The 125,150-nt window shown below is 41.3% G+C and overlaps 4 protein-coding genes across 4 annotated transcripts in view; 1 reads left to right on the top strand and 3 right to left on the bottom strand.

Annotated features, from left to right (window-relative positions):
- The first annotated feature begins 15,621 nt into the window (after nt 1–15,621).
- tollip (toll interacting protein) lies at nt 15,622–29,043 on the top strand. The gene is made up of 6 exons (XM_082531279.1): nt 15,622–15,777; nt 19,874–20,023; nt 21,653–21,835; nt 27,108–27,260; nt 27,631–27,715; nt 27,790–29,043. Exons 1-6 carry the CDS (start codon nt 15,745–15,747, stop codon nt 28,011–28,013), a joined length of 828 nt encoding a protein of 275 aa, XP_082387405.1. The 5' UTR covers nt 15,622–15,744; the 3' UTR covers nt 28,014–29,043.
- Nucleotides 29,044–29,220: 177 nt separating this feature from the next.
- LOC309705148 (intestinal mucin-like protein) lies at nt 29,221–44,923 on the bottom strand. The gene is made up of 19 exons (XM_082530768.1): nt 44,566–44,923; nt 43,577–43,854; nt 41,618–41,789; nt 40,898–41,142; nt 40,600–40,783; nt 38,391–38,595; nt 35,963–36,135; nt 35,797–35,866; nt 35,494–35,609; nt 35,370–35,401; nt 35,118–35,286; nt 33,000–33,095; nt 32,821–32,861; nt 31,762–32,013; nt 30,572–30,673; nt 30,232–30,360; nt 30,100–30,139; nt 29,889–30,006; nt 29,221–29,591 (listed from the first exon to the last, which is right to left on the bottom strand). The coding sequence occupies exons 1-19, from the start codon at nt 44,891–44,893 to the stop codon at nt 29,390–29,392; spliced, it is 2,952 nt and encodes a 983-aa protein (XP_082386894.1). The 5' UTR covers nt 44,894–44,923; the 3' UTR covers nt 29,221–29,389.
- Nucleotides 44,924–67,577: 22,654 nt separating this feature from the next.
- On the bottom strand, nt 67,578–90,489 carry LOC309706669 (mucin-5AC; the record flags this gene model as incomplete). The annotated part of the gene is made up of 24 exons (XM_082533401.1): nt 67,578–67,709; nt 68,488–68,597; nt 68,754–68,797; nt 69,396–69,543; nt 70,431–70,559; nt 70,799–70,955; nt 72,909–73,148; nt 73,393–73,563; nt 73,880–73,990; nt 74,241–74,379; nt 75,912–76,063; nt 76,175–76,296; nt 79,301–79,427; nt 79,509–79,603; nt 79,755–79,919; nt 79,993–80,130; nt 81,224–81,293; nt 81,436–81,546; nt 81,721–81,859; nt 82,265–82,332; nt 86,592–86,698; nt 89,411–89,495; nt 89,829–89,943; nt 90,380–90,489. The coding sequence occupies 24 exons, from the start codon at nt 90,487–90,489 to the stop codon at nt 67,578–67,580; spliced, it is 2,985 nt and encodes a 994-aa protein (XP_082389527.1).
- Nucleotides 90,490–121,607: 31,118 nt separating this feature from the next.
- snrpa1 (small nuclear ribonucleoprotein polypeptide A') overlaps nt 121,608–125,150 on the bottom strand; it is a 10,848-nt gene continuing 7,305 nt past the window's right edge. The window contains exons 6-9 of the mRNA XM_082531257.1: nt 123,743–123,822; nt 123,485–123,557; nt 122,248–122,341; nt 121,608–121,896 (exon numbers count right to left, since the gene is read on the bottom strand). Of these exons, the coding sequence (XP_082387383.1) occupies nt 121,736–121,896; nt 122,248–122,341; nt 123,485–123,557; nt 123,743–123,822 (408 nt within the window). The 3' untranslated portion in view covers nt 121,608–121,735. The remainder of the gene's footprint in view (nt 121,897–122,247; nt 122,342–123,484; nt 123,558–123,742; nt 123,823–125,150) is intronic.

Genomic DNA, 125,150 nt, shown 5'->3' with positions numbered 1-125,150 from the left:
AACACCAGTAGGCGGTAGGTGAAGCGTCTCGCCCAAGGACACAACGACCAGGACAGAGAGCCCAGGGATCGAACCGGCGACCTTCCGGTTACAGATGCGATTCCCAACCCCCTGAGCCACGGTCGCCCACGGTTATTGTGTGTGTATGTGTGTATGTATATGTATATATATATATATATATATATTTTTTTTTTTTTTAATTTATTTATTTATTTATATTTACCCTTTTTAATTTTTCATATTTATTTCCTATCTTATTCATAGCCTTTTTCTTTAGGTCACGAGCAGTTGTCTAAGCATTTCACTGCATATCGTACTGTGTATGACTGTGTACGTGACAAATAAAATTTGAATTTGAATTTCTATAGACGTGTGTAAAACTGGCTGGTGACGATGAGAGAACGTGAAATTCATGTTTGTAGAGCAGTGGGAAGGCTCAAAAAAATACTGGGAAGCCCCCACTGGAGGTAGAAAAAAAGCACACCAAGCCCAGTGTGTTTTTACCCAGCTCTGTCCTAACTTTGCTATCAAAATAAAGGCCCTAAAAATACATACATAAATAATTTTGTAATGTGGAGCTGAAGGGAAATTGCTACACATTAATTCATTTTGCTGTCCCGGGTGCCTGGGACAGTAGAAAACAAAATCACGAGGGTACAGCATTAAACAACATACAAAATATACAAAGAATATAAGATATACATTTCAACCATGGAGATCTCTCATGAATGTACTCATCATATACTTTTCAACAGTATTAATAACAGTCTGTCCACTTATGGGTCATTAACGGGGTCTAGACTGCTCTTTATCACACTCACTTGTCAATAGCTGACTATGGACAGGGACATTTGGATATACATTTCTGCATTCACCATTTGTGCTAGAAAAAAGGAATTTCTTATACTCACTATAATACACTACCAGTCAAAAGTTTGGACACACCTTCTCATACAATGTTTTTACTACTTTCTACATTACAGGTACATACTGAAGACATCAAATATATGAAGTAAGATATATATAGAATGTAGCAAAGAAAACATTGATAAACAACTCTAAATATATCTTATATTCCTAACAGTAGCCCCCCTTTGCTTTGTTGACAGAACTGCAAACCCTCGGCGTTCTCTCGGTGAGCTTTATGATGTAGTCACCTGAAATGGCTTTCACTTCACAGGTGCAAAGCCCGATTTGACAACTGTTACAATTCATATTTATGGCAAGAACCAATCAGCTACGTAAAGAGAAATGACAGTCCATCATTACTTTAAGAACTGAAGGTCAGTCAGTCTGGAAATTGCTAAAACTTTGAATGTGTCCCCAAGTGCAGTAGCAAAAACCATCAAGCGCTATGACAAAAGTGGCTCACATGAGGACCGCCCCAGGAAAGAAAGACCAAGTGTCACCTCTGGTGCTGAGGATAAATTCATCCAAATCACCAGCACCTCTGGTTAAAGTCCAGATACAGTGGGGCAAAAAAGTATTTAGTCAGCCACCGATTGTGCAAGTTCCCCCACCTAAAATGATGACAGAGGTCAGTAATTTGCACCAGAGGTACACTTCAACTGTGAGAGACAGAATGTGAAAAAAAAATCCATGAATCCACATGGTAGGATTTGTAAAGAATTTATTGGTAAATCAGGGTGGAAAATAAGTATTTGGTCAATAACAAAAATACAACTCAATACTTTGTAACATAACCTTTGTTGGCAATAACAGAGGTCAAACGTTTACTATAGGTCTTTACCAGGTTTGCACACACAGTAGCTGGTATTTTGGCCCATTCCTCCATGCAGATCTTCTCGAGAGCAGTGATGTTTTGGGGCTGTCGCCGAGCAACACGGACTTTCAACTCCCGCCACAGATTTTCTATGGGGTTGAGGTCTGGAGACTGGCTAGGCCACTCCAGGACTTTCAAATGCTTCTTACGGAGCCACTCCTTTGTTGCCCGGGCGGTGTGTTTTGGATCATTGTCATGTTGGAAGACCCAGCCTGGTTTCATCTTCAAAGTTCTCACTGATGGAAGGAGGTTTTGGCTCAAAATCTCACCATACATGGCCCCATTCATTCTGTCCTTAACACGGATCAGTCGTCCTGTCCCCTTGGCAGAAAAACAGCCCCATAGCATGATGTTTCCACCCCCATGCTTCACAGTAGGTATGGTGTTCTTGGGATGCAACTCAGTATTCTTCTTCCTCCAAACACGACGAGTTGAGTTTATACCAAAAAGTTCTACTTTGGTTTCATCTGACCACATGACATTCTCCCAATCCTCTGCTGTATCATCCATGTGCTCTCTGGCAAACTTCAGACGGGCCTGGACATGCACTGGCTTCAGCAGCGGAACACGTCTGGCACTGCGGGATTTGATTCCCTGCCGTTGTAGTGTGTTACTGATGGTGACCTTTGTTACTTTGGTCCCAGCTCTCTGCAGGTCATTCACCAGGTCCCCCCGTGTGGTTCTGGGATCTTTGCTCACCGTTCTCATGATCATTTTGACCCCACGGGATGAGATCTTGCGTGGAGCCCCAGATCGAGGGAGATTATCAGTGGTCTTGTATGTCTTCCATTTTCTGATGATTGCTCCCACAGTTGATTTTTTCACACCAAGCTGCTTGCCTATTGTAGATTCACTCTTCCCAGTCTGGTGCAGGTCTACAATACTTTTCCTGGTGTCCTTCGAAAGCTCTTTGGTCTTGGCCATGGCGGAGTTTGGAGTCTGACTGTTTGAGGCTGTGGACAGGTGTCTTTTATACAGATGATGAGTTCAAACAGGTGCCATTCATACAGGTAACGAGTGGGGGACAGAAAAGCTTCTTACAGAAGACGTTACAGGTCTGTGAGAGCCAGAGATCTTCCTTGTTTGAGGTGACCAAATACTTATTTTCCACCCTGATTTACGAATAAATTCTTTACAAATCCTACCATGTGGATTCATGGATTTTTTTTTCACATTCTGTCTCTCACAGTTGAAGTGTACCTCTGGTGCAAATTACTGACCTCTGTCATCATTTTAAGTGGGGGAACTTGCACAATCGGTGGCTGACTAAATACTTTTTTGCCCCACTGTAAATGCAGTAGCAGACAGATCTTTGCATTAACTGTTCAGAGGAGACTGTGCGAATCAGACCTTTATTGACAAATAGCTGGTAAAAAACACTACTAAGGAAAACCAACAAGCAGAAGACGTGCACATTATTCATTTTAGGGAAATATTGCAATTGAAAATGCAAGTACTGTGGAGATAATCACAAAATAGAGCATGTTATATTACCCTTTCAGAAGTATGACTAAGAAAGAAGACAAAACCTAAATAGAATTAAACTGAAAGTAGATTTAATTGATTTACTTAGAAATAACTCAAGAAGTAACAGTTATCAGGCAAATTTTAATAACGTTAGGCAAGCACATTTATATGACAACATGTAATCCTTAAGTGACATTCTGGTTCAACCACAAATAATTACCACTGGTTTAGCTCAGTGGAGTGAGAAGGCAACAAGCTTCAGTCATATGGTGCACGGCTGAGAGCACCATATGACCCACGTCACTTTGCTGAAAAAGGCTGATAAAAAATAAAAACAGTGAGAAGAAGCACCTGGGTACAGTGGCACAACAGCACAAGCTTCAGCATGAGGGGTTATTGTTGGCATTGCTGTGATTCTTATACATGGTACACTCTTATGCAAACTGTTTTTGTGCCTTCTTGCAGTTTAATTCGAGGTTTATAAACTGTCTTGCTAGTGTTAACCTAGCTTTCGTATCCCTGATGCTCTGTGTGCATAATGCTCCCTTTCAAACCCTGTTGTTTAAAAAAATAAACCCTACAGCTTTAAAACCCTATAAAAGTCTCTCAGTGAAATTTACTGTTGCTGGTTTGAAATGGAAAAGTGACAAGAAGTGCATTTTCTGGAAGTTGCCGCCTTGTTGCCACTGTTAGGTGGTGTTGTGTTCTTCTTTAGAGAGAGAAGATGAATATGCTCAAATTATAAGTTTTCACAATTTATTATCAAACATTTTCAAATTAGTTTTAGATGGCACCATGGACCGCCACCTTTCAGAAACATGAGACAAAGGATGCCTCATGCAAGCAGTAAACACTTTTATTGTATGTGGTGAAATACAGAATCCCAAAGGGTTGACTCTGTTCATCTGGACGTAGCGTTTTAAGTGGGAGAAACATTTTGTCACTCATGCAAGTGACTTCTTCGGTCTCAGCTGACTGAACATGTACATGGAAGAAATGGAGGCTATGTGGGCTTCATGGCGACATCATGATGGGTGAAAATCAAATCTCAGGACGTACCGCAATTAACGGATCACATTAACTAGGAGGACCGACACATCAAATTCACCAGGGATGATATGAAAAGTTGCAGTTTGCCTTCTTAGACTGTGAGATTTTCCATTTAAATGTTAATGTATACCATAAACCTATACACATACAGATACATACATACATACAGTATTTAAGGTTTGAGTGTAAACATCCACTGGAGCACAAACTGGGTGTCATCAAGATGCTACAACATAGAGCGAACACCATCCCCATTACATCGAGAAGGCCCTGAGTAAATGTGGTTATCCCAACTGAGCTAAACCGGCGCCCTCTGTGGCATTTAAACTCCAAAACACCATGAGTGCCATGTTTTATACATCAGGGAAACCAAATAACCTCTGGCTAAGGGGATGGTGCAACACAGAAGAGCTAACTTGTCAGGCCAGGACTTTGAAAGCCTGTGGAGACGCTTTCAGTGATGAGGATGTAACATCCAGGACAGGGAGGAACACTGGTTTGAGTGGGGAGTCAAGGAGGCCAGTTATGTGAAAAGGGAAAGACCATCTCTGAATCGATGAGGGGGCCTAAGGGTTCATCTGTCACCATCTTACAATGCTGTGATTGCAGCCATTCCCCAACACTCTGTGAATGGGACTCATGGCCATTGATCAGTGGTCTTTGATCAATGGTTGTTGATCAGTGGTCATGACAATTTGCATATTAATGGTCAAGGAACTGACATCACACCTCATTGTTCCTTCAGTGTGCTGTTTATAAGTTTGGGGAAACCTGCAGTCAGCTGAGACTGAAGAAGGCAGAGTGACGAAACGTTTCTCCCACTGAAAAGTTACGTTCAGATGAACAGAATCAACCTATTGGGATTTACTTGGATTACTGAGCATTCATGAAGACATAAAATACGCAATGTTAATGTGATTGGTCAGAAAGTTGGGTGAAAACCGCAGTTTCCCTTATTTGGTTTGAAATAAATCCATAACCCAGCTGAAAGCCTCTTGCTGCTCCTTGGTATCCTTCACAGGTGTGATGCTGGACCAAAAAGGTCTTTCTCCCTTAGACCTGTTTCACGGGTCCCAAAAAGTTGATAATATTCTCCCATGTCTCTAATAATAGTAGTTACTGGATGTTACAGGCCATTAGCCTTAGGTCAGTGGTCAACTGGAAATGATGACGCAATTGTTACAGAGGGAAAGAAAACAAAAAAACCTTTTAACCCATGGGAGGAAATCTCCTATGTCAATATCCTCCCTCCAGTTTCTTTGATCTCATCCTCACTTTCCAGGACCCCCACCATACTCCAACAATGGCATCTGAAGTTGTGTATTTAAGAATGAAAGTGGAGCACAAAATACCAAATACTGAACAAAAACTTCCCCTCAGGAGCATGTCTAAGAACTTCCTATTCTATATCACCATCAGTGATGTGCCATATGTGCCTTATCATGTTCCTCTTTTGCTTTTTAATGTAGGACCTTTATTGCGTCATTATTTAGGAGTTGTGCTCCTGGGATATGTGGAGACCAATCCTCCTTTTCCCCACATCTTCCAGACGTAATCCAATGTTTTTCTAATTTTCCCCTTTTCTCCTTAATAGTAATTGAGAAACTTTCTGGCAGAAACTTGGTCTTGTTAGGAGAGATGTCATCCATTTCTAGAAATCTGGTTAAATTTATTAATCCCTCCAAAACGGGACTATTCAAAGTTGAGACCAGGAAGCAGATGTTCAGTCTTACATGCCTCTCTGCAGCTTCTCTCCTCCTGTTATCCCCCAAAAGCACCATCCCATTAGAAACATACAAAAAACAAACTAAAAACCAGCAAAAAAAAAAGTGTCTTAAACATAAAAAAAAATCACAAAGAACAATACAGCATCCCCAGCGGCACCAAAGCGTAAAACAGTGAAATGTGATTTATTAAACATTAAGTCTCTCTCTTCCAAGTCTCTGTTAGCACAGGAATTAAAAATTGATCAACAAATCAATTTACTCTGCCATACAGAAATCTGGTTACAGCAGGATGATTATGTTAGCTTAAATGGATCAAGACCCCTGAGTCACACTATCAGAATCCCCAAAGCAGAAGCTGAGGGGGTGGTGTGGCACCAATATTCCACACCAACTTATTAATCAACCAAAGACCCAGACAGACTTCATTCATTTGAAAGCCTCTACCACCACCCTAGCTGCCACCTATCATCCACCTGGGCCTTACGCGGAGTTTCTGTCTGATTTCCGTCCACCTTCTTATGCCTCCACTCATCCTCCTTCATGTTTGTGTTCATGTTTGCTGTTTAGTAGTTTAGTTTGTCCCAGTATAGAGTCGTTTTTGTTCCATTTTGCCATTTTTCACATTTTGCTTTACTCTACAATAAACCACCTTCACATCTCAGCAAGTGCCTGCATTTGGATCCTCATTTATTTTCTCCACACGGCTCATCCCATTCGCTGTGACAGTGACGGTGTTTTCAGATCCAGTGACAGTATGCAGTACAGTGCAGCCATCTGAAAAGAGGTATCAGAGAGGCCAAGGCAGTGCACAAGAGGAATATTGAAGACCACTTAACAACAATTTGCGACAGGTATGGCAGGGAATTTAGCACCTAACAAACTACAAGCCTGGCAAAACCATGATGACTGAGGGCAACATGGCACTTGCAGAGGAGCTGCACAACTTCTTTGCACACTTAGAGGTGAAGGAATCAGAGGCAGCCGTAGCTCAAACATCGAACGGCAGCAGCAGCCCAAGCCTCGTGGTGCAGGAATATGAGGTGAGGTGCACACTGAGGGCTGTGAACGCATGGAGTTTTCTCCAAGCATGACATCCCAGTGTATTTCAGACCCAGCAACACACTCAGACAGAAACTGGTTCACCCGAAAGACAAAACGCCAAAACACAGACTTAACAACGTGGTGTATGCTGTACAGTGCAGCGAGGAATGCCCAGACCTCTACATCGGAGAGACCAAACAGCCACTTCACAAGCGCATGGCACAACACAGAAGAGCCACCTCCACAGGACAAGACTCAGCAGTCCATCTGCATCTAAAGAATAAAGGTCACTCTTTCGAGGATGCCAATGTTCACATTTTGGACAGAGAGGACAGATGGTTTGAAAGAGGAGTGAAAGAAGCATCTATGTCCACTGTGGGCGACCATCTTTGAACAGAGGCGGGGTTTACGACACCAACTCTCTGCCATCTATAATCCAGTTTTGAGATCCTTCCCAGACGCCTTAACGCCCACTCACATCCTGGGCCATCTGACCTCAGGAATTCACATGATAAGGTGGGGCCAGGTTTCACAATGAACACACCCGAAACTCTGGCTGATTGGGACCCACACCCAGTTTCCCACCTTGGCTCAGGTGATTAGAGGATCATCAGGGGGTCCTTTTGTCCCTCTGTGGGGGGTCACTCCCACTAGGTTTATATCTGGGACTCTCCACCATTTGACCTTAGAACTGAAGAAGCTTCTCGGATGAGAGGTGAAACGTCTTCAAGCAACTTAAAGAAGTCCAGACGCTTTTCTTTGCAAGCTCCTTTGACCAGCCTGATTAATATAAATGTCACTGACAGTTGCTAATATATTGGAAAACCAAAATACTTACCACTGAGTTGATGTCTTTCTGTCCAACAGCAGGAGTGCTGGTCCCGATACTCAAAGACTGTCATGGATCGCTGCGTGGCAGGCGGGAGGAGGACCCAATCGCAAGATTCACAAACACGGGGATGAACTCAAAAGCAGCTTTATTGCTGACAGGCAGAACATAGGAAATACAGAACTCAACTAAACTGGGAATCAATAAACTAACACTCGTAGGGAGACACAGGGAATCCACACAGTAATGAGGGAGAACGCGACGCCGAACAGAGGGAGACGCAGACAGAAATACACAGAGGGTTAACGAGGAAAGTGGGAACACACGGGGAACACAGCTGACACAGATAACCATAACGAGACAGGGCGGGGTGAACATAACACTGACGGGAGACGGGCAGAGTCAAACAGGAAGTACAGAGGTTCAGACAGGAGGAGAGAGAGCACGGGGAAAACACAGACATAACGGGCTGGGGAAACATGGAATAAAACATAAGGAGAGACGAGGGCTCACAGATACACAGAGGGGCACACAGGGGGTAAAAGCCACAAAGGGAAAACACTTAGGGAACAACACAACAGGGCAACTCAGGAAACATGGCCTAAATAGGGAACAAAATACAAACATACAAGAAAACTAAGAATACTGGGCCAACATGGCCCAGGACCATGACAAAGACAGTAAGAAGCAAGCAGAGGGAGAAAAAACAGAATTTTTTTATAAGCTGATTTGATCCTTAATGTCTGTGAAATCATAATAACTTACACAGAAGGTCAATGTAGACCCCATACAACCAAATTAGACGAACACAGGGGTGGGCAATTCCAGGCTTCGAGGGCCGGTGTCCTGCAGGTTTTAGATCTCACCTTGGGTCAACACACCTGAATCACATGATTAGTTCATTACCAGGCCTCTGGAGAACTTCAGGACATGTTGAGGAGCTAATTTAGCCATTTAAATCAGCTGTGTTGGTTCAAGGACACATCTAAACCTGCAGGCACACCGGCCCTCGAGGCCCGGAGTAGCCCACCCCTGGACTAACACATATAGTATTAAAAACACCATCTACTACTGTGTCTGAATGTGCGGTATTAACACTGTCAGTTTAGGCCTAAAGAGATATGTGTTTAAAAAAAGACCACCTAATTTAAATATAATCATTACATGCTTGTTAAAAGCTAACTTCCAATATATAAGGTTTCTCATAAGCAAAATGACCAGATCTAACATATGGCAGGGTTTATATGTAACATCTGGGGCGATCGTGGCTCAAGAGTTGGGTGTTCGTCTTGTTTCCTTGGGCAAGACGCTTCACCTACCGCCTACTGGTGTTCTGTCAGTCTGCCCCAGGGCAGCTGTGGCTACAACTATAGCTGCCTCCACCAGTGTGTGAATGTGAGAGTGAATGTAAAGCGCTTTGAGGGGTCCCGAAAAGCGCTATATAAATGCAATCCATTAAGATAATGTTTCTAGTCACTCCCGATACATGCTCGATAAAATGGGAGGAGCAAAAACACATCCCGGAATTTTTCGCGTTCTCGGCTTCATGTATACTTTGAATTGAAACAGTAGGTCTCCGACGTATCACAAGTCCATGAGAACACAAGTACAAGTACAAGTACAACAATTATACGCATACACAGGCTCCGACAACTGCGATCCTACTTTTCCCCAGATTACCCTTTCTGGGTCACAAAATAAACTTTTAAGATATTTTCAGGCAAGAACGTAGCTGTGTAATGCTCAAATATCTACTTAATTTATCAAAATGTGGCTCAGGAAACAGATTTTATGTGGTACACGGCGCTCAGCAATCTGTCAAAAAATGTTTTGGTACGACTTTGGTAAGCGACGGAGCTGCACCGCTTGATGGATTGTTGGAGCATTACGGCTACTGTAGTCTGGAGCCTCGCAGAGTAACACGTACTCTGCTTCAACGTAATATTACCGTACTGTGTGTATAAGGACCACAAATGGCACCTGTTCAGAGACACGGTTACGAAGCAGATTTCAAACTCCAGGCTGTCAGTCACACAGTGGAACTTGGGAACAGAGCAGCTGTGAAATCTGTCTCTTTGTTATTATGCTCAGCGTCTGTTAGTTTACATTTTGACTGCACAATTGTGAGCTTTTTGTTATGCACAAAAACAACATTGTTTTCTTTTATTTATGGAGCATTATTATGTAATAAATGCTGATAATTTATTTCTGAGTAATGTTTTCATGTACATCTACGCTGTATGTTAATAAAAGTGCCTGTGTGAGATCTGGGACACAGCTTTGACTAAGAACTCTCTTAGTGACGTGGCATTTTCAAAACACATCTTTCATCCTTCTGCACTGAGAAGCTAAATTTCGAGCTTACTTGGTTTTTCTAAGTTAAGACAACTCAAATAAATTGAGCTGATCAGTGTTTTTGCATAAAAAGTACTGGTAACTTATTCAAATTGAGTTCTAATAACAAATTGATAAAAAAAAAATTGAGTTCAGCCTATTTAATATTTTTAATTAAACACAATATTAGATTTTACAGTGTAGGTGGAGTTTGCATGTTCTCCCCGTGTGTGCGTGGGTTTTCCCTGAGTAATAATATCAAAGTGCAATAAACATTCACTCTTTATTTATTTATTTATTAAGTCATTCCTTTACCTTTCTTTTTTGCTCATACATTTCTTCCACTTAAAAAAAATCCCCTTTAACTTACTGTGTTGTTTTGTTAGTGTGTTGTGTTGTGTTTTGTGGCGTTTAGTTGTGCATATTGCTGACGCGGGACAGTTTCCAAGTTTATTGTACTATTGTACTGGGTATGACTGTGCAATGACAATAAAGAGTTATCTTATCTTGAAGGGTAAAGTGTAGTTATGGTCAGTAAGACTAGAACATTGCAGTATAATGCAGTTGATAAGGGCGACATGGGCAGTTGCCCAGGGCGGCATTGTGGTGGGGGCGGCATCACGAGAATCGGCAAAAAACAAAAAGTTGCTCGTACTCATGCTGCCCCGACAACATGCCAGCGCATTTGGGGGATATCATAGGCACCGATTGGTTTTCTATCGCCCATTTGCTGGGAGTAAGGGCGCCCTCCATCCAAATTTAGATAAGGTGCAGTTTTTTAAAATTGTGCATGAAGTCGCAGGACTTTGTGATCACGGGTGAGGTGCGCCTGCTGCTTGCGGCACAGGGAGGAGAGGGGCAGGATGACGGGGGATTCTCTGGATGGCTGAAGCGGCATCCAATAACCAACTCGTGAAATAAAACAAAATAAAAACGAACCAACAAACACGAAAACACCAGACATTATGATACACACTTATAATTTGCACTAATGTTTTTTCAAATTCTATACGCGAAAAGAGAGCACGAGAGCCCTCGGTGCGCCTGCTCGCTGCTGTGCTGAAATCAAAGTAAACTTTATTGTCATCTCTGCTATATACTGCTATATTGGGGTCATCTGAAAGCAATTGTCTATGGTGTGAAGATACGAGATGTGCAGCACCTGAAACTACGGATACTGGATGCCTGTGCTGGCATTTCTCCTGCGGTGTTGCTATCAGTGTGTGAAGAGTGGGAGAAGAGGGTTGCATTGACAATCCAACACAATGGGCAGCACATTGAACACATTTTATAAGTGGTCAGAAACTTGTAAATAACTCATGAAAGAATAAAGTTACATTGAAACCAAGCACAGCATTGTTTTTCTTGTGACATTACCAATAAGTTTGATATGTCACATGGCCCTCTTCCTATTGGAAAAACAAAAGTTGTATCCAAGATGGCCGACTTCTAAATGGCCACCATGGTCACCACCCATCTTGAGGAGTTTGCCCCCTCACATATACTAATGTGCCACAAACAGGACTTTAATATCACCAACCATTCCCATGTTATTACGCTGTATCCATATAAATGGCCCACCCTGTCTGTCTGTCTGTCTGTCTTGCCTACATATATATATATATATATATATATATATATATATATATATATATATATATATATATATATATATATATATATATATATATATATATATATATATATATATATATATATATATATATATATATATATATATGTAGGCAAGAATACCAGAGGCGAAAAACACCAGCTACTGGTAGACAGAACAGTCAGCCGAGACTGCAAGACCAGACTGACCAACCTGTGCACTGCCTGGATTGATTACAAGAAGGCCTATGACTCAATGCCCCACAGCTGGATACTGGAATGCCTAGAATTGTACAAGATCAATGGGACCCTAAGAGCCTTCATCAGGAACTCAATGGGGATGTGGCGTACAACACTAGAGGCCAACTCCAAGCCCATAGCACAAGTCACCATCAAGTGCGGGATCTACCAAGGAGATGCTCTGTCCCCACTGCTGTTCTGCATAGGCCTGAACCCCCTCAGTGAGATCATTAACAAGACTGGCTACGGATACAGACTACGGAACGGAGCAGTTGTCAGCCACCTCCTGTACATGGATGACATCAAGCTGTATGCCAAGAGTGAACGAGACATCGATTCACTGATCCACACTACCAGGCTATACAGCAATGACATTGGAATGTCGTTCGGACTGGAGAAGTGTAGTCGGATGGTAACAAAGAGAGGGAAGGTAGTCAGAACTGAGGGGATTGAACTACCAGAAGGCAACATTGCAGACATAGAGGACAGTTACAAGTACCTGGGGATCCCGCAGGCAAATGGGAACCATGAAGAGGCCGCTAGAAAAGCTGCAACCACCAAGTGCCTGCAGAGGGTCAGGCAAGTCCTGAGGAGTCAGCTGAATGGTAAGAACAAGATCCGGGCCATCAACACCTACGCCCTGCCCGTGATCAGGTACCCTGCTGGGGTAATAGGCTGGCCAAAGGAGGAGATAGAAGCCACTGACATAAAGACAAGAAAGCTCCTTACCATGCATGGAGGGTTTCACCCCAAGTCCAGCACCCTGAGGCTGTACGCTAAGCGGAAGGAAGGGGGCCGGGGACTGGTGAGTGTCAGCACCACAGTCCAGGATGAGACAACGAACATCCAAGAATACATTGGGAAGACGGCCCCAACTGACCGAGTGCTCAGTGAATACCTCAGGCAGCAGAAACCCAAGAAAGAGGAGGGAGACGAGGAACCATCATGGAAGGACAGGCCCCTGCACGGTATGTACCACCGGCAGATAGAGGAGGTGGCTGACATCCAGAAATCCTACCAGTGGCTGGACAAAGCTGGACTGAAAGACAGCACAGAGGCACTAATCATGGCAGCACAAGAACAAGCTCTGAGCACAAGATCCATAGAGGCTGGGGTCTATCACACCAGGCAAGACCCCAGGTGCAGGCTGTGTAAAGATGCCCCAGAGACAATCCAGCACATAACAGCAGGGTGCAAGATGCTAGCAGGCAAGGCATACATGGAACGCCATAACCAAGTGGCCGGCATAGTGTACAGGAACATCTGTGCCGAGTATAACCTGGAAGTCCCGAGGTCAAAATGGGAGACGCCCCCAAGGGTGGTGGAGAATGACCGAGCTAAGATCCTGTGGGACTTCCAGATACAGACGGACAAAATGGTGGTGGCTAACCAACCGGACATAGTGGTGGTAGACAAACAGAAGAAGACGGCCGTAGTGATCGATGTAGCGGTTCCGAATGACAGCAATATCAGGAAGAAGGAACACGAGAAGCTGGAGAAATACCAAGGGCTCAGAGAAGAGCTTGAGAGGATGTGGAGGGTGAAGGTGACGGTGGTCCCCGTGGTAATCGGAGCACTAGGTGCGGTGACTCCCAAGCTAGGCGAGTGGCTCCAGCAGATCCCGGGAACAACATCGGAGATCTCTGTCCAGAAGAGCGCAGTCCTGGGAACAGCTAAGATACTGCGCAGGACCCTCAAGCTCCCAGGCCTCTGGTAGAGGACCCGAGCTTGAAGGATAAACCGCCCGCAGGGGCGTGCTGGGTGTTTTATATATATGGACCGGCTGCTTCCAAATAGAGCCCATTTCATTCATAATGTTATGAATGAAATGGGCTCTAATCAGCTAATCAGAAGGTCGGTGGTTCGATCCCAGGCTGCATCCTGGCTGCATGACAAATATCCTTGGGCTAAGATACTAACCCCATGTTTGCCTACTGGTGGTGGTCAGAGGGCCTGGTGGCGCCTGTGTCCGGCAGCCTCGCCTCTGTCAGTGCGCCTCAGGGTGGCTGTGGCTACAATGTAGCTTGCTATCGCCAGTGTGTGAATGTGTGTGTGAATGGGTGAATGACTGAATGTAGTGTAAAGCGCTTTGGGGTCCTATGGACTAGAAAAGCGCTATACAAATGCAGGCCATTTACCATTTACCAATGTTATAAATCCAAGCCCATAATGTATTCATGATTTGAATCCTGGGTTGTGTGAAATCCCAGAAATAAACCCTTAACAAAGCAAATCTGTGAACTAAGGTTTAGATTTATAAGGTCATGTTGTGGTGATCCTCGGGTTGTGGGATGGGTGTTCATACTGGAGTGCAAAATTAAAACCAATGGAAAATGGACAAGAAAAGTTCAAAGCCATCAGGTTCTCAGTTTAGAAAAAAGAGAAAAGAAGAGGAGGAGAAACGAGCAAAAGATACAGGTAAGCAGATGTGTGATTGGATAATGGCAGGTCATCTATCCTGAAACAATCAGAATCAGAATCGGAATACTTTATTAATCCCTAAGGAAATTATGTGGGTTACAATTACTCCAAGAAGAAATTGTAGAAATAGCAACAGTAACAGACTAAACTCCAAACAATACATTATGTTACAGATTTTACACATTTAAGAAATAGCACTAATATATACAGATCACTCAATTATAAATATCAAGGATTAACAGAGGTGATTATAAATAAATATCAAGAAAATTTACAAGAATATTACAGAATAGAAAAGAACGTGTATAAAAAGTGTATCTTTTGCAGTGTTTACAGTGCATTAGATGGAGGAGTGGTACAGGGAGATGGCCACGGGCAGGAATGATTTCCTGTGTCGGTCAGTGGTGCTTTTTGGTAATCTCAGTCTCTCACTGGACGTGCTCCTGTGAGTAGCCAAGCCTTCATGGAATGGGTGGGAGGTATTATCCATGATTATCCTTATCTTGGACAACATTCGCCTCTCAGACACCACCCTAACAGAGTCCAGCTCCATCCCCACAACATTACCGGCATTGTGGATCAGTTTATTTAGTCTGTAGGCATCTGTGACCCTCAACCTGCTGCCCCAGCATGCAACAACATAGAGGATAGCACTGGCCACAACAGGGATACAAGAAGATAACATTAATTAGTAGTGATAGTGAAAAAAAAAAATTAGTAGTGATAGTGAAAACTTTTGTTTACGTTTGTTTGCCACTTTCCTTTGTAGCTTACTGAATCTTTTGGACTGTGTTCAGCACAATATTAATTAGTCAGTGTCAATTGTTGATTTGTCCTATTCTCATTGTATGATGAATTATGATGGCTGTTTGTTAGTCGTTTGCTGTTTGTTATGGGGGGGGGGGGGGTGCTCGCCCAGGTCGCCAAACAGCCTTGGACCGCCACTGAATGCATTCCATTCATTTGTGGATCAGGTGTGACTCTTCACCTTCTGTAGTAACTGAAAAATCTTGAAGGTGGTTTGGCTAGAGTGGGTCTATTGCCCACTCCAACGCAGTAGGTGGCGGTAAAGCACTGTAACACTGGTTGTCACATGACATATATAAAAAAACAAGCAGGAAGAGGAGGTCTTTCGAAGGGTAAACATCCGTTGTAGTGGACAGTATATGTTGTTTTGTTTTTCAACGCCGCAAGCTTGTGATTTAAGAAAAAATAGAAAATCCCGATAAAGAGGAGACGACATGGCAACTACCATCAGCACCCAGAGGGGACAGGTAGCGACCTCGGTGTTTGTCTAGTTTGTTCGCACTGGCACGCACACAGCTAGGCGTTGCTCTGGATTGTAGTTCTGGTTCATTAAATGATCAAGAAAGAGTTGCACAGCACGGACACTAGCTTAGCATTCAATACCCCTCATTCAAAACGTCGACGAAAGTAATTAACGGATAAGCGTTAGCTTAGGTAGCTAATAGCAACTCAAGGATTAAGCTGCCAGGATAGCAACACTGACGTGTTCCGTGTTACACAACAAACGATAAAGAACAGTTTCACTCCCGTGCTTCAGATCTGGGAAGCTGAATTCCAGTTTCTGTGTTGCTGCTTAGAGGACCCCGGATGTTTTGTGATTACAAAGAGTCAGAAAAAATTAAGCCTTTGATTTGTGGTGAGCTGATCTAATGATTACTCAGAAACCGACTAATTACAAGTTAATGAAGTTCTGAGACTTGAGCAAAACGGTGTTCACGTCCAATATTTTCCACGTGCTAGCATTACGTTAAAATGTTGGAAGAAAGGCTAGATAAACATATTAAAGGCATGGTTTACGTCTTTTAAACTCACAAAATCCTAAAAAGTCCTGCTCTTAGCGACAATAAGTTTCGCATCATTTTCTGTGTTTATTCGGGTAGATGAAGACAAACTGATTTACCCCACTATGTCTTGCAGTTTTTTAATGCTACATTCTTTGCTCCTTCTCTCTTGTACAGTTTCACTCGTGGAAGACAGAAAGTGAGAGATATAGTCGGCTGTAATGACTGGGGAAAAAGACTCATGCTTGAACACTGCTAGCAGCATTTGCACCCACTGAGTGAATTCATTTGGATTGGTCAGAGCAGTAAAAAGATCCGTCATTATATAGTTAGAATTTGTTGGACAAAGTTTTCTGTCTGTAAACCACCACATTGGATTTTAAATCGGACAATATGTGATCAGAATGCATACCTTAAGTTTTAATTCTGGAGTTTTTACCAAAAATTTTGGAATTAATTGTTTAGACAGGTTAAATGGGTCCTGTTGCATTGTTATTACGTGACAAATAAAGCAGCCATGATATCTGAAGTTGATTCAGAGTGAAGAATTTTGTATTCTGTAACTTTTCACTGTAATTGTGAATATGAAACCCAAGAGATGTCAGATGACAGCAAGGAAGGCTGTCACGAGGCTATTATTCAGAACAAACAAACTAAAGCATGTGGTGATGTTTGTGACATCACGCATGTCATTGATTGTCATTCATTGATTGAAAGGATTTTCAACTGTAGTGGTCTAGATAACTACAAAAACTGAGTCTCTCTACAACAAGTGATGGACCTAAGTGTAGCTAACTAAAATTCAGCAGCATCACCAAGATGTCTTCCAAGTGAGCCATACATATAAATCAACACCTCTCAAACAATTTCAACAAAAGTTAAAAAACCCCCAAACCAAACCAAAAAACCAAAAGTCTCATCATGACTCACTTAATTGACTGTAGGTTGTACCTGCTAGTTAGAGTTCAAATTAGCATGCTGATATGTAAAACACGATTAAGTCCACCAACCCTCATTTGAATACGGGTGTCTAAGAATGTAACGTTAACCGAAGTCCTGCTTGTAGACGGGACTCTTGCAGTAACCTAGAAATACCTCTGGGGACTTTTTCGGGTAGTACTTTTGAAGCATTATCTAAATTAACTTACGTTTCTGTCGTCACTAGTACATCACCAGTCAAATAAGATAAAAACTGCTTCAAATATTTATTGACTTTGCCCCAAAATAAGGTTACAGTACCATATTTACCGCACTATAAGGCACACCAGATTATAAAGCGCACTGTTGAAGACTGGCTCTGTTTTCATACATAAGGCGCATCGTATTATATGACGCATTAAGACAAACAAAACAGTCAGATAACTTGACCTTTATTAAGCTCATTCACAGTAACTCTTAACACTGTTAAGCTGTAACACATTAAATATTGAAAAATACACTTACTTTTTCCAGTACATTCAACTTCCACAATTCCCTCAAACTCTTCACCTTCCGTGTCTGAGTTACGGTAAACAGCTGGGCAATTTCAGCATCAAGCATGCCCGGATCCCTCTCATTATTGTCTGAATCAGTCTTGTTGCTGTTACTTAGCTGTTCAGTGATTATTCCAGCCTTCGTGAAAGCTCGGACGACACTTGAGACTGATGTTTTGTGCATTTTATGTTCAATAAAGGTATTTGTTGTGCCTGAAAATGAACAAATAAATGAATGAATGAATGAATGATACCTTAGCCCAAGCATCCACGATCCATTGGCAGGTAGCGGCGTAACTTGCTCGGCGTTGCCTCCCTGTTTTGGTGAATGTGTGTTCGCCTTCTGTCATCCAATGCTCCCACGCAGCTCGTAATTTAACTTTGAACAACCAATATCTAGTGGTTGGAGTTCTTTGGTTAATCCACCCGGAATGACGGCAAGCTCCGAATTAGTTTGCTTCACTTGGGTTTTGACAGCCTCGGTGAGATGGGCGCGCATGGAGTCGTAGATCAAAAGAGACGGAGATTTGTGGAAAAAGCCACCCGGTCTCTTGACATGAACTCAAACACTCGCTCATCTTCTCCTCGTCCATCCAGCCCTTTTGAGTTAGCCTTGACGATGACGCCGGCCGGAAACTTTTCTTTTGGTAAAGTCTTCCTCTTGAAAATGACCATGGGTGGTAGTTTCTGGCCATTAGCTTGGCAGCCCAGAACTACAGTGAAGGATGACTTCTCGTTCCCTGTGGTGCATATAGATACCGTACTGGTCCCTGTTTTCTCAACAGTACGGTTCACGGGGATGTCAAAGGTGAGGAGGACCTCGTCCATGCTAGTGATGTGTTCTGGCCGGATCTTCTTTTCAGTGATCTCATTCTGGCAGTAGGTGCTGAAAATGGCCAACTTTTCTTTGTAATCGTTTGGCAGTTGCTGTGAGACTTTAGTTCTTGTGCGGATTGAGAGATTATGCCTTTTCATCAAACGGAAGCACCAAGAAGGTCCCCCTCGAAAGTCGCTGATCTGCATGTCATGTGCTGCCGCTGTTGCCTTGAGTCGAATAGAGACTGTAGAGACACTTCTGCCTGCTGTTCTCTGTTCAATAACCCACTGTTCAATTTTGTCCTCTAACTGCGGCCATCGCGCCGTGTTCCCTCGGAAACTCCTTTTGGTCTTCTTTACTTGTTTTAGGTCATCTTCTTGCTTCCTCCACTTGCGCACCATCGACTCATTAATGCCGAATTATGTCACAGCTGCTCTATTTCCATTTTCTTCTGCATAACTAATTGCTCGAAGGTTAAAATACGCTTAAATATGCCATTTTGGAGTCGTTATACACACACAACACGGGAATGTTGTGTTGAAGCACAGTACGTATTACTCTGCGAGGCTCCTGGCAACGGTCCTCTAAAAAAAATTTTGACAGATTTTTGAGCACAGTGTGCCACATAAAACCGGTTCAAGGTCAGTAAGCACAAACCAAAATTCATCCATAAGGCGCACCAGATTATAAGGCGCACTGTCGATTTTTGTGAAGATTTAAGGATTTTACGTGCGCCTTATAGTGCGGTAAATACGGTATATATATTTTTTACATTTACATACAAAGACCTGAATGAATATACTCTATAAAGACCTCATAATACTATATTTTCTCAATAGAGCACTTTCCTCTCCTTATTTGTGGTTCTGAGAGATTTCAAAAGTAGAAATGGGGGAGAGCTTCTAGCTTACTTGACCCTCTCCTGTGGAACCAGCTCTGAGTTTGTAGTCAGGGTTGGATCACCCTGCTAGAGTACTTCATTTGTTTTCCACTTGTTCTCCTCTTCGCCTTCATCTTAGTTTCAATAAGCACTTCATTTATCCCATATTTAAGTTATATGGCAATACTACATACTGCATGTCAGTAACTTTTGGTTTCTCTCTTCCATAGATTGTATTTTGTTCTTTTCTCTCTCTCAAAAAATACATACAATGTTAAATAATTTGCATGAATTAGTATCTCTCTTAGTACAGCACCAAGCAATCCTCTCTTCCTCCAGCCCCCTTTATGCTGGTTTTTCTGGGTAAAACTTAAACCAGTTTTTTGCTTTCAGGTGTATATTGGGGAGCTTCCACAGGATTTTCTGCGAATCACTCCCACTCAGCAGCAGCAGCAGGTCCAGCTGGATGCGCAGGCAGCCAGGCAGCTGCAGTATGGAGGCTCCATAAGCACTGTAGGACGACTTAGCATTACAGTGGTCCAGGTGAGCACAGCTTCACTATTAGAAGTACAACTGGATGTCATTTCAGTATTTGTACCATTGTGGATAAAATATACACACCAACAGCTTGTTCTTTTATGTTACACATAAAAGCTTCTTGTTTAGTTTGTTAAGTTCTAAATTTTAACTGAAAAGTCATTATAGCAAAAGTGCCACAAATTCTTTATAACTAGGGATGGGTATTGATAAGATTTTAACGATTCCGATTCCATTTTCAATTCTGTTTAACGATTCGATTCTTTATCGATTCTTATTTTTAAAAAAGGAGAACACTAAAGTCAATTAGCTTAGAACTTTGTTTTATATCTTCTCTTTGAACAAGAGACAAATTTAGGAGTAACATGGCCTTACAAACCCAACAGTGAGGTCTTAAGAGATCCAGCCTACGGCTCTTCAATGGGGTGTCACAGGGTCCCCAGGAAAAAAAATGTAAATGTAAAATAATAAAATAAATATTCTTCTGTAGCAATAACAAAGTATAACATCAATTATTCTGTAGCAATTACACAAGAATATCCAGTAATGTCCTGCCTACAATTAAACACATTCACTTACCAAAGTGAAATCGGGGCATCTGCTGTGGCAAATGGGTGCAAACCTTTGACCACAAACTGAGTCACTGCTCGGTGACATTCGTCTATCCTGCCTGAAAGGAGACGCTACCGGTAGACTGCAGCGAGAACTGCCAGCATCTGAGCCAGACTCTGTCTCATCATGGTCACTAAATGCACAGTAATGGCAGGTTTGTAATAAGGCAGATCGCGCTAACATAATATGCACTGTTAGTTGATTATTTACGTGCCGCATTAACGGGAGAGGACGTGCAAACGTTACCGCTGCTGCTGGGTTGAGATTCACGAGTCCGGAGCGGAATTAAAAACACGACATTCCTTTAAGGTCATCGCGTGTTTTGTGAGCAAATGCTTTTGCATATTCGTAGTGTTTCCTCCCTTAAATGAAACATCTACTTTGCAAGTATTGCAAGTTGCCCTGTTGTCATCCGTTCTCGTAAAGTATAACCAAGCTTTTGAGCATTTGAGCCGCTGGCGCCGTGTTTCCTGCCGGGTAAATGACGCTCCGCGACGTGGTGACGTCATTCGGGGCGACTGGAATCGATAAGGGAATCGTTTGCAAAAATGGCAAACACTTCCAAGGATTTGAAACAGTGGGAACCGGTTCTCAACAAGAACCGGTTTTCGATACCCATCCCTATTTATAACAAACTGTTATTTTTTTGGATCTTCATCCATATTCTATGTGCTAGTTAACAGACAGGTTTATTTTGTTTCCTCCTTGTTGAACTAGTCTAATGCAGAGGTCAGTTCACTAACCCAGTGGTGGCGTGGAAATCTTTTTTGTCTTTCATGTAGTTCATGTTTTATGTCTGAAAAACCTTTTGGTTAAAAAGTTCCTCAGACCCCAGGAAGAGTAGCTTCTGCTATTACAGGAGCTAATGGGGATCTTGATAAACTAAACTAAGTTTTAGTTAGTGTTTATGTTTTTGTGTGTAACTTAGATTAAACACAGGAGTACACGTGCTAGCTATACTGTAATACACAAATCTTAAATTAATCAGTTAATTGAAGCCACCTGTCTTGTTTTATTGTGTAGGCCAAACTGGCTAAAAACTATGGTATGACCCGAATGGATCCATACTGTAGGATCAGACTGGGCTATGCTGTCTATGAGACACCAACTGCTCATAATGGAGCCAAAAACCCACGCTGGAACAAGGTGATCCAGTGCACGGTGCCTCCTGGGGTTGACTCTTTCTACTTGGAGATCTTTGATGAGGTGAGGAGGTCACAGAGCTTCTCTTCTGAATGGTTAGACATGGGCACAGCTTTTCAAAGATTAGCTCTATAGGGTCTTCTTCTTTGTTTTCTTCTTTTTTTTCATTTTATCTATTTGTCTGTTTCATTTTAACATTATCATATTGTGCAAGTAAGTGGACTGGTTCTTATATAGCACTTTTCTACTCTACCTGAGTACTCAAAGCGGTTTAAAACATGTTTCTATTCATCCGTTCATAGAAGCACTTTTTTAATCTTAAGTGCTTTGTAACAGTCACACTCTGATGTGGGTGTGACTGTTACAAACTGTTACAAACTGTTACAAACTGTTACAAACTGTTACATTGGAGGGCAACTTGCGGTTAGTATCTTGCCCAAGGATATTTGCCATGCAGATTGGAGCAGCTAGGGATTAAACCACCAACCTTTCAGGTTAGTAGATGAGCCAAGCATACATACCTGGTATGCTCAGGCTGTTAACCTAGTCTGACCCTGCTTAGCTTCCGAGATCAGATGAGATTGGGCATGCTCAAGGTAGTATGGCCAAAAGCTGTGAAATATGGCAATAACAGAGCTGACAGTCAGAGGAAAAAAACAAAAGGACAGAAAGAAAAAAGAAGCGGGGAGAAAATAGGAGGAATATAAGAAGAAGATGGAACACAATTAGAACAACATAATGGGTCGGGCATCGGTTTAGCTCACTGGAATGAGCAGGGGAGCATATGCAGCAAAGCTGGGAGCGGCCAGACCAGGTTCGAGTCCGACCTGAGACCCTCTGCTGCATGTCTTCCCCTCTCTCTTTCCCTCATTGTCCCTATCAAACCTAAAGCCATATATATATATATATATATATATATATATATATATATATATATATATATATATATATATATATATATATATATATATATATATAAGATCAAAGTAGCACGGAGGGAGGTTAGCCAACTAACGGAGTTGCAGCAAGGTGCGACAAATAAGGTGCCTAAGAAATACAGCAAGCTGTCCATACCTGAGGCCTTGGAAACTGCCAAGCAAAGACTCACAGCCTTGGCCAGCCGCTTGAGGAGGTACACCAGAGAGATAGAAGGCAGGAGAATAAACCAGCTGTTCTCCACAGAACCAGCAAAGGTGTACTCTCAGTGGCAAGGGAACAATAAGAGAACAGCACCACCAAGGCTGGAGACGGAGCAATACTGGAAGAGCATATGGGAGAAGGATGCAACCCATAACGGCAATGCTCAGTGGCTAGAGGATCTGAGGGCAGACCACAGCGACCTCCCTGAACAGGGTCCAGTAACCATCACAGTGGCAGATATCCAAGAAAGGGTCTCCAGTATGAAGAGTTGGACAGCACCAGGGCCCGACATGGTTCACGCCTACTGGCTGAAGAAGCTGACTGCACTCCACGAGCGTCTGGCAGCACAAATGAACCAGCTGCTAGTTAACGAGAGACACCCGGAATGGCTAACCGAAGGCCGGACGGTCCTGATCCCCAAGGACCCCAAGAAGGGACCGGTCCCCTCCAACTACCGACCAATAACCTGCCTCAGTACTACATGGAAGCTCCTGTCAGGCATCATATCGGCTAAGATGAACAGGCACATGGGTCAATACATGAGCGGGACACAGAAAGGAATTGGCAAGAATACCAGAGGCGCAAAACACCAGCTACTGGTAGACAGAACAATCAGCCGAGACTGCAAGACCAGACTGACCAACCTGTGCACTGCCTGGATTGATTACAAGAAGGCCTATGACTCAATGCCCCACAGCTGGATACTGGAATGCCTAGAATTGTACAAGATCAATGGGACCCTAAGAGCCTTCATCAGGAACTCAATGGGGATGTGGCGTACAACACTAGAGGCCAACTCCAAGCCCATAGCACAAGTCACCATCAAGTGCGGGATCTACCAAGGAGATGCTCTGTCCCCACTGCTGTTCTGCATAGGCCTGAACCCCCTCAGTGAGATCATTAACAAGACTGGCTACGGATACCGACTACGGAACGGAGCAGTTGTCAGCCACCTCCTGTACATTGATGACATCAAGCTGTATGCCAAGAGTGAACGAGACATCGATTCACTGATCCACACTACCAGGCTATACAGCAATGACATTGGAATGTCGTTCGGACTGGAGAAGTGTAGTCGGATGGTAACAAAGAGAGGGAAGGTAGTCAGAACTGAGGGGATTGAACTACCAGAAGGCAACATTGCAGACATAGAGGACAGTTACAAGTACCTGGGGATCCCGCAGGCAAATGGGAACCATGAAGAGGCCGCTAGAAAAGCTGCAACCACCAAGTGCCTGCAGAGGGTCAGGCAAGTCCTGAGGAGTCAGCTGAACGGTAAGAACAAGATCCGGGCCATCAACACCTACGCCCTGCCCGTGATCAGGTACCCTGCTGGGGTAATGGGCTGGCCAAAGGAGGAGATAGAAGCCACTGACATAAAGACAAGAAAGCTCCTTACCATGCATGGAGGGTTTCACCCCAAGTCCAGCACCCTGAGGCTGTACGCTAAGCGGAAGGAAGGGGGCCGGGGACTGGTGAGTGTCAGCACCACAGTCCAGGATGAGACAACGAACATCCAAGAATACATTGGGAAGATGGCCCCAACTGACCGAGTGCTCAGTGAATACCTCAGGCAGCAGAAACCCAAGAAAGAGGAGGGAGACGAGGAACCATCATGGAAGGACAGGCCCCTGCACGGTATGTACCACCGGCAGATAGAGGAGGTGGCTGATATCCAGAAATCCTACCAGTGGCTGGACAAAGCTGGACTGAAAGACAGCACAGAGGCACTAATCATGGCAGCACAAGAACAAGCTCTGAGTACAAGATCCATAGAGGCTGGGGTCTATCACACCAGGCAAGACCCCAGGTGCAGGCTGTGTAAAGATGCCCCAGAGACAATCCAGCACATAACAGCAGGGTGCAAGATGCTAGCAGGCAAGGCATACATGGAACGCCATAACCAAGTGGCCGGCATAGTGTACAGGAACATCTGTGCCGAGTATAACCTGGAAGTCCCGAGGTCAAAATGGGAGATGCCCCCAAGGGTGGTGGAGAATGACCGAGCTAAGATCCTGTGGGACTTCCAGATACAGACGGACAAAATGGTGGTGGCTAACCAACCGGACATAGTGGTGGTAGACAAACAGAAGAAGACGGCCGTAGTGATCGATGTAGCGGTTCCGAATGACAGCAATATCAGGAAGAAGGAACACGAGAAGCTGGAGAAATACCAAGGGCTCAGAGAAGAGCTTGAGAGGATGTGGAGGGTGAAGGTAACGGTGGTCCCCGTGGTAATCGGAGCACTAGGTGCGGTGACTCCCAAGCTAGGCGAGTGGCTCCAGCAGATCCCGGGAACAACATCGGAGATCTCTGTCCAGAAGAGCGCAGTCCTGGGAACAGCTAAGATACTGCGCAGGACCCTCAAGCTCCCAGGCCTCTGGTAGAGGACCCGAGCTTGAAGGATAAACCGCCCGCAGGGGCGTGCTGGGTGTTTTACTTTTTTTATAAGAAAAACATAATAGGTCATCCACTGGTGCACCTGTACGGTATCATCCAAAAAACAAACTGCATTTGTAAGAGAAAATCCAATGCAATGCGATTTAAAAACAGCTACTTCAACATCCTCCAATAAAGCACAGTACTATACAAAATATGCAAGAAAACTCTTCCTTCTAAAGGTGAAAGAAATTGTTTGTCTTTTAGCACTTGGAGGCAGAAACACATTGTTGAGTACGAGCAGGCTACAAAGGTGGAGGTTAGCAGTTGGTAATGTGCTAGCCAAGTAAACACAGCTCTGTGGAGGTTACAGGAATACTCCTCTAGCTCTACGTATGTCAGGGGGGTGAAATGGTGGATGGAAATTACTTTTGAATAACCCTAATATTTTTTTCAGTTTTATTATGTGACAGTATTGTGAACGCTACTAAAAAGTTACAAGGTTATTTGTTAAGCAGTAATTTTTTTACTTAAGATTTCCAGGGGAAAACTATCTGGGCTGCTTTTATGCTTAGATTTTATTTGCATAGTATTCCTGGACATAATGCCGTGTCAGTGCTATTACAATTCTCCTAGCTCCTTGTTTCTGTAGTTTCACCCTTCAAATGAGGAAATGTGTTGTCAAGGATGGACAAAGTAAATGAAACTACAGTTGAAACTATGTTTTCTTACATTCTGTCTCTATCAACAGTGCATATTTATTGATGATATAGGGTGTAATCATAAGGTTCAGGGAAAAGGCCTACAAAATCTAAAGATCCTGTTCTAATGCGCCTCTGGACCATCTTCAGCATGACTCTTACCTTTTAGATCTCTCGGGGGAAGTCCTGTTATGTCCCTTTGTACTTGTTCTTGTACTTCTTTTTTTGTTCTTCTGAAATACGTGCTGGATGTTCTCCAAACTGCTTGGCACTAACAAGAGACCCCACTCTCACCGCCAGTTATGATCCATTATCACAAAATGTAGTCAATTTGAAACAGAAGTTGAAAGTTTATCTGCTTGAGGTTGAGGTCTATGGTGAAATTACATCAGCTCATCAGTGACTGGCAGTTTTTCTTTTAATTAATTAATTTTTTAACGATGGCTGCCCCTCACTGAGCCTAGTTCTGCTGGAGGTTTCTTTGTGTTAAAAGGGAGTTTTTCCTTCACCAAGGAAAAACCAAGTGCTCGCTCATAAGCGGTTGTCTAGTCGTTGGGTTTTCTTGTAGGGTCTTTACCTTACAGCAGGGGTGCCCAATCCCGGTCCTCGAGAGCTACCGTCCTGCAGCTTTTAGATGCATCCTTGTTCCCACACACCTGAATCAAATGAATGGCTTGTTATCAGGCCTTTGCCAAACACGATGGCATGCTGAAGAGGTAATCAAACCATTTGATTCAGCTGTGTTGGAGTAGGGATGCATCTAAAAGCTGCAGGATAGTAGCTCTCAAGGACTGGGATTGGGCAGCCCTGCCTTACAGTATAAGGTGCCTTAAACTGTTGTTGATATTTGGTGCCAAACAAGCTTGAAGGAGAGACGGCTAAATTTAAATCAGGCAAGCTGTTTGTTATGGGCCTCTTCCCAGAACGTTTTGGTCACATCTTATATTCTGAGCTGAACTGTTGTGTGAATTGTTTTCATACTCTGGTAATTTCCTTGTCTTAAAGCCTTACAAATGAAGAAACCGTTGAATTTGAACTCTGCTGTTAATGATCCAGCAGTATACATTTGCATTTATCCACTGACCTGATAATTGTTTCCATGTGTTGATGTACAGAGAGCATTTTCTATGGATGACAGGATAGCATGGACACATGTCACCATCCCTGAAGGCCTAAGGGAGGGCAGAGTGGTGGATGAGTGGTTCAGCCTGAGTGGACGGCAGGGTGACGACAAGGAGGGCATGATCAACCTGGTTATGTCTTTTGCTGTGAGGACATTTACACGCACCCTTCATCAGATAAGATGGAAAGTGCATCACACGTCTGTGTGTTAAATCACAGATTGAGTTTTGGTTATGCTGTTACTATGGATCCACAGTCGGTTTATTATTCCCGGAAGTATTTGGACAATGACAAAGTTTCCATAAATTGTTTTGTATAGTGTAACAAAACTAATCTTGAAAGCTTGGAACATGATAGCCTGTAATATCTATTATTCATTTTGATTTAGTTTTAAGGAAAAGGCTTTCAAAATGATCAAGTGTTGCTTCACTGTCAGGAAATATCTTGAAAACCATCTTTCATTTCTGTTTCATTTATTTCCATGAAGTGAAATTGTTAACCGTGTCTTTGTGCCAGTCTTTGCCAGCAGGAATGATGACTCAGCCTGTCGTCTTTATGCCATCTGTATATCAACAAGGAGTAGGATACGTGCCCATCACAGGTCAGTCAGTGAAACCTTGTATCTAATAAGTTAAAAGCTGGTTCTTGTATAAGCAGTGTCATCTGTGTTCCTAGGAGTTCCTGCGGTCTACAACCAGGGCATGATGCCTATGGCAGTGCCAACTACCATGCCAGCAATTGGGAACCAGGGCCTACCATGCACTGAGCAGGACCTTAAGGCTCTGCAGGACATGTTCCCCAACCTGGATAAAGAGGTGGTTCGCACTGTACTGGACGCACAGCAAGGCAACAAGGATGCTGCCATCAACTCTCTGCTGCAGATGGCTGAGGAGCTCTAACTATACAAGACAGTCTGATACCAGACATGCTAACAGATGCATGCATTCACAGTGAAAGTAGTCTATATACAGAGCTCCACCCCTTCTCTTATAGACATGTTTATAGTCCTCCCACAGTAATATACTCTCACACACTGCAGCAGCAGCCGAGTTCCCAAAAGAGCTTTGTTTCCAGTTCAAATAAGGTCCCTAGAGCTTAAACACAACTCTGCTCCCAAGTTCTGACAGTCATTTTGGTATAGCCACTCAGTGGGTGTTCTACCCTCTAATCACAGGATTGGATTTTCACAGTGCACCAAATATTTCTGTTGATGCTTTTGTAAACAGTTTGTTTTGCACCTGCCATAACTGCAGCAAATCACAACCTCCTGTATTATTGGTATCTGTAAAGTGTGTAGTGCATTTCAAATTATTCATTGTGTATATATAGAGAAATGTATGCAGTAATAATAATGAGTGAATGACTACCCTGGTTAGAAGAACTCTTTTGTCCACTGTGAGTCATTTCTAACAAAGTTAATATAGGTTTACCATCACTAAGTCAGGACATGAAGGTTTTATGTGCAGTTACCTTCCAAATGAGTTTGAAGATGTCACTTTGCTACTGATATCTGAATGGAGGACAACAGTATGACATCTGCAGAGGTTTTAAGACCCACAATGCTCCTTGGTGACTGTATATTCTAATCTTAAGTCTTCTATTCACACCTGTAACCTGCCAACATTTTGTCTGCCAAAGTTCTTCTCCATGAGACTGTCAGTCTGCAAAACTCTTAATGTTGAAAGTGCAGTGGTGTCATGTGATTCTGTTATCTCAGTGTAATACACATCTTTCAGTCCAGGAACTTTGGTATTCCATTGGTGTTTACTGATTTCAGAATATTCAGAATATTTATGATTCAGCATGAATTGCAGTCACATGTCACTAGACAAGAACAAGTAGTGCACATGTTTTTGCTACCTATGAAGCGCCTTGAGGCGACCTTTGTTGTGATTCGGCGCTATATAAATAAAATTGAATTGAATTGAATGTTTTTAAGTGAGAAGGTGATTTAGAAGCCAGCCGATAGCAGATGTAATGGAAATGGAATATAACATTTCTGTAAGATTGTTCCCTTCGCAATGTCAAATTTGTCTTCAAAAAGTCTTAAACCTCCATGTTTTTCAAACTTTTATGTTCAATCCCCACAAAGACTTGGTGTAAATGTTCATGTTGCAGAAAGACTTTAATGTTCATCACCAAGAAAAGACAGTTTACATCACAGTGGTATGTTGTGATACAGAAAAGGAGCATTTGTTTAACCAGAGATAAGAAAATGAGGCACACTCAGTGTCGAGGTGGTCGAGCCATTGTAAAGCATTTAAGTTACTGATGATCAGCGTCTCCTGCGGCGCTGTGGTTTGGGCGTTGTCCCTTCCACGCATTCTGTTTTGCTGCACTGGCATGACTGAACCATGGTGTAGCTGTGCTGCAGCTTAGACCCATCAGCACAGGTAAGCTCCACCTGCTCCACACTTGTGGTGGCTTCTTGGCAGCACTCGCAATTGTGTACCATTGTGTTGGCTTCCATAGAGTACCTGAACACACACACAGAGAAAGACCAGTTAATGAAGTCTGCACTAGTTACAGTAACTAATCAACAGAAAAATCTGAATGTTCTGTACAATGCCTAATCCTGAGTGGGTGATGTTTAAAGATGATCATTACTTTATTGTTGCACTCATATATACTAGTTCTTATTCATTATTCATGAGTTTGCCTACAGCAGATAAATAATAGTGTATTCTTTGGTATGCAATGAAAACAGTGAACATGTAGCAGCCAGTTAAGGGAAATGAAGGCGCTCTCGGTTAAATTTCAAATAATAGACTCACATGGAGAAACTGTCACAGTGTCCAGCGCAATATGTGATGTTAACTGGCTGTGCGCTCTTGCAGTTGTTCAGTTCAAGGATTCTCTGCTCCTTCTGGGTCTTACACAGACTTATATTGCCTGGAACATATAACAACAGTTGCACACTCACGTGAGGCACATTTTTAAACTTTGTTCTTAACATGTATTTAGTTATTTAGTTTGATGGCTTACAGGTTGGGCAGCACCCACTGGCATCTGTTGTTTCAGTGCCCTGGAGGAGGAAGACATTTCATGTTGTGTGAAATATTCAGCAGTAAAATGCAAAATCCACCAATCTGATCTGTAAAAGTCTAATAAACTCACAGGTTCACAGTCCAAGGGGTTAAAGGGAGGACAAGTAGCCTTGGTTTCCTTGGTAACAAGCTGTCCGTTGAGCTTCTCACAGGTATATTGCACACATTTGTCATTAGGAGGTGTGTAAGAGCTGTTGACCTGTAAAACCATGTAAAACAGCAATTCTGGCTCAAAACACAGGGTACCTGTGTGTCATCTCATTTCAAAAAGACTTTTTTGGCTTTGAATTTATAAGCTTTTGTTTTTTAGGTCCTAAATTGCTGATTAGTTTTTAAGAACGAAAAAGAAAGGAGTCCTGCTGTGGTGCTTCTAATGCTAGCATTTATTCGCTGTTGGCTGCAGTACTGACCTCAATAACATGCACCGTCACGTTGTCAGGTGTGGTGAAAATACAGTCCATCTGAACACATGTTCCACAACACTTTCCTGGTTCAGTCTGATATTCATAACCCTGCGAAAGAGTGAGATATGAAGAGTGAGAGAGCTTTGTAAGGAAAGAAGTATGTGTGTGTTTGTGTAGACCTGGGGATGCTGGAATATGCTTCACTGTGGCTGAATTAAAACATGTCTGCATGTGAAGGACCACTTATCACAAATGCTTGAATACAGTTGTTGCTAAGGGGGCACAGCCAGTTACCAATGACTTTTTAGCATCGTCAGGCATTCTTTTCTTTTCATTATTGAAAAACTGTATTTAATATTTACTTAAGTTATTTTTATCTCATTTAAAAATGTATTTGACTACCTTAAACATCTAAGTGTGACAAGTATGTAAAAACCTAAGAAATCAGTAAAGGGCTAAAAAGGTTTCATCATTACTATTTGCACAACAAAATGAAAGAAGAAAGCCAGTATATAAAGGATAAGTTAAACACTTATGTACTTAGAGGCTAACTTATTTGTTAATGATGCCTTCATAAAGTTCTTAAAGAGTAGCGTTTCAAAATCCACAGTGCTTAATAACATTTAGTTCATTATCTGAAACGTACTTTTAATTCTTCTCTCACCTTAAAGGTATAAAGGCCAACTTTCTATTGGACGGCTCCACCTCATTAAGAAAACATTTGAACAACAGACGGGTGGTGTTTCTATGTGCCCAGTAAACGTTGTGCACCTGAGTGATATTAGTGATATCCAATGTCAGTGACATCATAGCGAGTTACTACTAAAATAAATAGCAGAAATGCTGTTTAGAGAAGTCTGAAGGATTGCGTGTGCATACATATGTGGCCTCATTATTTGAAGCTACAGTTGTGTTTACTGTAACATAGCAACACCATTTCAGCAATGAACATTATTTTCTATTGCAGAAAATAAGAATAGCTCTGCTTCAGTGTTTTGTTTTGGAGTTTTTTTAACCAAGTTTCACAAAGCTGTTCATTTCAATTCACATCTAAGGTTCTAGTTTTTTGGTGCTATTGTTCTGGACCTTATACTGCGATTTGCTCAGGCTGGCTTGCTGGTGTGAAGTGTGGGGCGATGATTCCTCTTTATGATGTAATGAATGTGTCGTGCGAGTTGGCATGTGAATGAGCTTACAGCAGAACAGTTTTCGTTGCAGACGACAGGTTTGCAGATAACGATGTTCAGCTTGGTGACAGGATCCATTTCGGGGCCACAGTAACATTCCTGGCAGGGCCCGGGTGTAAACGACTCTGACGTTGTTGATATTTCTCCAGCTCCTGATGGTGTTGTTGTTGTTACTGATGCTTGTTCTACAATTGATTGTGCTTCTGGTGCTTCCAGCGGGGGTTCTGATAGTGTGTCTGGTGTTGGGATCTTGGTACCAGGCTAAAGAATTGTATGTTATATATTATATTAATTGCTTCAAGGAATATTTCATACCTCTATATCTATTTTAAGCCTTATCGTAATGATGAGTATAAAACAAAGTTCAGCACAGAGAGAGTTAGCTGGCTTGACAAAATCTAAAACACCAGTCAAAGATAACATATATAAGGGGGTGTTTTACATGTCAACTGAGCACTCCCTAGTCCAATCAAAGATCGTATCAGTGAAGTGAGTAATAGAGATCTATAAAGAACATAAAAATTGACATAAAAAAAACACTTTTCCAACAAATAGGAGAGACTGGTGATTTCATCGCCACAAGTGCGGTAAAATTAACTCAAGCTATAAGCACTTCATGCGGTCTCCGTGCTGCTGTTTATTTCTACCTGCACATTAGAACCCTATCACTTTGAACTGCAGGGCTGAATACACGTTAAAGCTACTTGGTGTGTTCAGCTGTGACACTCTTCCATGTGAAGTTTTGCCTACAAATGTAACTGATTTACTTGCTTTCCAATAGCTGCGATTGAAATGAAGACCTAACCATCCATCTGAATACATACATTCCAGCGAAAGAGCCTCACACAATTTTCACTGTTGTAACTTTACAGCTGGGCTTCATTCAGTTTTCAGTCAGGCACAGTTTAAAAAGTTGAATATACTGATGTAAGTCATACATACATCAAGTGCAGGATGCTGCAGGATGCTGCACTTTGTTATGTGTATAATTCAGGACAACAGATGGTTCTTGTTTAGTGTATTAGGGAAAACCACTTCTTGTTTCCAGAGTTTGAACTGTGTGCTTACCTTGTATTCAGTCATGTTATAGACACATACACCTTTAGGAACTGCAGACACAAAGAGACATGGGTTTAGTTAACATTCACACATATGCATTGATGATCTGTTGTAGTTTACATTGTACTAGACTCCATCCATTTATTCATTCACTTCCATTCACAGGCTGATGGATTAGAGTGACATACCACAGTTGTAGGATAGACAACAGGTGCCATTGGTAATGCTCAGTTGGAAGCCCAGCAAGCACGTGGGAGGAGGAGGACACAGGTTTACGTTGCATTCTGTTGCAAAAGGAACGAGAACTTGTCAGAATGTGATGATGAAGATTTGCACAACTTTCCATTTGATAACAATAACTTGAAGAACCAGGAAAGCAACTGTTTACATGATTTAGTACAAGCTGGGAAGGGACTTTGCTGAGCCAAGCTCTCTTTTAATTTAATTCAATGAAATGAAATTACATTTTATTTATATAGCTCCAAAACACAAAAACAGTTGCCCCAGGGCACTTTATGTTGCAAGGGTAAGACTTTACAATATTGCAAGGTCTTACCCCAACAGTCAGATAACCCCTATGAGCAAGCACTTTGCTGACAGTGGGAGGAAAAACTTCCTTTTAACAGGAAGAAGAACCAGCCTCAGGGAAGGGCTTATATCTGCTGTGACTAGCTGCGGGTGAGAGGAGAAAGACAGGACCAAACACAAGCTGTACAAGAGACCCAAAGATTAATAATAACTAATGATTAAATGTAAAGTGGTGTATGAAAGTGTATACCTTCCATTTAACTTTTAAATATCTTACGAACAACAAGTAAGCCAGCAGTCTGAGAGTGAAGGACTGTGTTGACCTGTATTGACCTTAGTACTGTGACCTCAGTACAGTACCTTGGTACTGTGAGGTCCACACATACTCATATGTGCCATTGCCAGAAGGTTGGTTGTGTATTCCAGCACAGTGGAAGGGCTGGACAGGGCCATAGAAGGTCCTTAACCCACGAGTAGGACCGATATCTTCTACTCAAGACTTATGATGACACCCGGACTGCCGGACTAGCATTGGGATGAAATCCTTGGATCTATTATCAGACCCTGGTGCACAACGATGAACAGGCTCATGTGGATGCAGATAGTTCCTCAAGGATAAAGGAATTAATATCATTGAATGGCTTCTAGGATTACCTGACTAAGTCCCATATAACGCCTCTACAACATTACGCTTTGGTCCATCCAACACCACCAGGTTGCACTTTAGACTGTCCAAGAACTCAGTTATACCCTAATACAGACCTGGGAGGAGTCCCTCAGGACACAGTCGGTGATCCACTACCCTGCACCGTTAAGTGCTTGGCATTTCCCATCATGGTGTCCCCCAGGAGATCCCACAGGAGACCATCTATATATCTGACATTGCCAGATTTAAGCACATGGGCAAACAACTAAATATCATTTTGAGTTGCTGCTAAGAAATTTTACAAAATGGACTAGCCTGCCACATATTTTTTTCACTTTGATTTTTGGGGTGTCTTTGAATTAAGCCCTATGTAGGTTGATAATCTCCATTTTCATCAAATAATATGACACGCTTTTAGTCCTAGAACATTCATCTATATCAGTTGAGAAAAGCAGCGTGATCGTTGTCCCTGAGATCTGATGTTTGTTCCAAAACATTGTAATCAACAGATTAATGTGAATGTAGTCTTTTTTTTCTAAACAACCATGTGATGATTTCAAAGAACAGCAATAAGTACATTGGCACAAGCTCTACCGATCTTGATTTTTCTGTGATTTTGAGTTTTCGTTTTCATTATTATTCACTGACTGAGATGGAGATTTCAGTCACACAGAACCAAGCTGCCTCTGAAAAGCAAACAGAAATGCAAATGTGCATATTTTCCATTAAGCTAAATAACTACGTTATGAATGTGCCAGGCATGAGACTACCTCCAGGTGTTATCTGGCATATTAGGCTCAGAAGGTGGAGTGGGTTGTCCACGAACCAGAAGGTTGTTGGATTGATACCTTACTCTTCTAGTTTGAGTATTCAAGTATCCTAAGTTGCCGCTAATGCATCCAATGGAGTGTGTGTGTAAATGTCAGAAAGCACAGAGGGATGAAAGTGCTGCGTGAATAATGTCTGTGATCGACTGGACGAGTCTTGTAACAAAAACGCTTTGAGATGAAATTTGAGCATAAAGACAGTACTAGTCCCAGGAAAGGCAATTTTCATCAGTGTCAGTCATCCATTTGTGTGATATCAACGGCAAGACATTGTTTAAAGCTAGTTCAAAGACACTAAAACTGACCACATGACTGTGTTGTGCAGCAGTTCACTGTATTGTTGACCAGTTGCTGGCCAGGCTCGCTGCAGTTAGGACTTTGTACAGACTGGCACTGAACAGGCTCACACTGGACGCTCATGGAGTCCTTGTCACAAACACAGGTTTGACAGTCACTTGTCCAAGTCTCGCCCAGCTGTTTAAAAGAAACACACCGATTCAGATTCACACATCTTATTCATTGTTAAGAAGGCATGAACATAAGAGCAGAGTTCTCACCTGTTTGGGTTTTCCATCAGGTCCAACACAGGCTGAAAGGCAATCACAGACAGTAGCAGGTGATGTTTGGGAGAAAAATATTTCAAAGCCCAGCAAAATAGCGTTCTGCAGAATCTGGTCTTACCACAGGTGTCAACACATATGTCATGTACTGTGTTGAATAATGTGGTACCATGAGGACAGAAACAACCTTCCTTAGTGTTGTTACTGGATGCCACTGTTTGGTATGCCGTGTTGTATCTGATGAGAGAAAATGAATTAGCCCATAAAAAATAGAGATTGGGCTAATCTTGATTAAAAATATATATATATTTAATTAATCCTACTATCAAAATATTCCATATCCCCCCCAGAAAATACACATCACTAAATTCATCAGGGTCATTAAACAAACAAAAGTTCTTCACACTGATATGGTTTACGCTACCCGTTGTTGCATGTAGGCTCTACGGATGGACCACAGGGCATGTACACTTTGTTGCTTGGACACTTGTGCTCTGAAAGATGGAAGTATGTTAAGAGCACATTGTTCAGAACTGCAAAAACCAAATAACCAAAAAATCAACTGTATGGATATAATATGTATATCTCACCACAGAGCCCATTGGTAGCATTTCTCCAATCGATACAGATTCCTTCATTAGAACATTCAGTGGCATAAGCCTCCAGACTGCAGCAGCTGTTTTTGCCAAGATTGCAAGTGTCAAAGACACATGATGTCACAAATGGTCCTGGAGGTACAACTTTGTGGCATGGTGCAAATAAACTAGAAGACATACAAGCCAGAGTGTATCAGGAAAATGATTATTCACAAAATGTGTACAAACATTCATACATCATACAATGACTAAAAACGTCCATATATGTAATAGGCCAGTTACTTGTCTCAGTGCTATCGCTTAGCTTATAAACTTCGTACAAAAAGTGAAGAAACTAGTGTTCGGTCAATTATTTCTTTGTTTTTGTTTTTGGTAAAAGGACTGGATAGTGCTTTTACCAAAACAAAAACAAAATTGGTGAGTGGAATGGACAGTGCTTGTCTACTCTACCTAAGCACTCGTGCCTCATAATGTACAACACCCCTCATCCAGACAAGCACTTTTCTTCCTATGTGTGTTAAGTGTTTTCAATCTAACATTCACATGGATCTGATGGATGCATCAGTGAGCAACTTGAGGTCAATATCTTACCCGAGGATATTTGGCATAGAGACTGGAGGAGCCAGGGATCAAACCACCTAACTTTCAATTAGGAGTTGACCTGCTCTACCTCCTGAGCTACAACCACCCAGACTGCTGCTCTGCCCACAAATGTGGGCTCTTTACAAATGTGGTACCATTTTATAAAGCTTGGCCTTCAATTTGGAGACGGTACTAAACCTCTACAAACCACTGTAGCAGGGTCCATGCTCACAGTTGTTTTTGATCAAGCACCAATAAGGTAACCAGAAGCTGAAAACCAGTCAATAGAGTTTGCTGTAAGGCATTTGTAGAGAAGATTTGGCAAGTTTTTCATGGGCGCATACACTAAAGTCAGTGGCTCCATTTAAGGAGAAATAAACAGGCTCTAAAACATTATGATTTATACCATACCATCTATATTTATAAAGCACTTTAACATAAAACCAGAGTTCACAAAGTGCTGTACATATGCAAATAGCATAAGCAACGTAAAAATAAAATTAAAGTACGATAAAAATAAAATAAAATGAAATAAATAACTAAAATAAAATAAAACATGTTCAAACAAATTGAGTCAATCCCCTTAAACAAAGGCTTCAGTGAATAAATATGTTTTGAGAAGAGTCTTAAACTTTATTTATTGGCAAGAAGCACTGTTACGACAAAGAAATACCATGTCCTTCCTTTTTGTGTTAATTTCAGTTATATCAATAACCAGTTATAGATTATAAAAGCTCCTCCCATTAAATTTTCTTCTTTTTATTTTTTATAAGTATTTCCTTAATGCTGTTAAACAGAGTAAGGCAGCTTTTCCAAATATCCTGGTTTAATTTTTGATGCTGACATTATTTTATGTGCACACAGAAACAAAATATGGTAAGAGTAATTTCATCTAGAATTGATGAATTTGTGGATCTTTTTTAGAGAGTGAGGAAGGTAACTGAAGAAGAAATACACAGTGCATCATGGGAATCCCCGGCAGCCTACGTCTATTGCAGCATAACTAAGGGAGGATTCAGGGTCACCTGGTCCAGCCCTAACTATATGCTTTAGCAAAAAGGAAAGTTTGAAGCCTAATCTTGAAATTAGAGATAGTGTCTGTCTCCTGAATCCAAACTGGAAGCTGGTTCCACAGAAGAGGGGCCTGAAAACTGAAGGCTCTGCCTCCCATTCTACTTTTAAATACTCTAGGAACAACAAGTAGGCCTGCAGAGCGAGAGCGGAGCGCTCTAATAGGGTGATATGGTACTACAAGGTCATTAAGATAAGATGGGGCCTGATTATTTAAGACCTTGTATGTGAGGAGCAGGATTTTGAATTCTGGATTTAACAGGAAGCCAAAACAGGAGAAATCTGCTCTCTCTTTCTAGTCCCTGTCAGGACTCTTGCTGCAGCGTTTTGGATTAGCTGAAGGCTTTTCATGGAGTTTTTAGGACTTCCTGATAATAATGAATTACAGTCGTCCAGCCTGGAAGTAATAAATGCATGAACTAGTGTTTCAGCGTCACTCTGAGGCAAATTGTATCTATTTAATAGATCAGATTGGAATGGATGACTGGAGAACTGTTTACTAGGAACAGAACTTGGCTAAGTCATTCAGTACTGTCTCAGTTTCGTCTTCATCTGTATGCTCTGCAACTTTATGATACATACTATTGATTTAGGATATTTGCAGCGCTCCTTCACAGGCTGTCAACTTGACAATCAAACTGGAAAGAAAATACCATTATACCACATTCCCCAAATCATTCTGTTCTACATGTGCAGAATAAGTACATTTTTCTATCTACCAAAATGAAAAGTATAACGAGTTTGCTGAACAGTTTGTGGTTCTCTTTACCTGGTAGTTAGTAGATCACAGACAGCAGGTTCACAAACAGGTGGTGTTGAGTGTGAGGGCTTTGATGTGGTTCTGGGTGTTGGTGGGGTTGTGGGGATAACGCAGGGTGTATGTGGGACCTGCCACTCGCCTGCAGTGTCTGAGCAACTTCCCACCTGGCCATTTGGAGAACGGCATTCATTGCTCTGGGAGTTGTCACAGGTACCTAGTAAAGGAAAAGCAGCAGAATGAAGCCTGAGCAGTAGCCTAAGAAAGAAACTTATTATATGATCAATATCAAAGTTATGTAGGCATACCTGCATACTAACATACTTCTTTTTCTTATCTAAGCTTCACTCTAATTAAATTTACAGTTTGTTCAAGACATGTACAGATATTTCTTTAAATGGGAAATTAGTTAACATTTCAGTACAAACATAATTTTTAGCGGCAATCAAAATGTTTTATACCCACTACAGATCAAACGTTTTAGAACACCCCAATTTTTCCAGTTTTTTATTGAAAATTATGCAGTTTAATGTCTCACTGCACTCTGAAATTAAAGCATAGTACAAAATGACCAAAATGTACTAAACTTTTGTCCAGTCAGAACAGCTGGACACCCCTGTGGCACTCTTTCTACAATAGAAATCAAATATTGTTCAGAAGTTCTTCCCATATCTGTTGCAGAAGTTCCCATAAATGAGGCACTGCTTGGTTGCTTTGCTTTGTCTCTTCTGTCCACTTCATCCCAAACCAGCTCGATGGGGTTTAAGTCTGGAGACTGTGGTGTATGCTCAACAGCATACAAAGATGCTGCATGATGAACCAAAGATTTCAAATTTGGATTCATCAGTCCAAAATACCTTCTTCCAGTCTTCAGTGGTCCAACAGCAGTTGTTAATGGCCCAGACAAGCCTCTTTGTCTTATTCTGGCATCTTAGCGATGGCTTTCTTGCTGCAAGCTCAAAGTCTTCTCTTCACAGTTGAAACTGGGACTTCCTTACCACGACCACTATTAGGCTGTGCTTGAAGCTGTTGTCCTGCGAGCCACCAATCACACAAGCTGTTAACTCTCCGAAACTCTGATTCATTTGTGGCTTTGGGTCTGCCAGACCTCTTCCTGCCAGAGTTTGTTTCTGAGTGCCTTTTGATGGTGAAGGAAACTGTACTCACTGACACCTTGACATTCTTCCTAATTTCTCTGTAGATAAAAGACCTAACCTTTTTAGTGTTAAGATGGTCTGTCTCTTCCATTGTTAATTGCATTTTTTGTAGCAACCCACTACTTTCTGCAGTACAATATTGTTCAACTGATGCTGACGAGGGTATCGTACCACAGTGTATTCCAACACTGCTTTTATGCAGACAGAGGGGGTTGTAAGCATTCCAGAAAAGTTGGAACACCTGTAGCAATTAGTAGCACCAGCTTTGCAGAACAGCTTTAAATTGTTAACTCATGTTCTGTTCCCTGAAAAGGGCCTTTTTGGATAATTCTGAAATGGACGTCATTTTTCAGTTTTGAGTAACCTTATGTTTTTTTAACCTCTGGCAGTTCACCACTTACCTTTGTACCATTTCAAGCAATTCATTGGACCTGAATGACATGAATTGCAATAAAAAACTGGAAAAATTGGGGTTTCTAAAACTTTTTTTTTTAAGTATATAACTTTGTTTGTGTTGCATTTTTAATTTCTCTTGGTATTTGGGATTAGTTAGATGTGTGAAGTTTAAAAAAATCATGACTCTCAGCTGGAACTGCAGTAAAACAAGGTGAGGAGTTTAATGATATGCAGCAGGAATTACAAAACTATAGCTATAACGGGCTTCAGTATACCAGAGAATTGGTATTGGTCTGAAACTGAAGCTTAGTTCCAGACTTAGTTCAACTAAGGCCCGAGGGCGCGATACGGCAAGCCTCGCCTCTGTCAGTCTGTCCCAGGGCAGCTGTGGCTACAACTGTAGCCTCCACCAGTGTGTGAATGTGAGAGTGAATAGTGGAACTGTAAAGTGCTTTGAGGGCGTTGAAAAGCGCTATATAAATGCAGTCCATTATTATTATTATTAACCAAAGTGTGCTGAGGCTGTCTCACCTTCTAGATTGGATATGGATTAGAGTTAAATTTGATTGCAAGTGGCCGAGGAATCTTTTCTATTATTAATATTTGGCTTATTAATGGTCATTGTTTAGACCTGGGTTAAAGATTGGGAGAAGTATTCTCTAACTCACCACATTGTCCCTCTGTGTTTCCTTCAAAGAGGGAGTAGGGAAGGTCAATGCTGAATGAAGAGCCTGAATAGACTATTTTTGCACTGATGTCTTGTAACTCCAATGTGGTGATTATATCTGTGCTAGTAATGCGCAGGACAGAATTGCTATAGGCAGGATAGATCTTTTGCTGATTGACAAACACCTGTAGGTAACAACACAATTTACATTAAAAAATAGTGTGAAACAAGCATCATACTCATTTGAAAGATTAACCATTAGATCAGCTTTCGCTTGGTCAAATTGAATTATTGCTTACCACATTAGTTGGTATTCCTGAAGACATCAGCTGAGTCAAAACCACTTTGAAAGATTTATATGTAACAGTAAGAACCTTGGGACAGAATGTACTGCTTGATGGATCACAATCACGGTTAACTACAACAGTCAGGTTATATTTAGCAATAATCTCTTTGACCAGGTAGTAAGAGCAATTCTCATTGAAATTGTAGGATTCTCCATCAAATGTTAAGTAGTGGGATCCACACCAGACACTGCACACACCTGCAGGGTGAAAAGAATCATGTATAGAAATGTCAAGTAATAACTGGAACAGGAAAAATAGACAAGCGTCATAAGTTAACAAAAGACCATAGATCTGCCTAAACAGTCAGAATGCAGGCTGATCTAATTTTATTTATAAAGAACATTTAATACAAGGTTGGCCAAAGTGCTGTAGATAAAACAGTATTGCACAGTAATGTAAAAACTTCACTATATGGACACGTGCCCACTCACAACAATAAATATGCCACAAAAAGACGATAGACAATAACAGCCTAAATAACTAGCAACAACATGAAGGGTATTCATGGCCATTGATCAGCGGTGGCTTTTCATGTATTTACAAGCCTCAAGGCTCTGACACAAGATTATCTGCAGTATATCAAAGAGACAGATTTCATATTGTGTATTTATATACACCATAAGTACAGTGTATATTTTGCTGTGTATTTATAATATACATTATTAAGCTTACATCGACATTCATAGTGAGGGCAGCATCCGTCATCATCAGAGATCTTAGCAGCACTGCGTCCATTGGTGCAGATGGGCTGCTGCATAGTAGGACAGACTGTTGGCATCGTTATAATCTTCCCATTAATGCACGTAGCTGTGGTGCAGTTGCCGGCATCCCAGGACTCTCCATTCTGAACAAGTATTGACAAACAAAAGATGATTTAGGAGATCATGGGTTTGTTTAAAATACACTGTCTTTCAAGTAAATTGTCATAATCTCATTTAGGTTTATAATTATTCTTATCCCAGACATATGCTCTTTTATTTAGTAATTTATTGCATTTTGCACATATCTAAAATATATGTTTATTTATTTTTGGAAGTTTTTGATCCACTTTTTACATTTGTAAATCTGTGAAGTAACAGTAAAGCTGAAGTCACCAGATTATTATTAATATGTGAGAGAACCCCCACAGGTACAGAACATGCTAACAAAGAGCCCCAAGTTGTTGTCAAACCAGAAACATTCATCCTGTGAAGCAGCTGTGCTAACCACTGCTCCATTCAGCCACTGTGTTTCATTTCTGCATTATATGTTTTTTTCAGCTTAGAGCAGTGGTTCCCAAACTGTTTTTGCTGGGCCCCCCTTTGTTTTAGAAGAAAAATGTTACCCCCCCCCCCCCCCCCCAACACGCAAACACATCCTCCCACCACACAGACTCATATTTTGCTTTCAAACTCCATTGCTGTTTATTTCACATCTCGACTCTGGTCCGATTTCACATACTAACTCTTTTACGCTATGTCCACACCTACACGGTCATTTTTGAAAACGCAGCTGTTTCTATGCGTTTGGGCTTTTCGTCCACACGTAAATGGCGTTTCAAATCACCGAAAACTGCGATTTTTTAACTTTTAACTCCATTTTTGTTCGTCACGCAACGTCAAAGGTATGCGCCTTTTTTCACATCAGGCTGTGCGCAACGTTATTGTTTACATGAGATGAATTGCAGAATGATAGAGACAAAATACTGTTAATCTGACTGTCTGCAGGTTTTACACACAGTTACTGTCCCTCCATTTACAAAGGCAGAGGCGTCACGGTGTGATTATTTTACATGTAGTTGTTTTTTTCCTGTGTAATAATGTTCAACATTGCTGTCAATACATTTTTCAAAAAATGCCTCTCTGTGCAAAATGGGTTCAAAAACATAAACAGCTGTTGGATCCTGTTTGTCTGTGATTTGAACCGAGGGGAATAAATCATGGCAGGATCAGCCTGATGTTATTTGCATCCCACTGTAACTTTATAAAGAGCAAAATGTCAGGAGTAGTTAATCATTATAAGAAGTGTTTGTAAACTAAAAATCAAGAATGTAGGATACTGTTTGTCCGTGATTTGGAGAGCCCAACGCGCGGGGAGATCTACCTCGGCACTTGTGCAGGTGAAGCCAAAGAGAAGATATGCTTCACCATGTTTTCTAGTTTTTGGCTTGGAAGGGAGTTGGTTTGGAAACATATTTGGCGATGTTTCATCTCCTGCTTTGTGTTTGTATGGAAGCCCCGTTAAAAACCTGTCAATTATGCTAGCAGTATCCAAACGTTCTTTTTTTTTCTCTCTTTTCATACCGCGCCCCCCCTGCAATGGCTCTGTGCCCCCCCTAGGGGGTGGGCCCCACACTTTGGGAACCTCTGGCTTAGAGCATGGCTGTACACAGTGGTGCACTAAGGTAGGCCTATTATCAGCAAATCAACACCATGGACTTGGAATTACTAAATGGTCTATTGTGGATCTACACTCTACAGCCTCTCAACTGGTATTCACCAAGGCATCACAGTGGTAAATGACAAAAATAGATATAGCTATTATTGCAGTCAGGTTCAGGGTGTCACACCAGCACCAAAGTGGTATTTAACAAAAAGCCCATACATTGCCCTCACTCAATAAATAATAAAAACATATGTAATCATGTCACACCTGTCTCGGTGGATACACATCATTGCAGACATTTTGAGTAGATGAAGTTATTGATGTACTTGAAGTAAAGGAGGCAGGACTAGTTGTTGTCAGAGGTACTGAGCTGGAAATTGTGGCCTTTGTAGTAGTGCTGAATACTGTAGTTGTAGAGTGTGCAGTAGTGGGCACACTTGGTGTCACAGGACAAGGACTGGACTGTGTCTCAATTTCACAAGATGCATTGCAAAATGCAGCATAACACCACCCTAACCCATCAGTGACATTGTACACAAAGTCCCCTGTGAAAAAACAAACAAAAACAAAACACAGATAATTAAACAAGCGCTGTACTGGTATCCAACTGAACAGGCTGGATGTGTATGTGTGTGTCAAATTAACAGTTTTTGTTATGTCCATTTCTAACTAAAGACTGATATGCTTTTTCTTCATGAACAGCTCTGGGATTTAGAACAATATGCATTCAAATAAGAACTTCAGATGAGAATATAAAACTCTAAATTTGAGGTAAGATAATGGATGAAAACAACATTAAGGGACTTAATGACCTATATACAGTGACATACTGTGCAGAAAGTTCCCCAATTCCCTATGAAACCCATGTTGGTTTTTGTGGAGACCATTCAGAAAGCCAGACATGCAGTAACATGCAGCTGAAGTTACAATGTCACCTGCTCTGGCCCCAGGAATAGAATTATCTATAGTAGTTGGGGTTTACCATCACGACTCTAAAAATAGTTAGAAATAACCTAATTTTTTCCTTGAAAAGACTGTTGCCAAGTGGGTAAGGTAAAGGTGTACCAAGGGTTATGTTTTGGACTACACATCTTCCTCACAATCAACTGTTTTCCTGGATGCTTTGGGAGAACCTGCTATACGACGGCTAACTGGGTCTAAACTTGAAATTTAAAACAAGAACAGAGGTGTCCTAACAACATGTGTTCAGAATTAAAGAAAAATAAAATGATAACAAAAATGAAAGAGAAACCTACCAGCATGATGCGAAGCTCCATTGACAATGCATACACATCGTGTCGAGGTTGTATTAAGGGGTGATGAAGAAGCAGCTGTGGTTGTGGTTACACTGGGGCTTACACTAGTTGCGTAAACAGTCGTGCTGCCTGGAACAGTCTCTGTTGTAGGAGTAAAAGAAGTTGTACCTCTAGATGTTGAGGGTAAAATGGTTGTGTTTAAAACAGAAGGATTTGAAATTGCAGTTGAAGAAAACGATGATCCTGTTATGACAACTAAGGTTGATGCAGCTGTGGTAGAGGATGTTGTTGGTCCCGATGTGACTATTTTTGGTGTTTTTGTTGTCATAACTGTGGCTGTTGTGGATTCAAATGCTGTTGTCTCTGCAGGTGTTGTAGCTGTTCCTTCAGTAGTAGTGAAAGGCCCAGATGTAATTTCAGTACTCACAGATGGTTTTGATGTAACTATGGTGGATCCTTGACCTGTTGTTTCAACATGTGGAGTTGTGGTCGTGGTTTCAACAACAGCTGTGGTAGAGGATGTTGTTGGTCCCGATGTGACTATTTTTGGTGTTTTTGTTGTCATAACTGTGGCTGTTGTGGATTCAAATGCTGTTGTCTCTGCAGGTGTTGTAGCTGTTCCTTCAGTGGTAGTGAAAGGCCCAGATGTAATTTCAGTACTCACAGATGGTTTTGATGTAACCGTTGTGGATCCTTGACCTGTTGTTTCAACATGTGGACTTGTGGTCGTGGTTTCAACAACAGTTGTGGTAGAGGATGTTGTTGGTCCCGATGTGACTATTTTTGGTGTTTTTGTTGTCATAACTGTGGCTGTTGTGGATTCAAATGCTGTTGTCTCTGCAGGTGTTGTAGCTGTTCCTTCAGTGGTAGTGAAAGGCCCAGATGTAATTTCAGTACTCACAGATGGTTTTGATGTAACTATGGTGGATCCTTGACCTGTTGTTTCAACATGTGGACTTGTGGTCGTGGTTTCAACAACAGCTGTGGTAGAGGATGTTGTTGGTCCCGATGTGACTATTTTTGGTGTTTTTGTTGTCATAACTGTGGCTGTTGTGGATTCAAATGCTGTTGTCTCTGCAGGTGTTGTAGCTGTTCCTTCAGTGGTAGTGAAAGGCCCAGATGTAATTTCAGTACTCACAGATGGTTTTGATGTAACTATGGTGGATCCTTGACCTGTTGTTTCAACATGTGGAGTTGTGGTCGTGGTTTCAACAACAGCTGTGGTAGAGGATGTTGTTGGTCCCGATGTGACTATTTTTGGTGTTTTTGTTGTCATAACTGTGGCTGTTGTGGATTCAAATGCTGTTGTCTCTGCAGGTGTTGTAGCTGTTCCTTCAGTGGTAGTGAAAGGCCCAGATGTAATTTCAGTACTCACAGATGGTTTTGATGTAACTATGGTGGATCCTTGACCTGTTGTTTCAACATGTGGACTTGTGGTCGTGGTTTCAACAACAGCTGTGGTAGAGGATGTTGTTGGTCCCGATGTGACTATTTTTGGTGTTTTTGTTGTCATAACTGTGGCTGTTGTGGATTCAAATGCTGTTGTCTCTGCAGGTGTTGTAGCTGTTCCTTCAGTGGTAGTGAAAGGCCCAGATGTAATTTCAGTACTCACAGATGGTTTTGATGTAACTATGGTGGATCCTTGACCTGTTGTTTCAACATGTGGAGTTGTGGTCGTGGTTTCAACAACAGCTGTGGTAGAGGATGTTGTTGGTCCCGATGTGACTATTTTTGGTGTTTTTGTTGTCATAACTGTGGCTGTTGTGGATTCAAATGCTGTTGTCTCTGCAGGTGTTGTAGCTGTTCCTTCAGTGGTAGTGAAAGGCCCAGATGTAATTTCAGTACTCACAGATGGTTTTGATGTAACCGTTGTGGATCCTTGACCTGTTGTTTCAACATGTGGACTTGTGGTCGTGGTTTCAACAACAGTTGTGGTAGAGGATGTTGTTGGTCCCGATGTGACTATTTTTGGTGTTTTTGTTGTCATAACTGTGGCTGTTGTGGATTCAAATGCTGTTGTCTCTGCAGGTGTTGTAGCTGTTCCTTCAGTGGTAGTGAAAGGCCCAGATGTAATTTCAGTACTCACAGATGGTTTTGATGTAACTATGGTGGATCCTTGACCTGTTGTTTCAACATGTGGACTTGTGGTCGTGGTTTCAACAACAGTTGTGGTAGAGGATGTTGTTGGTCCCGATGTGACTATTTTTGGTGTTTTTGTTGTCATAACTGTGGCTGTTGTGGATTCAAATGCTGTTGTCTCTGCAGGTGTTGTAGCTGTTCCTTCAGTGGTAGTGAAAGGCCCAGATGTAATTTCAGTACTCACAGATGGTTTTGATGTAACCGTTGTGGATCCTTGACCTGTTGTTTCAACATGTGGACTTGTGGTCGTGGTTTCAACAACAGTTGTGGTAGAGGATGTTGTTGGTCCCGATGTAACTATTTTTGGTGTTTTTGTTGTCATAACTGTGGCTGTTGTGGATTCAAATGCTGTTGTCTCTGCAGGTGTTGTAGCTGTTCCTTTAGTGGTAGTGAAAGGCCCAGATGTAATTTCAGTACTCACAGATGGTTTTGATGTAACCGTTGTGGATCCTTGACCTGTTGTTTCAACATGTGGAGTTGTGGTCGTGGTTTCAACAACAGTTGTGGTAGAGGATGTTGTTGGTCCCGATGTAACTATTTTTGGTGTTTTTGTTGTCATAACTGTGGCTGTTGTGGATTCAAATGCTGTTGTCCCTGTGGGTGTTGTAGCTGTTCTTTCAGTGGTAGTGAAAGGCCCAGATGTAATTTCAGTACTCACAGATGGTTTTGATGTAACTATGGTGGATCCTTGACCTGTTGTTTCAACATATGGAGTTGTGGTCGTGGTTTCAACAACAGCTGTGGTAGAGGATGTTGTTGGTCCCGATGTGACTATTTTTGGTGTTTTTGTTGTCATAACTGTGGCTGTTGTGGATTCAAATGCTGTTGTCTCTGCAGGTGTTGTAGCTGTTCCTTCAGTGGTAGTGAAAGGCCCAGATGTAATTTCAGTACTCACAGATGGTTTTGATGTAACCGTGGTGGATCCTTGACCTGTTGTTTCAACATGTGGACTTGTGGTCGTGGTTTCAACAACAGCTGTGGTAGAGGATGTTGTTGGTCCCGATGTGACTATTTTTGGTGTTTTTGTTGTCATAACTGTGGCTGTTGTGGATTCAAATGCTGTTGTCTCTGTGGGTGTTGTAGCTGTTCCTTCAGTGGTAGTGAAAGGCCCAGATGTAATTTCAGTACTCACAGATGGTTTTGATGTAACCGTGGTGGATCCTTGACCTGTTGTTTCAACATGTGGACTTGTGGTCGTGGTTTCAACAACAGTTGTGGTAGAGGATGTTGTTGGTCCCGATGTGACTATTTTTGGTGTTTTTGTTGTCATAACTGTGGCTGTTGTGGATTCAAATGCTGTTGTCTCTGCAGGTGTTGTAGCTGTTCCTTCAGTGGTAGTGAAAGGCCCAGATGTAATTTCAGTACTCACAGATGGTTTTGATGTAACCGTTGTGGATCCTTGACCTGTTGTTTGAACATGTGGAGTTGTGGTCGTGGTTTCAACAACAGCTGTGGTAGAGGATGTTGTTGGTCCCGATGTGACTATTTTTGGTGTTTTTGTTGTCATAACTGTGGCTGTTGTGGATTCAAATGCTGTTGTCTCTGCAGGTGTTGTAGCTGTTCCTTCAGTGGTAGTGAAAGGCCCAGATGTAATTTCAGTACTCACAGATGGTTTTGATGTAACTATGGTGGATCCTTGACCTGTTGTTTCAACATGTGGAGTTGTGGTTTTGGTTTCAACAACAGTTGTGGTAGAGGATGTTGTTGGTCCCGATGTGACTATTTTTGGTGTTTTTGTTGTCATAACTGTGGCTGTTGTGGATTCAAATGCTGTTGTCTCTGCAGGTGTTGTAGCTGTTCCTTTAGTGGTAGTGAAAGGCCCAGATGTAATTTCAGTACTCACAGATGGTTTTGATGTAACTATGGTGGATCCTTGACCTGTTGTTTCAACATGTGGACTTGTGGTTTTGGTTTCAACAACAGTTGTGGTAGAGGATGTTGTTGGTCCCGATGTGACTATTTTTGGTGTTTTTGTTGTCATAACTGTGGCTGTTGTGGATTCAAATGCTGTTGTCTCTGCAGGTGTTGTAGCTGTTCCTTTAGTGGTAGTGAAAGGCCCAGATGTAATTTCAGTACTCACAGATGGTTTTGATGTAACCGTTGTGGATCCTTGACCTGTTGTTTCAACATGTGGACTTGTGGTCGTGGTTTCAACAACAGCTGTGGTAGAGGATGTTGTTGGTCCCGATGTGACTATTTTTGGTGTTTTTGTTGTCATAACTGTGGCTGTTGTGGATTCAAATGCTGTTGTCTCTGCAGGTGTTGTAGCTGTTCCTTTAGTGGTAGTGAAAGGCCCAGATGTAATTTCAGTACTCACAGATGGTTTTGATGTAACTATGGTGGATCCTTGACCTGTTGTTTCAACATGTGGACTTGTGGTCGTGGTTTCAACAACAGTTGTGGTAGAGGATGTTGTTGGTCCCGATGTAACTATTTTTGGTGTTTTTGTTGTCATAACTGTGGCTGTTGTGGATTCAAATGCTGTTGTCTCTGCAGGTGTTGTAGCTGTTCCTTTAGTGGTAGTGAAAGGCCCAGATGTAATTTCAGTACTCACAGATGGTTTTGATGTAACCGTTGTGGATCCTTGACCTGTTGTTTCAACATGTGGAGTTGTGGTCGTGGTTTCAACAACAGTTGTGGTAGAGGATGTTGTTGGTCCCGATGTAACTATTTTTGGTGTTTTTGTTGTCATAACTGTGGCTGTTGTGGATTCAAATGCTGTTGTCCCTGTGGGTGTTGTAGCTGTTCTTTCAGTGGTAGTGAAAGGCCCAGATGTAATTTCAGTACTCACAGATGGTTTTGATGTAACTATGGTGGATCCTTGACCTGTTGTTTCAACATATGGAGTTGTGGTCGTGGTTTCAACAACAGCTGTGGTAGAGGATGTTGTTGGTCCCGATGTGACTATTTTTGGTGTTTTTGTTGTCATAACTGTGGCTGTTGTGGATTCAAATGCTGTTGTCTCTGTGGGTGTTGTAGCTGTTCCTTCAGTGGTAGTGAAAGGCCCAGATGTAATTTCAGTACTCACAGATGGTTTTGATGTAACCGTGGTGGATCCTTGACCTGTTGTTTCAACATGTGGAGTTGTGGTTTTGGTTTCAACAACAGCTGTGGTAGAGGATGTTGTTGGTCCCGATGTGACTATTTTTGGTGTTTTTGTTGTCATAACTGTGGCTGTTGTGGATTCAAATGCTGTTGTCTCTGCAGGTGTTGTAGCTGTTCCTTCAGTGGTAGTGAAAGGCCCAGATGTAATTTCAGTACTCACAGATGGTTTTGATGTAACTATGGTGGATCCTTGACCTGTTGTTTCAACATGTGGAGTTGTGGTTTTGGTTTCAACAACAGTTGTGGTAGAGGATGTTGTTGGTCCCGATGTGACTATTTTTGGTGTTTTTGTTGTCATAACTGTGGCTGTTGTGGATTCAAATGCTGTTGTCTCTGCAGGTGTTGTAGCTGTTCCTTTAGTGGTAGTGAAAGGCCCAGATGTAATTTCAGTACTCACAGATGGTTTTGATGTAACTATGGTGGATCCTTGACCTGTTGTTTCAACATGTGGAGTTGTGGTTTTGGTTTCAACAACAGTTGTGGTAGAGGATGTTGTTGGTCCCGATGTGACTATTTTTGGTGTTTTTGTTGTCATAACTGTGGCTGTTGTGGATTCAAATGCTGTTGTCTCTGCAGGTGTTGTAGCTGTTCCTTCAGTGGTAGTGAAAGGCCCAGATGTAATTTCAGTACTCACAGATGGTTTTGATGTAACTATGGTGGATCCTTGACCTGTTGTTTCAACATGTGGAGTTGTGGTTTTGGTTTCAACAACAGTTGTGGTAGAGGATGTTGTTGGTCCCGATGTAACTATTTTTGGTGTTTTTGTTGTCATAACTGTGGCTGTTGTGGATTCAAATGCTGTTGTCTCTGCAGGTGTTGTAGCTGTTCCTTCAGTGGTAGTGAAAGGCCCAGATGTAATTTCAGTACTCACAGATGGTTTTGATGTAACCGTTGTGGATCCTTGACCTGTTGTTTCAACATGTGGAGTTGTGGTTTTGGTTTCAACAACAGTTGTGGTAGAGGATGTTGTTGGTCCCGATGTAACTATTTTTGGTGTTTTTGTTGTCATAACTGTGGCTGTTGTGAATTCAAATGCTGTTGTCTCTGCAGGTGTTGTAGCTGTTCCTTCAGTGGTAGTGAAAGGCCCAGATGTAATTTCAGTACTCACAGATGGTTTTGATGTAACTATGGTGGATCCTTGACCTGTTGTTTCAACATGTGGAGTTGTGGTTTTGGTTTCAACAACAGTTGTGGTAGAGGATGTTGTTGGTCCCGATGTGACTATTTTTGGTGTTTTTGTTGTCATAACTGTGGCTGTTGTGGATTCAAATGCTGTTGTCTCTGCAGGTGTTGTAGCTGTTCCTTTAGTGGTAGTGAAAGGCCCAGATGTAATTTCAGTACTCACAGATGGTTTTGATGTAACTATGGTGGATCCTTGACCTGTTGTTTCAACATGTGGACTTGTGGTCGTGGTTTCAACAACAGTTGTGGTAGAGGATGTTGTTGGTCCCGATGTGACTATTTTTGGTGTTTTTGTTGTCATAACTGTGGCTGTTGTGGATTCAAATGCTGTTGTCTCTGCAGGTGTTGTAGCTGTTCCTTCAGTGGTAGTGAAAGGCCCAGATGTAATTTCAGTACTCACAGATGGTTTTGATGTAACTATGGTGGATCCTTGACCTGTTGTTTCAACATGTGGAGTTGTGGTCGTGGTTTCAACAACAGCTGTGGTAGAGGATGTTGTTGGTCCCGATGTGACTATTTTTGGTGTTTTTGTTGTCATAACTGTGGCTGTTGTGGATTCAAATGCTGTTGTCTCTGTGGGTGTTGTAGCTGTTCCTTCAGTGGTAGTGAAAGGCCCAGATGTAATTTCAGTACTCACAGATGGTTTTGATGTAACCGTTGTGGATCCTTGACCTGTTGTTTCAACATGTGGACTTGTGGTCGTGGTTTCAACAACAGTTGTGGTAGAGGATGTTGTTGGTCCCGATGTGACTATTTTTGGTGTTTTTGTTGTCATAACTGTGGCTGTTGTGGATTCAAATGCTGTTGTCTCTGCAGGTGTTGTAGCTGTTCCTTCAGTGGTAGTGAAAGGCCCAGATGTAATTTCAGTACTCACAGATGGTTTTGATGTAACTATGGTGGATCCTTGACCTGTTGTTTCAACATGTGGAGTTGTGGTTTTGGTTTCAACAACAGTTGTGGTAGAGGATGTTGTTGGTCCCGATGTGACTATTTTTGGTGTTTTTGTTGTCATAACTGTGGCTGTTGTGGATTCAAATGCTGTTGTCTCTGCAGGTGTTGTAGCTGTTCCTTTAGTGGTAGTGAAAGGCCCAGATGTAATTTCAGTACTCACAGATGGTTTTGATGTAACTATGGTGGATCCTTGACCTGTTGTTTCAACATGTGGAGTTGTGGTCGTGGTTTCAACAACAGTTGTGGTAGAGGATGTTGTTGGTCCCGATGTGACTATTTTTGGTGTTTTTGTTGTCATAACTGTGGCTGTTGTGGATTCAAATGCTGTTGTCTCTGCAGGTGTTGTAGCTGTTCCTTCAGTGGTAGTGAAAGGCCCAGATGTAATTTCAGTACTCACAGATGATTTTGATGTAACCGTTGTGGATCCTTGACCTGTTGTTTCAACATGTGGACTTGTGGTCGTGGTTTCAACAACAGTTGTGGTAGAGGATGTTGTTGGTCCCGATGTGACTATTTTTGGTGTTTTTGTTGTCATAACTGTGGCTGTTGTGGATTCAAATGCTGTTGTCTCTGCAGGTGTTGTAGCTGTTCCTTCAGTGGTAGTGAAAGGCCCAGATGTAATTTCAGTACTCACAGATGGTTTTGATGTAACTATGGTGGATCCTTGACCTGTTGTTTCAACATGTGGAGTTGTGGTTTTGGTTTCAACAACAGTTGTGGTAGAGGATGTTGTTGGTCCCGATGTAACTATTTTTGGTGTTTTTGTTGTCATAACTGTGGCTGTTGTGGATTCAAATGCTGTTGTCTCTGCAGGTGTTGTAGCTGTTCCTTCAGTGGTAGTGAAAGGCCCAGATGTAATTTCAGTACTCACAGATGGTTTTGATGTAACTATGGTGGATCCTTGACCTGTTGTTTCAACATGTGGAGTTGTGGTCGTGGTTTCAACAACAGCTGTGGTAGAGGATGTTGTTGGTCCCGATGTGACTATTTTTGGTGTTTTTGTTGTCATAACTGTGGCTGTTGTGGATTCAAATGCTGTTGTCTCTGCAGGTGTTGTAGCTGTTCCTTCAGTGGTAGTGAAAGGCCCAGATGTAATTTCAGTACTCACAGATGGTTTTGATGTAACCGTTGTGGATCCTTGACCTGTTGTTTCAACATGTGGACTTGTGGTCGTGGTTTCAACAACAGTTGTGGTAGAGGATGTTGTTGGTCCCGATGTGACTATTTTTGGTGTTTTTGTTGTCATAACTGTGGCTGTTGTGGATTCAAATGCTGTTGTCTCTGTGGGTGTTGTAGCTGTTCCTTCAGTGGTAGTGAAAGGCCCAGATGTAATTTCAGTACTCACAGATGGTTTTGATGTAACCGTTGTGGATCCTTGACCTGTTGTTTCAACATATGGAGTTGTGGTCGTGGTTTCAACAACAGCTGTGGTAGAGGATGTTGTTGGTCCCGATGTGACTATTTTTGGTGTTTTTGTTGTCATAACTGTGGCTGTTGTGGATTCAAATGCTGTTGTCTCTGTGGGTGTTGTAGCTGTTCCTTCAGTGGTAGTGAAAGGCCCAGATGTAATTTCAGTACTCACAGATGGTTTTGATGTAACCGTTGTGGATCCTTGACCTGTTGTTTCAACATGTGGACTTGTGGTCGTGGTTTCAACAACAGCTGTGGTAGAGGATGTTGTTGGTCCCGATGTGACTATTTTTGGTGTTTTTGTTGTCATAACTGTGGCTGTTGTGGATTCAAATGCTGTTGTCTCTGCAGGTGTTGTAGCTGTTCCTTTAGTGGTAGTGAAAGGCCCAGATGTAATTTCAGTACTCACAGATGGTTTTGATGTAACCGTTGTGGATCCTTGACCTGTTGTTTCAACATATGGAGTTGTGGTCGTGGTTTCAACAACAGTTGTGGTAGAGGATGTTGTTGGTCCCGATGTGACTATTTTTGGTGTTTTTGTTGTCATAACTGTGGCTGTTGTGGATTCAAATGCTGTTGTCTCTGCAGGTGTTGTAGCTGTTCCTTTAGTGGTAGTGAAAGGCCCAGATGTAATTTCAGTACTCACAGATGGTTTTGATGTAACCGTTGTGGATCCTTGACCTGTTGTTTCAACATATGGAGTTGTGGTCGTGGTTTCAACAACAGCTGTGGTAGAGGATGTTGTTGGTCCCGATGTGACTATTTTTGGTGTTTTTGTTGTCATAACTGTGGCTGTTGTGGATTCAAATGCTGTTGTCTCTGCAGGTGTTGTAGCTGTTCCTTTAGTGGTAGTGAAAGGCCCAGATGTAATTTCAGTACTCACAGATGGTTTTGATGTAACCGTTGTGGATCCTTGACCTGTTGTTTCAACATATGGAGTTGTGGTCGTGGTTTCAACAACAGCTGTGGTAGAGGATGTTGTTGGTCCCGATGTAACTATTTTTGGTGTTTTTGTTGTCATAACTGTGGCTGTTGTGGATTCAAATGCTGTTGTCTCTGCAGGTGTTGTAGCTGTTCCTTTAGTGGTAGTGAAAGGCCCAGATGTAATTTCAGTACTCACAGATGGTTTTGATGTAACCGTTGTGGATCCTTGACCTGTTGTTTCAACATGTGGACTTGTGGTCGTGGTTTCAACAACAGTTGTGGTAGAGGATGTTGTTGGTCCCGATGTAACTATTTTTGGTGTTTTTGTTGTCATAACTGTGGCTGTTGTGGATTCAAATGCTGTTGTCTCTGCAGGTGTTGTAGCTGTTCCTTTAGTGGTAGTGAAAGGCCCAGATGTAATTTCAGTACTCACAGATGGTTTTGATGTAACCGTTGTGGATCCTTGACCTGTTGTTTCAACATATGGAGTTGTGGTCGTGGTTTCAACAACAGCTGTGGTAGAGGATGTTGTTGGTCCCGATGTGACTATTTTTGGTGTTTTTGTTGTCATAACTGTGGCTGTTGTGGATTCAAATGCTGTTGTCTCTGCAGGTGTTGTAGCTGTTCCTTTAGTGGTAGTGAAAGGCCCAGATGTAATTTCAGTACTCACAGATGGTTTTGATGTAACCGTTGTGGATCCTTGACCTGTTGTTTCAACATATGGAGTTGTGGTCGTGGTTTCAACAACAGTTGTGGTAGAGGATGTTGTTGGTCCCGATGTAACTATTTTTGGTGTTTTTGTTGTCATAACTGTGGCTGTTGTGGATTCAAATGCTGTTGTCTCTGCAGGTGTTGTAGCTGTTCCTTTAGTGGTAGTGAAAGGCCCAGATGTAATTTCAGTACTCACAGATGGTTTTGATGTAACCGTTGTGGATCCTTGACCTGTTGTTTCAACATATGGAGTTGTGGTCGTGGTTTCAACAACAGCTGTGGTAGAGGATGTTGTTGGTCCCGATGTGACTATTTTTGGTGTTTTTGTTGTCATAACTGTGGCTGTTGTGGATTCAAATGCTGTTGTCTCTGTGGGTGTTGTAGCTGTTCCTTCAGTGGTAGTGAAAGGCCCAGATGTAATTTCAGTACTCACAGATGGTTTTGATGTAACTATGGTGGATCCTTGACCTGTTGTTTCAACATGTGGAGTTGTGGTCGTGGTTTCAACAACAGTTGTGGTAGAGGATGTTGTTGGTCCCGATGTGACTATTTTTGGTGTTTTTGTTGTCATAACTGTGGCTGTTGTGGATTCAAATGCTGTTGTCTCTGCAGGTGTTGTAGCTGTTCCTTTAGTGGTAGTGAAAGGCCCAGATGTAATTTCAGTACTCACAGATGGTTTTGATGTAACCGTTGTGGATCCTTGACCTGTTGTTTCAACATATGGAGTTGTGGTCGTGGTTTCAACAACAGCTGTGGTAGAGGATGTTGTTGGTCCCGATGTGACTATTTTTGGTGTTTTTGTTGTCATAACTGTGGCTGTTGTGGATTCAAATGCTGTTGTCTCTGCAGGTGTTGTAGCTGTTCCTTCAGTGGTAGTGAAAGGCCCAGATGTAATTTCAGTACTCACAGATGGTTTTGATGTAACCGTTGTGGATCCTTGACCTGTTGTTTCAACATATGGAGTTGTGGTCGTGGTTTCAACAACAGCTGTGGTAGAGGATGTTGTTGGTCCCGATGTGACTATTTTTGGTGTTTTTGTTGTCATAACTGTGGCTGTTGTGGATTCAAATGCTGTTGTCTCTGCAGGTGTTGTAGCTGTTCCTTTAGTGGTAGTGAAAGGCCCAGATGTAATTTCAGTACTCACAGATGGTTTTGATGTAACTATGGTGGATCCTTGACCTGTTGTTTCAACATGTGGACTTGTGGTCGTGGTTTCAACAACAGTTGTGGTAGAGGATGTTGTTGGTCCCGATGTAACTATTTTTGGTGTTTTTGTTGTCATAACTGTGGCTGTTGTGGATTCAAATGCTGTTGTCTCTGCAGGTGTTGTAGCTGTTCCTTTAGTGGTAGTGAAAGGCCCAGATGTAATTTCAGTACTCACAGATGGTTTTGATGTAACCGTTGTGGATCCTTGACCTGTTGTTTCAACATGTGGACTTGTGGTCGTGGTTTCAACAACAGTTGTGGTAGAGGATGTTGTTGGTCCCGATGTAACTATTTTTGGTGTTTTTGTTGTCATAACTGTGGCTGTTGTGGATTCAAATGCTGTTGTCTCTGCAGGTGTTGTAGCTGTTCCTTTAGTGGTAGTGAAAGGCCCAGATGTAATTTCAGTACTCACAGATGGTTTTGATGTAACCGTTGTGGATCCTTGACCTGTTGTTTCAACATATGGAGTTGTGGTCGTGGTTTCAACAACAGCTGTGGTAGAGGATGTTGTTGGTCCCGATGTGACTATTTTTGGTGTTTTTGTTGTCATAACTGTGGCTGTTGTGGATTCAAATGCTGTTGTCTCTGCAGGTGTTGTAGCTGTTCCTTTAGTGGTAGTGAAAGGCCCAGATGTAATTTCAGTACTCACAGATGGTTTTGATGTAACCGTTGTGGATCCTTGACCTGTTGTTTCAACATATGGAGTTGTGGTCGTGGTTTCAACAACAGTTGTGGTAGAGGATGTTGTTGGTCCCGATGTAACTATTTTTGGTGTTTTTGTTGTCATAACTGTGGCTGTTGTGGATTCAAATGCTGTTGTCTCTGCAGGTGTTGTAGCTGTTCCTTTAGTGGTAGTGAAAGGCCCAGATGTAATTTCAGTACTCACAGATGGTTTTGATGTAACCGTTGTGGATCCTTGACCTGTTGTTTCAACATATGGAGTTGTGGTCGTGGTTTCAACAACAGCTGTGGTAGAGGATGTTGTTGGTCCCGATGTGACTATTTTTGGTGTTTTTGTTGTCATAACTGTGGCTGTTGTGGATTCAAATGCTGTTGTCTCTGTGGGTGTTGTAGCTGTTCCTTCAGTGGTAGTGAAAGGCCCAGATGTAATTTCAGTACTCACAGATGGTTTTGATGTAACTATGGTGGATCCTTGACCTGTTGTTTCAACATGTGGAGTTGTGGTCGTGGTTTCAACAACAGTTGTGGTAGAGGATGTTGTTGGTCCCGATGTGACTATTTTTGGTGTTTTTGTTGTCATAACTGTGGCTGTTGTGGATTCAAATGCTGTTGTCTCTGTGGGTGTTGTAGCTGTTCCTTCAGTGGTAGTGAAAGGCCCAGATGTAATTTCAGTACTCACAGATGGTTTTGATGTAACTATGGTGGATCCTTGACCTGTTGTTTCAACATGTGGAGTTGTGGTTTTGGTTTCAACAACAGTTGTGGTAGAGGATGTTGTTGGTCCCGATGTAACTATTTTTGGTGTTTTTGTTGTCATAACTGTGGCTGTTGTGGATTCAAATGCTGTTGTCTCTGCAGGTGTTGTAGCTGTTCCTTCAGTGGTAGTGAAAGGCCCAGATGTAATTTCAGTACTCACAGATGGTTTTGATGTAACTATGGTGGATCCTTGACCTGTTGTTTCAACATGTGGAGTTGTGGTTTTGGTTTCAACAACAGTTGTGGTAGAGGATGTTGTTGGTCCCGATGTAACTATTTTTGGTGTTTTTGTTGTCATAACTGTGGCTGTTGTGGATTCAAATGCTGTTGTCTCTGTGGGTGTTGTAGCTGTTCCTTCAGTGGTAGTGAAAGGCCCAGATGTAATTTCAGTACTCACAGATGGTTTTGATGTAACTATGGTGGATCCTTGACCTGTTGTTTCAACATGTGGAGTTGTGGTTTTGGTTTCAACAACAGTTGTGGTAGAGGATGTTGTTGGTCCCGATGTAACTATTTTTGGTGTTTTTGTTGTCATAACTGTGGCTGTTGTGGATTCAAATGCTGTTGTCTCTGCAGGTGTTGTAGCTGTTCCTTCAGTGGTAGTGAAAGGCCCAGATGTAATTTCAGTACTCACAGATGGTTTTGATGTAACCGTGGTGGATCCTTGACCTGTTGTTTCAACATGTGGACTTGTGGTCGTGGTTTCAACAACAGCTGTGGTAGAGGATGTTGTTGGTCCCGATGTGACTATTTTTGGTGTTTTTGTTGTCATAACTGTGGCTGTTGTGGATTCAAATGCTGTTGTCTCTGTGGGTGTTGTAGCTGTTCCTTCAGTGGTAGTGAAAGGCCCAGATGTAATTTCAGTACTCACAGATGGTTTTGATGTAACCGTTGTGGATCCTTGACCTGTTGTTTCAACATATGGAGTTGTGGTCGTGGTTTCAACAACAGTTGTGGTAGAGGATGTTGTTGGTCCCGATGTGACTATTTTTGGTGTTTTTGTTGTCATAACTGTGGCTGTTGTGGATTCAAATGCTGTTGTCTCTGCAGGTGTTGTAGCTGTTCCTTCAGTAGTAGTGAAAGGCCCAGATGTAATTTCAGTACTCACAGATGGTTTTGATGTAACTATGGTGGATCCTTGACCTGTTGTTTCAACATGTGGACTTGTGGTCGTGGTTTCAATAACAGCTGTGGTAGAGGATGTTGTTGGTCCCGATGTGACTATTTTTGGTGTTTTTGTTGTCATAACTGTGGCTGTTGTGGATTCAAATGCTGTTGTCTCTGCAGGTGTTGTAGCTGTTCCTTCAGTGGTAGTGAAAGGCCCAGATGTAATTTCAGTACTCACAGATGGTTTTGATGTAACTATGGTGGATCCTTGACCTGTTGTTTCAACATGTGGAGTTGTGGTCGTGGTTTCAACAACAGTTGTGGTAGAGGATGTTGTTGGTCCCGATGTGACTATTTTTGGTGTTTTTGTTGTCATAACTGTGGCTGTTGTGGATTCAAATGCTGTTGTCTCTGCAGGTGTTGTAGCTGTTCCTTCAGTGGTAGTGAAAGGCCCAGATGTAATTTCAGTACTCACAGATGGTTTTGATGTAACCGTTGTGGATCCTTGACCTGTTGTTTCAACATGTGGACTTGTGGTCGTGGTTTCAACAACAGCTGTGGTAGAGGATGTTGTTGGTCCCGATGTAACTATTTTTGGTGTTTTTGTTGTCATAACTGTGGCTGTTGTGGATTCAAATGCTGTTGTCTCTGCAGGTGTTGTAGCTGTTCCTTCAGTGGTAGTGAAAGGCCCAGATGTAATTTCAGTACTCACAGATGGTTTTGATGTAACTATGGTGGATCCTTGACCTGTTGTTTCAACATGTGGAGTTGTGGTCGTGGTTTCAACAACAGTTGTGGTAGAGGATGTTGTTGGTCCCGATGTGACTATTTTTGGTGTTTTTGTTGTCATAACTGTGGCTGTTGTGGATTCAAATGCTGTTGTCTCTGCAGGTGTTGTAGCTGTTCCTTCAGTGGTAGTGAAAGGCCCAGATGTAATTTCAGTACTCACAGATGGTTTTGATGTAACCGTTGTGGATCCTTGACCTGTTGTTTCAACATGTGGACTTGTGGTCGTGGTTTCAACAACAGTTGTGGTAGAGGATGTTGTTGGTCCCGATGTGACTATTTTTGGTGTTTTTGTTGTCATAACTGTGGCTGTTGTGGATTCAAATGCTGTTGTCTCTGCAGGTGTTGTAGCTGTTCCTTCAGTGGTAGTGAAAGGCCCAGATGTAATTTCAGTACTCACAGATGGTTTTGATGTAACCGTTGTGGATCCTTGACCTGTTGTTTCAACATGTGGACTTGTGGTCGTGGTTTCAACAACAGTTGTGGTAGAGGATGTTGTTGGTCCCGATGTAACTATTTTTGGTGTTTTTGTTGTCATAACTGTGGCTGTTGTGGATTCAAATGCTGTTGTCTCTGCAGGTGTTGTAGCTGTTCCTTCAGTGGTAGTGAAAGGCCCAGATGTAATTTCAGTACTCACAGATGGTTTTGATGTAACTATGGTGGATCCTTGACCTGTTGTTTCAACATGTGGACTTGTGGTCGTGGTTTCAATAACAGCTGTGGTAGAGGATGTTGTTGGTCCCGATGTAACTATTTTTGGTGTTTTTGTTGTCATAACTGTGGCTGTTGTGGATTCAAATGCTGTTGTCTCTGCAGGTGTTGTAGCTGTTCCTTCAGTGGTAGTGAAAGGCCCAGATGTAATTTCAGTACTCACAGATGGTTTTGATGTAACTATGGTGGATCCTTGACCTGTTGTTTCAACATGTGGAGTTGTGGTCGTGGTTTCAACAACAGCTGTGGTAGAGGATGTTGTTGGTCCCGATGTGACTATTTTTGGTGTTTTTGTTGTCATAACTGTGGCTGTTGTGGATTCAAATGCTGTTGTCTCTGCAGGTGTTGTAGCTGTTCCTTTAGTGGTAGTGAAAGGCCCAGATGTAATTTCAGTACTCACAGATGGTTTTGATGTAACCGTTGTGGATCCTTGACCTGTTGTTTCAACATATGGAGTTGTGGTCGTGGTTTCAACAACAGTTGTGGTAGAGGATGTTGTTGGTCCCGATGTAACTATTTTTGGTGTTTTTGTTGTCATAACTGTGGCTGTTGTGGATTCAAATGCTGTTGTCTCTGCAGGTGTTGTAGCTGTTCCTTTAGTGGTAGTGAAAGGCCCAGATGTAATTTCAGTACTCACAGATGGTTTTGATGTAACTATGGTGGATCCTTGACCTGTTGTTTCAACACGTGGAGTTGTGGTTTTGGTTTCAACAACAGTTGTGGTAGAGGATGTTGTTGGTCCCGATGTAACTATTTTTGGTGTTTTTGTTGTCATAACTGTGGCTGTTGTGGATTCAAATGCTGTTGTCTCTGTGGGTGTTGTAGCTGTTCCTTCAGTGGTAGTGAAAGGCCCAGATGTAATTTCAGTACTCACAGATGGTTTTGATGTAACTATGGTGGATCCTTGACCTGTTGTTTCAACATGTGGAGTTGTGGTTTTGGTTTCAACAACAGTTGTGGTAGAGGATGTTGTTGGTCCCGATGTAACTATTTTTGGTGTTTTTGTTGTCATAACTGTGGCTGTTGTGGATTCAAATGCTGTTGTCTCTGTGGGTGTTGTAGCTGTTCCTTCAGTGGTAGTGAAAGGCCCAGATGTAATTTCAGTACTCACAGATGGTTTTGATGTAACCGTGGTGGATCCTTGACCTGTTGTTTCAACATGTGGAGTTGTGGTCGTGGTTTCAACAACAGCTGTGGTAGAGGATGTTGTTGGTCCCGATGTAACTATTTTTGGTGTTTTTGTTGTCATAACTGTGGCTGTTGTGGATTCAAATGCTGTTGTCTCTGCAGGTGTTGTAGCTGTTCCTTCAGTGGTAGTGAAAGGCCCAGATGTAATTTCAGTACTCACAGATGGTTTTGATGTAACCGTTGTGGATCCTTGACCTGTTGTTTCAACATGTGGACTTGTGGTCGTGGTTTCAACAACAGCTGTGGTAGAGGATGTTGTTGGTCCCGATGTGACTATTTTTGGTGTTTTTGTTGTCATAACTGTGGCTGTTGTGGATTCAAATGCTGTTGTCTCTGTGGGTGTTGTAGCTGTTCCTTCAGTGGTAGTGAAAGGCCCAGATGTAATTTCAGTACTCACAGATGGTTTTGATGTAACCGTTGTGGATCCTTGACCTGTTGTTTCAACATATGGAGTTGTGGTCGTGGTTTCAACAACAGTTGTGGTAGAGGATGTTGTTGGTCCCGATGTGACTATTTTTGGTGTTTTTGTTGTCATAACTGTGGCTGTTGTGGATTCAAATGCTGTTGTCTCTGCAGGTGTTGTAGCTGTTCCTTCAGTGGTAGTGAAAGGCCCAGATGTAATTTCAGTACTCACAGATGGTTTTGATGTAACCGTTGTGGATCCTTGACCTGTTGTTTCAACATGTGGACTTGTGGTCGTGGTTTCAACAACAGTTGTGGTAGAGGATGTTGTTGGTCCCGATGTAACTATTTTTGGTGTTTTTGTTGTCATAACTGTGGCTGTTGTGGATTCAAATGCTGTTGTCTCTGCAGGTGTTGTAGCTGTTCCTTCAGTGGTAGTGAAAGGCCCAGATGTAATTTCAGTACTCACAGATGGTTTTGATGTAACTATGGTGGATCCTTGACCTGTTGTTTCAACATGTGGACTTGTGGTCGTGGTTTCAATAACAGCTGTGGTAGAGGATGTTGTTGGTCCCGATGTAACTATTTTTGGTGTTTTTGTTGTCATAACTGTGGCTGTTGTGGATTCAAATGCTGTTGTCTCTGCAGGTGTTGTAGCTGTTCCTTCAGTGGTAGTGAAAGGCCCAGATGTAATTTCAGTACTCACAGATGGTTTTGATGTAACTATGGTGGATCCTTGACCTGTTGTTTCAACATGTGGAGTTGTGGTCGTGGTTTCAACAACAGCTGTGGTAGAGGATGTTGTTGGTCCCGATGTGACTATTTTTGGTGTTTTTGTTGTCATAACTGTGGCTGTTGTGGATTCAAATGCTGTTGTCTCTGCAGGTGTTGTAGCTGTTCCTTTAGTGGTAGTGAAAGGCCCAGATGTAATTTCAGTACTCACAGATGGTTTTGATGTAACCGTTGTGGATCCTTGACCTGTTGTTTCAACATATGGAGTTGTGGTCGTGGTTTCAACAACAGTTGTGGTAGAGGATGTTGTTGGTCCCGATGTAACTATTTTTGGTGTTTTTGTTGTCATAACTGTGGCTGTTGTGGATTCAAATGCTGTTGTCTCTGCAGGTGTTGTAGCTGTTCCTTTAGTGGTAGTGAAAGGCCCAGATGTAATTTCAGTACTCACAGATGGTTTTGATGTAACTATGGTGGATCCTTGACCTGTTGTTTCAACATGTGGAGTTGTGGTTTTGGTTTCAACAACAGTTGTGGTAGAGGATGTTGTTGGTCCCGATGTAACTATTTTTGGTGTTTTTGTTGTCATAACTGTGGCTGTTGTGGATTCAAATGCTGTTGTCTCTGTGGGTGTTGTAGCTGTTCCTTCAGTGGTAGTGAAAGGCCCAGATGTAATTTCAGTACTCACAGATGGTTTTGATGTAACTATGGTGGATCCTTGACCTGTTGTTTCAACATGTGGAGTTGTGGTTTTGGTTTCAACAACAGTTGTGGTAGAGGATGTTGTTGGTCCCGATGTAACTATTTTTGGTGTTTTTGTTGTCATAACTGTGGCTGTTGTGGATTCAAATGCTGTTGTCTCTGTGGGTGTTGTAGCTGTTCCTTCAGTGGTAGTGAAAGGCCCAGATGTAATTTCAGTACTCACAGATGGTTTTGATGTAACCGTGGTGGATCCTTGACCTGTTGTTTCAACATGTGGAGTTGTGGTCGTGGTTTCAACAACAGCTGTGGTAGAGGATGTTGTTGGTCCCGATGTAACTATTTTTGGTGTTTTTGTTGTCATAACTGTGGCTGTTGTGGATTCAAATGCTGTTGTCTCTGCAGGTGTTGTAGCTGTTCCTTCAGTGGTAGTGAAAGGCCCAGATGTAATTTCAGTACTCACAGATGGTTTTGATGTAACCGTTGTGGATCCTTGACCTGTTGTTTCAACATGTGGACTTGTGGTCGTGGTTTCAACAACAGCTGTGGTAGAGGATGTTGTTGGTCCCGATGTGACTATTTTTGGTGTTTTTGTTGTCATAACTGTGGCTGTTGTGGATTCAAATGCTGTTGTCTCTGTGGGTGTTGTAGCTGTTCCTTCAGTGGTAGTGAAAGGCCCAGATGTAATTTCAGTACTCACAGATGGTTTTGATGTAACTATGGTGGATCCTTGACCTGTTGTTTCAACATATGGAGTTGTGGTCGTGGTTTCAACAACAGTTGTGGTAGAGGATGTTGTTGGTCCCGATGTGACTATTTTTGGTGTTTTTGTTGTCATAACTGTGGCTGTTGTGGATTCAAATGCTGTTGTCTCTGCAGGTGTTGTAGCTGTTCCTTCAGTAGTAGTGAAAGGCCCAGATGTAATTTCAGTACTCACAGATGGTTTTGATGTAACTATGGTGGATCCTTGACCTGTTGTTTCAACATGTGGACTTGTGGTCGTGGTTTCAATAACAGCTGTGGTAGAGGATGTTGTTGGTCCCGATGTGACTATTTTTGGTGTTTTTGTTGTCATAACTGTGGCTGTTGTGGATTCAAATGCTGTTGTCTCTGCAGGTGTTGTAGCTGTTCCTTCAGTGGTAGTGAAAGGCCCAGATGTAATTTCAGTACTCACAGATGGTTTTGATGTAACTATGGTGGATCCTTGACCTGTTGTTTCAACATGTGGAGTTGTGGTCGTGGTTTCAACAACAGTTGTGGTAGAGGATGTTGTTGGTCCCGATGTGACTATTTTTGGTGTTTTTGTTGTCATAACTGTGGCTGTTGTGGATTCAAATGCTGTTGTCTCTGCAGGTGTTGTAGCTGTTCCTTCAGTGGTAGTGAAAGGCCCAGATGTAATTTCAGTACTCACAGATGGTTTTGATGTAACTATGGTGGATCCTTGACCTGTTGTTTCAACATGTGGAGTTGTGGTCGTGGTTTCAACAACAGTTGTGGTAGAGGATGTTGTTGGTCCCGATGTGACTATTTTTGGTGTTTTTGTTGTCATAACTGTGGCTGTTGTGGATTCAAATGCTGTTGTCTCTGTGGGTGTTGTAGCTGTTCCTTCAGTGGTAGTGAAAGGCCCAGATGTAATTTCAGTACTCACAGATGGTTTTGATGTAACCGTTGTGGATCCTTGACCTGTTGTTTCAACATGTGGACTTGTGGTCGTGGTTTCAACAACAGTTGTGGTAGAGGATGTTGTTGGTCCCGATGTGACTATTTTTGGTGTTTTTGTTGTCATAACTGTGGCTGTTGTGGATTCAAATGCTGTTGTCTCTGCAGGTGTTGTAGCTGTTCCTTCAGTGGTAGTGAAAGGCCCAGATGTAATTTCAGTACTCACAGATGGTTTTGATGTAACTATGGTGGATCCTTGACCTGTTGTTTCAACATGTGGAGTTGTGGTCGTGGTTTCAACAACAGTTGTGGTAGAGGATGTTGTTGGTCCCGATGTAACTATTTTTGGTGTTTTTGTTGTCATAACTGTGGCTGTTGTGGATTCAAATGCTGTTGTCTCTGCAGGTGTTGTAGCTGTTCCTTCAGTGGTAGTGAAAGGCCCAGATGTAATTTCAGTACTCACAGATGGTTTTGATGTAACCGTTGTGGATCCTTGACCTGTTGTTTCAACATGTGGACTTGTGGTCGTGGTTTCAACAACAGTTGTGGTAGAGGATGTTGTTGGTCCCGATGTAACTATTTTTGGTGTTTTTGTTGTCATAACTGTGGCTGTTGTGGATTCAAATGCTGTTGTCTCTGCAGGTGTTGTAGCTGTTCCTTCAGTGGTAGTGAAAGGCCCAGATGTAATTTCAGTACTCACAGATGGTTTTGATGTAACTATGGTGGATCCTTGACCTGTTGTTTCAACATGTGGACTTGTGGTCGTGGTTTCAATAACAGCTGTGGTAGAGGATGTTGTTGGTCCCGATGTAACTATTTTTGGTGTTTTTGTTGTCATAACTGTGGCTGTTGTGGATTCAAATGCTGTTGTCTCTGCAGGTGTTGTAGCTGTTCCTTTAGTGGTAGTGAAAGGCCCAGATGTAATTTCAGTACTCACAGATGGTTTTGATGTAACTATGGTGGATCCTTGACCTGTTGTTTCAACATGTGGAGTTGTGGTCGTGGTTTCAACAACAGTTGTGGTAGAGGATGTTGTTGGTCCCGATGTGACTATTTTTGGTGTTTTTGTTGTCATAACTGTGGCTGTTGTGGATTCAAATGCTGTTGTCTCTGTGGGTGTTGTAGCTGTTCCTTCAGTGGTAGTGAAAGGCCCAGATGTAATTTCAGTACTCACAGATGGTTTTGATGTAACCGTTGTGGATCCTTGACCTGTTGTTTCAACATGTGGAGTTGTGGTCGTGGTTTCAACAACAGCTGTGGTAGAGGATGTTGTTGGTCCCGATGTAACTATTTTTGGTGTTTTTGTTGTCATAACTGTGGCTGTTGTGGATTCAAATGCTGTTGTCTCTGTGGGTGTTGTAGCTGTTCCTTCAGTGGTAGTGAAAGGCCCAGATGTAATTTCAGTACTCACAGATGGTTTTGATGTAACCGTTGTGGATCCTTGACCTGTTGTTTCAACATGTGGAGTTGTGGTCGTGGTTTCAATAACAGCTGTGGTAGAGGATGTTGTTGGTCCCGATGTGACTATTTTTGGTGTTTTTGTTGTCATAACTGTGGCTGTTGTGGATTCAAATGCTGTTGTCTCTGTGGGTGTTGTAGCTGTTCCTTCAGTGGTAGTGAAAGGCCCAGATGTAATTTCAGTACTCACAGATGGTTTTGATGTAACCGTTGTGGATCCTTGACCTGTTGTTTCAACATGTGGAGTTGTGGTCGTGGTTTCAATAACAGCTGTGGTAGAGGATGTTGTTGGTCCCGATGTGACTATTTTTGGTGTTTTTGTTGTCATAACTGTGGCTGTTGTGGATTCAAATGCTGTTGTCTCTGTGGGTGTTGTAGCTGTTCCTTCAGTGGTAGTGAAAGGCCCAGATGTAATTTCAGTACTCACAGATGGTTTTGATGTAACCGTTGTGGATCCTTGACCTGTTGTTTCAACATGTGGAGTTGTGGTCGTGGTTTCAACAACAGCTGTGGTAGAGGATGCTGTTGGTCCCGATGTAACTATTTTTGGTGTTTTTGTTGTCATAACTGTGGCTGTTGTGGATTCAAATGCTGTTGTCTCTGTGGGTGTTGTAGCTGTTCCTTCAGTGGTAGTGAAAGGCCCAGATGTAATTTCAGTACTCACAGATGGTTTTGATGTAACCGTTGTGGATCCTTGACCTGTTGTTTCAACATGTGGAGTTGTGGTCGTGGTTTCAACAACAGCTGTGGTAGAGGATGTTGTTGGTCCCGATGTAACTATTTTTGGTGTTTTTGTTGTCATAACTGTGGCTGTTGTGGATTCAAATGCTGTTGTCTCTGCAGGTGTTGTAGCTGTTCCTTCAGTGGTAGTGAAAGGCCCAGATGTAATTTCAGTACTCACAGATGGTTTTGATGTAACCGTTGTGGATCCTTGACCTGTTGTTTCAACATATGGAGTTGTGGTCGTGGTTTCAACAACAGCTGTGGTAGAGGATGTTGTTGGTCCCGATGTGACTATTTTTGGTGTTTTTGTTGTCATAACTGTGGCTGTTGTGGATTCAAATGCTGTTGTCTCTGCAGGTGTTGTAGCTGTTCCTTTAGTGGTAGTGAAAGGCCCAGATGTAATTTCAGTACTCACAGATGGTTTTGATGTAACCGTGGTGGATCCTTGACCTGTTGTTTCAACATGTGGACTTGTGGTCGTGGTTTCAACAACAGTTGTGGTAGAGGATGCTGTTGTTCCCAATGTGGTTTTGGTCACACTGGGGTTTACACTTGTTGCGTAAACAGTCGTGCTGCCTGGAAGTGTCTTTGTTATGGGAGCAATAGAAGTTGAACCTCTAGATGTTGAAGGTGAAATAGTTGTGTTTAAAACAGAAGGATTTGTAATTACAGTTGAGGAAAATGATGATCCAGTTACAACAACTGAGGTTGATGCAGATGTGGTAGAGGATGTTGTTGGTCCCGATGTAACTATTTTTGGTGTTTTTGTTGTCATAACTGTGGCTGTTGTGGATTCAAATGCTGTTGTCTCTGCAGGTGTTGTAGCTGTTCCTTTAGTGGTAGTGAAAGGCCCAGATGTAATTTCAGTACTCACAGATGGTTTTGATGTAACCGTGGTGGATCCTTGACCTGTTGTTTCAACATGTGGACTTGTGGTCGTGGTTTCAACAACAGCTGTGGTAGAGGATGTTGTTGGTCCCGATGTGACTATTTTTGGCGTTTTTGTTGTCATAACTGTGGCTGTTGTGGATTCAAATGCTGTTGTCTCTGCAGGTGTTGTAGCTGTTCCTTCAGTGGTAGTGAAAGGCCCAGATGTAATTTCTGTTATTTCTGGTTTGGTCAGTTTTGCCGATGTGGTTTCAAATTCAAATGTAGTATTTAATGGAGATGTAGTACTAATAACTGTGACAAAATACAATGACATGACATTAAAACATGCATATACTTCCATAATACAATTCAATTTTCTCAATATTTCTCAATACTCTATCTATATCTTTGAGAAATCATCAGTTTAATACCTGAAGTGGTGTTTAGTATTGTACTAAACGTAAATGGAGTTGTTGTTGGCCCAGCTGTTGTGGTAATAAAGCAGGGGTATATGCTCCTTGTTACAATTCCATTCTCTGCACACTCAGCTGTGATGCAGTTTCCTAGGCCATCAGTTGTGTTGTAGATATTGTCCCCATAGTTGTACATTTTTCCATTAATGATGCATGTACAATCTACAAGTAAAACATTTTGTCTTTTTGTAAATACAAATTAATTCATATACATTTATTATATTATATATAATAAATTAAATTTGAAAATAAATGTTTTTTTCAATTTGCCAAGCAATAGATTTATAGCATAGCTTTACAAGCTTATAGTATACTTACAGTTAACACTGTAGTTACATTGTATCCCCGACATTGTACATAAGCTTGAAAGAAAACAACGTTGTGGTTATTTCATTTGTGTCTGGTTATACACTCACTGTGGCATGTTAAACATCACATTTACTTCTCAATAACTGTATATTTCACATACAGTGCCATGAGAAAGTTTTTGCCTTCTTTCTACTTCCTTTTTTTCAGATCATTGAAATAATAGAGTAATAAAATATTTACATTTACCTAGTCCTTTGCCCCTGTCAAAGTGCAGCAGGTTAAATGATCTTAAAAAGTGATTCATCAGGCCAAAATCTGAAGAATTACCTGAGAAACAACTTTATCATATACAATTCAAAAAAGGGTTACAAAGCCACTATGACAGCCCTTAGCCATACACAATGAAAACTTGAACCAGCAGTGAACCTTCCCGGGAGTATAGAGGATTTTTGTTTCACACAAACAGTTTGTCCCTAAAGTTATGTGAAAGACTCCAGTAAAAGGAATCAGAAAGTGGGCAAATACTTTTTAATGGCACCGTGTATTATATTTTATATACTTACATCAAAAGACCACATGTTGAATTCTACGTGCATCATTATGTACTGTGTGCTAAAATGAATGGAATGATGAATCTTGTGTGAGACATACCAGGTGTAGCAGTTCTCTGATGGAACCTTTTCACCAATGTTGTAATGGTTGCCTTGGTCATCATAGCATCCACACTGGTCCCCGGAAACGCACTTCATAGTGTCTTCATCAAAGTAGGGTTGGTTCGGGGGACACTGTGGATAGCAGCCTACGATGTTTTAAAATAGTGGTTAACTTGAGTAAATTTACAAGTACAATACATGCAAAGCTTTTTTGTAAACATTTCACAATTTGCCTCTCCTTCACCTATCATGCTCCAATCCTGGGTAAACGATGCGGGACAGACATGTTCACACTTTTCAGTACACTTCTTTATTGCAGCTGTTGACTTACGCACGTGGCTGCAGCTTTTCAGCTACAGCCTACACACAACAACAACAACAACAACAACAACAACCACAACCACAAAAGGACTTAGTTCATTCTGTTTTAAGCCGGAACACCAGCAAGGTGTGATTGCTACTCATATACATCCGCCTCCCCCGCAGCCATGCCGCAGACCACGCCCTGCCACAGCTCTACAGTCAAAAACAGGCTTACTACAGCCACTAAGAGTGAATAGTATTGAACCCTCACTAAATTATATATTTTTCATCTCTGTTCACAAGTCTCTGGATTTCTTTTTTATAAGACTAAGACTGGACTGTATTTTTCCATGTTTGGCAATGTTCACATTCTGTTTAACTTGTTGCTTTTTTGAAGAAGTGGTGTAGACTAAGGAAGCTGTATCGTGACAAAAGTTACAAATAGTTGTTTGAAATGAAAGTTGCTTGTTTAAAACAAAAATTACTGAAGGATTCATTGTGAATGAGTTCATTATCTAAATACAGTTGCAGGTAGGCTTTTCTGTCATTGTTTTGTTTAGATGGGATGTGAAAATATTCCTTCCTGCCATGTGGGGAATGATGTAAAAAGCTTGTGAACCACTGTGTCATAGGCAGGGATACGGTCTGTTGTTCTGTTGACTTAAGCTCCACATTTAAAACAAAAATAAAGAGTCCACAAAGTGGCATATCAATACTGTGCCTAATGTACCTTCCAGGTTGGTGATGAGTGACGAGCAGTTTCCAGATGGATTCCTACATGTTTTCATGCAATTAGCTCCACAAGGCTTATAGTGCCACTCACATTCACCAGGTGAATTATAGTAGTCACAGAAAATAGCTGCAAGAAACAAAACCATTGCTTATTAGACTTGTAGAGCATTGATGATGTTTTTCCTTCCCACTGTCACCAAAGTGCTTGCTCATAGGGGGTCATAAGATTGTTGGGTTTTTCTCTGTATCTATTATTGTACGATCTACTGTACAATATAAAGCGCCTTGAGGCGACTGTTGTTGTGATTTGGCGCTATATAAATAAAGTTGAATTGAATTGAATTGAATTACATTAATCAGACTTACGACAAAACTTTGGAGTCCTCCATGCAATGCAGGTCCCAGCTTCATTACAGGCTTTAGCATATGCAGCCACCGCAGTACAGAGACATTCGCAGTCCCCACCAGTGTCACAAGCACAGGAGTCTCTCACACAGGAATCAAAATATGGACCAGGGTCAACCTAGAACACATACAGTAATACACTACCAGTCAGTTTCACAGAACCCCAATTCTTCCAGTTTTTTTATTGAAATTCAGACAGTTCAATTATTCCTTTTACTCTGTAAGCATAGAACAAATAAACAATTCAAGTTAAAAAAGAATCATGCAATCCATTTTTAACCACAATGTATTCAGGGGTACAGATTGAGGAACTGTCCTTTTGCCTCCTCAATACTGTACAAAGATCATAGACTTCGGATTTTGATTCATTACTCCATAACACCTTCCAGTTTTCATTAGTCCATTGGCAATGTTTCACAGCTCAGGTAAACCTCTTTAAAATCTTAGCATTGGTTCTGTTGCTGCAACTTGACCAGTGTTGGTCAATTACTTGAAAAAAGTAATCAGTAACTAATTACTGATTACTTCCCCCCAAAAGTAATCCTGTTACTTTACTGATTACTTATTTTCAAAAATAATTAATTACTTAGTTACTTAGTTACTTTTTAAAAACACGATTTACAACCTGAAGAGGTGATAAAGCGATAGATCTTTCAGCCCAGTTCTACTTTTTCTGCATAATCCATCATACAAAATGGAATCAAATGGAAAAGTCTCTTTTTAAAACTTGTTTTATTAGTTTTAATCTTTTAACTTTATGCATCAAGAAAAAATTTAATTATATGCAACATTCTCTGACTGGAATAAATTAGTTTAACATTTAAACCTATTTTCTGCACATTCCAGCACATAAAATAAAATATTTTTTGTGTTTACACTCACTCTTTCAAATAGATGCAAGTAAAACACAGCAGAAAATAAATAAAGTCAAAGACTCAGCGGTGCTGTTGCTCTATTTTCACCTGTAAAGCAGGAGTGGGGCAGGCGGAGGTTTACCCTGGTGCAGGTGTGCCGCGGTCAGTGGAAGAATCCGCGAGTTTCTCTGTGAGTTTCCCATTACGTCGTAGCTACTCGGTGCTTGTTGGAAGTTTAGGGGTTTTTTTCGCTGTAAAAAGAAGTTTTCTTCCCACGCACAGCGGACACTAATGTTTTTGTCACTTTTTATGGAATCAAACTCAAAGTAAGGTCAGTACTTCCACGCTTTAAACGCTGCACGCTCATACTCTCTCTGCACTCGATATGTGATCCATTGTTGATCTGCACACAGCTGTTGTCACCAACGTCGCACTCGCTTACGTCACTGTCGTGAGACATTCTCGCAAAAAATCACGGTTTTAGTAACGCAGTAACGCAGCGTTCCTACGGGAAAGTAACGGTAATCTAATTACCGATTTTGCAATAGTAATCCCTTACTTTACTCGTTACTTGAAAAAAGTAATCAGATTACAGTAACGCGTTACTGCCCATCTCTGAACTTGACCTGTCAGTTGAAGTTGAGGCTTGCTTACTATGACCACAATTAAGCTCTGCTTCTAGCTCAGAAACTTGTCTTCTGACTCTGTTGAGGTTTTGGTTCTAGTAGACTTTTCCCCTGTTTCTGATTGCCTTTTGAAGATGAAGGACACTTGGCACCTTAATTTCTTTGTAGGAAAGATTTACACCTTTTCTCACCATTTTTATAGCAACACACAACTTTCTGCCCAAATCCTGAGGGTGTGGTACCACAATGTGCTCCAACACTACCTTTATGTAGACATACGCAGGTTTAAGTTATCGCCCACTACTCTGGATTATTCCCACAGTCTAAAGACATGTAATTAGTGGGATTAGGTTAACTGGTGATAGGTGGGGTAGGTTCCAGGCCCCCCACGACCTTGAATAGATAAGTGGAAGAGAATGCATGGGCGGATGGATATCACATATCGTGTCTATTAGGTAAACATTCCTAAATGCCAGACATTAAGATAAAAGAACAAAGAGCTCATAGGGGAAATTAAAGTGCATATTCTTTTGTGCATTTTTGTGTGTGTGTATCCATTTCTGTATATTTGCTACCACCAAACATACTGACCTTTGAATGACAGCTCTGGAAGGTGACACTTGTGATGATACTGCACTGTTTTTGAGACCAGGCTGCCCGGTAGCGATTTGAGGAACAGGGATCACTGATTAGCTCTGCACTGGGGCAACTAGATGAAACTTTCCAGCTGTTACCAAATTGTAGAACATCTGCTACTATTTCCTGGGAGCGTGTGGTGAAGTCATTCTTACTGTTACCATCATAGTTTCCACACAGACCACAGACCTGACCCTAAGAGGAAAGGAAGCAGTGGTACAAATTAAAGCCCTCGTTTTAATGCTTTTTTTAATTACAGTGATATCACAATTATTAATACGTATGAGTATCAATAATTGTGTAATTGTATTTCTATTTGTACTGACTACTAAATTTCTGTTATTGTGAAATTCTTAATATTAACTTTCTTAAGCAATTATACTTCAACAGTAAAAAGAAGTAACTGTCAATCCAGATGTGCAGAAGTTATTTCTTTTACCTGGAACTGTGGACTGATTGTAATGAAAAGACTGGTCTTCTGGTCCCACATGAGAACAAGTCCAGGCTTGATTGTCACCACTATGTAAATGCCCATTTTTTGTACCTGAAGCGCCTGGATAGTGCCCTTTACCACTTGTAAATTGTCATCTTTAAGCTGGAATTCATTATCCTGTGGGTTACAGCAGCAATGAATAAAACAGGAATTTTATTTTTGTAGAATTTAAGCTACCTGGAAACCATATATGTGCAACAAACCTGAAAAGCTGAAAGCTCTTTTGTTTTTTCAAAAGATTTCAAAAAATTGAATCTAAAAACAGTTAAATTATACAACCTTTAATTGATTCTGTAGTTTCTTTTTCTAGTATTAATTGTGCAATTTTAATATTGTTGGTGAAGAGTTCTTAAAACATTTTACTCTACATTCACTCTACATTTTGCAGTCATTATTTTTGAAAATGAGCACAACTGAAGGATTTTGTGTTTACCCCCAAGAAGATCTTGATGGTCTTAGAACAGGTGGTTCCTGTTGTTCCACATGGAACATTTTCAGTAATAATTCTGAAGCTTCCATTGCCATTATAGGTGCCACAGAAGTCCTGAGCAAAGCACAGTGCATGCAATTACTGGATACCAGTGTTAAAGTTAGAATCCTTAAGAGTTGCATAAAATCGATTTACTGATAAAAATGTTGATGTGCCTCTTTCTGTTCTGGTAAAGTAATATACAAGAAACAGTAGCCAGAGTGAGCTTCACAATGAAGAGCTGCAGAAGAAAGATGGTACAACAGTGTGTTGCCAAATCTACCAAGGCTACAAAGTTTTCATTTTTAACTTTTAGCAACCTTACTTGTAGAAGTGTGTATTCGCACTGTCCACTGAAGTCGAACCTCTTATCGTCAAAGGTGACGTAGTGACCATCTCCATAGATTCCACAAACAGCATCACACGTCTCGTTGGTACATGTGAACTTCCTTCCACTGCAGGAACTGGGGAGAAACACATACAGCCGACAAAAACTATTAAATTAATTTCAAAATATTTGTAATATCTGTGTAATCAAGAATACAAAATACAAAAAAAAAAAAAAGAAACCCACAAAAAAACCCGCTGGTGATTAATTAACTACCTACCTTTATGTTTTTACAAATATAATTAAAACAACTTTTTCTATTCAAACATTTGAAAAGTACAGTGTATTTGGTGAAAACACTGCCAAATTGTATCATTTAAACCCTGATTATTCCTGAATTAGTGTTATTTTACAAGATGGGGGGAAACTTCTCACTTGTATTGGCCAAACAAGTATAAGTGCAATGACAAAATTAGTAGAGACATAACAGCAAATATAGCTGAATAGTGAAAATATAGTGACGTTTTTATTTAGTAAACAAGTTTTATAATAGAAACCCAACTCCCAAAAAGTTGGGACACCTTGCAAACGTAAATAAAATGTAAATAAAAATGATTTGCAAATCTCAGAAAGTCATACCTTTTTCACAGTAGACCATAGAAAACATGAAATGTTTGAATAAATGAAAAGGTCATTTTAAATTTGATGGCAGCAACACGTTGCACAAAAGCTTGGACAGAGTGTTGTTTACTACTGTGTATCATCCATCCCCTCTTCTTTTAAAAGCAATTTGCAAATGTCTGGGAACCAAGACCATCCCTTGGACTTTTGGAGGACGAATGTCTGATATTGAATTCTAGCAGTTCAACAATCTTGGATTTTCTTTGTCATATTTTTCATTCATGTTTTCAAGTGTAATTTCTGGAATGCACGCAGGCTAGACCCGTAGCCAGAGCCTCCTACTACAGAGCTATACTGTTGTTCCAGATGCAGTATAAGGTTTAGCATTGTTTTGCTGAAATATGCAAGGTCTTGCTGAAAAAGACATCTTTTTGTTTTTTTGTTTTTTAAGAGATGAAGGCATTTGGACTGAGTCCTGATAACTTAGTTGCCTCTAGTGTGAAGAAGACAGTAGCCATTTTATTTTGTGGAAAACAAAAGAATTGGAAGTTTTGATTTATCAGACAACAGAACAGTTTTCCACTTTTGTAGTTTCTTATTATTCATTTTAAGCATGTTAGTGACATGTTGCCAATTAAACTACCTAATTGCAAAATGTTTCTCCAGCTGTTATTTTAGTACAACTTACTTTTTCAGTCTTGCATTGCCTTATCACACAAACATTCATGCAGTGCTTTTTATTTATATCCAAACTCATTTAACACACCCTCAGCTGAATGCACTGGGGGCAACTTTGGGTTTTTTCCCAAAGATTCTTTGATTGGATTGATCTCCAGATATTTTGATTGGTAGAAAACCTGCTCTGACACGTGAGCCTTGGCAGCAGTGGCGGCTGTGTCTCCAACAAGTACTATGAGAAACAAGTCACCTATTTAACTGACGTTCTTTATTGTAGTGGAAATATGTATAAATTCTTCTTATAACCTATATACTGCTGTTGAATATTTAAATATACATCTTTGTATGCTTGTAAAGAAATGTACAAACCAGGTATTGCAATCCACTGTCAGTGTCTCTCCAGGCTGGTAGACTTGTCCATTGTGCACACATGGACAGCTGGTCTCATTGACGCAGCCTCCTGCTCCATCTGACAACAGCCCATCTGGGCATATGCAGCCTGATGTACAGCCTGTGTGGATCTGTATCCAACCAGAGTGAAAAATGAAAGGAGAGAGTAAGTCAAGCAAGACCTGTGCGTGTACTGCACATTTAAGCACACAGCCAAACTGGCACAACTGTGCTGTACTTACACAAGCCATGTCAGCGGTGCTGCAGCTCTTTTGACATTCAGTGCCAGTAGCCCCAGGTTGAGCAGTGGAGCAGTCAAAGTACACCATGGGATATTCGCATTGTGGTGAACCTAATGGTAAACCTGGGAACAAAATATAACAGCTTCACATTCATAGTTTTATTGTCATTGTGAATTTATTTACAGTTCACTGAGTGAAAACTTCATAATATGAAAGAGAACTGAAGATGTTTGGCTACTAATTTTATCAAACAAATTAACGACAATAGCATTTAATCTGTGTGCATAATGTTAATTACGGTGCCTACTTAGTAGCTGTGTTCCTCCAGAGCAGCTGAGAATGCCTTGTCTGCAGACACTGTGAGAACAATTATGAGGGAACATGAGAAATACTTTTATATGACATAATATCCTCAGTCATTCTTTAACCGTGTAGTTTCTTATTATTCTTTTTGTTATTTAAAATGTTCATGGGCAAAAAACATCCTAGTTGTACTGGTGCATTCACAACATGAATTTATAGAATGGAACAACATTTTTCCTCTAACTTGCAAGTCAATGCTTTGTAGTTGGTATATATACAGAATACGGCTTCCAGCATCCTGTGTTCCCCAGTTCAATATTCGTTTAATCCTCCTGTTTTGTTCGGAGCAAACACGTCCCTGCCATTAACACGTGTCATATTGAGTGAATACAAATCTATTAGCTGAGCTTCACTTTGTTTTTACAGCAAATTAACTTTAGCAAATGAACATTTTAGGTTGGTGATGGTAAACATAAAAATCCAAGAAAGTTGATTCTGTTCTAGCACCGCTGATTAAGAATGGTCAGTTGGTCAATTTCATGGTCATTATGATGCAAAATCTCATGACCATGGCCATGAGTACTATCCATAGAGAGTTGGGGACTGGAAAAAACATAAATAGCACATTTGCATTATGACTAAAAGTAGCAAACATTGCTAAACCTGCAGTCAGCTGAGACTGAAGAAGTTACTCGGATGAGTGACAAAATATTTCTTCCACTGAAAACATGTCCAGAAGAACAGAATCAACCTTTGAAAATTTCCTTACCTGAATGATTCAGCATGAATTAAGAAAAATTAGTTGGCGTTATTTACCATGTGCTGCCATCTTTACTGATAGTCTGTCCAGGAGGAACAATAATGCCTTCAGCATAGCAGGGACAGCTTTCACGGGCTACACACTGGCCTTCCTCATTCATGTAAGTTCCTTCAGAACAGCCACAGCCATCCACTGTGGTGAAGTTGACCTGACAAGAGTAGTCAGTCTGGCCGAGGGAACGGCAGGTACGCCCACAGCTGGTCATGTTGTAGTTATACACAGTTTCTGCTGCACATGATGTGCTGAATGTCTCTGTTATGAGAGATATGAGATGTTTATACAATGAGCCAACAGTTCAGTTCAATTTAATTCAATTCAAATGTTGCAAAAATGAATCAAACACAGATGATTTAGTAAGATTTGTTGTATTCAAATGACCTGCTACTTCTGCCATTATTTAAAATAGATACCAAAATATGTGCCATAGCTGTGGTACTGGAGACAAGAACTGTTCATGTAGTACGAATGGCATGGAAAGATGTCTGGTGGGTTAACACCATAACACAGACATGGTGTCAGCAGCTGACCCATGCTGACAATGTGATGGTAATAATAACATTTATATTAACCCAAATAATTTAGAGTTTCCTCAAATTGTGACTGCTGCTGCTGACTTTAATTTACAGGGGCTCTGACACATTTAATTGTCATGGTCATCGAGGTACAATATTCCTGTGAGTTTAGCACTAACGTTGTTGATTTAGCACAGATTATTCGATTATTTTACATACAAGTGTACTCCAATTGCAGTATGAATGCTGAAAACTGAATTGTTTGAGTTGAATTGTTGTAACTGCTCAATCTTTGCTGAAATCGTTGTAGCTGGCAGGCTGACCGTTTTTAGATGAGCTGAAAGCTGAAGAATATATCCAAATAAGCTGACAAATAATGAATGTTTATCTGAAATTGATGCGAAAACTGATACATTGCATTATTACATTTAAGAAGTGAATTTAAAAAAACTGTAGATGACTTAATGATTAGACTCAAGGATCTTAAATGAAAAGCCAGCATATTTTCACATGTTTGAGGGTTTTTATTTTTTAAAAAGCTCTTTATTTGATGTGCTTGAAATGATATTTAAACAAAAATTTAAAGACAAGGACTGATTAAAGTAAGTTTTAAAAAATTTCTAATGATCCAGTCAATGAAGAGCTCATTCAAATTTCATGAAATTCGAATCCACAAATGAAAAATAGACCTAAAGTGTAATCAACAAATCAGAATGACCTATTATTCTCATACATTGATTGCTGGTATAGAATCAGTCTGTGGGAAATTGCTGTTAAATTTCCCTTTTTGAACCTGTCGATAAACTGCTTCCAAATACAAAACCAGAACTCATATCATAATACTTTTTTAAAAATAAGGACCAAGGACTTCTTCGACATGACAGTGGGTCTCTCCGCATTTAATCATTAGTAATCATCAATCTCTGCTGCTCTACCACAGCATGTCTTTTGTCCGGTCTTCCTCCCCTCACCTCAGCCAGTCACGGCGGATGGCCCCGCCCCTCCCTGACCCTGGTTCTGTTGGAGGTTTCTTCCTATTAAAAGGGAGTTTTTCCCTCCCACTGTCGCCAAAGGATTTGCCCATAGGGGGTCGTGTGATTGTTATTTTGTCCTCTGTTGTATTATTGTAGGATTTTCATTTCCAATCCAGTCTACCTTACAATAAAAAGCACTTGAGGTGACTCTTGTTGTGATTTGGCACTTACAATATAAAACTGAATTGAATTAAATTGAATTAAAAATTGGGTTGTGGGGCCAATCTAAAAACAAAAGGGTTCAGTCCTGTTGTCGAGAAAACCCCCTCACTAAAAACACAATGTGCTTCAGCGAGCATTGGCACATCATGTCAAGAAGAAGAAGACAAATGGTCCTATGTTTTGAATGGAAAATCATGCCTGTGGACACAGCAGCAGTTGAAAGAGAACATGTTCAGATAAATTTGTTGTTTGAACCCGTGTTTCTCTTTTCAAGGATGCTTAGTGTTTTACTTACCACAGATGGTTTTCCTCCAGCCACTGATGTGGACTCCTGCTGCTGAGCAGGCATAGACATATGAGGAAACTGCAGCACACATGCAGTCCTCACTTTTTTCACAGTTACAGGTGTCATACATACAGTTCTGTCAAAAGAGTATTCATGAAACGATTAACAAGAGTTCAGCTGCAAAGTTCTCATTAAAACTTTGCATGTACAGACCTACATCTTTATATGTGCTGGGGCTAACAACAGCGTGGCAGGGAGCAAATACTCCCTCGGGATCAGTTAATTTGGAGCACCAGAAATCAGCATATTTCTCTAAAACACAGAAACATTCAGAATTAAACTTGTTATATATCATCTGTTGTTCAATAAAATCTTGAAAAACAGCAAGGAAGTATGGTATTTTTCATATAACATAATAACTTTTATAAGATAAAACATAATAATACAGGAGTTTTATCTGTACCTGTGAGGATGTTGTTGTTACAAGGGTCTCCAAAATGTGATATAATGTCTGGGCAGCTGGCTCTGGTTTTCCATGCATTTGCAAATGCAGCAGCAGTGCCTTCCACCAGCCCACTTGTCACTCTAAAGTCGTCACTCATGATGTCGTTGAAGTTTCCACATAAACCTTTCAAATAAGAAGTTCCACAGTTACACAGATTCCAGACGTTCCAGACACTAACAATAATGTGGAGACATACCAGAGGTGGTTCCTGTGAGGGACCTGTCAGCTGAAATGAACAGCTGCATTATGGGAGACAGCTGAATCATCAGTTGTATGCCCACTGTGGTGCTTACAAGGATGTAGAAGGAAGATGGCTTAAAGACTCTCAGATCAGCTGTAGAGGTCAGAAGACATGAAAAATGTAGCAATTAATTCAAACACAAACATACAAACGTCAATGACGCAGATAAATAAATACAACTAATGAGTGTGGTGCTTTTGTTCCAATTCTTTATTACATATTTTGTAGTGAGTTGAACAAAATTCTTTTGCAAATACTAATTTTGCTGGCCCTTAGCTTATGTAAATTGAAAGTCACGTTCAAGCACGTTCAATTTACCTGTGATAAATTGTCAAGTAAGACAAATTGAATGTCACATAAAACAAAAGCAAACAAAGAATGCATTAAATGATTATATAAGTACTTGGATTTCTAATAAACCTATAGTGAGGGTGCGTTGGGACTGCCTGACAGAAGGCTCTGTCTGTGAGGTGGCAGCTTTCCAAGGTAGGCTGAGAACATTGAGTCTGAATCAACAATGTTCAGCATCTCCATTGTTGAGGCTGCTGCAAAAAGTTGCAGCTGCGAGGTGGTGCCTGTCATGGTGGTAATCCTTTAGCCAGACTGTAGACACCTGAGCAAAGGGAGCTTTCAAGCTGAAGGTGTCCACAGGTTAGCCTGTGGGGACTTTGGAGGAAGCAGAGCGAAGCGGGCTGCCGCTGCAGTACACCGGTCTTTCGTGGTGAAGAGAGAGCTTAGTGTGAAAGCAAAGCTGCCGATTTACTGGTTGATCTATGTCCCTACCCTCACCCGTAGTCACCAGCTTTGGGTAGTGAACAAAAGAATGTGACTGCAGATAGAATTTGCTTTCTCCAAAGAGTGGCTGGGCTCCCTACTGGCAGGAGGCTGATGGGGTAGGCACACTGGAGAGATTACATTTGTCTGCTGGCCCAGGAACACCTTGGCGTTCCTTTAGATAGGTTGGAGAAGGGGGATAGGGAGAAGGAGGCCTAGGTTTCTCTGCTTAGGCTGGAAAACCCTCAACCCGGGGTCAGAAGAAGGCAGGAGGCAGAAGAAAACGGATGGATGAATGGGTGTTTTTTTAAAAACATTTATTACTGAGGAAAATGTGCATACATAGACTATGATCATTATATTAAGAAGATGTGTTTACTATATGTGGACAGTGAAATGTGAGATAACTTACCTGTAAACAGTGGAAGCTGAGAATGAATCTGGTTCACATAGACCTGCCCAGATGCCTGAACTTTAACAACCTGTCATTTTGCAGAAAGACACATTTTAGACACACCAGGATTTGCAAATTCTTATTGGTGAGAAAAAGCACAAGATTTTGTGAGATCTGGATTTTTTTCAGACACAAGGAGTAATGATGATGTTTTTATGCCTGCAGCTTACCACAGAATTGCTGCCTAAGGCCAAAGTTACAGTTCTGAGGCAAGTCTTTGTGTCACTTAGCCCGCACTTGACCAGATCCACCAGCACAGTGTAGGACAAACCATTACTGTCCTGCAGAGCACATCAAAACAAAACATGTAATCAGTCACCAAAAAAAAAACATTACACTACACATGTATGTACTCAAATCATATTATTATATTAGCATATTATTTTCTGATGGTGCATCCGGTTTAAGATGCTGCTGTTATGTGTATGTGGAGAAGGACTAGCAGTGAGTATCACCTTAGCTAGAACATAGGAGCAATCGCCATGAAATGTGTAGACTTTTCCATCAAAGGTGTTAACATGAGCTCCTCCTTTGACAGAACAGATTCCTGGACAGTTTGTCTCTGTACAACTCCACTGACCGCTTTCACATACACTGTCAAGACACACACACATTTCATTTATGTATTAAAAATTATTAATATGGTCAAATATTCATATAACTGCTTTAGTAACACACTGCATTACATTTTCTACTATGTCTTAAAATAAACTCACTAACGTTTGTAAAACTTTAAAAAGGTAAAAATGTCACATAAATGTACAAACTGTAAATGTGAGGAGACTGCTAAAACATTCTTACTTGCAGTACCTCCGACGTACACAATAATTTTGTGGGAGATTGTAATTGTGTAACTTAGAAATGGCTTTAACACTTAATCATCCTATCAAAGGTACTCTTAGATTCATGTCTTTACCATTTCTAGTATCACATACACAATAAAAATGTTTTATTTTCATTTTTTTAACTCTGCAACAAAGTGGCACAAATTCATTTTACCAGGATCCACAGTGGTGCGAGTAGGACTCTCCTGGCTTGTAGATTTCGTTGTTGTGCAGACATGGACACTGAGAGACTGCGATACATCCGCTGTTACCAATATCATCAAAGACCATCCCTGAGAAAGAGACGCAAAAAATATATATTTATATATATATATATATCCATAGGTCCCTCATCCTATTCACGTAACCCCTTCCACCAGGGTTACTTGCGTAGTAGCATTCCAACAACGCCCTGTTTTCGTCTCTTGCCCACCGATGCCTTCTTGTTCCAGTAGCCCACTTCTCGTCAGGGTGCCCTGGTTCCTCAACACCGGACGCGGACCTTGTTGATCCGGGCGACGTCCGAGCCAGCATGCCTTCATATTTATCTATTTAAAACAGGCCTGGCCCGGATCCGGCATCAAGCTGGCACTTCTGACTGAGTGGTGTCATGGCAGGGTGTATGTCAACCAGATGTGCGCCAGGTCTGGCAACGACGTCACTCTTTATGTGATGGCATGCCATATCTGGCCCGATTATGGTTTGGTTTATGTGGCCCAGGCCCATAGAAAACAGCTCTGGCCGGGATCCGGCATCAAGCTGGCACTTCTGACCGATGGTTGTTATGGCAGGGAGTATGTCAACCAGATGTGGGCCAGGTCTGGCAATGATGCACTACTTATGTTTCTGTTTTCCTATTTTAGTTAGAAGACCCAAATGCCATGTTGCAATACTATACTACTATGGTAGCCGACGTTTCAAATGCAGGTTTGACAGATTTGTGAGTTTACACTTTATCCAAAACCTAGTGAGGGTTTACTCATCCACACATGGGCCAGCAAAGGGCCACCAGTGTGTCTGCAACTGGCCTTGTGCTGGCCCATGTGTAGGCCAGATCTGGGCCCCCAAAGGGCCGTCATTCTTTGTGGTATGTAGGTCAAGTGTAAGCAAATTGTGTGGGCCAGATCGGGACCATACCAATTTTGCTATTTGGGAAAGGTCTCAAATATCACTACATGTAGGGGGGGGGGGGGGGGTGTTGGTTTTTTTCTACTGTTGTCATCCCTTTCTCTCTTCTGGTCCACTTGTCAACCAATCAACATTTGGCAGAATGCAAAGTAGTGTGTGGTCGAAACTCTCTCCCCTCTCTGTCCTACTGAAATCGTGTCTGCCGATGGACACAATTGTGGGACCATAAAACAATCTTTATCTGTTGGATATGTGTGGTACATTGTGTTTCAAGTTCCCAGTCAGAATATTTATCTGGAATGCCACCTCAACTCAGAAAATCCAAAAACTCAAAACAAAGAAATAAAAAAATAAAAAAATTGGAGCAACCCTACCAACCCTAAGTTAAAAATCAAAGATGGTGGCAGTGAACATAAACAGTGGTGAAACTTTTAATCTGTACTGCCACTGGTATCTAATTGTGACTTGCTAAATAATCCATACACAGAGTGCTTATCAGGTTCTATCATAAATGTGATACCATGGTGTTTTTAAGCACAAAAGAGGTATTATGCTATATTGCTAGTGATGCATGAATGGCTCAATCCAAGAAGCAAAACAAACCCTGCTTTTTTTTATCTTCTGACTTCATTAAAGGGATGTGCTGACTCAGGAGCGACGTGGCTCCCGAGTTCCGACATCTGAGATCCGAATTATGCAGTTTTAGTTTTGTGTGAACAACCTGGCTGCGACTGCCCAGAATACTTTGCAATTGTTTTCTCTCTGAGAGACAGAAAGCAAGAGATGGAGTGCAAAAGGAGTGTGGATATACCAGCAGGGCAGCTGCAGCCATCATGACAATGGCTGTCACATGTCTGGCTGGCCTGAGGGGTGGAACAGCTGTCAGGACATGAACTGCTACATTCCAAGAACACCATGTTGTATGGACATTTCTTGTCTGTGGACAAAAGTTTTTCAATGTCAATTAAAGAATTTTGCAAAGTATAAGGAAAAAACACTGCCTATGATGGAGACCCAGAACTGTAAATGTTGCACCCTTACAGCAAAATGTATCGTTCCTCCATTCTTGGGGTTTGCCACCTGCATGGATGCACTGTCTGGAGAACTCTGAAAGTGTTTTGCAGAGGACAAAAGTAGTGTTGTCTGTAGAGTTGCACGTGTCCACCATACAGGCTTTACTAAAGGATTCCACGTCAAGAATGTTTTGGCAATCAACAAAGGGATCACTGGAGAAAGTCTGGTCACAGAATTGCTGAAAAAGAAGTCAGTCAGTTAAAAAAATACATACTGCCAATCATTTTTAGAAGCCTACAGTTTGAACCCTCAAGGTAGCAAGGTAACATCTGTTTGAGTTTACAATAACAGTGCGTTGAAAAAGTGTTCATACCCCTTGAACTTTTTCACATTTTTGTTACAACCACAAACATGTCACAGTTTTCAGATTTTAATTTGCTTAAAATTTTGAAAACCGTGCATCATTTCCATACCACTGCACAATTATGAGATTCTCTGTATTGGTCTATCACAGAAAATCTTAATGAAAACATTTTGGTTTGTGGTTGTAAGGTGACAACATTTCCAAGAGTTTAAGGGGTATGAGTACTATAATACTATATATATATATACTATATACTATAATACTATTAAGAGAGCAGTGCAAATCAGTGCAAATCAATAATATAAATGCATTATAACACAGTATAAATCTAAGAACAATAGCTGCATTAAAGACATTTGTGTGTTATCATATGCCTGACAGATGTTGTCACCTGGCACAGAATGAAGAGTTATTATACAGGTTTATGAAGGATTGTAAAAATTATTTCGTGGGTTGAATTAGTCTGTGGGAGAAGGTCTGCTGGGTTAGGGTTAAATAAACACACTCTTACTACTATACTCCGCACGTCTGAGGCAGCTGCAGTGCAATATTAAATAGTCTCTGTATTACTGCTACTGTTTTGCTTTTACATTTTTACTTTTCTTTGTATTTTTAATCACAGGTGTATATATAACATGTTGCAATGTTTCACAGTGGCACTTTAACCTTGTTGTTTATTTGTTGTTTTCTGTAGACTGTATAAATAGTATAACTACTTGTCATCACAGTAGCAGTTTTAGTGAAGATAGCATTAGTTAAACTACAAGAATGTCTTTAAGATATAAAGAACTTAATGACCTCTAATTTCCTGCTTCTCAATTCAGATAGAAACTAGTTCACGCACAGTGCAGTAAGAGTTCTGACAGGGTAAAGGCTCCAGTCCATTCGCACCAGAACCTCTCGCCATAAGAACAGTTTCTTCCCCTCTGCTGTTGGACACATGAACAATAACCGTATGACTGTTCCCACCACTAACACATGACCCTACGCTGTGTCACTGCATCATTCCATGTTTGGCACTGATCACCACCTGCACTCATGTATATATCATGTATATATCTATCTACTTAGCACTTTTAATTCTTATTCTCATTTTTATTTTCATGTCCATTTAAGCTTAATTTATAACAGTATTTATAACAGTATGTTTGCACTGAAGCACCGCAGCAATTTCCTAATGTTGTAAACCCGCTCAACATTTGGCAATAAAACCCTTTCTGATTCTGATTCTGATTCTGATTCTAAAGAATCAGATAACATATTTCTCCAATACCAGCTTATCTTCATTGGCTCCCTGTTAAATCCAGAGTCAAAGTTAAAATTGAATCTTCCCTTTGCTATCCTGCTTTGGGCCTAGGCTGCTGGTGGCTTTCCATGATACACTGTTTCCGCATTCACCTCTTTTACCCATTATGTTTTTATAATAATAATGGATTGCATTTATATAGCGCTTTTCGGGGCCCTCAAAGCGCTTTACAATTCCACTATTCATTCACTCTCACATTCACACACTGGTGGAGGCAGCTACAGTTGTAGCCACAGCTGCCCTGGGGCAGACTGACAGAAGCGAAGCTGCCGTATCGCGCCATCGACCCCTCTGGTCATCACCAGTAGGCGGTAGGGTAAAGTGTGTTGCCCAAGGACACAACGACCAGGACAGAGAGCATGGGGATTGAGCCGGCGACCTTCCGGTTACAGATGCGCTACCCAACCCCCTGAGCCCTCTTACACAGTGTGTCTTTATGTCGTCTTCTGCCCCTCACCCCTGAGGTGAGGCCGGATGACTGACCCTGCTAATGGTTTCTTCCTGTTAAAAAGGGAGCTTTTTCTTCTCACTGTCACCAAGTACTTGCTCTCAGGCAGTCATCTGATTATTGGAGTAACTCCATATTACTGAAGGCTCTTAAACTTACAATATAAAGCACCTATTGATTTTGTATAATTAAAACTGAATTTAATTTAACAGTGTCGAAAATGAGAAATAGTGAAGACTCACCTTATCACCACAGCTCGGGACTGGGTTGATGTCAGTCTCCTCACAGTACTCTGTGGGGCCATTTATCTTCCAGGTCTCAGCATAGTCCACCACAGACACTGGGGTTCCTGTAGTACAGCACAGTCACAATAAAATGATCATGAAGCTTATTGGGGGGCTTCTTCATTACGTATTCTATTTCATAATGAACCAAAAAGGTCACAGGTCTGCATCTAGACTTTCAGTACAGAACTATGCTATTTAAAAATGGGGGAAATTATGCTAATTGAATGACAGTATATGTTGCTCCAAATCTAATAAATATAAGTCAGTATTATAGGGGCCCTCGTAGATGTGTAAGCTAAGACGTTTCCAATGTGCACTAACCCCCATGTAGATTTTTTCAAAAAGAAATTCACTTTTTTTTTCATCAAACCGAAGCATTTCAGGATCCTTTAAAATTGCATTTATGGATGCAGCAACTAATGGTGGTCAATGACAAATGGTTTTGAAAACCTATGCAATCATTTCTGCTACACAATTATGCCTATTTTCAGTGTGCACGCTTTTGAAAAGGGGCTGAAGATCGCAACTATTCAATATTGTTGACTGTGATTTGTGCACAGAGAATTGTTGAACTATTTGCCTTTGTAGTCTTTCATAGAGTGGAGCTCCTCCCTGTCTTTACTTCTGAATGACTGTGAACTTTTTTGAAAAGTTGCTGCTAACATTAAAAGAAACCAGTGGTGTTCTCTCAGGACAAGCAAGGTGAACAGTGACTGACTTGTCAAATCTAGAGATCATTAAAAGGGACAAAAAAAGGCTATTTCTCTCCTCTCTCTCAGCTTATTCCATGCTCACAAAGTGTAACGTCTCTGCCTTATGAGCATGTCCATCTTGCTTAAGGATACTTGATCTCCACAACTTGAGAGTGGGGCAACGTTTTCCCCCCTTGTGTTTTCTCACATCCACATTGTGGATAGACAGTAACATTTTAGAACATTTTAGAACATTTTAGAACATTTTAGAACACGGTCTGCGAATAAGGCTTAAGTACCCTGTAATTACGTGCAATTTGCAGGCAACAAGTCATTCTTTCTGCAGGAAACAATGACACAATTATAGACTGTAAGACCTGCGACTAAAGTGCGGGTAACCTGTAGGAAATGTGTTAATCAATACTTAATACTTATTTTATTAGTCTTTCTTTAGTCACCTAAATACAATAAAAATATACAAAAATTGGCATTCACGTGTATTTACAGTTTTTGTATTTATAAGAACAGTTTATTCAAACAACACCTTAAAATAAATGCATAAAAAGCATAAAAATAAATGTTCCACCTAGTTTATTTACTTTATTTCAAAAAGGTTATGTGTTCATTTTTAGGTGTGTAGAAATGACAACCATGTCATTTATATATATTTTTATGTAATACTAGTGTAATTTCCCAATGCAACACAGTATTTTATTTTATTTCATATAGTATGTTGTTTTATTTTATTTTATCTTATTCCATGCTATTGTTTTTCTTATTTTTTGCTGTAACTTTGTACTGTCCCCTTTCTGCCATGACCAAACAAAAAGTGTGGGACTAATAAAGGTTTATCTTATCTTATCCTATATGTCACCCTAATCACTCTTGTTTTATTTTATTTTCTTGTTTGGTTTTCTCTCAAAATGTTTTCCTCCTGATTATTTCATTGTAGGATCTGGAAAGAACCGTGAAGCAGAACAGCGGCGTTATCAGTAGGTGTGGTTTTCCTAGCTAATGGTCTGCAATGTTTTTCCCCTGTTTGTAAAATGCTAAAACTTTATGTACATGTCTTTGCTTTGTTTAAAAAATGATAATAATTGGACCTTAACTATACTCAGACATTTCAACGCAGCTTTAAACAGACTGAATGTGTTTATTTTGTCTTTCTTCTTTTAGAGACTGCCCTTGATCACTTAATGCACAGGTACAAATGTATTATGAAAAGACACCAGAAGCTGTGAAACTGTTCAAGAGACACTTAAGTATGACAGTGTGAACAGGACAACCCTGTCACATATCACTGTTGAGGTACAGTGTGTGCAATGCATTAAAAATATATATATTTAGGAAGTTATTGCACTATCTGTCTTGCTGTCTTGTAAAATATTATACACAAAAGCCATGTCCACACTTTTAATTTTTAACAGTCTGAGGTCATTTTGGACATTTGTTCACAAAGAAAAAAAACTTGCAAATATCATGTGTTTCAGGGTGTAAGTATTGTTTTGTCTGCTAATGTATTTCTAAAGCTAATATTTTAAGGGTTAAGGAATAGTTTCATGTCCTTGTTTTTAATTAAAGTTTAATGAAAACAACTCACATTGTTTCCATCATTATAGGCACAGATGAGCCTATGATATGACTGTAAATATCAATGTATGATTTCAAATAAGAAATGAAGAAAAGTGTTTATCTATGTATCATTTTATATGTAATATATAAAGAGTTGAATACTGAAACATCCATTAGGCACAAAATTAGTTATGTAATCAGTACTTACTGAGTAAGTAATACTTACTCAGTATTTACTTAGCAGGATTCTTAAAATTACTTACAGTACAATTTACACCTCTTTCCCTGTAAAATACCTAGAAGACGAGATTAAGCGACTCCACAATACACCCCGCTCCCCAGAAAGTACAGGGTACGGTGTAATTGTAAAAAAAAAAAAATCTGCAAAACCCTGACTTGTTGCCTGCAAACTGCACGTAATTATAGGGTACATGCACGTTATTTGCAGTTTGTGTTATAATAACTACAGACTACATTAGACTACCTCCTGAAATATTACAATTATCTTACCATCATTCAGGAATTCATTGGATATGCCATCAAAGTTTCCACACAGTCCACATGTCTGAGTCCGATATTTCTCATCTATTTCAATCTGTGAAGATAATCAATTACACAATAGGTAACTGGCAAAATCACAAGACAGGACAATATTAATTGAACTCCAATATATGGCATTCTTTCCTTGTAATCCATTAAAAGGTTAAAGTAGGACATTCACATGACAATTTGTCTGCATTCTGAGATCATCTGAATAGCAGGATGAAAACCAGAACAAACAGCTTGTAGAACTAAGGGGTCATATATAGATAAGAATCGGAAGGAGCATATTTGGAGGCGACGTCCCTCTCCTCACATCCTGATAATTTATCTCCAATAAACAGCCAGTCAGATAATTTATTTTTGTATGTGAGAGAAGGCTTCATACATCAAGGGAGTCGTCCAGGTTCCAGATTGCCTTTATTCCCAGATTAGCTTCAACAGAGATACTAGATGCGGTCCCCTTGACAGTCACTCCTGATTTACTGAATGGAAGAGATTCCCTGGTGCAAACAAAGAGTGATATTTTAAAAATGAGTGTAAAAATTAAAACAAATTCACATTACCCTTGTACTGCTGCTCTTTAGTTATACAAATCAGTCATTAACAGACCAGACAGACCCCTAACCCCACTGCCACAGAATATTGCTAGGGCTTTGTTTGAGCATTTGAAAGGACAAGATAGTGTCCTATGGAGGGATATTGTAGATTTGCAGGTTGCAGCGGATGCTTACATTTAGGTTGAGTGCTGCTGTCATTAAAGCAGAATAAATCTCATATTAAGATGGTACAATGCTGAAAATGTAAACAGATACAATTGGACCTACGTTTGATATTGGATTCTGACTCCTGCACCCCCCCTGAATATATAGTAGTTAAAGTTACTGAAATATTCTTGGAAAAATGTCAGTACACTTGATAGGTCTTTCCCGAACTTACATCTTGCCATTGACAAGCACTGAGTTGTTAGAGAGCTCCACCTCAGATCCTTCCAGCATCATGATGATTTTGCTGATTGTGGGGATGTTGTTGACTAAGCGCCGCCGCATCTGGATATTAAAGTTTTCATAGCTGTCCTTGCATTGTATTGCAAGGACATGGTTACAACTCGAATTCAGCTGGAAGAAATCCCCATCAAAGGTTTTGAAGTGATAGTTTCCCCAAGTTGTGCACACTCGGCCAATGTGGGATGCATTAGCTATAAAATTAATAAATTAATAAATTACAAATTCTTTTTGAGAAATCGTTTTAAATTTACATGAAGACCTGAAGAAAAAATAACCATATTGGACATTTGCAAACTTACCTGAAGTCATGGTCAGTGTGTTTGTAGAAGGAGCAGTGGTCACTGTAGTAAAGACAAAAAAAGGTATTTATTCATTTAGATGTAGGAAATTAGAAATTATCAACTGACAATTCACTGACATGAAACTCAAATACTCAAACTGAAGATTGCCAAGACAGTTAACTGTTGCAGATATCCCAGAACCGTATGTACTCTTTAACACCAGAAATGGCTTCAGTAGATTTAACCAAGATTGTCTGCAGCAAACTGCATTACAGTTTCTAATTAATGTGTTGAAGCTATGAAATAAATTCTATATAAACCAACCCAAGCATGATATAATGTATCTAAATTTACATCATCAGTTGGGATTCACATGAATGATCAAAGTAAATATGACTCTCTGTCCTCTTCCCAATATCTTATAGCACATCCATTGAGTGTGAAATTCTAATATTTCCAGCACATCATTTACCATTCTGAGTAAGTGAGTCGACTATCAGCGTCAGATAGATGAGCCATGATATCAATTCAAGCCCTTTGGCCCCCATGTTGGTCAGGAGGACTAACACTACAGACGATAGGATTCACCTGGGGAACAAGCTCCTTTATAATGTGCCTCTGAAGGTGGAGCTACATTGCATCATATTTCATATTGAAGCAAATCATCAAGTATGTTTACTCAGCAAACATCATCCCCACCACCATACCGAGCAGCTTCTTCACTCTATATACTTCCAACTAACTATATAAAAACAGGAGGTTCTGATGGTTACAGTCCTGGCATTGCTTGACTCTCAGTGCACTAAGACATGAACAAGCCAGAAAACAGAGGGGAAACCGAATTGGTCTAACGGTTTAAATAGTTTATCTGTGCTATTTGGTTAACAACTAAAATAATTATCTGGTATTGAAAAAGTCAGTCCTGACATGAAACAAGTTAAACTAAGCTTAACAACACCTGGAATACAATACTGATCTACGCTTTGCTCCTGACATTAACCCAATCACCCAAACATCTAACACAGAATATACGTTGTAAACTGCATAATGCAGATGCACCTTTTTTAGAAGTAGTAGCATTCTCGCTAATACAACTGTTTTTGGAACGTCTGTAGATAAAAATTTAATTACTGGTGCCACACATTTTGGCATCATATACAGCTCGGTCCATATCTTTCGAAAATGACTCATTTTAGTCATTTTTGTCTCTGGACACCACCGAGAATTTGAATCAGACAATAAAGCTACGACTAAAGTACAGACCTTAAATCAAGTGAAGGTTGTTCGAGAATTATTTGGACAGATAAAATCAAGGGTAGGAAGAGAAAACTATGGAAAAGAAAAAGCACAGCTTATAATCTTAAATCTACCACATCAGTTTTCAAAACATAGTGAAGGTAAAATTAAGGCACAGACATGTGGAACTGCATCATTGGTCTCTATTGATGATTTGAGTGCTGTTAGAAGTAGGAGGGTGAAATCTCCGCTCAGATTCAGCCAAATGCTCCAAGACCGATTGGGCAGTGCTTCATAGTGCAAAACATGTTCCCAACATATATTCCAAAAGTAACCCAAAAGTTCTTAAAGCAAATAAATAGGATATGCTTCAACAGAAAATGCAGAGATGAGTTCTTTATGGTACTTTCTGCACTAGTGTGTGCAAGTAAACATTTAGCTCAGCTAACAGTGGAAGATAAAGGTAAGTCCTTCGCTAGTAATGAAAGCTAGAAGACTGCACCACATTTTGCTTTATGATAAATCGGCACACAGTTTTGTCATGGATATACAACATGTCAACTGACCCCTGGACAGCTGGTTGTCCACATACGTCTGATTCATGGAATCATCCTATATAGAGGTCCATCTGTCTCAAACAGGTTATAAAACAACAGTACACAGATCAAAAATAGAGTTTTCTTTCAAGAAAACACTTAACAGTCAAATGTAATGGTTGCTGTTTTTATAGTCAAAATGTTATTTTTCAGATGTTTACAGTGTTGAGGGCAGCAGTTGCCAATTTAAATTTAGATCAGTGATGCTGTTCACTTTTTACTGGCTAGGGCTTGGGAGGCTGTTCTGATGTAACATCTGCTTAGATGATGTTCATGTCAATTGGTTAAATCCACAGATAGCAGTGAACCTCATAACAGCAGTAGCATCAGTCACCTGATCACATGGTGAAAGAAAATCTGCAGCAGTAGTAGTAATACATTGTAAGAAGGGTGGGAATCTCAGGTGGAGGAATATCTGGTGTAGAGCTGCAGCATAGGTCACTTTGAAATAAGCCAAAATTTATTAATTTTATATTTTTGCTGTCAACCTCATTAAATAATGTTTTAATGACATTGGAAGTTTTAATAGCCTATTAAGCCTGCTGAATTTACCAGGGAATTTTAAATAAACTTTATCACCCACATGTTTCTGAATAACAACTTTTTATGGTAGTAAATAATAGCAAACCTAACTATGTTGCACTTTCAGTGATTTTTTATCAGTGGGTTTTTCAGTTTGCAAGATACTGCAATATCTAGCGGTCCGCACCCCTCCCTTAGAAAAAAGGTAAAACAATATGGCACATTGTTCAGGTGCAAACATGACGAGTGTTGCTTTAAGGAGGAGAAGGATTTTGGACTTAATGTGGGAACCCTGTGTAAATAAGTGACAGTGACTCAGCTAACCCCGTCCAGGATATGCATCCTGTGGTCTATTTTTAATAAACTCACTTTCTTTTCTAACTAGAGTGTGTAGGTTGTGTCACTAGAGATGGTATTATTAAAAGTTCACATGCCATTAATTAACTCACAGAAAAAAACATGTTGTTGCATTCAGAGAATTCCTGAGCATCTATCCTTTTTTATTGTAATTTCAGCCGTTTATTTAGACTTTTTCTTGATAAATTTGACAGTCAGTGTGGTCATCTTTAAGATCCTTTTACTTCTTCTTCATATAAGGTCAGCCAGACATGAGTATACTGAAGCTCTTCTTTTAATTGTTTCTGTCATTGTTTATTTATTTTTGTTAATCTCGCTCTGCAGGCCTACTTGTTGTTCCTAGAGTATTTAAAAGTAGAATGGGAGGCAGAGCCTTCAGTTTTCAGGCCCCTCTTCTGTGGAACCAGCTTCCAGTTTGGATTCAGGAGACAGACACTATCTCTACTTTCAAGATTAGGCTTCAAACTTTCCTTTTTGCTAAAGCATATAGTTAGGGCTGGACCAGGTGACCCTGAATCCTCCGTTGGTTATGCTGCAATAGACGTAGGCTGCCCGGGACTCACTATATGCTAATAGACCTCTCTGCATTTAATCATTACTTGTTAATATTTGTCTCTCTTCCACAGTATGTCTTATGTTCTGTCTTCCTACCCTCATCCCAACTGGTAGCAGCAGATGGGCCTGGTTCTGCTCGAGGTTTCTTTTATTGTGATCTCTGTTACAGTGTTACTGTTTTTTAAGAGACATGTTTTCATTGTGTTGCATGAAAGACGTTGAGTGTGTCTTGAGGGGGTTAGTCACCAGAGCTGGAGAGTGAGTTATTCAGGAGAACTCTCCACAGCATTAACTGCCCTGTGACTGTACCACCTTAATAAACTATGGTTAAGGCAAATCGTCTTGTGCTTAAGAGTCTACGTGTAAGTTACAGAATATATGTTCAGTGCAGGTAGATATATAGTGTGTGTAGTTATATAGGTATACATGTCATCCAAAAATCCACAACATTCCCTCCTGTGATACCTAGAGGTACCACATCAAAACCCCCATGAACACTAATCCACACAACACACACATAATACAAAGATGGATTATATGGCACCATATGTGAAAATGAAAATAATACAATTAAACAATTAATTCCCCGTGTTGGACTTCAACTTGGTCAGTAAGCAAGCAATTTATTTATATAGCACTTCCAGAACAGTTCTGTACACTTGACATGCCAGAAATGATAAATTGAATAAGTTTAAGAAAATAAAGATGAAAAAAGATCATAATTAAAATGACATTTAAAATAATAAAATTAGCACAAATAGCAAAAACATAAAATAGTATAAAATGATAATTAGAATTACATATAAAACAATAAAATCAGGGTCATACTGTGTCATATGTCAAGGAGTAAAAATGGGTTTTAAGTCGTGTTTTAGAATTTTAAAACTGAACTCTAGAATATACAGGCAACCGATGGATTGAAGCAAGGATGGGAGTTATGTGTTCTCTTTTACGGGTTCTGGTTAAAAGTCGTGCAGCAGCACTTTGGACTCCAACATATAGTGTGTTACAGTAATCCAAACGAGATGAAATAAAAGCATGGATTACTATTTCAAAATGCGGCCTAAAAACTGGACTTGACAGTAGCCCTAATATGACTGTCCAATTAAAATCAGTGTCCGTCTTGGTCAGGTGCAGCTTCTTTTTCTAAACACATTTCTTAGTGTGGGCTATGAAATGTCACTTCAATGTTGACAGTTTCTGCAGACAGCTTCAAGCTTTACTCAGCTTGTTTCCCCCTTTCAGTCTCATATTTCAAACACTTTATGAGCCAGAGAAAAGTTTCTCTTGGTGCTTCTTGACTGCTGGATCTTGCATAGCTCCGAAGAATACTAGCGACAACTTGGTCCTGCTCTTGATTTAGCTCAGTGTCTGCGATGGATAGCAGTTGATCTTGCACATTCCATCATTTAGGAGCAGGTTTTGGCACTGGATCGCTCCACATGGGCTGTAGGATCTGCACTAGATTCAAGGGCTGTTGGATGTGTCGTTGTTTGGCTGTCTGGAACAGTCTGTTTCACTTCGTTGTCCCCTCACACCCGTGATCAAATTGCCGGCAGCTGCTCCAGGACCTCTGCATCTCCGCCTGTTATTCAGATGCTGTTTCTACCTGTAGAAAAATACCCTTGCAGACTGCATTAGTTGTGTTCACAGTTCCCACTGTACCTTTACAGGCACTTTATGAGGGCTTATCTATGGACCTCTGTGAGTATCCCATGCAGTGTTGCTTTAGTCCTGTTAGTTCGTGACTGCATGCACCTTAGTACCAAAGTTAGTATTTGTACCCAATCGACCTACTCATCACTCTCCTTAGCAACGTCACCAACTGCTTTATTTGGTGAAGGCCTTTGAAATGTTTGTCCCAAAAGCTGTTATAGATAGAAAACTTTACTAGATACCTCCTAAACTGATAGCTACGTAAAGAAAAGTAAAGCTGCCACAAGAGTACCTGGAGTAGCTCACTTAGCTAGCTTGTCTTTATTTAGCTGTTAAGCTGTCAGTTTCCCGGTGACCTGGACATTTAATCACAGTCACAGCACTAGGGAGCTTTAGGGCAACTACTTGCTGAGTACTTGTCTCTTTGTTCCTAAATACTATTAAGGCACATGTCACATATACAGTGGGGCAAAAAAGTATTTAGTCAGCCACCGATTGTGCAAGTTCCCCCACTTAAAATGATGACAGAGGTCAGTAATTTGCACCAGAGGTACACTTCAACTGTGAGAGACAGAATGTGAAAAAAAAATCCATGAATCCACATGGTAGGATTTGTAAAGAATTTATTCGTAAATCAGGGTGGAAAATAAGTATTTGGTCACCTCAAACAAGGAAAATCTCTGGCTCTCACAGACCTGTAACGTCTTCTGTAAGAAGCTTTTCTGTCCCCCACTCGTTACCTGTATGAATGGCACCTGTTTGAACTCATCATCTGTATAAAAGACACCTGTCCACAGCCTCAAACAGTCAGACTCCAAACTCCGCCATGGCCAAGACCAAAGAGCTTTGGAAGGACACCAGGAAAAGTATTGTAGACCTGCACCAGACTGGGAAGAGTGAATCTACAATAGGCAAGCAGCTTGGTGTGAAAAAATCAACTGTGGGAGCAATCATCAGAAAATGGAAGACATACAAGACCACTGATAATCTCCCTCGATCTGGGGCTCCACGCAAGATCTCATCCCGTGGGGTCAAAATGATCATGAGAACGGTGAGCAAAGATCCCAGAACCACACGGGGGGACCTGGTGAATGACCTGCAGAGAGCTGGGACCAAAGTAACAAAGGTCACCATCAGTAACACACTACAACGGCAGGGAATCAAATCCCGCAGTGCCAGACGTGTTCCGCTGCTGAAGCCAGTGCATGTCCAGGCCCGTCTGAAGTTTGCCAGAGAGCACATGGATGATACAGCAGAGGATTGGGAGAATGTCATGTGGTCAGATGACACCAAAGTAGAACTTTTTGGTATAAACTCAACTCGTCGTGTTTGGAGGAAGAAGAATACTGAGTTGCATCCCAAGCACACCATACCTACTGTGAAGCATGGGGGTGGAAACATCATGCTATGGGGCTGTTTTTCTGCCAAGGGGACAGGACGACTGATCCGTGTTAAGGACAGAATGAATGGGGCCATGTATCGTGAGATTTTGAGCCAAAACCTCCTTCCATCAGTGAGAACTTTGAAGATGAAACGAGGCTGGGTCTTCCAACATGACAATGATCCAAAACACACCGCCCGGGCAACAAAGGAGTGGCTCCGTAAGAAGCATTTGAAAGTCCTGGAGTGGCCTAGCCAGTCTCCAGACCTCAACCCCATAGAAAATCTGTGGCGGGAGTTGAAAGTCCGTGTTGCTCGGCGACAGCCCCAAAACATCACTGCTCTCGAGAAGATCTGCATGGAGGAATGGGCCAAAATACCAGCTACTGTGTGTGCAAACCTGGTAAAGACCTATAGTAAACGTTTGACCTCTGTTATTGCCAACAAAGGTTATGTTACAAAGTATTGAGTTGTATTTTTGTTATTGACCAAATACTTATTTTCCACCCTGATTTACCAATAAATTCTTTACAAATCCTACCATGTGGATTCATGGATTTTTCTTTCACATTCTGTCTCTCACAGTTGAAGTGTACCTCTGGTGCAAATTACTGACCTCTGTCATCATTTTAGGTGGGGGAACTTGCACAATCGGTGGCTGACTAAATACTTTTTTGCCCCACTGTATATGCTGAATCTGGATAAACATTAAATCTGTTACATGCTGCTAATTCATAATTCATCATTAGTACTTTTAGCTCTAGATGTTGTGTTGCTGGCTGAATGGCTGATCAAACTCCCACTCCTCTATAACAGCAGAATCTGACTTTTCAAAGCTAAGTTAGACAATGCCACATAGACCTCACAGTTCTTCAAGTTGGCAGTAGTTAAACCATCACTCAAAAACCATCTCCTGACCAGTGGTCCTAGCCAACTATAGGCCAATCTCCAACATTCTTTTTATCTCAAAAATCTCAACTGGAGCAGTTGTATAAAAAAAACGTAAACATCTGCAAAGGAAATGGTTAATTTAAAGATATTCAGTCAGGTTTCAGAGCTCATCACAGCACAGAAACAGCTTTGGTGAAAGTTAAAAATTATCTTCTTAAGGCTTCTGACCATGGATTCATCCCTATGTTCGATACTGTTGACCATAATATGTTATTAGAGTGATCAGAGCATCCTGCAGGCATTACAGATACTGCCCTGCAGTGGTTCAAATCAGACTCCAGTTTGTTAATGCAAACACAGAATCCCCTCACACACACATGACTAGCCATTGAGCTTCACAAGGTCCTACTCCAGGACCAGTTCTGTTTACATTACACATGCCTCCTTTAGGTAACACCACATAAGGCACAACATACCTCTGCAATACTGATGACACCCTCCATCTCATCTATGCATGAGAGGTTCACTGACAACACACACCAGTCAGTCAACCTGCAGGAATGCCTCCAGAAAACAAAGATATGGATGACCACCTTTTGCTCCTAAACGTAGATAACACTGAGTTTATTGTACGCTGTCCTAAAAAATCTTAGACATATATGGTAACTAACCAGATACTCTGGATGGCATTACATTGGCCTCCAGTAACACTGTGAGGTTTCTTGGAGTCATTTAAACCACAGTATGGACTCCAATGCACATATTGATGATTGCCTTCTTCCAATTCTGCACAAGATAAGATAAGATAAGATAAGATAAGATAAGATAAGATAAGATAAGATAAGATAAGATAAGATAAGATAGAACTTTATTAATCCCTCGGGTGGGTTCCTCTGCACTATCACTACACTTAGAAACATCCTGTCCCAGAGTGGCGTTGAAACATGAGTTCATGCATTTATTACTTCTAGGCTGACCAACTGTCCTTTGTTATTATCTGGATGTCATACAAACTCCTTGAAAAGCATTTAATTGATTTCATTTGTTATAGCATAAACATTGATAGGAACTAGAACAATAGAGTATATTTCTGCTATTGGCTTCTATTCACTGACTCCTTGTTAACCCTCCTGCCATCCTTTAAAAAACTCACACCCATCACCCTAGGGACCATTCTCAGCCACGCCATAAAAAGACCATATATCCATATTTTATTCCACTTTAAATTAGCCAACCTTGTAAAACTACTTCTCCCTGAAATATTCATGTAAAGTTTTAATTATATTTTCATTGTTTTAACCCTTCAAATCCCAGTGTTATTACATGAGCGCCCTGTGTTATAAGCCCCAAAAACCAAAAAACGAAACTAAATATTTCCACAAAAAACCAGTTGAAGTAATATGTGATTGTCATTATAAGTAGGCCTTTAGATGGACCAAAGATTGGCACCAACATACATTTTGACCTGCCATTATTTTCTTTGCATTTTTTTTGCAATTTAAAAATTTAAACTTCAAGGCCCTGAGTCTTCATTGACATCCAAGAAAAGAAGAAAAAATAAAATCATATGATGATAATTTGGGGTTGAAAAATAGCGTTTATAATGGAAGTCAATGGGCAGAAAATGGTCCCCAGGGTGATGGGTGTGGGGATTTCTGCTGCTCAGCCATTTTAGGATGATTTAAGGAATTCACACTGGAATATTAACATTGACAGGTAAAAACTATCCTGTGGCAAGTTTGGTTATATTCCACTGAACACAGTGGAAATGGCAGCCATTTAACACATAGCAGTGGCACAAAAAGGTCCCAAGAAGGCAGGAAGGTTAAATCTGTAATTTAATTTCAACATCCTGCTCCTATAGTACTATATCTCTCCATTATAACACTTCACCCTCAAACTTCAGGCTTACTAGAATATTTAAAAGTAGAATGGGAAGATGGGCCTCTAGTTTTTAGGTATCTCTTTGGGGTTATTATTAGTTATTATCAATCTCTGGTTCTCTTCCACAGCATCTCCTTCTCATTCTCTTCGTTTGCAGCAGATGGCCACTCCCCCCTGTGCCTAGTTCTGCTGGATGTTTCTTCCTGTTAAAATGGAGTTCCTTCTTCCCCCGTTCTCCAAAGTTAATGCTAATAGGGGGTCAGAAAATTGATTGTGGTTTTTTAATGTTTTATTATTGTAGTTAACCCTTGCATTATAAAGCGCCTAGAGATGACAGGTGTTGTGACTTTGTGCTGTTTAACCTTGAGTTGAATACAATACAACATGACACCCTTTGTTTTTAAAGTAAAGTAGCCATAGAAAAGCTAAAATAGCTGTGTTGCACTAATCATACAAATGTTCTCAGTCATTTCAGTTTATAGAAAATAATCATGGACCTTGTTACATATTTGGGCGGTGGACTCCAAGGCAGACAAATTACTTCACACCCCATTTTCCTCAACTTGAAATAATACATGTAATTGCTTTTATGTTTATAATACACCTGGATGGCCATGATAAACACTGAGACCTCCTGACAAACAAATAGTACAAATAGCAGGGTAAAAAGTCTACTTCAACAGTTTTTGTATTGTAATAGGTCAATAGCCGCTCACTTATAGAGGTTTAATCATGCTACATTAACCCTGCCTTACCTTAATCTTCTCAGTTTGCCCCATACCAATGAAATGTTCTCCCTTTCCTCTTGATTGCCGAGTGCCCGGTCAGACTTCATGTCCCTCAGTGGTTCAAACTCTACCTCTGCACACTGTAACTAGAATAGAGTTATTTAATCAAGCAGATTTTGATACAATATGCATTTGGGCAATTTATGAAATTTCCGCTTGTGGGACTAATAAAGGTATATCAAATCAAATCAGTCCACAGACAACTGGACCCTGCAACATACGGGAAAGAAAATTTAGGCCCTGTTTTTCTAATTTGGGGATTGCTCACAGTTTTTATATGGGAGGAGCTTTTGGCCTCTTTCCCTCCAAATTGTCTGAATTTAGATTTTATCCTAAATTGTTTTGTTGGTTTATTTGTTGGCAGAGTTATCAGTTTAGCTCTGGTAAGCTTGATGTATCCCCCATTTGCTAATACAGTTAAGATAATGACAATATGCTTCTCAGTTTCTTTCACCTCCACACTGCATTCATTGATCTTTTTTCTTCCTTTTGAAAGGAACTACAAATTGCTCACACACTGAATTACAGCACTGTGGATGGTTTAGTGCTGCAAGTAGCATCCTATTAACTAATGCTTTCTATTAGCATCAATACATGAGCAGAGGTAGCTGCCACTACTCTAAATGTAGCAGCACTGAAAAAGATAAAAGATAGATTATTTGACATATCTGTATACAGATTCATACCTTTGCACACATTTACACCCACCCCCAAGAGAGACATACCTGGGTCAGAAAGAGCAGATGTCTAAATTTCCCATTTCTTTAGAAAGTATGGTGCTACTGGGGGTCCTGAGTTTCATCAGTACCCCAGCTTTTAGTAAATCCCCATGTGTACGTCTCATCCCTTCAATAATGCGATGTTCATTAGGTGTCATTTCTGGATTAATACTTTCTTTAAGTTTAGTTTATACAACTATACTAATTTACCTGCCCCGTGTCTAACTGGGGTTTAATCCTGTCTGTGTATTTGTTCTAGTGTCAATAAGAGGCATGTCTGTGCCTTTTACCTATTGAACTGTTCCTAAACCTTCAATAATATTTTAATGTAAGAGTGTTAGTAATGAATATGTCTTTAATGATCTCCTGTCTAATGTTTACATCTGGCCTAATTCCTATTATTTGTGTTCTTTTCCTATTGGGAGAGTAACACAAGGGGTGGAGCCCAGGGATTTAAACGCATTCGTTTGTTGGGAGCATTACTGATGTAGTTGTTTCATTTGGTCAACTGCAGATATCACACATAGTTAGGTGATAGTTCTTCCCCCTTTAGTCTGCAACTTATTTGTCCATGCTGACTTCAGAGCATGTTGATCCTTTTTCTGAGCAAGAATCCTGACATTCCTTCACTGTCCAAATGTGTTTAACTTTTTTGTGGCAGCAATAAACATGACAGTTTACTTCTTTTAATTTAAGACATGTTTTATTTTAATTAAGTGTAAAACTTTTTTATTTAATGCAAAATTATATTTTGTTTTAATTTACTTTCAAATTCTTCAGTTGCTGAATGGGCTGCATAGTTTTCATATTGCATAGTTCAGAATAGCTGTAATTGTACCAGATGGTTGCATTCAGTTAAGTTGGACTAGACTGTAATACAAACCGTTCAGTTTGTCAACAATAAAACTGAAATGAGAGAAAGACTGAGTGTGAGACTTTGATATTAGATAAAATGAATATTGATAAAGTTTACCTTTATGTACAGAATCTGAATGTCGCAAAATATTTTTTAAAAATTGCAATAATATCATATTGTGTGTTAAGTATTGTGATAATATCGTATCGTGGGATGTATGGTGATTCCCACCTCTACCGAAGTCCATGTACTGAAGATTTCTCTTGACAGTTGTTATCGTGCTGCCCACATTCAGAGGTAGACTGTGCTGGCTCTTAGAGGACACAAAACGTTGCTCCGCAGCTGGTTAATGAATACGTCAGCTAACTAAAAGTGTGTTTTCATACACTTTTCCAGCCCTCGGCCGTTACAGTCTTTCATTAGCCTCAAGGAGATGGAGCAGCCTCTATCTCAGCTTTATGTGGATCTTCCCTTGGACGTCCCCTTACTGCATGAAAGCCCAGGAACTCTCTGGCTAACTCCTCCACTCCACCTTTCCACAGGCCTTATTGGTGGCATAGGCCTTCAGAGTGCCAGTGTTGCTCCTTTCCACAGGCTTTTGGCCTGCTGTCTTTCACTGATGATCTGTGTTTCTCCCCCTCAGTTGGTGAGCTCCTTCATCTGTGAGGAGTTATTTCTTTTTCTTCATAACAGGAGAGTCATTGTTTTGAGTGTGTGCATACATCAGTTCGTAAGTAACTGTTTCATTTGTTCCAGTTTTTCTTTTCTGAGCTTGACCTCATGTTACTGTCTTTAATCTTATCCTCTTCTTTGAATTCGCCTATATAGCTTACTATATAGCTAGCTCTCACTTACAGTTTTCCCTCTTTCACCCACAGCTTTCTTTGTCCCACACACTTAACAGCTCCTTAAACTGACTTCCTACATCTCTGACTTTCTCATGTTTTACTTTCTTCTTGTCTAAGCCATAATCACTTTTCTGATATCATTTTACTTCCAAAGGCTCAACTTTAGATTTTTGCATTTTTGATCCATGTGTTTTATTTTTAATTACCAGCTTTTAGTGGAAAAAAGGCTATGTCATCCCCTCCAAACGCTGTTCTTGTGTACCTCCACCAACTGCACGATGCACACTGCTTATTCAGGGAACTTTGTGTGTTTTTTACTGGCAGCATGATTTATACCATATCTGCTGAATTTAATTTTTCGTTTAGGATCAAACAAGATGGTAGGGGCTTTATTATTATAAATAATGTTCTGCTTTTCTGCTGAACTTTCTCGTAAAGTGACAAGATGCAGCTGACCCTGTAACCATTCAAAACCCTGATTCCTGAAATAATTGCAGAAGAATTGCCATAATACGTATTGAACTTGACAAATTAAAAGAAATAATCATTCAATAGTAATTTTGCATATGTGAGTTTTAATTGCATTGGATTTGCTAAAGACAGCATTTCGCAAATTAGTCCTTAAACATATAAAGTGCTATTTTTTTATTCTTTTACTTTCTTGGCCATTAAAAGTCACTCTGATATTGCTGGACTCAAAAATTAAACACTTCCTCCTTCATTCGCACTCAAATAGATCAGCTAGCAACATGGGGTTAGTATCTTGCCCAAGGATACTTGGCATGTAGATTGGAGCCAACCGGGCTCAAACCACCAACCCTGGTTGGTAGGTGACCTGCTCTACCACCTGAGCTACAGCCACTGTTAAGTCTAATTGTTGAATGTTGCCATTGTGTTTCTTAAATTTGTACAGTCTTAGTTCAAGCAGTAGGATCAAAGCTATTCCTTTGATCCTGACCACCTCTCCAACCACTCTGTGCTGGGGGAGGTTTTATTGTAGATACATCCTATCTGAAAGATCTGTTTCTTTTGATGTAAACTTCCTGGGTTTACGACCCTTTGGTCAGCAGGAGGTCTGACACACACACACACACACACACATTCTCACATAACACACACACACACATTCTCACATAACACACACACACACACTCTTACAGAGGTTCACACATATACATACAAATGCTTTGTCTCAGAACCAAGGGGGCGTGGCTTTGTTCTGACGTGTTTTGTGTGAACTGTGTCTCAATAAAAAGGGCCGCAAGGGAGGTCGTGGTCGAGGTCATTTTCGTGGTGGACACAGGCAAGTGTTTGATCGATCGACTGTCTTGTTTTCTTCATGATGAATAAGTCTCTAGAATTAGCGGGGCTTGTGGAAACACAGACCCAACACCACCCACTTTGGCAAAAAAATGTCGGCTTTCATTCATCTAGACTGTCTTTGCCGGTGGACCCTCAGATTCCCACTGGGAATCCCAAGTCCCCGCGTTACTTGCTAGGAATTTATCACCATATATCCCAAAGGCCTAAACAGCCCATCTACCTTGTAATTCATTTGGTTAACCTAGTTATCCTTTGTCAATTTATCAACCTGAATGAATGACTAGGTCTCCAGCCATATCCACCTAAAGGGGCCTACGTATACCTTACTTTTTGTCACTTCATCACTTCAACTTCCTCTACTTCACAATGCCTATTCTTCAGCCTTGACACTTTAGAATAGCGGGAAAATAAAAAACAAACTCCCCCAACACAGCCCTGGAGTCCAACTCAAGCACAGGGCAGAGCAACCTTTACACAGATACCCACATTCACACACACAGCGCTCACCCGCACTCCTCAGCGGTTCACACAAGAGCTAGTTACAGGAAACACACACACACACATATGAAGTAGCATTAAACTTTGCTCATTCAGTTTCTGCAACTAACATTATTTATTACAGTGTAACACTTTTTTTTAAATAACAGTGACCCTTTGATTAAAGTCCTTTTCAAGGGTAGGTGTAATCTACTTGGTGCCTAGGTGGGAATCCCCCTTCTGCACTCAGACAACACCAACATTCTGCAGAAAAAAACTTTGCTTACGTTACGTAACGGCCACATGGTGTCCTTTGATGCGCAAAAGCTTTTGACGTTCCAAAAAGCTCCCAGCAATCACCTTAATTCCTTGTCTCTTCGTGGTCGCCAATTTTTGTTGCAAATTTTAAAGCCAACATGACAACCTCATCCCACCAACGATGTGGAGATCCAGCTTTTTTAGATCCAACTGAAATCCTTCACTCAAAAAGAAACTCTGGAAAAGAGTAGAATTCTTGGAATAGAGTTTAATACACTGAATCGTATGGACAGCAAGAAAGTACATACAAAGAATAGCAAGACAACACTTAGCAAAGCAAGCAAAGTAAACCCCAGGTTGTAGGGCCTTAAGCACAGACAGCAGAGGCCTACAGAGAGAGATGGAAAGAGAAAAGCCCTGGGGTGTCCTCTGGTCCCTTAATATAGGGACCAATAACCCTGCCCCCTGCTGCTGGGTAACTTTACACTTGTCCTCCAGCCAAAAAAAGGAGGTGCAGGGTCAGGTACCAGCAAAAGGTCCTGGCCCGGGGCCGGTCAGGACTCTGGCTAATGGCCATGCGTAGAGGGGCACCCTTTGATTAAACCCTTGCGTTGGCTTATCACAATATGTAATGACACGGGCAAACGTTGCATTGTGTTAGTCCCTGGAGCGAAGTGAATTATTCAGGAGAACTCACCCCAGCATTAACTGCCCTGTTACTGTACCATCTTAATAAAGCATGGTGAAGGCAAAATGTCTTGTGCTACATGAAAGTTACAGTATATATGTTTAGTGCAAATCTATAGATTATAGTCTATATAGTTAGTGTATATAATGCATGTAGTTATATAGGTATACATGTCATCCAAAAATCCACAACAGAAAGCAGTGCCAATGACAGTTAAGCTAGATTAAATTAAGTTAATCAACATTTGGACAGTGACAATACTTTTGTCTCTGTACATCCCCAAATAAATATTTGAAATAATAGTACAAAAAATATGATATCACTTTTTTTAAAACAAATTACAGCCATTGTTGATATATGAACTTCCTCAAGTCTGCATGCCATGGACTTCACCAGAGCAGAGATTCTTTCATGAAGGTCCTTCATGGCTTAAGTACTGCTGCCTTGTTGAAGCTCGGTTGTTGATTTTTCTGCTCTCTGTTGGGTATTCTTCTAGTAAGACACATGCTCAGTTGCAATTGAGTCAGTTAATTTATGACTTACAACCAGTGTTGGTCAAGTTACTTGAAAAACGTAATCAGGAACTAATTACTGATTACTTCCCCAAGAAAGTAATCCAGTTACTTTACTGATTACTTATTTTCAAAAATAATTAATTACTTAGTTACTTAGTTACTTTTTAAAAACACGATTTACACCCTGAATATGTGATAAAGCAATAGATCTTTCAGCCCAATTCTACTTTTTCTGCATAATCCATCATCAAATGTACTCAAATGGAAAAGTCTCTTTTTAAAACTTGTTTTATTAGTTTTAATCTTTTAACTTTATGCATCACGCAAACATTTAATTATTTGCAACATTCTCTGACTGGAAGAAATTAGTTTAACATTTAAACCTATTTTCTGCACATTCCAGCACATAAAATAAAATATTTTTTGTGTTTACACTCAGTCTTTCAAATAGATGCAAGTAAAACACAGCAGAAAATAAATAAAGTCAAAGACTCAGCGGTCCTGTTGCTCTATTTTCACCTGTAAAGCAGGAGTGGGGTAGGCGGAGGGTTACCCTGGTGCAGGTGTGCCGCAGCGGTCAGTGGAAGAATCCGCGAGTTTCTCTGTGAGTTTCCCATTACGTCGTAGCTACTCGGTGCTTGTTTAGGGGTTTTGTTCGCTGTAAAAAGAAGTTTTCTTCCCACGCACGATGGGGAAGTAACGCGTTACTGCCCATCTCTGCTTACAACAAGCAAACAAGTACTGAACAGGTAGTAAGTGGGGTGCAATGGGATGTCAGGGGCAGGGTGGTCTCAAACCGAGCAAAGAAGGTATTCAGCTCCTCTGCTAGTGTCAGGCTGACCTTTGAAGCTGGAGAGGGCTTGGATGCCTCTCCACACCTGGTGGGGGTTGTTGTGTGTGTATAAGCTCTCTATCTTCCTCCTGTAGGCCTCCTTGTACACTGTACACATGATCCGGTGTCCTGTCCCTACTTGTAGGAAACCTAACATGTTGGTGGAATTTGGGGAGTACAGATGTCAAACGTGCCTTATTGAAGTCCTCAGCAACAACATGGATGCCCTTTGGGTGTTCTTGCTGCTGTTTGCTGATGACAAGTTGGAGGTGGTTGAGGGCTGAGCTAACATTAGCATCAATGGGGATGTAAACAACAATAACTACGACTACCATTAGCTCGCCAGGTAGATAAAAGGACCTTCAGTCAATGGACATGGCTTCTACTGTCTATAATTCTGTGGTTATGGCACCAGTTCTGAAGAACATAGGCACATAGCCCCTCGCCTCTTCCCCTACCAGAGTCTTTGTAAATGGCCTAGTAAATGGCCTGTATTTGTATAACGCTCTACTTGGTCCCTAAGGACCCCAAAGCACTTTACACATTCAGTCATCCACCCAGTCACACACACATTCACACACTGGTGATGGCAGCTACATTGAAGCCACAGCCGCCCTGGGGCACTGACAGAGGCGAGGCTTTGTCCTGCTGGTCCCTGTCCTGGTGGTGTAGAGTCTAGCCTGGTAACTCCAGTGTGGCATCTCAGAATTGTGGATGGTAGAATGTAGCTCCTTCATTTTGTTTTTGAGGGATCTGACATTGGTGAGGAATGTCCATGATGCACTTTATTTTAACATTCATGTTTTTATTAAGTAAACTGACTGATCCTTATATAGTGCTTTTCTACTCTACGTGAGCACTCAGATTCCCATTCAACCATTCATACAAGCACTTCTTGTACACCTAAGTGCTTTTTATCCCACAATTTCATAATCCATTGAACACAATGAAGAGCAACTTGGGGTTCATTATCTTGCCCAGCATACTCTGGGCTGCAGAGAGGGATCAAACTACCAACCTTGTGATTAGTAGATGACCTACTCGACCTTCTGAGCTAAAGCCTCCCCTGTGGCCGAAAGATTATTATTATTTTATCTGATAGAAACAGGACATTGTGGAGACAAAGCGTAAGGATGACATGCAACAAGTAGTTAACTATGAGCTAGTACAGAATTAAGAAGAAGATCAGACTTGGGCTACTTCTACACAAATCCGGATAAATATGAAAACAGCGATTTATGGCGCCGCGTCCACACTATTGTTTTTAAGTGTTTCCAAACAGTTGTTCATCCACACTGAAACGATCGAAAACAATATGTTCCTGTATTGCGCATGGATGAAACATAAGACGATTCGACCTGCATTATTTCTGTCTGCCGCTTATTTATTTCCCAGCTCTTTGAAACGTCACGGCAAAATGTAGAGGAAAAGCACCGTGTTTTTTAAATGGTGGAGTTGTTGCTGCAAGTAACACAAAAGTACAAAGTTGCAAAAGCGAGTGAGAATTAAAGAATTTGAAGGAAATCTATCTGGAGCATGTACAAACTGATATTAATCTTTAACAGGGCTGTCATAACTGAGAGCAAACAAAACAACTGCTGTATAATGCCTGTCATCGTTTTAAAAAGTCTCCATTTACGCAGTCTACACTGCACCGCGAAAACAGCTTTTTCAAATGTATCTGCTTTGGAGAGCGTTTTCAAAAAGCTCCATTTTCCTTGACCAAAAACGCCGTCTCATTGTGGACGGAAGGCCAAAAAGAAAAAAATGGGTTTTCAAACGAAGACGTATTAGTGTGCACATGGCCTTGCTAAACATTCCTAGGTAGGTGTAGTGATATACCGTAAACGCAGACACTTCTAAAAAGAGAACAGGAGCTTAGCTAATAAGTGCTGGATTTAAGTCTGGAATGGCTTTTACAATATTGTTTGATTGGATCTATTGCAGCTCTTCTTGTAATTGTTTTTTTTTTGTTGCATATTTAATTTCTTCACCATGAGACAAAATTATCCTAAAGGTCATCTTTTTGATATATGATCTTCGGCATACGCCCACAACACCAGCAGAATTTCATTGGCAACATGACAAATGACACTGATAATTTAGGTAACATCACCTTCAAATTATTCCTTTATAGAAGACGGCTTTAAAAAGTCGCAAAGTAGTTTAAAATATAAGATCATTAAATAATTATTGACGAAGCCTTTTACAGATGCCCTTTGGTTGCATCTTAGTATAGTCAGTCACGATAATTTGCCTTCACTGACGTATCAAGTTGGGTAAATGTTAAATTGAGTAAACATCCTTATTTACCAAGACTATGAATACCTTCCTTTTCCACCCTGGCTGTGAAAGATCTAACTTGGGGGGTGTGTCTGGTACTGGCTTGCCTCACCTTGGTTTTTCCACTAGGACTATTGATGAGGATTTATGTGTTCTTAGCAACACTGTGTACCTCTCTCTGCTTCCAGAGACTGTGTTTGGTTTGCTGTTATTACATTGTATTTCACAAGTCCTGCTCAAATACTCCAAATCAGGAAATGAATGGAAAGCAGGATGTGGCCTGTGCACAAACACACACACAGAAACACACACGTTGTTTTATATACTTGAATAACAAGTACAAAAGATGATTTTGTCCTCATAAATGTCATAGACACTCTACTCTCTTACAAGAAGAATGAGACATTACACTTTGCAAACAGTACAAACCACACTCTGTGGGGAAGAATTTTCTTTAGAATGTTGTGGTAGCCATCCTGGTAAAAATTAAAATTATTCAGAAAACTTTAGAGCTCCCTAAAGGGGGAGTAGAACTTTAATGGGATTTTGAATTTATCAGAGGAGTAAATTGTAAATAGTAAATTAATTGGTTCTTATATAGTGATTTTCTACTCTACCTGACCAATTCAAATCGCTTTCCTCATTCACCCATTCACACCCATTCATACAAGCACTTTTATCTATGCTTTTTCAAAATGGAAAGGCAACCTAACAAAAATTTTGACACAGATTTACAATCACTGGTATTTCTTGACGTCTAGTGTTGGTTGAAAAACAGCTCCAAAATGAAATCTGTGCTAACTGGGTACATCGCTCGAGTTGAGGATTTTGCATGTTCAAATCAACTTGAGTATCAGTACCCAGTGTTAATTTTGTCAGTACCTATTTTGAAATAGTAGCTTCAAATGATCAAATCTTACCAAAAAACTGAAACTAAAAACATTTCTTATTTTACTGAATTTTACACACCACACTATGGGATCAGAACGATGCCACCTTGAAACGAAACCGAAAAAAATATTGAAACCGAAAAAAAATATTGTAACTGAAATAAATGTACTGAAAAATCTTCTATTGAAACTGAAAAAAAATGTGATAGTGAAAAACAATTAATTGAAACTTCAATTTTTTTTGTTTTCGCTTACAACTTTTTTTTCAGTTTCAATAAAAAAAATTTCGGTTTCAAACCGTTTTTCAGTTTCAAACCATTTTTCGATTTCAATCCATATTTCGGTTTCAAACCATTTTTCAGTTTTTTGGGGTTTTTTGGGTTTTTTTTGCCTGTCCCATTTGGTTCTTTAGCCGTCAGAATTGTTGTCTGAAGACCAACAAGGAGACCCAATGGATTAACTTTGCCAAATGGATCATCGTGGCATTGCCGTATTGGTCCATTTGATCGACCTTTGTTTTTATTATTTATTATATTTTATTTTCAGATGTTACAGACGGGACAGACAGGAGTGAGGGATAGGAAAGGGAGAAAGAAAGAGGAAAGAAAGGAAAAACAGAAGGGGAGAGGGACAGTGAGAAAGGGGGGGAGAAAAAAAATAAAAAATCTCCTGGATCACCTGTTGAGAGAAGAAGAATAGAAAACAAGCAAAAAAAAAAAACCAAAGCAACATGCTAAACACAACACCATCACATTAATCTAGCTAAGTGTAAACAGCAGTTAATACTAAATATTCAATGTTGTTGTGCAGCACGCAGGACAGACAGCGCACAATGTGCTTTGAAGTAGCAGCCAAGAGAGGTGTAATTTAAGTCTACGAGCAGTGAACGATTTACTCACAATTCGAAGTTTTTAACTCCGGATCCGAGCTGGCCGAGTGAGATCTTGAGGGAGAACAAAGGGAAGTGGCGGCGGCCTAGAGGGAAGCGAGCCGGCGTCAGGAACAGGCTGAGAGCTCGTGCACACCGCACACCTCTGCCTAGCATCCTGCTCGCCAACGTCCAGTCACTGGAGAACAAGCTTGACGACCTCAGGGCCAGGATAAAGTTCCAGAGAGACATTCGGGACTGCAATCTCCTCTGCTTCACCGAGACATGGCTGAACCCAGCGGTGCCGGACCATGCCATCCAGCCGGCCGAGTTCTTCTCGGTTCACCGCATGGACATGACACGGGACTCGGGGAAGTCAAGGGGAGGCGGCGTGTGTTTAATGGTGAACAACAACTGGTGCAACAGTGCGAACGTTGTTCCTCTCACACGCTCCTGCACACCAAATCTGGAACTACTGTCCATCATGTGTCGTCCTTTTTATCTACCTCGGGAATTTACATCGGTCATTGTAAGTGCCGTTTATATTCCACCACAAGCGGACACGGTCACCGCCTTATGCGAGCTGCACGAGGCACTCACACAGCACCAGACACAACACCGGGACGCTGCGCTTATTGTGACGGGGGACTTTAATAGCGCCAACCTCAAACGCGCAGCGCCGAACTTTTATCAACACATCACCTGCCCCACCAGGGGTGAAAGGACACTGGACCACTGCTACACTACGGTCAAGGACGGCTACAAGGCACAATCCCGCCCTCCTTTTGGCAAATCTGATCACGCCGCCATCTTCCTCATGCCAAAATACAAACAAAGGCTGAAACAGGAAGTTCCGGTTCAGAGGAAGGTCGCGCAGGTCGCGCGCTGGACGGATCAATCGGTGGCCGCGTTACAGGACGCACTCGATGACGCAGACTGGGGCATGTTCAGAAACAGCTCCGACGATGACGTCAACGTGTTTACGGAAGCGGTTGTGGGATTCATCGGGAAACTAGCGGATGATACCGTGGAGACAAAGACTATCACAACGTTTCCCAACCAGAAGCCGTGGGTGGATAAAACCATCCGCGACGCTCTGAGATCCCGCACCGCTGCCTACAACACGGGACTCACGATGGGGGACATGGACCCGTACAAAGCCGCGTCATATAACGTGCGGAGGGCGGTGAAAGAGGCGAAGCAGCGCTACGGGAGGAAACTAGAGTCACAACTCCAACAGAGTGACTCTAGGAGCCTGTGGCGGGGACTAAGGACAATAACGGACTATAAAGCACCAACAACCGGTATGACGAACGCGGCCGTGACTCTGGCAGACGAGCTGAACACTTTCTATGCTCGCTTCGAGGCTGCAGCTAAGGACTCCAACAATGCTAGTGTTAGCGGCGCTAACGGCTGCAGACAGGAAGATACTGCCAGCACCGGAAACGTGCTCGTCATCTCCGAGCATGAAGTAAGGAGAGCCTTCAAGAGAGTGAACACCAGGAAAGCAGCAGGACCAGACGGCATCCCAGGTCGTATCCTAAGAGACTGCACATACCAGCTAGCTCCTGTGTTCACTGAGATATTCAACATCTCTTTATCTCAGTCGGTGATCCCCACATGCTTCAAAGAGTCCATCATTGTTCCTGTCCCGAAGAAACCCCACCCTGCTTCTCTCAATGACTATCGCCCTGTAGCCCTCACCTCAGTAGTGATGAAGTGCTTTGAACGCCTGGTCAGAGACTTCATCATTTCTTCACTACCAGACACACTGGACCCACTACAGTTCGCTTACCGTCCAAATCGTTCCACAGACGATGCCATCTCTCATCTCCTCCACACATCACTCACTCACTTGGACACTAGAAGGGGGAATTATGTTAAAATGCTCTTCATAGACTACAGCTCTGCATTTAACACCATAATTCCCTCCACACTCACCACCAAGCTGGAGCATCTGGGACTCAGCTCATCTATGTGTCAGTGGATCTCCAACTTCCTAACTGGCAGACCACAGGCAGTAAGGATGGGCGGACATGTCTCAGCCTCCACCACTCTCAGCACTGGAGCCCCCCAGGGGTGTGTTCTGAGCCCCCTGCTGTACTCTTTGTACACATATGACTGTGTGGCCACTACCAGCTCCACCACCATCATCAAGTTTGCTGACGACACCGTCGTGGTGGGCCTGATCTCTGATAACAACGAGACGGCCTACCTGAAGGAGATTAGGAATCTGGAGAACTGGTGCCAGAGGAACAACCTCCTTCTAAACGTCAGTAAGACAAAGGAGCTGATAGTGGACTTCAGCACTAAGCAGGAGAGGAACTACCAGACCCCCGTCATCAATGAGTGCCCAGTGGAGAGAGTGGACAGCTTCAAATACCTCGGAGTTCACATCACGCAGGACCTGTCATGGTCCTGTCACATCAACACCGTGGTGAAAAAGGCCCGTCAGCGTCTCTACCACCTCAGACGCTTGAGAGACTTCCAACTGCCCTCCAAGGTGCTCAGGAACTTTTACTCCTGCACCATAGAGAGCATCCTGGCGGGAAACATCTTAACCTGGTTCGGGAACAGCACCATGCAGGACAGACGAGCTCTACAGAGGGTTGTGCGGTCAGCTGAGCGCACCATCCGCTCCGAGCTCCCTGACCTGCACTCAATCTACAGCAGGCGGTGCTGGACCAAGGCCAGGAAGATCGTGAAGGACCTCAGCCATCCCAACAACAGACTGTTCTCTCTGCTGAGGTCAGGAAAGCGATTCCGCTCCCTGAAGACCAACACAGAGAGACTGAGGAGGAGCTTCTTCCCGCAGGCGATACGGTCTCTCAATCACACCACCACACAGTACTGACCCACACATATGGTTCTTACACACACACTGGACTTTCTGGACATTGTTTTCACTTCATCACTTAAATCACTTTAAGCATATTTGCACTGCACAAGACATAATGTGGATCGCACAACACTGGACATTATATTCTTCATTTCCAGTTAATACTTGTACAGCTGCTGTTATTGTGTATATATTTATTTATATTTCTTCATACATTCTTATATAGTTCTATATTGTGTATTTTGTTGTACAGTTATTTTATTTTCAACTTTAATTTATATATTTTATCTTATTCTTTCCCAGTTAAATTTACCCTTCATTCTAATTTGTGTTGTACAGTTATTTCATTTTTAACCTTAATTTATATTTTATTCCTTCCTAGTTAAATTTACCCTTTTTAATTTTTTATATTTATTTCCTATCTTATTCATAGCCTTTTCCTTTTTTTTTCTTTAGGTCACGAGCAGTTGTCTAAGCATTTCACTGCATATCGTACTGTGTATGACTGTGTACGTGACAAATAAAATTTGAATTTGAATTTGAATTTGAACACCCGTGTGCACACCTGTGTGGATCAGCGCGCTTGTATTCTAATGGTTTCCACATGTAATGGTCTGCTAGAGGATGTAGCGAGCCATAGCCCCGTCCCCCAGGGCATGAAGCAGGCATGGAGGAGATCCAGGCCCCAGACATCCAGAGGCCCCAGAGTGCGAGAGCCCAAGGAGGACCACCGGAGGGGCAACCATGGCACCCTCATGGGAAGGGCTGAGGATCCCCAGACGAGGCGTCACCCAGTAGCCACCGAGCAGAAGCTAGAGGGGGCTGCACCGGCGTGCCCGCCGACTCTGCTGGCAGCCAGCTGTGCCGGAGTGAACCGAGCCGCAGGCCAAGAGGCCCCCTTTGCCCCAGCAGAGGCCTGACCGAGCAACAGGCGCCAGGCCCCGCCAGGTAGCCACCAGGAGTGAGCTGGTACATGCCTGAGTGCCCAGCCCCGGACACCAAGAACCACCAATGCACCGACCCCTGAGGGCATCAGTCACCGGCAGGGAGTGTGGTGAGGGGAGACAGGCCTTGGAGGGCCTGGGAGTTCCCAGAGAGGTGGAGTCTAAGACCCGACCTGACATATAGACACAGACAAACAGGCACACACAGACACAAACATGCATTCCCACCCTCATGCACACATATACAAACACTCAGCATTCACCCAATGTAAGGATTGACATAAATGGACATGTACACACAATCACACTCCCCAAACATACTCTATACCCCGGGTCCAGGTACCCTCGCCCCCAGAGGGGGAAACAGAACCCAGACCCAAGAGATGTTACCCTTCCCCCCGGGGTGGAGGCATTTTTCAGTTTCAACCTGCTGGCACTGTTTTGGCGTCCGGGGGCGCGCTGGGGGGGCGGGGATTCCGGCCCGCATGTATTTGCATATATTATAGAGGCCACTAGTGCTGACCAAGCTGCCATCTTTCTCTCTTCCCGTCTTTCAATGGCTGCTTCAATTTCAGCTTGACCCTCCAAACCGCAAGTAAGTAATCATTTTTGTCATCTTTCATTGCTGTCCCACTGGGCTGGACATTAGTTTAGTTTTTTTTTAGCTACATCTGGTGAAGTTGAGGTAAAATGCTGGTATTAGCCTATTCGCCATAGCAAGCTAGCCTGAAGCTACTATTAGCTAAATTTAGGGACACCCGTGTCTCTTTAGGAGTTGGAGGCCAGTGTTTTAGGAGCGGCACAAGATCTCATCAACAGGCAGTGTTGGGGAGTATTTAAAATACAAAATATGAGTAAATGTATCCGTTACAGTTACCGTTCAATAGGTGATATTGAGAATACAGTTAGTTTGTTGAAATAAATGGATTACATGGCGGTATTTTCCTGTTTCATATGTTAGGTTATGGTCTTTCTATTTTTGGTAATTCCACACTGGTGGAAACCCAAACAAAACACGCAATAAGAGCCTCTAAAAATTATTATACAAAAATGATTTAATATGAAGGCAACAGGCAGAGTGTTACAGGAAAGAAACTATATCATTCGGATTGTCTACATTCAAAGGAACTACTTCCTCTTCCGCCTTTCATAAGGAACTGTGCGAAATACATCTGTATAAATGTCTCGCAGCCCCTTGGCGTGCGCACTCACAACAATGGCTGAGCGTAGTTGAGTCATGTGTGGACTTGTTTTACCTCCACAAAAAGCTGAGACGTGGTTTGCGATACATGTGGCAAAAAAGTGAGGTGTTGCCAACCTTGAGACCTCAGAATTAGGGAGACATTCAGAGGGGCTGTTTGGGGGGGATAAATATATTTTACAGTGTTTATTTATCAGATAAAATACGTTAAATGTCACCATTATTATTGGCCAGCCCGGAAACAGCGCGGGTGTCCAAATTCAGAGGCTGCTTCCACCTGAGGACCGGCCTTCGTGGTCTAAAGAAAGCCAGGTAGTACGTCATGAGCTCCCTCGGTGGACTGAAACTCTGCCGTCTGCTCCTTGCTATCTAAAATATAACCGGGCGCTGACGTAAACTCTCGACCGTCTCACACTTTGTTTAGTCAGTTTTCTGTTTGTCATTTATTCAGCCGTGTGAAAACCCTGGAGGAACCCTCCCGAGGGATTAATAAAATTAAATTAAATTTAATCTAATCTAATAACTTTAATCTCAGCCAAACCGATTTACTCACGAACAAATAAAACACTGAAAAAGCCAAACAAGAACATTTTTAGGTTATCAAAGTGACTTATATATCATGTTTAACGACCGCGGGGGTTTGAAGACGATGTGTCGGCTCAGATATTTGAAGTTCACACAGCTACATTCTCACCTGACAACATGTTAAAAGTTTTTTGCGACCCAGAAAGAGAAATAAGAGTGATATTAAAACTAAGTCGCTGCCGCCATTGTTGGAGACTGGAATTGGCTGGGCCGCCGTATGAATTCTGCGATATGGTTTTTCAAATTTGTTGTCCTGGAAAATCGGGAGAAATTCGGGAGAATGGTGGCTCCGGGAGATTTTCGGGAGGGGCACTGTAATTCGGGATTCTCCCGGAAAAATCGGGAGGGTTGGCATGTATGGTTGTGGCAACATCACTAACCTCGTCAAACACCTCAGAGTAAATCATATCAGAGAATATGACGAGCGTACGTTGAGACTGAAGAGGAGGACAGGGACAGGTGCTGCTAGGGCGAGACGGACGTCTCTCACGGAGTCCTTTAGTGCTGCAGGCAGGCAACGTGTTCAAATAGCACAACTTCAGGTTTTTTATTTCTACATGATGAACTCTGCATTATTAAGTGATAAGAACAAGTAATCTGATGTCCTGTAATCATTATGACGCTATAATTTGAGATACAATAAATAAAATAAGTTTTTGTTAAAGTATCGGTATCGGATCAGTATCGTCGATACCACCCTGAATATTACTTGGTATCGGATCGGAAAGGAAATCAGTGGTATCGCACCCGTTATGTGTCTGTGAGCGAGGGAGGGAGAGAAAGGAAAAGTACGAGCTGTCATGGAGCAGAAACGGGAGCTGGAAGCATGTAAATATAATAATAACCACTGCAGCCAAGAAGAGTGCCTGACGAGCCCAGTTGTAAGTAAGCTATCAAGACTCGACTGTACGCTGTGTTCGTGTTTTCCTCTGAAACAATAAGTTCTGTTGCAGCAGCCTTTCAACGCCTCTCTCTGTCTCTCACTAGCAAAGTTGACCCAGACAGCGAGTGGTCAGACAGCGAGTGGGGGACGTTGACTATGAAGAGGAGGAGCCATGCAGATTTAACACCTCAACCTCCTTAGATCCTGGATGGAGGCTGAAAGCGCTTCTCTGGTGAACCTGGTTAAGGAGAGAGATGAGTTTGACCCGGAGGTGCCAAAGTCCACCATTCCTGCCTCCCTCCATTGTGATAACCATCTCACACAGGCCCAGAGAGCAGATGTTGCCAGGTTGCCACAGCGCTTTGCGGACGATTTCTCCCCCTTGCCAAGCCGAACGTCTCTCATCGAGCATCGCATTAAAACACAGCCAGGCATGACAGTGTGTTTTCAGCTGACATGCTGAAGATGGGAGTAATAGAAGAGTCGCAAAGTGCCTGGTTTAGCCCCATAGTTCTCGTGGTGAAGAAGGATGGGTCTATATGGTTCTGTGTCGATTATCGTAGGGTGAATGATGTGTCACAGTTTGATGCGTACCCAATGCACCTTCACCTCTGTGAAGGTGCAATAAACCATGAGGTGCACTGTGATAACATCCTACATGCCTACAGCTGGTGACAGGAGTGATTTTGCTATTACTAAAGTGTTATGGTTACAATATGTGATCAATACATAGAGATTTTCCACTACATCTTGGAGGTTCCCACTTCCCTTGTTATCCTCCTGTGTCTTTATGTCAACGTCTCCCTCGGTTCGGTGTCTTGATCTTCCTCATGGTTGTGTGTTTCTCCAAGTGCTTCCCTGTGTGTTTTATTCTTATAATTTCCGAGTCTAGTTTTCTATTGTTTTGCCATTCAGCAAAAAAGCTGGTTTTTTAAGTTACTTTTGCCTCCGTGAGTCTGCGTTTGGATCCTTTCCTGAGTGCTGCACAGCCATTTCACGACACATCATTGTTACAGTGTAACCTCATTCTATCCATCTAGCCATCAATTTTCTTCCAGTTATCTGGGGCGCTTCCCAGAGGCAGCAGCCTAAGCACAGAAGGCCAGACCTTCCTCACCCTAGTCACCTCCTTGAGCTTGTCTGGGGGTACACAAAATCTTCCCAGGCCAGCCAAAAGATGTAGCCTCAACGTGTCCTTGGTCTGCCCCGGCATCTCCTCCCAGTGGTACATCTCGGAATACCTCACCCAGAAGGAGCCCAGTAGCTATCCTTGTCAGATGCTCCTGGATGATCGAACTCCTCACCCTACTTCTAAGGGAGAGACCAGCCACCCTTCTGAGAAAGCTCGTTTTCATAGCTTGTATCTGCAATTTCACATTTCTGTCACTTATCATAAATCTCATCTCTCCTCTCCTTCTTTTTAGTGGAATGACAATACCCAGAAAGCCCTTTTCAACCCTCCAAAATCTGTTTGTATCAGTGTCTGTCCGGAGTTCAACCCCACCACCTGGCCGGGGCCTCTCCGTGTTTGCATGGGTTGTCTCCGGGTACTCCGGCTTTCTCCCAAAGACATGCAGGTTAATTGGTCATTCTGCCCAGAGGTGTGAATGTGGGTGTGACTCCGAGTGTGAATGGTTGTTTATCTATATATAGGGATAAGCAGACGAGAATGGATGGATTAATGGATCTCTCAGTAAACTATAAATCAATAACTATTAAAGAACAATGATCAATGACAAATGATCAGGCGATTCACACAGAATTGGTGAATGGCTGCAATCAGAGAGTTGTACCCTTAGGCTTCCTCAATAGTGCCGACCCTTGTTTGTGAAATGGGTGGAATGAAGATAGTTCCAAGAGCAAATACACTCGGTTGGTGCTAATAGTTATCCTGTAATCTTTTAAAACTATGTCTACTGCTTCAGTGACTGGGAAACAAATGAAGTGAGATGTAACATCATACAAAATCATTGTTTCATCTGCCTCCATAAGGACATCTCTCACCTTCTAAACAAAATCTGTAGTGTTCTGGATGTGGTGTTCAGAGCTGCCTACTAATGGGTTGAGGATCGAAGCCAGAAACTTTGAGATGTTATAGGTGACCGAGTGGATCATACAGACAATTGATCTTGAAGGTGCACCCTGTTTATGTATCTTTGGTAAACTATACAGACTTGGTGAACCTTCCCCCGGTGGTGTGAGGTCGGGTCAAGAGCATTGTCTTGTTCTGTCTCAGACAATCTATCACCCTCTTTCTGTAACCACTACCTCTCCCCCATGCTGATGTTGAATGCTGGAGGCCATTTACGTGAAAAGGGAAAGACCATCTCTAAATAGAGGAGGGGGTCTAAGTCACATCTTTCACCAGCTTACAGCGCTGTGGCTGTGCTAAGATTGCAACCCCAACTCTCTGTAAATGGTACTAATGGCCACTGGTCAATGGTCATGACAATTTGCATATGGTAAATGTCCTGTATTTGTATAGCGCTTTACTTAGTCCCTAAGGACCCCAAAGCGCTTTACACTACATTCAGTCATTCACCCATTCACACACACACTGGCAATGGCAAGCTACATTGTAGCCTCAGCTGCCCTGGGGCGCACTGACAGAGGCATATAACTGGAACAAGAAACTGACCTCACTAGTTTCAGTGAATATGCAGATTTATTATTTTTAAGTTTGGGGAAACCAACCTCAGTCACTGGGACGAGTGATGAAACGTTTCTCCCACTAAAATGTTACGCAGGCTGAAGAGAATCAACTTTTTGGAAGACAAGTGATAATAGCTTTAATTTCTCTATCTACTGTAAATCAATGACATTTCAATATAATTTCCTGGTCAACTCAGGGGCTTTTCAATAGTGGACAGATGGGATGTACCACTTTGAGAGGGGTGTGCCATGAAACAGTCCAAATTGATCATAGCTTTAATTTCAGGTCAACTACAAATAGATCAATCAATTATAACAGGAGAACTTTGGATCAGTGTTATTCCATTGTCATCACTATTACTCTGTCATGGGTGTTTTAACATTGATTCAACATTTATTTAGCATTGACTGAGATAATTCAGATGAAAAATCAAATTGATGTCATCTTGCTATCTGGGACAGACAGATGCTGCTAGCATGAGAAAGACATTGCTTGCGACGTCCGTTGGTGCTGTGCTATGGTGCTATCCAGGGACAGAAAGAAAATGTCAAACTGTTGCTGAATTTTGGAAAGTGACTTGTGTCTAGGCTTAGGTTTTTGTATTGATGAGCAGACAATGGGAATTCCCCGCATCCTTAAAAGTAAGTAATGAACCTGTCCCAAATGCTCTGGACCCCAGACTGGGACAAAAGAGGTTTCTTCCACGAGGACCTGAAGCGCAAGTCAAGCCAAGACAAGGGACTGGCTTTGGGGCCACTGCGGTGTCTGCCGCAGCCCAGATTTGAACCCGATTTAACAACTCAGGACAGATTTGAAAATAGCTATGCAGACACAAGCTCCATCAAGCTGAATGGGATGAGAGGTTCTGCAAAGATTGGAATAAACTGTCAAAAAAAAAACAAAAAAAACAAATAGGTGAGGCAAGCTTGTAGCAGAATACTTAAATATAAAAAAAACAAAAACAAAGATTGAGGCTGTAATTGCTGCCAAAGGTACTTCATAGTACTGAGCAAAGAGTGGGAGTACTTTCTTTTTAACAAATATGGATGAATTTGAAGCATACCTTTATTCTCTGCACTGTCACTTTGTGTGTAAAATTTTGAGATGAAAATTGAATAACCAATTTTGGAATAAGACTGTTACACAATGAAATGTGGAACAAGTGGAGTGCTGTGAATACTTTCCGGACGCACTGTATGAATCAACAGTGGTACTGAATCTTTGTCCCCTTTTGTGTGTGGTACAGTGTAAACATTGGTATTGGATATATACACAACACATAAAAGACCTTAAAGGTCTGTAAACATGGGGATTTCTTTAATGATAAAACAGACAAACAAAAAATATTCCAATTCAAATCAGAAGAAATCACTTTAATGAAAGTCATTTTATACAATTTAAAAAAAACAAACAAACACACACAGCCATGGTAAACATATCCAACACAAGAACTCTAAGAAAAAAAATGTTTTCAGCAAACTCAGGATCCATTAACATGTGACCCTGTCTCCATATTTTTATCATCCTCTCCTTGATCCATGTTCATGATTTCCTCTTCAGAAGTGCCACCCATGTGCGCCTCCGTTTGTGCAGGGCCAACCTCTTCCTCTTCTTCCTCCTCCTCTTCTACCACAACTGAACCTAATTTTATACATGAATATATCCATTCATACATATAAATCACCAAATACCATGACGTTATACCAATCAAACTTCATGAATCTTTTGTTAATAGACATTTTAAACAACATTTGTCTTTAGTTTTTGTTTCTTTAAAACAAACTATTAAAAAGTGTGTTAACAAATCTATAAAACACAAAAGATGGCTATACTTTTTAGACATAATGCTACTTAGCAGAATTAATTTTGGGGTCTGGTGTTTTTCCATTATACAGCGCCTGTGTGAGTGGCTTCCAATACCACTGCCCCAGTGCACATTTCCCCACCATTTTCTCAAGAATTGAATTCTTATAAGTTTTAGTTCGTACTGACCTTGTTTGAGATCACGACCAGGAATCTGACCGGCCTGGAGCATCCCTTTTAATCTCTCTACCTCTGCCAATGATGAAGCATTAGCAATGGCATTCTGAAATACAAGCAAAGATGGAACACTTAGCTACTATACTCTGAACACATTCTGTTATCACTAGCCCTGAATGCTCTTCACCAAATTTATTTTAGTACATCATTTGTTTTGATTATTTTATAAACCCATAGTAGCGTCCCCAGCTACTATAGGACAAGAAGCAGCAGGTAAATGTGATTTCTTGCTGGTATACAGACACGGTCTTCTCCCTTTTTGCTGGAAGTGAGGAATAAACTTTCCAGCATGTCTCCTGTCTGCAGAGAAGCAGTTCTGCTCTTCTGTCTGAGCCACCAAACATTAAGCAGTAAGCATTATAGCAGGTAGAAAGCCCTCCACAAATCAAGTGCAACATACCCGGCAAAAATGCTGGTTAACACATGCAATTAACTCGAGTGATAGTGGCTCAGAGAAACATGAAGCTAGGCAGCTGAAAACGAAATCTCTATTATATAAATACACCCCCCCCTCCCAAAAAAAAAAAAAGAGTCATGCATGCCTGCATAACCTCTAAGATCTCATTGACATACTGTGTCCATCGCTCCATGCACATTTTAAGGTTCAGCTTAGAAACCTTAACAAAAACAAAACATTGCTATGTTTTCATTTCCCTTCTATTAGTGAATTGTTACAGTGCAAATAATGCAGCATTTACATTACTAGTCAGGCTGCAACAACAAATCGGTGACAAAAAGAGCCCAGCAGCGGCTTGACTTCCTGAGATGACTGATGAGGTGCGCCTCCCCCTTAACACCTACAGAGGCACCTGTAGCATCCTAACCAGCTGCATCAGTCTGGTATGGAAACTGCCACACGTCTGAACACAGAGCAGAGGATTGTGCGGAGCGCTTGAGTGCTCCTCAACACCATGCTGCCCTCCTCCATACACGTCTTGGACTACATGACACTCTCCTCTAACTTCCAGTACTTCTGTATTGCACCATTCCACTCTGTATATGCACTATTGTATTATTATTCATTATTAATGAGAACAGGACAGCATCCTTTCTTCTCTGGCCCCATATGAGGAATTGATGATCACTACTTTAGGAGTAAAAGTGGACCCTTCTCTAAAGTTTGATTCTCATGTGAACACAGTGGTAAAATCCTGCTTCTTTACAATTGAGGCGACTGTAAAAACTGAACCTTGATGGCTTCCACATCAGCTTGAGAGGGCCCCATCCTCTTCTCCAGCTGTACTGCCACTCCAGGAGTAAATCTGAAAGGGACACACTACATTGAGACCTTTTCCACTTGTAGGGATGTTTCAATATAGAACAAAGATGTTCACTCTTTAACACACAGCAATAGTGTGCATTCCTTATTTCTATGCAGTACAAAATCTGTTTTTTCAGCTAGGATCCAGTGATGGTGAGGAAGTGCTGTCAAGATACTTCATCTTACGTTTTTGTTCGCCTGCCAATATCCTTTGCAAGTTGAGCACCCAGTTTGCCTTTGAACATTTTCTCCGCTTCCTGCCGTTCCTGCAGCAATATCAAACAATGAAAGTCAAAACCTTATTTACCCAACATATTTACAAACTATTACTACTTTAGTGAATAAGAAGGTTTTAAAATACCTCTAATAATTTACAAGTTAATTATGGTAGAAGATGAGCATTATGAAAAAGTTACATGATAAAGTGTGGACTTAGTTATTCTGAAATTTAAAAGGAAAAAAAAAAAAGCACTCAACGGGAGACTGAACCGTCACTGCCAGGTCATCCATCACAAATGTTCTGATTCGCCTAAAAATCTTATGCTCAAAAGTTTGGACACAGAATGATTGTTGTGAAATTTTAGCTTTATATATCAAATACTTTAAAGTACATTTTAAAAAGAGAGTTGGTGATTTTTGTACATATTCAACAGAAAATTTATATTGTGCTTGGAAGAATATATAAACTAGTATGTAACTGAAGCTCACACAAACTGAACACTCTCAAACTTATGACTTAAAAATACACAGAGGCTGCTTTGTAATTATCTGGAGGTGCCACATTCCCTTACTATATTTGAATATAGAACGGTAACGTTATGCACCAAACTCGCTCAAGCATGTCTTTATATTGTACAGTAATATTAGAACAGGAAGATGCCATGTCCACACTGTTTCCACAAAGTTGGGAGCATCAAGTTGTCCAAAATGTCTTGGTATACTGAAGGGTTACGATTTCTTTTCCCTGGACTAATGGGCTGTGCCCACCTCAGGAAAAACAACCCCACACCATAATGTTCAAACTTTACGCAGTGCAGTAAGTTTGAACATTCTCGTTGCAACCGCCAAACCCAAACAGAGAAGCATGATTTGTCTAAGAACATGTCTTTACTGCTCTAGAGTCCAGTGGTGGCGTGGTGAAGAGACACTTTGGTAAAGTAAGGCTTGGATGCAGCTGCTTAGCCATGCAAACCCATTCTGTGAAGCCCTCGACTGCACTGTTGTTGAGATACATAAAATTTGTAGCCACTGACTTTACAGAGAGTTGCCTACCTCCGTGCCCGATTTGTCTTTTGGATTGTTTTTATTTGTGGCCGAGTTGCTGTTCTTCCCAATCACTTCCACGTTATTATACCACTAACAGCTGACTCTGAAACATTTAGTATGGAGGAAATTTCACAATCAAACTTTTTGCACAGGAGCCATCCTATCATCAGTCTACACTCTGGAATTCACCAAGCTCCTGAGAACGACCAATTCGTCATGTCATCCTTGTTGTGAAAATCAGCTACAAGAAGCCCTCCCTCCTAAGCCTCCTTTCCACCAGTACCAACTCGGCTCATCTTGCCCCAACTCGAGTCAGTTTTGGCCATTT

This window comes from Aulonocara stuartgranti (genome assembly GCF_965226115.1).
Source record: "Aulonocara stuartgranti genome assembly, chromosome: 1".
Taxonomy (NCBI): domain Eukaryota; kingdom Metazoa; phylum Chordata; class Actinopteri; order Cichliformes; family Cichlidae; genus Aulonocara; species Aulonocara stuartgranti.
This window is presented reverse-complemented; position numbering and strand designations above follow the sequence as displayed.

Coding starts and splice junctions, on each gene's coding strand:
- LOC309705148 (XM_082530768.1), bottom strand. CDS start 44,893: ATGACAACAAAAACACCAAAAATAGTCACATCGGGACCAACAACATCC. Junction 35,610..35,796: donor GAGCCTACATGCAACAACGG/GTAGCGTAAACC, acceptor TTCTCTCATCAG/ATACAACACGGCATACCAAA. Junction 30,361..30,571: donor TGACGGTGCATGTTATTGAG/GTCAGTACTGCA, acceptor ATGGTTTTACAG/GTCAACAGCTCTTACACACC.
- tollip (XM_082531279.1), top strand. CDS start 15,745: ATGGCAACTACCATCAGCACCCAGAGGGGACAG. Junction 15,778..19,873: donor TCAGCACCCAGAGGGGACAG/GTAGCGACCTCG, acceptor TTTTGCTTTCAG/GTGTATATTGGGGAGCTTCC. Junction 27,716..27,789: donor AGGATACGTGCCCATCACAG/GTCAGTCAGTGA, acceptor CTGTGTTCCTAG/GAGTTCCTGCGGTCTACAAC.